Source organism: Oreochromis niloticus, linkage group LG8, assembly GCF_001858045.2.
Source record: "Oreochromis niloticus isolate F11D_XX linkage group LG8, O_niloticus_UMD_NMBU, whole genome shotgun sequence".
NCBI lineage: Eukaryota > Metazoa > Chordata > Actinopteri > Cichliformes > Cichlidae > Oreochromis > Oreochromis niloticus.
Genome location: NC_031973.2, coordinates 26,012,774 through 26,134,124, shown reverse-complemented (window position 1 = coordinate 26,134,124; position 121,351 = coordinate 26,012,774). Strand labels below are relative to the sequence as shown.

Here is a 121,351-nt window from a genome sequence, read left to right as displayed (position 1 = left end):
AATTTTTCAGTCAGCTATGCGTTCTAATGAGCAGTGCCAAATCCATTTCTAAATTTCACATAAGTAAAAAGTTAGCTTACAATATTTTACTCTTAATGTCTTGAATTGGATAAAAAAACAAAAAGTAAACTAAACAAAAATCTACACCCTCTTTTCTAAAGTTTTACTCATAAGGACATAATAAAAATCATTTGGTTCTTAACATGTCTTAATATTAGATCCTTATACAAATACATCATCAATCATTATTTGTTTAATAAAAAAGTAACCCTCACTGCTTCCATATGAATTAGGAAGAATTAAGAGTAGTAGTAAGTATCAGGTGATGCTTGTACTTGCAGATTGCTGCTTGAGCCTGGTTCTGCTGGAGGTTTCTTCCTGTTAAAAGGGAGTTTTTCTTTCCTACTGTCACCAAGTGCTTGCTTAAAAGGGCTCATTTGATTGTTGGGGTTTAGTCTGTATTTTGTAGTGTATTGCACACACACACACATTCCAGTTGTAAAATAAAATCAAAATTCTCATAATTTTCAGTAATGAGATTTGACTTGAGCAGTGACTGCTTTGCGTTTAATAACTTTGTGTACCATCAACTATTACTGGCTTCCAAATGCATTCTTTGAGCTTAAATTGTTCAAGAGCTGCTTTTAAGTCTAGACACATCCTTAATGTCAAATCCAGTTATAATCTTGGAGATCAATGCCCAAGATAACAAACACTTGGAAAGTTTATCATCTGTGTGAGCTGTATCTCTGGCAGAGGTCACCCTCCTTTGGCATTCATTCTTTTCTTGAGCTGCAGTTGCTCCACAGCGCGGATTTATAACAAAAGCTCAGCACCAACTGCATGACATCACATGCCAAGCTAATCACTTTTCTCCACCCATGTTCAATGGGGGATTTGACCTAAATATAGTTGTTTGCTGTCTATGCTAATGCATGTTATAAAAGCAGTAACTGCCAACTCTTTGGACGTTTTTCTGTTTCATTGTCTTCTGGCTGTGACGGCTACTGACTTAACCAGCAGGAGCTCTGATTCAGGTGTGTCTAGGAGGAGCCATACGCAGATTTTCTGGGGTAAGATTTGATCAGGATGATGATCAAATTCATTAATAGATCATCATTCTAACATTAACCCTGGATCTTTTAGTCCCCTGGGGTGTACACTGCAGAGATGAGTTCAGACGCTGACATGGCTGTTTTTGGGGAGGCCGCTCCATATCTGAGGAGACCTGAACGAGAGAGGATTGAAGCTCAGAACAAGCCCTTTGATGCCAAAACTGCAGTGTTTGTGGCAGATCCAAAGGAGCTCTTTGTTAAAGGCACATTGCAAAGCAAAGAGGGTGGCAAAGCGACTGTTAAAACTCTGTCAGGACAGGTACATCTGCTCTATGTATCTCTATACTGGAGATTTATAGGCCACGTTGGCACATTTTATTTAGTTTGTCCACTGATGAGCTTTTTAATGTACTTTACATTACAGAAGTAATATAGAGAGCAGGCACTAACTTCATATATTCTTAATGACAGTGTCTTTTCTTACCATCACAGGTTGTAACAGTGAAGGAAGATGAAATCTTCCCTATGAACCCACCCAAGTTTGATAAGATTGAGGACATGGCCATGATGACACACCTTAATGAGGCGGCTGTGCTGTATAACCTCAAAGAGCGTTACGCAGCTTGGATGATCTATGTGAGTACTGCACTATTTAGATATTGTGGTCATTCCCAGACAATGCCTGACAAGCTGCTGCTCAACTGAAGCATGCAGACCAACAGCAGAGGTGCAGTCAGCTGAGGGTTTATTTGGTCTGACAGTAGCTACTTTTTCTTTTCTTTTTGTCTTTTTTTTCCTCTTTGAGGTTATAGAAAAAGTCTAGGGAAGTGTATACCTAGATCTATCCTTGAGTATCTTCCTGGACAAGTGAGCCTATTCTATTTTTCAAGAAGTGTTATAAATGAAACTAAACATAAATTTTCATTATTTGCAGGCCAAATGCAAGTTCACTGGCAGACAGACTTAAGCAAAAAGCAAACTTCATTCGGGCTGATCTCAGAGTCCAGAATTGCACCATCCATTACAAGTTGAGGAAACCAAAATTCACAAAACTTCAGAAACAGACAACAGGCTTCAGAAACTTGGACAAAGAATGAGGGAAGGACAACCTTATCTATACATAGGACACAGCAAAGTAACAAGAAGCAAGTGAAGATAATCAAAGACAATGTGTCACGAGGGGAAGTAAAATCAAATGTTAAGCATAAATTTAAAAAATAAATAAATGGAAACATAAATATAAACAATTTATTTATAAATAAATTTGGAATATATAAATAAACTTTAAAATTGAATTGGCACAGGAGGATAAGATAGTCAACAATGAGGGAACAAATTAAACTCTAATTAAGAGTAACATGCAACAAGAACTACAAGTTCCCAAAAAGCTAAATAAAGAATAAATAAAGAACAATAAACAAAACTATAAACACCTAGCAAACACCTAGCCTAATTTTGTCCAATACTCATAGTTTTAAGTGATGGAATTTTAAAAAATGGCAGCCAGTCCAAAATCCAGGTAAAATGTATGTATAAATATAAAAATGACATTACTTAAGTCATCTAATGAATGATGACAGTGTGAATCAAAGTATCTTTTATTCTAAAAGGCCAACCTAAAAACTATCCAGTATTATTTACCAGAAGAAAGAAAACAATACATTTGAACCATAAACAGAACAACACAAAAAGAGAAAATCCAATTAAATTAAATGTTGTATATACTTCTGACTTTAGAATTAAGACTTCATAGTTACCACTTACACGCCTGTCCTTATAATCCATCACATCCTCTGTCATGAGAATCAGTGTCACCTGTGTCCTAAGCTGCCTGGTCAACAACATACATATATGGTTTGCTTTGAGACTAATTTCACCAGGCAGACTAATTAAAAAGCAATAATTATTATGTCAGATAAAGCTAATAAGCCCCATTGACTACAAATGTTGCTTTTGGTTGTAGACCTACTCTGGGTTGTTCTGTGTCACTGTGAACCCTTACAAGTGGCTCCCAGTGTACAACCAGGAGGTGGTGGTAGCCTACAGGGGTAAAAAGCGCCAGGAGGCTCCGCCACACATCTTCTCCATTTCCGACAATGCATATCAGTCAATGCTTACTGGTAAGCTTAAAAGTTATATTTACCATTTTCATGTCATCCAGTGCACCTCTCTAACATGACTGTTTGCTTTTTTTTTGTTTTTGTTTTTTTTAGATAGAGAAAACCAGTCCATCCTCATCACGTAAGCTGCACTCAAAAGATGGTACAACAGCCTGTCTTTGTTACTTGATAAAAGATTTCTGATTGCACTTTATGTACTGTAGTGGAGAATCCGGTGCAGGAAAGACTGTCAACACCAAGCGTGTCATCCAGTACTTTGCGACAATCGCAGGCTCTGGGGACAGGAAAAAAGATGCTGCTGTCACTGGAAAATTACAGGTAATTTTAAAATATATGTGGACTATTCATCAGCTTGTCTATATTTTTAATATTTTACATTGTTTGTTGTCTTACTTAAGGGGAATCTGGAGGATCAAATCATCTCTGCTAACCCTTTGCTAGAAGCCTTTGGAAATGCCAAGACTGTCAGAAATGATAACTCTTCACGCTTTGTAAGTAAAGACTTTTTTATTTATTTTCACTCTTAGTGTTCTTTTGCACTCCATAGATAATGTGATTTACCTTTTCAGGGCAAATTCATCAGGATCCACTTTGGAACCACAGGAAAGCTGGCTTCTGCTGATATTGAGACTTGTGGGTATTAATAAGTAATAAAATCTTGTCAGGATTTGTTCTATGCTTTATTAAGCTAATTTTGTGTGTTTTTGGTAGATTTACTGGAAAAATCCAGAGTAACATTTCAACTGGCCGCAGAGAGGAGTTACCATATTTTCTACCAGATAATGTCCAACAAGAGGCCTGAGCTCATAGGTGACACAAGAAATGACACCATTGCAACAAAGTCATATACACAATGTGCGTATGGTGCAAGGCACTAAATTGAGGGCTTGTTATTTTCTTTCCAGAAACTCTCCTCATTACCACTAACCCCTACGACTACCCATTTGTCAGCCAGGGGGAGATCAGCGTGGCGAGTATTGATGACAGTGAAGAATTGATGGCCACTGATGTAAGTCAGATTAACGTTTCCTGCTTTTCCGTCACTGCTAACTTTGCTCTTAGATCAGCTCGACTTTCATGTGCATTCAGAGTGCTATTGACATCCTGGGCTTCACTGGAGAGGAGAAGATTGGCATCTATAAGCTGACAGGTGCTGTGATGCATTATGGGAATATGAAGTTCAAGCAGAAGCAGAGAGAGGAGCAGGCAGAGCCAGACGGCACAGAGGGTAATTGTTATTCATAATGTTCCACCTTAATGTTTTTACTTATCTTTATAAATATATATCTTTTGTGCTCATTATCATTTGTTTTTTAGTATATGCAAATATAGATTTTAATCTTTTCAAACCTTAGAATCTCCTCCTCTTTTATCACACTCTGCCTTTATTTTTTCTTCTCTTCTCTTTTTTCTTTGACAAGTGGCTGACAAAGCAGCTTACCTGATGGGTCTGAACTCTGCAGACCTGCTGAAAGCTTTGTGTTATCCAAGAGTAAAGGTTGGCAATGAGTATGTGACCAAAGGGCAGACTGTTCAGCAGGTAACTTGCAAATGTTATGTTTGTCATGAAGAGCTGTGTGGCAGGCAGGAGTTGGACCCAAGATGCAGGCACTCAGACTCGAGGGATGAACTCAAAAAACTCAGCTTTATTTGCTGACAGGGGAAACGCATACAAAACTAAACTACACTGGGAGAATATAAACTTACACTTTGCAGAGAGGCACACAAGGAAACACACAGCTTGAGGGACGACGCGACATTGACTCAGAGAAACACAGGGTTTAAATACACTGGGAAGTAACGAGGGGAATGAGACACAGAAGGAGAGCACAGCTGGGGGAAATCAGGACTGACTAGACAAGGAAGCGTAAACTGAACACATTCACATAAGACACGGACCTTCAAAGTAAAGCAGGAAGTATGACACAGAGACGCGAACTAGACAGGGTGGAGACAGCAACTAAGAAACACAGAGACGTAAACCATAAGGCAGAGGGCTCTAAGAACCGAAAGCCACAGAGGGAAACTCAAACATGCAGACAAAGACTTACACAGAACAGAGGGGACACAGAGAAACATGAAGGGCAAGGGATCAAAACTAGAAACCATAGAATAACTCACACAAGTACAATAATACAAAAATCACAAAGAACTAAATACGCTGGGTCAGGAGACCCAGGACCCTGACAATGTTATTCCTCACAAGTGTTAATGGACACATAGAAAGGTTCATACCAGGTGCACAGGTGGAAATTCATCCTCTTATAATAATAGTAATAATAATAATAATAATAATAATAATAATAATAATACATTTTATTTATAGGCACCTTTAAAGACCTTCAAGGTCACCTTACATTAGTACAAAAAAATAAAAAATAAAAACATAAGGTAAATGAAAAATAAAAAACAAGTATGAAAACATAAAATCTCAACAAGGTAAAAATAGACTAACACAGAATCATGATGAAGGGTATGCAATAGTGAATAGATGGGTTTTAAGGTGCAATTTAAAAGTGGAGAGAGAGTTTGTAGTCTGGAGATCTGGTGGAAGTGCATCCACACGGAGGTGAACTTGAAGCTAATGGAGCTGTTTAAGAACAGGTGTTATATGTTCAGTCTCATCCTCTTATCTACTTTATTTTCAGTGTTTGCCTTGGTACAGGTTTTTGCAAAACTATTGGCACTAACTTAATCAGCTTTGTGAAGTTCATATTGTGTATTGATCATTTGTATTATTAGATGTCAGCAGAGGCTTGTCAAAGGCTTAATGTCTTTGAATCCATCAGTTGTGTTGATGCTAGAATATAGCCGGCTTAGCTCAGTGCATTGAGTGGGCAACCACATGCTATATGACTGAGAGTGACCAGCCTGGGTTCGAGTCCACCCCGTGGCCCTTAGCCGCGTGTCTTTCCCACTCTCTCTGCCCCCGCTTTCCTGTTGTTTCTTCACTGTGTCTATCAAATGAAGCTGAAAAAAGGCCAAAAAAATAGAATATAGCAAGGAACCCTAACCTTACAGTCCTGAGAACTCTGATATTTAATCCTGTACTTTGGGGAAAAAATAACATCTTGGAAAAATGTGGGTTAATTGTTTCTGATGTGTGCTAGAATTACTTTTTTCGTGTTCCCTGATTGTTAAGACCTTGTAGAACATTCTGAAATGACAATTGTATGTATTTTGAGAGCTCAGGGTTGGAGTTTGTGTTCATCAAAGAGGACGGCAGGCACATGTCTTCTGGACTAAACATGGCATGTGAAATAAGTTAAACATCTAGCAAATATAGAGTCCTATGGTTTTATCAAATTAACAGTAATCTTGCTCTGTTTATAGATATTGTCTTGAAGTGTGTTGCGCACAACAACCTTACAACATGATGATATAAAAGTTGCTGTTGAAATCTACAAAATGTCATTATGTACAGGTCTACAATTCTATTGGTGCTTTGGCCAAATCAGTCTATGAGAAGATGTTTCTCTGGATGGTCCTCCGCATTAATCAGATGCTTGACACTAAGCAACCTCGGCAGTTCTTTATTGGCGTCCTGGACATTGCTGGATTTGAAATCTTTGATGTAAGTTTTTCTTTCTATGGTCCATCTATGATTATTTGTAGAAAAAAATAAGCTCTATAATAAATTCCATGTTTTGCAGTATAACAGTCTGGAACAGTTGTGTATCAATTTCACCAACGAGAAACTGCAACAGTTTTTCAACCATCACATGTTTGTGCTGGAGCAAGAGGAGTATAAGAAGGAAGGCATCGAGTGGGAGTTCATTGACTTTGGGATGGACCTGGCTGCCTGTATCGAGCTCATTGAGAAGGTTTGTTTATTCAGATGCAATATGACCCTGGGCAAAGATCCAGAAAGAAATCCCTGTGATCCCAACAGGATTTTCTGACTCACTATCTTCAACAGCCAATGGGCATCTTTTCCATCCTTGAAGAGGAGTGTATGTTCCCTAAGGCTTCAGACACGACCTTTAAAAACAAGTTGTATGACCAACATCTTGGAAAATCCAGCAACTTTCAGAAGCCCAAGTCTGTCAAAGGCAAGGCTGAAGCTCATTTCTCTTTGGTGCACTATGCCGGGACTGTGGATTACAGCATCACAGGCTGGTTAGACAAAAACAAGGACCCACTGAATGAAACTGTCGTCCAACTCTACCAGAAAGCCAGCCTGAAACTACTGGCTTTCCTCTATTCTAACTATGCTTCTTCTGAGGGTAGGAGTATGAATACCTAATATTTTATTCTCTATTAAAATTGCCAGTTTTTAATATTCTAAATACATGAAAACAATGATTATTTTAAAGAAAACACAGGTGGAAGTGGTGCTGTTAAGAAAGCAGCAAAGAAGAAGGGCGCATCGTTCCAGACTGTGTCAGCCCTCTTTAGGGTAACTTTGTGCTGAAAATCTGATCAACAAAATTCAGAAAAAATATTCTGATTGAAAAAATAAATCATCACTGATCATCTCTAACAGGAGAATCTGGGAAAGCTAATGACAAACCTGAGGAGCACCCACCCTCACTTTGTTAGGTGCCTGATCCCAAATGAAACTAAAACTCCAGGTATTCCTCATGACATTTCAGACTATTTCACTTGTACTGTATGTATGGCAGCCTGAATACAGCCTAAGGAGTGTGTGGCTCTACCTGACTTGTAGGGATTATGGAGCACCATCTGGTCATCCATCAGCTGAGATGTAATGGTGTGTTAGAAGGAATCAGGATCTGCAGGAAGGGCTTTCCCAGTCGGATCCTGTATGGGGATTTCAAGCAAAGGTAATAAACAAAAGTTTGTTTTTCTGATAATATTTTAAAAATGTTGTGTAACAAGAGATTTCTTTGTTTAGGTACAAAGTACTGAATGCCAGTGTGATTCCTGAAGGACAATTCATTGACAACAAGAAAGCTTCCGAGAAGCTCTTGGGATCTATCGATGTAGATCACACACAGTATAAGTTCGGACATACCAAGGTAATTCACTTTGAGTGTAAGTGAAGGCTTCGCCATATGTGAAATGATATATGGTGAAACTGAAATTTACTGTAGGAATGGAGACAGTATTTATCACACATTGCATTTTCCTACAAGTGAACAGTCCCCCTACTCTTAGGTTCAAAGTTCACAGTTCAATTGTTGCTACCTGGCTAGCCCAGCTACTCCCATCTCATGTTCGTATACCACTAAGCAGATTTTTGGTAGCACCAAACCTTTGCCCCACAGTCAAACAGACTCCATCATCATCTTGTTCAACTATAGTCAGTAACAGTAATCCAAATACTAGTGAAGAACTGTTTCAGGTGGCTAGTTTACTGAGGTTGCAGAACAAGAACTACAAATTACTACTGCACTTCAAGATATTGGATACAAAGTAGCTCCACTGGGTGAGGACTGCCCTGAAGAGGCAAATGATTATTGTTCTGTTGTTTTTTGTAACCAAGAAGTTTTAGTATTATTGAGAACAGAGGGTCTGAACATAGTGTTGTAGTTTTTAAGAGACATGCCGATGTTTCTTTTCTTTCGTAGGTGTTCTTCAAAGCAGGACTTTTGGGTCTGCTGGAAGAGATGAGGGATGAAAAACTTGCCTCTCTCATCACAATTACTCAGGCTTTGTGCCGTGGCTTTCTCAGAAGGAAGGAATTTCAGAAAATGATGGCGAGAAGGTAATCAAAATTAGGCCAGAGTAAACTCAAGGTCATTGGTCAGCACACTAAATACAGTAGAACTTTTTGTTCCACCTCTTTCCAGAGAGTCTATTTATATCATTCAGTACAATATTCGCTCTTTCATGAATGTGAAACACTGGCCATGGATGAAGCTTTACTTTAAGATCAAGCCACTCTTGAGGAGTGCTGAGACTGAGAAGGAGATGGCCATGATGAAAGTTGAATTTGCCAAGTGTAAGGAGGATTTAGCCAAAGCTGAGGCTAAGAAGAAGGAGCTAGAAGCCAAAATGGTTTCTCTACTTCAAGAAAAGAACGACTTGTGTCTACAGATTCAAGCTGTGAGGAGAAAAACTATGAATTTTGTAATATACGAGTCGAGTGCAGTCTGCATAAATGCTAAATGTGATTTTTGTTAAACAGGAAAGTGAGAGTTTGGCAGATGCAGAGGAGCGATGCGAGGGACTGATAAAGAACAAGATCTTACTGGAGGCTAAAGCCAAAGAACTAAGCGAGAGACTGGAGGATGAGGAGGAGCTGAACGCTGAACTGACTGCCAAGAAGAGGAAGCTAGAAGATGAATGCTCTGAGCTGAAGAAGGACATTGATGATTTGGAGCTCACCTTGGCTAAAGTGGAGAAAGAAAAGCATGCCACTGAAAACAAGGTGTGTTTTTGGTGGTCACCTAACCCTGTGTACTTTAAAAGAAGGCAAAATTGACTCATTTTGAAAAAACATAAATACTTTATCATGTGTTTGTCAGTTTCCTTTGTTTCCTTTGTTTGTTTGTCAATTAGAAGAACAATAAAAAATATATATATATTACGCAATCTGATTGATTAGAGTTGCAGTTACGGTTAGGGTCATCACTGATGACAACTTCGACCTCAGAAGGTTAAGATACATGTTTTTACACATTCAGGTGAAGAATCTGACAGAAGAAATGTCGTGTCTTGATGACACTATTGCTAAGTTATCCAAGGAGAAGCTGGCCCTCCAAGAGGTCCACCAGCAGACACTAGATGATCTGCAAGCAGAAGAAGACAAAGTCAACTCTCTAACCAAAGCTAAGATCAAGCTGGAGCAACAAGTTGATGATGTAAGTCTATATAGCCAGTAGTTGGTTGTTTTTAAATCAAACCACTCATCATGTAAAATGTGTATATCCCCATGGATTAGCTTGAGGGCTCTCTAGAACAAGAAAAGAAAGTTCGAATGGATGTCGAGAGGGCTAAAAGAAAGCTTGAAGGAGATCTGAAACTGGCTCAGGAATCCATAATGGATTTGGAAAATGGCAATCAACAGCTGAAGGAGCACCTCAAAAAGTATGTATGGGCACATCGTTGTTTAGGTATAATTCTGAGCTCCTAATGCTTGCTTATATAAATAGATACGATTTTGCGCAACAGGAAAGATTTTGAATTAAGCCAACTTGTGTCAAAAATTGAGGATGAGCAAAGTGCAGCTGTACAATGTCAGAAGAGGATCAAGGAGCTTCAGGTACCTACAGCAGAAATCTGGTGAATTCTTTTTTTCAAATATCTTGAAATCTTAAAGTCAGTGAATGTTATTGGGGTTTTTTTGTTGCTTTAACAAGGCATGCAATGAAGAGCTGGTGGAAGAGCTTGAAGTTGAGCGTGTTGCTAGGGCCAAGGTGGAAAAGCAAAGGTGTGATCTTTCCAGAGAGCTAGAGGAGATCAGTGAGAGGCTGGAGGAGGCTGGAGGAGCCACGACTGCTCAAGTAGAGCTGAACAAGAAGCGAGAGGCTGAGTTTCAAAAATTAAGACGAGACCTCGAAGAATCGACCCTACACCACGAGGCCATCGCTGCAGCTTTAAGAAAGAAGCACGCTGACAGTGTGGCTGAGCTGGGAGAGCAGATTGACAGTCTGCAGAGAGTCAAGCAGAAGCTAGAAAAGGAGAAAAGTGAGTACAAGTTGGAGAATGATGACCTGTCTAGCAACATGGAGATCATGGTCAAAGCAAAGGTAAGCTAAGTTAAGACATTCATACTGATGAACACATATAATAATATAACATCACCATTGCCTACATGATGCAGGTTCCATGTGTTTTCTGCAGCTAATCTCAGCAGATCATTTAACCTTCTGAGATCTAAATGGTCATAACCTTAACTCAGTTAGGGTTATCATCTAATTAGTCTATAACTTAGACCTCAGAGGGCAGAGTTGTGTGCATTTAAACTGGAAGGATCCCACAAACTTTTACACTTACACTACAGAGACAATCTGGCTTGATCATCTGGACGTAACAGTCATTTGACATTTAATTGCTCTTTACCTCTGCCCATTTTTGCCCACATCTTGACTCCTAATCAACTGTTCCCTCACTGTTTAAAGTTCCCAAATTGATATCATGTTTTGCCGTATCATTATATATAAAGATACCAATTTTGGTAAGAAGTTTGGCCTCTGAAAGTAAAGTGGGAATAGTGCATTCAGAATAATGTCATCAGCAATTAGTTGATTCTATCTTGCATATAATCAGTATGTTAGAAATACAAATAAAACTGTTATCCATATTATCAGATTAATTATGAAAAGCTGTGCCACTCTCTGGAAGACCACCTGAGTGAATACAAAACGAAACATGATGAGAACACACATCTGATCACTGAAGTAAATGCTCAAAAGGCAAGACTTCAGAATGAAAATGGTAAGCAGCTGATTAAAAGGTTTATGGAGTGAAAGTGCTCTTCTTTTTTATGCCTCATTTTCTAAACCCTCTCAAACAGGTGAGCTCTCTCGTCTGCTTGAGGAGAAAGAAGCAATACTGTCTCAGATGTTGAGGTCCAAGCTTGCCTTTACCCAGCAAGTCGAGGAATTGAAGAGACAGGTTGAGGAAGAAATAAAGGTTTGTTTCCACGGTGCCTATCGGTACCTGTTAAGTTAGTGCTAAGGTATGCTATATCTTAGCATAGCTTAGATTAGTTTAGCTTAACTTAATTCAGAAGGAAAGAAATGCATTCATTATCTTGGTCCCCTAAGTTGGCTCAGTTAGATTTTTTTAACTGTTGTGGAGAACTGGTCTCCTACACTGGTTTTAAAGGAAAAGTCAGAAGTTTTGCAGAATAGGTTTGTTTACTAGTGGATAATTAGCATAAGACCAGAAACCAGTCTGTCTGTGTCCAAAGTTAAAAAGCAAAATGTAACTAGCCAAGGCTAAAGCTAAATATAGGACAAGGAGCAATACTATTCAAAGAGGTACAGATGTTTTCATCTTTCGGCTTCTAGTCTTCCTATTATTAAAACTAACTTTAACAGCTTTAGCTTTGTTGTACAAATATTTCTATCTAACACTCTAATAAATGTACTTATACTCATATTTAAAAAAACACCAAACTTGCCAATGTATACAGTGACAGTATTATTTGACCCTTTATGTGTAGTTTTGTAAATAAAAATCCAAATCTGCCTCCGTGTCAGGCAAAGAATGCCCTGTCCCATGCTCTTCAATCTGCCCGCCATGACTGTGATTTGCTAAGGGAGCAGTATGAGGAGGAACAAGAAGCCAAGGCTGAGCTCCAGAGAGGAATGTCCAAGGCCAACAGTGAGGTGGCTCAGTGGAGAACCAAGTATGAGACTGATGCAATCCAGCGCAACGATGAATTGGAAGAAGCAAAGTGAGACTTTTTCTCAAACACATAGATATGTAGATTTTTTTTTTAAAATTATAGAATAAGAAAATTGCCATTATTGTGGATTCCCAACTTTCTCAGGAAAAAGCTTGCACAGCGTTTGCAGGAGGCTGAGGAGGCAATTGAGGCTGTGAATGCCAAGTGTTCGTCTTTGGAGAAGACAAAGCAAAGGCTGCAGGGAGAAGTGGAGGACCTCATGGCTGACGTGGAAAGAGCAAATGCTCAAGCAGCTGGTCTGGATAAAAAGCAGAGGAGCTTTGATAAGGTCACTGAAGCATCTTGTAACCCACTGCTGCTAACAGTCAAAGCATTTCATAAAGGCCCAGATTCTGCCTTAGACAAACTACTTTTTCTGTTTTCTATAGATTCTTTCCGAGTGGAAGCAGAAATACGAGGAAACTCAGGCTGAACTGGACGGTGTACAGAAAGAGTCTCGCTCCCTTAGTACTGAACTCTTCAAAACAAAGAATTCTTATGAGGAAGCATTGGACCAGCTCGAAGTCCTCAAACGAGAGAACAAAAACCTGCAACGTATGTAGATGATTTCTTAAAGATGGTTCATCACATTCATTTACCCATGCAATCATCCATGCATTCATCTATGTATCTGTCCATTCAACCATCCATCGACTGCTCACAGCAGCTGTGATCGCCTGCTGTTTAAACATCATGTTTGCAAGAGGCAGCCAATCAGAAGATAGTTGGCTTGAAGAGAGAATATCCTTAAAATAGAGGTATTAAAATGTTGATGAACTAAGCGGTAAAGTGTAAATAAATAAAGATTATTTTGAACTGAATCATGCAAATCTACTCTAGTAGTGCAGGAATAAAATTACTGAGCTCAGATTTACAATAATAGCTCCCTTTTTAGAAAATAACTGATTATTTTTCATATGATCAGTAACTGAGCGTTACATGTTGTTTTACATATATAGAAGAAATTTCTGATCTGACTGAACAGCTCGGCGAGAACGGCAAAGCCATTCATGAGCTGGAGAAGACTAAGAGGCAAAATGAAACTGAGAAGACAGAGATTCAGACTGCTTTGGAGGAAGCTGAGGTGACCTAATCTGATTTTTTTTAGACATGATTCACGCAAACCTTATTATTCTTTTTTTTCCCTTCTGTGTAACTGTTCAGTCTTTTTACTCTAGGCTTCTCTGGAGCATGAGGAATCCAAAATTTTGCGTATTCAGTTGGAGCTCACTCAGGTCAAAGGGGACATCGATCGCCGGATGGCAGAGAAGGATGAGGAGATTGAGCAGATGAAACGCAACCACCAGCGTGTTTTGGAGACAATGCAGTCAGCTCTAGATGCTGAGATGCGCAGCAAGAATGATACCGTTCGAATTAGGAAAAAGATGGAGACTGACCTCAACGACATGGAGATACAGCTTAGCCATGCCAATCGACAGGCTGCTGAAGCCCAGAAGCAGCTGAGGAACATGCAAAGCCACCTCAAAGTAGAATATGAAACGCCACTTTAAGTACAAGATTCATCAGTTATGAATCTCTAATCGTGGGTAAATTAGACATCATCTTTCTCTCTGTAGGAACAAACCATTCACCTGGATGAGGCTCTGCAGAACCAGGAGGACCTGAAAGAGCAGGTGGCCATGGTGGAGCGCAAGAGCAGCCTGCTACAGGCAGAAGTGGAGGAGCTGCGGGCTGCTCTGGAACAGTCAGAAAGAAGCCGGAAATTAGCTGAAGGGGAAGTAGCTGATGCCTGTGAGCGAGTCGGGCTGTTACACTCTCAGGTAACTCGTAAGAGTGAAAAAAGCTCTTTTCTTTTTTAGCTTTGAATCCAGTATGTATGCTATGGATTTAGCTTTAAATCCAGTAGTGTCAAGGTGTGTGCTGTGTGGCAGGCAGGAGTGAGGACCCAGTCGCAGGACTCAGAAACAGATGGTTAAACTCAAAGCGCAGCCTTTATTGCTGGGAAACTCAGATGCCAAAGTACAGAGAACCGAACATAATAACTGGAAACAGAGAACTAAGAGGCTAGAGACTATGAGACTAACAAGTTACATTTAAACCAGAAGCACGGAGGAAACACACAGCACGGTGAGGGTATGTACGTTAACGATGCGACAGCAAGGAGTGAATGACAAAGGACTAAAATACACAGCGGGGTAATCAGGGAACAGGAGACAGGAGGGAAACACAGCTGGGACAAATCAAGCAGGACGACACAAGGGAGGCAAAACTAGAAACGCTAGCAAAGCACGCACGACTATCAAAGTAAAACAGGAAATATGAAACATACGCACGGACACAGACTCAGAGACCCAGACACAATAATACCAAAATACAAAAAACTCTTGAAATATAGTGAAATATCTGCAGGTGGGTAATGGGGCTGCTGATATAATATTAAATATGTTGTTGGACTTGTGAGAGTTCACGCATGAATTGTTAGCACAAGTTTCCTTTTATTGACGGCTGGTTTGTTGTCATTTGGCTGCAGAACACCAGTCTGCTCAACTCTAAGAGAAAGCTGGATGCAGATGTCAGCCAGCTGCAGGGGGAGGTGCAGGATGCCATCCAAGAGGCTCGTAATGCAGAGGAAAAAGCCAAAAAGGCCATCACTGATGTAAATGCCGTTATCCTTAATTTTATTCAGCAATCTTTCATTTTCCATTTTTCAATGACAAAGTAGACTTTGAACATCAACCTAACCTCCTGTGCAAATGTAGGCAGCAATGATGGCGGAGGAACTGAAGAAAGAACAGGATACAAGCAGTCACCTGGAGAGGATGAAGAAGAACCTGGAGGCGTCTGTGAAGGATCTGCAGCACCGCCTGGACGAAGCAGAGAACCTGGCTCTGAAGGGGGGCAAGAAGCAGCTTCAGAAACTGGAAGCACGGGTATGATAGCCTTTCATAAACAGTACCTGAGAAGCATCACTTAGAACGACAACCACAGTTGATGCTAAATTTGTTGAGTGCTGACTTTAGGTGCGTGAGCTGGAGGGGGAAGTGGAACTTGAACAGAAAAGAGCTGCTGATGCCATAAAAGGAGTCCGGAAATACGAGAGGAGAATCAAGGAGCTCACTTACCAGACTGAGGAGGACAAGAAGACTGTTTTGAGACTACAGGACCTCGTAGACAAGCTGCAGCTCAAAGTCAAGGCTTACAAACGACAAAATGAAGAAGCGGTAAGATCTTCTCGTGAAGTGAAAAATTTGATATTCTCATCATTATTATTCGGTAGCTAAATGTCAGACTTTTCCTACAGGAGGAACAAGCCAACGTTCATCTTGCTAAGCTGAGGAAGGTGCAACATGAGCTGGAGGAGGCGCAGGAGCGTGCAGACATCGCTGAATCCCAGGTTAACAAGATGAGAGCTAAGAGCAGAGAGTTTGGAAAGGTAACGTTATAAACCTGAATATTTTGTTTTCTCCTGCAGTCATTCACATTTACATTATCAAGCTGTGTTTAACCACTGGTTTTGCACAGAGTCCAAAAGCATACTTGTTGCCTATGTATGGCCTAACATGGATGGAAACGGTGGGAATGGGCATCAGTGGCTACAGAGAGACTGCAGCAGGAAAATAAAAAAGAATAATTAGAGTGGATTATTTTAGATTTTTACTTATATATATATATATATATATAGATATATATATATATATATAGATATACATTTTCTTTTATTTTCCTTTTCTTCTTGTCTCAGGCTGCAGAATCCGAGTAAAACTTCCAGCGATGGCAGAACATATTAGCATAAATGGAAATGAAGAAACGTTTGTTGTTTTGCTGTGAAACTGTAGCAGAATAAAGTGATTTAAAGCATAACTGTTGTTTGTTTGTTTTTCTCTGCGTTCAATATCAGCCATCACAATCAAGTGCAATGTTCCACCCACCCACGCAACAATCACAATCTTAATATTTCATATTATATCTTAATATTACCAGAAATAAGTGGAAACTTTTCCTTGATGTGTTCATGAACTAGTAACTTCTTTTTGTGGTGCTAATTAGCCAGCTAGCAACAGCACTCTAACAGATAATCAGTTTCACAGAAGGAGTGAGAGGTTTATATATAAACTCCTATGTATGTGGGCAGTTAGCATCTAATTAGAGCAACTGTTTGCAGAGATTAGGGCAAGGCCTGGTGACATTTACATTCTGTGTTAAAATGTTTAATCTTCAGTGTCACTCATCTACATCTACTTAATCCTTGGAAGGCTCTAAAGGATTACTTCAAGATGGACTATCAATTAGGGTGTGCCACTCAACTCTCCACAACACATGGATCGTGTTTTTATTCATTTTCACTGCCTTAAAGTCCTCATCATTACAGGAACTGAATTTGTCTGGGGGACAGACTGAAAGCCAAAGTCTGACATCAACATGTTATATATCAGAAAGACTGAATAGAGTCAGAATAAGACACTTTCCATTCATTTGGTTACATTTTTTATTGGTTTTCCAGCATTTGATGAATTCCAAGAAGTTTTTGTCCTGTCTCATTGGTAATGTCATTTGAGCTTTGGTTACCTCATGAACTATTTTTGCTTAATACTTCAACAAGTTCAACAGCTAATTGATAACACTGCCTGCTTTTTGTTTTCTGCTGAGTAGTAATAGTCTGCTTGTGGAGATTGCTGCTATCAGTTAGCAGCAACACAGAAGCAGAACACTAAGCAACATTTCTTCTTTATGCCAACAGGAATCCTGATCTTGTTGCAAACATCTGAAAGCACAGTGATGGAGTTGTCATCACTGTTGCTTAGGAGGTAGAAAGTTCCTGATTTAAACCTTTTGGATGTTAGGTTGACAAAGTAATGAAAATATTGTTAAAATATAAATAAAACCTCTGTAAGAGAGAGAATATTTCTCTCATGCTCTCTTCTCTTCGTTGTGTAATACACAATAAAATTTATAATCCTTCTTATCAAATACAAAGTCTTGAATAATAACGCCTCTTGGCCATCGCTCCCTGAGACTGGTTCTTCCTGTTCAAAGGGAGTTTTTGCTTCCCACACTCGCCAAAGTGCTTTCTCATAGGTTAGCTGATTGTTGGGGGTTTCTCTGTTTTCTCTGTATTACTGCAGGATCTTTACCTTCCAATATAAAGTGCCTTTTGGCAACTATTGTTCTGACTTGGCACTACAGAAATAAAACTGAACTGAACTGAATTACAATATGAGTTGTACATGTAGCACTGGGGAGTTTCATGTGAATATGGGTGTATAATGTTTCTTTCAAAATGTACCTGTCACTTCAGTTTAGTTCACTTTAAAACGTGTTGGTTTAATCACACAAACACATTGGATTTTAATAAATGTGAATAATCTGAGAGCAGCTGCTGTGATTCATTTCTTTTCAAACATCTTTTTCCAGAAGTGTCTGCATGGGCTGTTCTCCATTTTTGTTCCCTCTTTGTCCTTTTTTTCATCTGTAGATGAAATAGACACCCAAACATTATAAAAAGAACACAAGTTGAGTCTATGAGGTGAAGTTTTGATATATACATATATATATATATATATATATATATATATATACACACACACACATATATATAGTTGAAATTAACATTAGGAAAAGAAAAAAATGGTAATGCATGTTATTTTCAGGCAGCTGGAATTACCATAGCTTCACTCTGAGTAGGAAGCTAATAGAGAGTCCAGCTGGATTCAGCCTGCTCTGCTCTGTTTTCCATGTCATGGAGTGCTGAGATGATGCCATCTCTAGCTGTGGTGAGGTTTTCATCAAAGTCCATGAGGTGGAAGGATTTTGAGTGGTTAAGAAATTTTTTGTAAATGTCTTTCACCATGTTCCAGGCCACCAATGTGCAGCCCCGGTCGAAGCAAGCCCATGTGAAAGATGCAACCAGGGAGAAGCAAACAATTGCTGCGTCGCCCAGTAGTTTACGGGTGTGACCAGCAGCTTCTTGGGCCCTGCTTTTTAGAAACGCGGCCTAACTGGAGCACTTCTTTGTGGCCTGAGGATGTGAGGGTGTGACTTCCACGAATGAGTCATCCAGAAAGAGGAACTCAAGAGCAGTATTTACCACCAAGCTGTGGTGGTCAGCTGCAACTTGATGAAAAGCATCAGTTTAGAGCGCTTACTTGTGTGAGAGCTTGTAAAAGAGCTGAGCAGCTTGTTGGACAGGTGTGTGAGGAAGGTCCTTCAAACCTGCTCTGCTTTAGGTTGGAAGACTGAAAGACACATTTGAAGACTCTCCACAGTGACCTTTATTTAGCAGGAAGAGAATTAGAGAAGAAGTGTGACGGACTGTGTTAAGGATAATTACTGGTTCATTTCAACCTTGTGCATTTTCTATTAATGCAGCTGCTTTGTATCTACGAGTCATGCCAACTCCACACTCTCCAGCTCTCATGTAGAGATTCAAGGAAGCGAGCGCTTGCCTCTTTTAGGACAAAAAAGCAGAAACTGCCTGAGGCTTTTTTTCAAACAAAGCTTGTGCATTAAAAAACATGGACATGTTGACATCAGCCATTGTTTTCTGGTCTCTGACTCCGGTTAGAGATCAGCCTGCTTTAAAAGTTTACCTATACCACTACATGTATGTGCTAACCACATGATATATTTATTGAGATTAGTGGCTATAAACTATAAAAGTGTTTATCGAGGTCACAAATCAAAAGAGCATTTGGACATGGTCCCATAGACCAACTGGACTTCTTTTATAAACCATTAAAAACAATCCAGTTTTAAGTCCCACATGGGCTTCATTGTTCAGACTGAGCCTTTTATATTCAGTCTGTGCAGCCATATCAATAGGCAATAACCCAGATTGCAACCAAACCAATTCTACTTTAAATTCTTTACTCATGAAACATCACATTTGATCGTTACCTCTCTTCTGAACAGCTTTGTGAGACATTTCTCCTCTTGAAATTCCTCCTGGAGCTCTTCTGAGTCTCCATCTGAGTGAGACAGAGTTGCCGTGCAGAGGTCCAGGCCTGTGCAACAGGCAGTACACCGTCTCAGAAGGAATACTTTACATTTCTGCAATTCTCAAATATCTGTCAAGCACTATGCGAATGCACAATAAGCTTAGGTGAGATGGTGCCATTCTATCACCATTAAATCCTTTGTGTATGTCTTCTTATAAGTTACCTCTACTGCTTTAATGAATTGTTAATATACTGATGCATTACAGAACAGCTATAAATTGCTCACAAAGGCTAGTTGTAGGTTAAATACCCTCATTCACTTCAAGAGAGACTGACTGTGTTATTCCAAAAGCTTTTTTAAAAAAGAAAAATCAGGCTCAAAAGATCTTAGTTTATTGACTGTGGGTACACAGCACTCCATCAGCTCCATCTGTTGTCTAAATTCTCCCCAATAAGCACTCTCCAAATAATAACACGTGTGTTTTCTGATGAGTGAAAAAATGTTTAAAGAGAGGTTAAAGACAAAGACTTTACACACCTGATACAAAGACAAAGTTACAGCAGTTTGAATGAGGGACGTGTACTTTCAGGTTATATCAGAGCGGTCTGTTCAGACAAACAAAGCAAAAAAGGTAAGAAAGAGTATCTGATCTTGCGTATCTTGATGTGTGATTTCTGTATGTGTGTGGAATAGGTCACATGATTCTGAAACTTGACATGAAACCAAATAAAAGTCACAATGGGACCAAAGTTCCAAAAATAAACAAAAACAAAACAAGAAAACCCCCCAAAACCCAACAACAGTGACAAGTCTTGTTGTCACATGAAATGCCTGTGGGTATTAATTTAAACAGTTTTTGCAGCATTTTTGTGAAGCAATTTTAAAGTTTCATGTTGTGCTCCTCAAACTCGCACTTCTGCTTGATAACCAGTAGTCTGTAGCAGAGAGCCTTTTATTTGTTGCTGCATTATCGCTCATGATTCTTGATTGTTTACTTTAAAAGAACACGCCACTAATTTTAATCATCAAAATCTGCTAGCTTGTCATCTACAGTTTGAAAAGCATGAAAGAGAAGAAGCAACCGAAGAGCTTTATACAAAGTAACTCTTTATTGATTTTTTTTTTTTTTTTTTTTTTTTTTTTTTAGTTTTGTTTAGTTATTTCTTATTTAGCTTATTTTTGTATTTTGAAAAGCAGTGTAGTGAAAGTCTGGACATACGAGGATAGTAATAAACTGCTGCAATAATCCTCTAATTACATTATGTTACATAGCCTTAAGCTAACCTGTACTTGTGTTGTTTAATATCTCATTTTTTGTCTTATGATTTGTAAATGATCAGCTTTCTTTTTTGTGAAATACGGTCTCTGTTTTACTGTGCCTCATACTGATCTGATTGTGTTGACTGAATAATCAATGATATGCCATGACACACTGGAACAGGGTAAAGGAAGGAAGTCTAAGCTCATGTGATCATGTTCATATTAAGGGCAGCACTAGTTCCTAATACGGCTGCTTCACTTCAAGTGAAAATAAACTGTTTTGGTAACTAGCCTCCGCTGTTTTACTAGACATGCTTTTACCTCCAGTAGTATTCTAATGATCGCAGTAATTACTGTGGTGCCAACCAACTTCCCACATGCAACAACAGAATTGCAAAACTCCTTAGTGCAAACCTAATAAACTCACTAAAAGATAGATAAAACAGATTGATGAAAAGATAAACAGTCACATTGTTTATTTTATTTATTTATTTATTTTTTAAAATAAATAAATCCACAAAAACGAACCCAAAAAGTTAAAATAGAAAAACTATGACTCACTCATCTTCCTCATTTTAATGAAATGGAGTAAAAGTGGAGATACAGCCCTTTCTTGTGTCAAGTATGCTATGATAAAAGCTTTCCGGTTAAGCTTGTCAAAGTAAAACGTAAACGTGCCCACGTGCACATACACCAGGTTTCTGTGGAGAAAACAGGTATCCAAGAAAACATATGAAAACATGCACAGAATGACGTCAGCCATTCATATGAGTCAAAAGCTCAGGTTTCAGATTGCTTTGTTTCAGTCATTTTTTGTCTTTGTGATGTTACAGAATCTAGTCATCTCTAGGGACGGACTGTGGGTGTGAGCACAAAACCCCCCACCCAGCTGGCTTAAAGGTAGGTGGAGAGGCTTGTTTCACAATGAGTCCCCAAAAGTTTATTCTGTTCATCTGGACGTACCGTTTTCAGTGGGAGAAACGTTTCGTCACTCATCCAAGTGACTTCTTCAGTCTCAGCTGACTGCAGGTTTCCTTTAATCTTATAAACAGGATTTACTTACCTGGATGATTGAGCAAGCATCAAGACGTTTCACAATGACAATAAATCAGTCGAAACATAGAAAATAATAATTGTTTCAATTTCAATGATTTGAACTAAATTAATGATGAACAAATTCTTATTTTCATCTTTTCAAAAAAACAAAAACTGAATTTTGTTTTCTTGTGCAGTGTCCCTTATTTTCTGTTTGTCTCATTTGTGTGTTTATTTACCTCCATGGCATATAACTAATATATGTACACACACGTTGCTCAATTACAGAAAAAAACTCCGTGGTGAGGTTTGTGCTTTTATTTTAAAGGGAAACTTAGCCAACTTCCGCTTTCCCCGCCTCGCTCTTCCTACTTGACGGCCGTGTAACGAGTTTCTGAGACAGCGTGCTGGCTGGCAGGCACACTGGAGGAGCAGAGCGCTGAGGGGCGTCCTGACAGCAGCAGCGGTAGCGTCGGTACCAACAGTGGGAGGAAAACAACCTGTTCTCCAAGTTCTCCACAGTTTCACTCCGCTCCTCTACAGCCCTAAAAATCAAACTCTAGTTCCATTAAAAAGTTTGCTCTTACCTCTGAGGGTGGTGGAGATCATCATCATCATCATCATCGTCGTCGTCGTCGCTTCTTGAGTGAGCAGTGGTCATGTCGGGATCGCACTGCAAAAGTTTGTACCCGTTCAGCGGGGAGCAGCACCAGCAGGGACTGAGCTTCGAGGCAGGGGAGATTATTAAGGTGGTCCAGGCTCTGCCTGGAGGCTGGTGGGAGGGAGAGAAGGATGGAGCCAGGGGATGGTTCCCCTCCAGTTACGTCCAGGTCCTGGAGGTAAGGCTGCAGAATTGTTTTGACTTGTGTTTGAGTAAATTGAACCTATTAGGCTTTAATTTTGATGAAAACAAACAGAAAAGTGTATTTTTAATGCCTCTGTGACTCTTGACACACACACACAGTAACAGCTTGGTTTGAACCACAGATGCACACTTGAAGATAAAGACAGCATTGAATGATGCTCTAATAAATAGTTTTCCCGTGCTGTGCTTATCAGATTAACTCAAACCTTCCCAGCAGTCACCTCTCCGCCTGGCTGAGCGGCTGCGAACTTCCTCATTCCACACGCATTCCAATGAAGCGCTCAGGTCTCCTCTCTGTGCGCCTGACTGCTCTTCATGGTCAAAACCTTTCAGTCCTCGCCCAGTCTATCCTCTCTGTGAGTTTAGCCACACTGCTGCTCCAAGTCTCACTAGATCTCCTACCTTAACATCGGCATATATGGCTCTGAGAGGAGTAGTCAGATTTGGACACCACCCTGTGTTCTGAGAGTTGGTTACAATCAGGTTGGGCACGAAGCCTAGCATTCTCAGCGATGGCATTTTTATCTTATCTAGATAGCATATGCAGAAAGTTGATTAGTGACAGCTGAATGGTGCTGATGAAAAAAGGACCATTTGCAGGGGTAGGAAAACACAAGACTGTTCAAGCACAGCATCTCTTATCTGGTCCCAGACCAGTTTAGGGACAGAGCTGATGGGTGGGGCAGTCGGGTGGTGCAGGTTGGAGAGTTTCATCAAGCAAACCACAGTAAGCTCTAAAGGTGCAACATGTCGGAAATGAAGTGGCAGAAGGGTCTTTCTGCTTTATAATAGGGTGGTGTTGACATGTTAGTGTTTTAATAGTTTCAGCATCATATAGTTCACAATAACTTTAATGAATCATGACACTGAAAGGTGTGAAAAGTTGCCTTTAATAATGAGTAAATGCCAGGCAGAAGTCAGAACTACAGCACCATACACTCCCATGTTACACTGCTAACACAAACCCCCTTTGGGGTCGTGTCAGGGAGGGGATCTGATGTAAAACTGGTAAATCAAACATGCGTTGCTACCCGCTGTGTTGACCCCTCACAGCAAGGGAGCAGCAAAAATAGCTTTTTTAAAAGATCTCTATGGACCGTTTCCCTCATCATAGCCAGTGCGTGAGGGGTAGTTTGTTTTTAAATATAAAATATCCACATGTACACTGGTAAGACCTAAATGTAGGGACATTGCTGCTTTGACTGATGCATTGACAGAGGTAGCTAAAGCTCCCTCGCAGGCTGATCAACACCAGAGCCCAGATTGCTGTAAGTGGTTTGAATACTGAAATAACTCGAAATGATTCACCGCGACATGTGCATGTGTGTGTGCCATCTAGGAAAAATGTGGTCCTGGAAAGAAGTACCACAAAGTTTTGTGTGCTCTGGCAGGTGTCTGTTTGTCTGACTGTCTGCCGGTCCATGGACAGATTGTGTCAGCTTTGTTTGAGATGTAATTACAAAACTGTACAGGTGTGTAGTTGGAGGCTGCATTCCACAATGTGATTCCTTTTTTTGTGTCTTTGACATTGAAGATATTTTATCTCATTTTGATTTTATGTGTTTGTGTATCTTTAGGTGCTTTTTGTTGTCTTTGAAGTAATATTTTTCTGATTTTTGGTTTTCATTGTGTGTCTTTAGACTTCTTTTTATCCCTTTTTTTGTTTTTTGGTTGTTTTGTGTCTCTTTGTGCCTTTTTGGTGATTTTTTTTTTTTTTTTTGCCATCCTGTAGTTATTGTGTCTCGTTTTTTTAGGATTATTTTGCATGACTTTGTAGTCATTTTTGTCTAGCTTCAAACCTTTTGTTTCATCATGATAACACAGCAGTCCTTTTAAGCATAGTGCAAACTCTACATGTCAGTAGCACAATAAAGCAGACATTTGCTTGTTTTTTACTGGTATAATCTTCATTGTTGCTGTTATCCTGTGGATGAAGGATGAAATCTAGTTGCATCAGAGCTAGACTGAATGCACTACGATATGTTATAGGCCAGAAAGCACCTTTGAAATGCTCTTAAAAACTCTGATTAGGTGCAGTCCTCATGGTAAGAATACTGAAAAGATGAGAGAATATATAATTTTGTAGAACTGGCCAGTCTTCCTCAGCTGGGTGCACTGGCACTTTTTGTAAATCTCTGATGCAATGTGTGGAAAGAGCTCGCCCCTTAAACACGGGTGCATTTGGAAACAATAGCTTGCTTATCTGAAACGAGGTGTGACTCATCACACAAATAAAATTTCTCCCCAGTTTATTGTGAGCCCACAGAACTCTGCGGTCTGCAGATCATGTTTGATATATTCAGTGTTGTGGGTACAACCGCCAGAAGTAACCGCTTACCCACATTTCCTGTCTGCACCGGAGTGGAATCTTCTAAAAATAACCTACACATCAGAGAAATGACAGTGTAGTGAAGTGAGGAAAGTCACTCATCAGTTAGCATTTCTGGTTCCGTATTGAACTGCTCAGGTGTTTTTCCCCTTGCTCTCTAACAGCATGAGTCAGTCTGTTCTCTCTGGGAACTCCAGCTTTCCCCAGCAGGCCAATGACGTACACTGGGTTACGTTAATTAGTGATTCGAAAGCCGACCATAGGTATGAATATGAATGGTTGTCATATATGTCATATATCTTAGTTCTGCAGCAGATTGGCAGCCTGTCCAGAGTGTACTCTCCCTCTTGCCCTATAACAGCTAGCATGGGCTCTAGCCCCCTGTGATTAGCAGAAAATGGGTAGAAACAGTTAATGACATTAACTTTGAGTGAACAAACAATTAGTTGACAGTATGAACTAAAACTAGCATCAACAGCATTTTTTCCAGCATCAACAAACCTTGCAGGTTGTCCCCAAATTAATTTTCTTGTCCAACTAGGATTGCAGGGGGATAGTCATAGTGAGATTAACCCAAAAGTTAGCAAAAGTACTAGTTCCATGAGTGAGGTACAAACAGAAGCCGATGTGGCCACAAGCCTATAAAAATACATTTTACCTTTACAATTTAAAAGGGTGATATATATTTAAAACAAAAATACTGCCACTTACTCTTAAGATGATAGTAAACATATAGACCAAAATAAGTTTTGCACTAAACATTCTTTTCAGTGTTGTAAAGATGGTCATTTTAACATAGGAGTCTATGATCAATGGCTCTCTGTTAGATGTCTGCCTCAAGTGGCCATTAGGTTAACTGCATTTTTTTTTACTCTTACATTTGCTTTATTTTTCACCTCTGAGTTTACAGCTATGCCTCATTAACTCAGCCGGTGCTGTTTGCATCTTGTGAAACTGGTGTCATTAAAAGTTGCCCAATTAGTTATTGGAAGTAACAGTTTGTAATGCACCCATGCATGCACAGACATCATTGCTGAGTTTATCTTATATGAAAGAAATGTTAAAAAGGTGATTACTCTCAGATAAGCTTTGAATTGTTTCCTGTATTTCCTCAGAGTTTAAAATTCAGAGCAGAAAAGCAGTGAAGTTATCAGTGATGAAAGAAAAGATTAAATCCCCCACCACCTCTTTCCACCCCTGTAATGTTAATCCCGTCCTAATGAGCTTAATGCAATATTAGGTTAAAGAAAACAGAAACTAAGTATACCTCTGTCAACACAGACTCTACTGCCAGGATTATAGTATTATAATCTGGAATGAAGGTTGACCTCCCACTTCATGTAAGCTAAATTACACATATTGAAACTTGAGGTTTCACAGTCAGTGTGTCAGCTGTGCTGTAGTTTGATCAGACATGTTTTGAAGGCTGTACGACGGCACAATGAAATGACTAATGGTGAAAAAAAAGCCACTTCTGTATTTTCCTCATTTAGTTAACGTATTCAAACCTCTGTCAAAAAAAAAAATCTGTTCTCTGGTGCAGAGTAACTCAGCTGCCTAACTTTCAGAATCACAAGTAATCATAAATACAGGACGTGCATTAATCACTTTGTATAGCTGGCACATTTAACAATGGAGCTGTGATCTGGCTCTGTTGTCATCTTCAGCGTTGTCGCTTTGTTCTGCAAACAGCGTCATTCCTCTAAACATAATGAATCATTCACATTGTAGTTCTGCTGTTTTTAACAGACCAACACTTGTTGCTCCTTTAAAGTTGGGCTAATATTCAAAACAACTACCTCTTAAAGACCAAAAGCTGAACTCTTAGCAGTAGAGCACATTTATTATTTACTTGTGTTTATATTACACTGTATTTTCAGGTTTTATTTTCTTCTATTCTTTGTCACCATACAACTTGCAGTCTAATTTTAAATTTAATTACAATGGTTACTACAACATGGACCTTTTTAGACTTCTTGTGAACATATCATTAGTTATTGTAACATTGTACTCCCCAACGTTATTGCAAGGATGTTGCAACATAACTATAACGTAGTCCTACTGACTCAGAGACAAGCGGTCAGAAAATGATACATGTTATAAGTAAGCTTACAAGATTTGCTCTCCCAGAATGTTGATAACAATTAGAACCCAGCTGATACAGGATTTTTAAGAATGATACCAATACTTCAAAAAGCAAATATTCTGATATATGGCCCTATAGACGTATAAAACAAAATCAGATTTCCCTAACATTTGTTTTGTGAAGATGGGATACAACGCACATCATGTTGAGATATGCCAGGGTTTTGTAGGAAAGAAGAAATCACCTTGTTGGTGCAAAAATACTGGTTTATGGCCACCAGACTGTATTAGTTTTGGAGGCTTTTGTAGATTCAACCAAAGAAATGGGAACAAATCATGTCATTGCAACAGGCAGCGAGTAACAAAGTGTTTAAAGAGACAATTTTAAATTGGTTATGTTATGTGGTTCATTCATTGACTTAGGTGTTTCTATGCTTGATATATTCATAGGTCAGTGTAAGTGGCTTAACAAAAATCCAACAAACAACAGAAAAAATGGTCAGGCAATAGCCAGTGTCCAAAGAGGAGATCTTGAGAAAGCCTGGGGAACTATTGTTCGAGATCACTATAAAGAATTACAAGAAGGTCTGGCTGCTTGGAAGCAAAATATAAATTAATGGTGTGTGACTCAAGACTTTTGCACAATACTGTAGCTGCCAGGTGATGTCACAATAATAAAATCAGGACTTAACCGCTATAGAGGAGCCACTTGGCAAAGGGTTGGAGGTATCTGTTACCTTTCTAATGTAATGGCTGTAACTGCTCCTAAAAGTGTTTCCCATGTAGTTACTAGCAATTATTTGGCAGAATATGAGAAACAAAGTAATGCTGTCATGTTTTTTTTAAGAAACACTGATGACCTCCTCCCGTAGTTATCTTGCAAAATCTATGATAAGATGTTATTTGATAAGGATGTAAAAATGCTGCTCCCAAAGATGTTGTGGCTAAAAACAATGGTATGACACATTACATCACTGTTTGGCTCCTTAACGTCCAGCTACTAAAGAGGAAATGAAAAGAGCAGGGCGTTAAAGAAGTGATTGACTTTTTTCTATTAGGAGTTTGTGCATGGTTCCTCGATGACATCACCGCGTACAGTTTAGATGTGAGGACTTTTGTCAGCAAATGAATACCATCCTTCCGTCTTCTTGGAAGTTCCTTTCATTTGTTAGCACATTTCCATCTCTATTCTTAATCACCCCAACCCGCTGCACATCCTTTCCAGCTTGATCTCCCTGCCTAGCCAGTCAGTGCAAGTTCTTTTCCCCTTCCTTTCTGTCCGGCCTCTCACACACTTCAGTGTAAGCCTTTTCTGCCTTTGCCACCACTCTTTGCAGTACCCTAGCCTCCCAGTACTCCTGTCTACTTCTTCATCTCTCTGACTTTCCTACTTTGTTAACCTTTGTTAACCTCTTCTTTTGAATACTTTCCTGTATTTCCCCTTGTAGTCGCCTTATCCACATTCCTCTCTCCAGAGGATACACCAAAAACCACCTTGGTAGTTTTCCTCACCATTTCGTCTGTCCTTTCACAGTCAACTGGCAACTCTTAACTAGCATCCAGAGTCTGTCTCCTGAACAGTCTTCAACTTCCACATTTTAATCCTCACCTCTGCTTTCACTTGCTTCCTCTTTGTGATTCCCAAAGTCATCCTATAGGCTAGAATTTATTCTTACCTGCTACATTCTCTCCTGACACCATATTCACATATGAATTTACTTAATAATTGGGTTATGATGAACTGTGACAGGCTTTTTTTGCCAATTCACACACCGGTTGAATTTGTTTATGCAAATAACATGGCAGGTTAACTGATAATAGAATAATTTATAGTTGCTGCCCTGGCTTCAGCATAAACAGACAGAAATCAGGCCATGCTGAGGTGACCCTTCTAAAACGAGTTTAATTCATTGAATTGTTGACACAGTGAGTTACCAACTGGGCAGAGGGTACTTATATGCTCTCGTTACTCTGGGGCTATATATGACATTTCCATAACAAATCAGGACTCCCCAAGAAGTGTTACACTATCAACATGGGCACTTAACATGTAACTAAAGCCTTGCAGCGGGGGGTTGCCTGGGGCCATCTGGACGGAGACTCCCCACCCCCTCAATTCCTTCATATAGATAAAATATTTTTAGTGTAGGTTTCCCTGTAACTTATGGTTAAGCACGAGTTTTCTTCCATGGAAAATGATGTAATTCAAATTTTCCTAAATTTTAATATCAGTATATATTGTTTTTCCTCCAGCTGAAATGCTGGGTTATTAAGTCTTCATGTAGCCAGGGGAACTACTGTAAGCAATTTGGAACAAGCTGAAAATGGTGGAGAACCACTTTGTCTCCTTAATGCTTGTCCCAGTAGAGAGTCAGCTGTGTTTATTGTGAAACTGGAGCGCTGAGAGCAATTTAGGGGGCTTCTAGTAGAGGTTTTAGGACGGTGATTTAGCCTGGCATAATCCGTGGTGTGGAATGCCGGGGGTCAGACGACTGCTGGCGAGTCTTCAGCACACAGCCAGGTGTTTCCCCTGCGTGCTGGAAAAGTAACACCACCGCTCCTGTGCTGATGTCATTGTGAAATATAGTCACTTCTTGTCATGGAAAGCAGTTTGTGTGGAAATATCAGCTGGATAACTGTGAAGCACCCACCTTCACAATCACACCTTATCAATCACAATCTGTTGTTTGTTTTGACACTGAAGATGAGCTGTGTTGTTTTTATATATCTCCTTGAGAAATAATAACTCAGTGCATTGGAACAGACAAAGCAAAGTAGAATGCTAAATATACAGCTTTCATTTCTATCGTTTTGCTGTACTCACGTGCAGCTACTTTAAATTCTAGCATGAGACACATTAGCTCAGTTAAAGTGCAATTATAGTTACTTTCACTTAGGTCTAATTTTTCCAGCATACTAAAGGAATTCAGCCAAAATGTGTTGACACATTACTCCGTAAAAATGTGTAAATCTGTGTGCTGGGAAAACTCAAAATGAATGGACATATTAAACTGTTGTTTAAATCTGACTCTCACTCATGTGTGTACAGCTTCTTTGGGCTGAGCTGGGCTGAGGGTTGTGCTGTGAAGAGTATTTGCAAGCACACATTGTCTGAGCCACATGGAAGATGGATGGTGTTGGTAATAGTTTATATATCGAGTGTTTTTGATGCTGGGATTATAGACTTGTTTAGGCATGCAAATCATATGGTCATGTCAGGAAAGAAGGTGGACTCATGGGAACTCCTGGGATCTTTAAAATCTGTTACTGTGGACAAAGCAACCACCTGACCATTCTGAGTGTTGTACAACTCCATCTCCAGGCAGATGTTGCTAATAGGTATAACCATACCTCTAGAAACTTAATTAACTGTACTAAACCTTTAGCCATGTCCCTTTTTGTAAGCCACAACTGTCTATTTTCTGTGTTATGAGGTTATACTGCTAAATTAATAACATAAATCTAACTTCCTTCTTTACTATGAGATTGTAATCACTGGAAGATGTGGGGGTGACTGTCAGCTTGTTAGTTTCTAAAAGGTGTTGCAAGGGGATGTTTTGTTCTGTGTTCAACAGTGTAATAATAAACATGATGTCTACTATTCAGGTCAGTGCTGAGACTCAAAGGCAATGCTTCTGTTACCTAAAGCCATAATCCTATTATTTTAGAGTGCATCCAAAGTTTACGGTCACGGCTGAGAGTTGGAAAATGTGTTGATGCAATGATAGTCAGCTCCTTCTTCCACTCCTACTCTCTAGTGCAGGGTTGTCCAACTCCAGGCCTCGAAGGCCGGTGTGCTGCAGGTTTTAGATCTCACCCTGACTCAACACACCTGAATCAAATGATTAGCTCATTACCAGGCCTCTGGAGAACTTCAAGACATGTTGAGGAGGTAATTTAGCCATTTAAATCAGCTGTGTTGGATCAAGGACACATCTAAAACCTGCAGGACACCGGCCCTTGAGGCCTGGAGTTTGACACCTCCTGCTCTAGTGGATCAACTGTTTCGAAGAAATCCACCGATTTTGTAGGTATTATGGATTTTGAGGTGGAGATCTTCACAGGACCAAAACAGTCTCTGAAATAACACAAATCCACTGTAAATAGATTTATGGATCCCAAGCACCGCAAGACCCAACCCGAGTAGACCAGAGAATAAGAGAATTTATCCAAAATTATGCTGACCTAGAAACCCAACCCAAACTCTGCTGCCATTTAGGTATTGAAGATGTTGAGACAACCGAATTAAACTAACTAGAATTTGGTCAATTTGGAATTGGGTAAGATGGAAACAAGTCAGTTCAGGTGGGAAACACCAGATAAATTATAACGTCTATAACGAAGTCTATCAGTAGGTAATTCCCAACATGACACACACAGTCTTAACCAGGAGGATTAGATGGAAACCTGTACTAACTGGAACACTTATGACTCTTTTCCACTAGCACCTAGTGGGCTTGACTTTGCTCTGCTCTACTCTACTCAGTTTCAGTCGTTTTCCATTTCAGTTGAGCACCACCTCACTGTGGGTGGGGTCGTTATAGCAAGGCGCCCCAAAAGTCCCGTGACGTCTTTTGCATGTGGCACAAACACAGCACGATAATGGAGGCGATGTCTTGATACGTGCTCAATCATCCAGGTAAGGAAATCCTAAAAAGTTTATTCCCTTCATCTGAACATAGAGTTTCAAAACACAACGTCCAGATGATCAGAATCAACTTTTTGGGAATGGACACGAAGGTATAACTGCTATAGATGTAGGTCTATGTTGTGTCAGACTCTAGGTAAAAGACGAGAGCCAGAGACTACAGTGTTGGTTTGTGTTCAGCCATTTCCTTCATTGGTTTGATTCTTGTGAAGAACTCACTCTCATGATTCATCCAGTGTCATGACTCCCTGGCCAATCAGTGGCATGCAGTCTGTTGGCACTGCATTTGTGGCTCGACGTAGCTTGAGGTTGAGCATGTAGTAAAAAGAATCTAGTATCAGGTACTGCCACCTAATCGTAACCCTAAAAACCGAGTAGAGTAGACTCGAGTTGAGTGGACTACGTAGTTTTAGGATGGCACAGTAAAGACTAACGCCTCATTTCCACTAGTGCCAACTATCAGCTGGTCACGGCAAGAACTGTCGAGAGCTCAGTGAGTTTAGTACTCAAGTGGAAATTGGAATAGAGGCTTGAGATCCTACCACATCTGATCTTGAGATAAGCAGGCTCGTGCAGATAAGCTCTACACACTGGTGAGCACGCTCCTCCACATGCAGAGCATAGCATAGTAGGACATTATTTGTACGGGTGAAGTAGAAAAGTCACAGGGCATGTGAAATTCACATAAACTTGTAGAGGGCAAGATGCAACAGAACAGGCTTTGTTTGTTGTAGTGAAACACACTCTCACACACACATATATATATATATGCATGTGCTCAACGATGAGGCAGTGGACAGACAATGACAGTTTGTGGGAGCATATGCACAATATCTCTATGTGACTGAGTGCATGTTTAAACAGGCATGTGAATCCCTCCTCCTCCCCGAGTGTCTGATGTGTCTCTGCATCTGGGAATGTGGCTTTGCTTTAGGCTCCCACATCTGCCCAAACCAAAACAATGTCTCCCAAATAAAGATATGGTCCACAGACCCTGTCACTCTGTTTCCCTCTTCCCAGTCTCACTTGCCCCCCCCCCTTCAAGAACTGTTTAATTCTTTCACTGCACCACCCCTCCTACATTCACTTTCGCTGTGTCTTGACACTTTTTTCTCCTTAGGTCTAGTAGGCGGCGGCCCAACACGCATGTGAGAAATTTCTCCCCCACTGGCCGAGCCCAGAGGGTGAGGAGGTCAGTGGTACAGTCTCCTCTGAGGCCCATTCATAACACAGGCGATAAGATATGTTTTCAGTGGTTCGCATGTGAGTCTTTAAGATTTTGTTTCACATCAGTTTTTGCCAGTTCCCAGTATAACTTTCATCTTTACTGTTTCTTTCTCTTTTTCCCAAAAGTGTTTAGTTTGTATTAGTTTCAGTCTTGCTTTGTTTTATGGATGTTATTTGTCAGGGAAAGAATATCGTATTTGTGACAGTTTCACATTTTGTGACAACACCTGGCTGGATCATCATCAGATCATTTGGTCCCGGGTGAAGGTGTTGATTGGGCATCTGTTGTTCTTTTCACACAGACATTAGTGTCAGCATTTCGTGTGTGAACCCGGGATGTGCAGACATGACAGTGTCGCCCTAGAAAGGGAAGGTGGAGGTATTTATGAGTGAATAATAGGAAACAGACACTTCCACTTGCTGTTACACCTTTGTTCCCATGCCTCTCTGACATGTAGCGTTAGGAGATGGAGTGAGCAGGGAAACAAGATCGCGAAGCTGCTGCATGACTCGCTGCGATTCTGCAGAAACTCCAGACCAGAGATGGCTCCCACTCTCAGTCTACATCTTAGAGTTTGTGTCTGTGGCTTGTGCTCACTGGTGGCTGTTTACGACTCTGCTCCAGTATGTGTACAGATGGAATTTGTTTGGTTTCTCCTCAAGACGTGCTCGACTGCATACAGCAGGAAACGACTGAACTCTGATGCAAACTACAGGCTGCATTTTATTTTGTCTTTGAAGGTCTAATTAGAGTAAGGATCAGGATTCTTGTAACTTTGTTATTATCTTTGGTAATAACTGAAGCAGACATGTACCAACCTAACCAAGAGATTACAAGCAGGGATGAATTAATACTTAACCCTCTGTGGTATAAATCATCATAGGTGGTAACCTTAACCCTAATCCTAAAAAAATACAAACAAGACAGCACAAGCAAGAATAGCCCACAGACGTTGTTTGTGATACATAGGCAACAATAAATTGGCAACAGTCTGCTGAGCTGTCCATAGGCTGTGCTTAGAACCACCACAGAAGCCTATGGCATCAATCTAATCTAACTTACGGTTGGTTTTGTCTTAAAGGACTGATATTCTGCTAACTCCATATTTCTGATGTTTGCACCTTACTAGTCAACTAGCTTTTCTTGATTCACAGATCAAGATAAACCTTATTTGCCTCACACTGGGCCTCGGTGCAGCCTCTCCATTTACTGTCTATCTGAAACGGCTCTCTTTCCTCTCCCTTTAAGCCAGCTTTCTTCTGATTGGCTGCGCCTCACAAACAGGAGGGTTGAACAGAAAATGGGCAGTGCTTACATTCTCACATTGTGTGTCCATATAATGGATATCCACTCCCACTGACGACATAAAGAGCCAGGAGTAGAAGGGGAGATCTTATTTCTTCCTGCCATTGTAGTCTTGTCACAGACATGCAGAGCAGACTATACACTCTACGTGTTCCGTGACTTGATGTAGAAGTATGATTAACATGGAAAAAACCACAAATTTGCTTCACCGACCAACCTGGCAGCACCAGCAGCATTCCATTCCTGCTTTACCATTGACTTAGAGGGGTGTATAGAAGAGCTACAGCACGTGGAATAGAAATCATTTGTTAGAAATACCCATAATTCTTCGTATCGAGTCAATACAGCTGACCTGTTGTTGCCCGCACTTGTTGCTGCAAATCCACATGTTGCTGTGAGGGCCAGTACCTCCTGAAATTACAGCACCGACTCTGTGGTGCAATTTACAAAAACAAACAAACAAAAACAAATATTGAAATTTGTATTGGCTGTCCTGTCGTCGGCCGTAGCGCCTAATCTGCCTCCTCAGTCTGCGTCACGTGTCACTCTGCATTGAGTCATGCTTACCTTTGCAAAAGGGTTTCTTAAATCACAGGCAGAGAACTACAACAGCGAGCTTTGGAAAACAGGAACAACTTTAAACAGCATCCATCCATCCATCCATTCGCTTCCGCTTATCCTTTCCAGGGTCGCGGGGGCGCTGGAGCCTATCCCAGCTGTCATAGGGCGAGAGGCGGGGTACACCCTGGACAGGTCGCCAGTCTGTCGCAGGGCCAACACACAGGGACAGACTACCATTCACGCTCACATTCACTCACACATTCACACCTAGTGACAATTTGGATTATCCAATTAACCTATCCCCTCAAACCTATCCCCTTAAACAGCAACATTTGTGAAATCTTCTGCAAAGCTGATTTCAGATGATGTATTCAGGTCATATGTTATTAAAAAATATTAATTTTCAGTTTCAATTTCATCAACTTTCCTTAATCTTCAACTCATCTATTTTCTTCTTTTCCGTTCTTTCATTTTGTGGCTACGAATACAGAATTTACACAAAAGCCAATTCATTTTGTTTGTTGCTGAGACTAAATCACACTCACTTTTGTGAGTGCTGGTAGTGTCTCCACAGTGGGCACAAAACAGGTGCTGTACCTTCACAGAGTGTGGTTAGCAAGCTTGTTCTGTGTGGACCTTTTATAAGTTCTGTTTCACTAAACTGTAGTTGGTTTAAAACACTATCTTATGTAGGAGGTCTTCCAGATGAAGGGAATCTAAGTAAAAGTATGTGGGAAGAGGGTGTAAGGGATTGGAATTCAGCCTATATATAGCACCAGTTGTCCACTTGCCCACTTGCCAGATCATCTTTGAAATTACAGTAGTCAAGCTTTTCTCTCATGTTCCTCTAATCCAACCACATGTGATGCTTTTCACTGTTTCATAGCCTTTGCATTTTGCCTGCTCCTTGCCTGGTTTGCCTACCTGTGCATGACCACTGCTCGTTTAGGAATGAAAAATATGGATTTTGGATTTTTTCCTGGTTTCCTGTGTTTCAGTCCTCTCTTGCTGTAGTTTAGAGTTTCTGCCTTCAGGCTAAAAACAAATCTCTGGAAGGCTTGTAGCTAGCTTGTGACAGACAGCTTGGAAAAAAAGGTTTTTAAATATAGTGTTCTTGGAGCATAATTCCCCCTCTTTGCCCTTATTTTCTTTACTGGTGCATTTATGTTTTCTTCTGTGGATGTGGAGCTGGAATCTATACATTTAGCATAAGATTGATTGGATGATTCAGCACTAAAATTATGTTCAGTGACATTTTTTCCAGTGTTCAGTGTATCTATTAACTCCACTGTTCCATGTTTAATAAGATCCATTTGGTATTATTAGCTGAAATCCCTGGATTGTCTTTGATTGTGCAAGGCTGTTTTTGGTGCTAAAACATTTGCGGTTGGATTAAAGAAAGAAAAAAAAAAAAGGCAAATGTTCATGACAGATCTGTGATTTTGCATGAACTCTCATGGGTTCATTGAAAATCGGAGCTGTCTGCTACATTCTTATTTTCTGATTCACAAGATAAAGGGTACTTAAGGTTTAGATTAGAAGAGCAAGGATTTCTGTAACCGATGGTCTGATCCCCACTGAGTCACGACATCATGGAGTCAGTCTGGGGTTACTGGAAGAGTCAGAGCATACTCTCTTCTGATATTGAGTTGTTTATAGGCTTTCTACTATTTGTTATATAATTGTTGAAAACATTTTACTTTTATTAGGGTCAGTCTTTGCGTGGAGGTACTTGACATAAATCTGGGGACACTGAGTTGTGTAAAACTGTGTCAAGGGGCTTTTTTAAATACATGACCCCTGGTTCTGTAGTGTAGGCTCATGAATTACAGCTTACATATGAAATATGAATACTTGAAATTATCTCTGTTTCTGGATTCATCCTGCTGAAAGACAAACAGCTGCTCTGACAAAGCCTCCTCTCAGACGTCCATGTGCTTCCACAGGGATCACTGGAGGTCAGCGATGCAAGATCAAAAAAACAAACTCTTTTTTTTCACACATCCTGTCACGAATCGGGAGAGACTGAGTCACTCGGACATGTTTGATGACAGCTAAGCAGCAGTCCTGTCCAGTAATCTGTTGAAACTATGGATCAGCAAGGCTGCATGTCGGTCCTCCTCCACACAGCCAGTGTGTGGGTGACCAGCATTTCTCAAACCGTGTGATCCCAGCGAGTGACAGTTGCATCTGATGATTCACCTTTGACGGACAGTCTGATGTCTGTGTTGTCGGGATGCTAACCTGCCGAAAGCTTACAGATGGATTTGTCACTCAGACTGTTGCTCAATGATGGAAACTGCTCACAATCTGAAAAGATCATGTCTGATGTCAGTGGAAGGTTATTCTGCATTTTCAAGTTGCTCAAGTCAGCAAATAATTTTGACATCTTAGGGTTTTTTTAAAATAGCATAGAAGTTGAAGTATACCTCTTTTTTTCAAAAGTTAGATCATGAACAGAGTCTGAACTTCCTTTATAATGTTTCTAATATTCCCTTTAGTTCTCAGCTGAGACTGTTAAAGGGTGAAGGGCTAACTACCTAGTTTACTAGGCTGTTTTTCTCTCACTGACCTCAGTGTGAGACAGCTATTTATTTAAAGGCATTTTCCAAGGGAATTTAACAAATTATTCTTGGTTTTCCAGGCAGGAAGCCAGTGTCCCTGAAATAGAGAGACCATGAGGTATTTTGTTTTCCATAATAAGAGATGCTGCCTGTGTTTGGGGATTTGTGGGAAATGTCTGTAATCGGGGGGAGAAAATGCTGGGATCTGCTTATGATAGCAGCGTGATCAGGGAAGCATTCGTGGCTTCGCTTGGAAAAGATAAGATAAAAAAAATCAAAATTTCAAAAAATAAAATTTAACAGTTGTGGAAAATATGAGGGTTCCATAGTTCATTGTAAAACAGCCGCAATCACAATTTCATGTTTCACTCTTTGTACATTTAAGCGCATTAAACTTTAGATTTATGACGATAATTCAGAAATTTCTACTCATATTTTAATAACAAAACAATTTAGGCCACTCAAGAACAGCACAACAAGTGGTAGACTAAGCTAAACTGCCCTTTTCTGTTTTATTGGTTTTATAAATACAGTCACACATTCAACAGACAAAACCTTCTTTGGGAGACTATTATAGTGACTAACTTTACTAGTTGCTAACTTTATCTGACAGCCACTCGGTGCTCGACAGACAGAGTGGAGTGGGTGTATTGGTTGTTTGGTTTGTTTTTCTGAACAAACACTTTCTGGTCCAAAAAGACCAGCTAAAAGTTGCTACAGAACTGGGTAAAAAAATCTTATAGCTAGGAAAAAGAAATGCTCTAATAGCTGTATTAGCAAAAGACCTCAAACTCACTATAGGGCAACTTCAGTTGGAATTCAGCTGCAGTTTATCAACTAGAACTTCAACATCAATTTTAAAAATGCAGCATAACTCTATGGCTTTGAAGCCTTGATGGAAGAAATGTGGACAAAGTCTAGTTGATAGTCCCAGTCTGTTGTAGCTGAAAGCTGTCAGATCAAATCACTGTAGTGTATGATATGTAAACATTTTCAGTCATCAGATCCAGTCGCTGCCAGTTTTATCAGTTGTGTGTTAGTCAAGGTAAATAAACAAGTTTATCAGAAGTTGGTTTCATTTTACAAACTCTAGGATCTACAGACATCAACCGTATACTCGCAGGTATGTTTGCAACTGATGCCAGTTTAGTACAAGAACACACAAGGTTGTCATAATAGGATCTGCTAGGTTGTCTAGAACTGGGATCCTCAGAGATACTGGAGTTAGGTTTTTCAACTTTAGTTCGTAGCAGAGACTGATCAGATTCCTGCTTTTCTGTTGAGTATGTTCTCTTCTTTCATTAACCAATGCTCTTTCCCAGACGAATGCGGAGTTTATGCAGACTTCCCAAAAACTGCTAATAGTTATTTCTCAACTTTGAGATAAGTGATCATCTTGGAAGACCACGTGTGTTTGGTGTTTTGAACCTTTAGAAACTAATCTTGGTGTGTATTATATTGTGCGTCTGCAGAATGTGCTTGTGCATGTTTTCTACTATGGAGCTCAGACTTCCAGAGCTCAGATTATCAGATTTTCCTTTGTAAGTTGTATGCTCCGCCTGGACGGCCAAAGTCTTAAGACTTGTGTAAGTTGGTAAAAACTTGTTGTTCTGTTTAAGGTGTGTTCCAAGCTTAAGAAGAATACCATACCCCTCTCTTTATTTCCATGTTTTCTGTCCTCTATCGTGATTGTACACAGTTGAAACGATAGCCTGGAAAAGATGAGACAGAATTCAAAAAAGGCAAACATGGTATTCATAACTTCAACCTGATAGTGACATTTTAATGAAACTACAATTCACTCGTTTAGTTCATTGCTCGAACTAATATTTCTCTTATCTTGAAGATTCTCTAATGACATCTGAAATGAGTAATACGCGTTCAATTAGAGGTTTATCTTTTAAACTGGGGTCTGCGGAGCCTGCAGAGTGCTGAAACGATTATAGTGGTTGCTCATCAGTCATCACAGGCCCTGATGAGTCCTTGCATTCTCTACCAGGGGCAATTCTGGCAAGCCATGAGTGTGGAGCCAAAGGCAGTCTGGGGCTTAGAAGGTTAACCATCTGGAATGGTGCATTATTTAAAGTTGCATATGCCTAGGCAAGCTGGCTCTCAGACTCTTAATATTTCCCACTGCCAAGGTGTTCCCATTCTCTCATTCACATCTGATTTTTATTTTTTTCTGCAGCACGACAGGGCTGTCAGATCTGTCACAAACTTCTGTCAGAAAGGAGAGTTTTAACTTGCGCTCTTGTGGCTCGGTCAAAACTTTGCTCACTTGTGAAATTTGTTGATGTTTGAAGAGACTGAAATTTAACACAAGACTCAGAGACTCTTTTTTTAAATTGTCATGCTAAAAATGAACTAAAATGTCTCCGTGGCCAAGAGTTTTTGCATATTATATGTCCTTCTCAGCTCAAGCAGCCCACTCCCATCTGTCTTTGCCTGCTACTAAGAGCCATATCTGCTCAGCTCCGAGAACAACAATACTGGTCTAACATTTCACTGATAATGAACATGTGACCTAACAACAGAAAGACGCCAACAGGAAAGCAGCCAGGAAATGCAGAGAAAACTCCAAGGGTATTTTATTAGTGTAGTACATGAGATCTGTTAACCTGGAAGATCTTGAAGCTTTGGAGATGTATCGATGGTATGTAAATGAAGTCCTCTGATAAAAAACAACCAGAATCTTGTTCCGATTGATGCTGTAAGGTCAAACTTGGAGGGCAAACATTCCTGGATCCCCAACCCCCGGGCCACGGATCGTTACCGGTCCGTGAGTCGTCTGGTACCGGGCCGGGAGAGTTGAGGCTGTGAAATTTATGGTTTTCAGGGTTTTTATCGCTTTTTATCGTTATTTTTTTAAATCATTTTTATAGGTAACTCAGTTTCCCTGGGTCTTTTCCCGTGTGAGACGTCTGATGTGGTATTAAGGTTTTATGGAGCATTTCTAAAATAATAATCTGGCAAATGGCTTTCGTGATGTTAAACATGGTCACTTCTTGCTCTAAAAACCAACACGGTAAATGCAGAAAGATCCTAAATGGCACTCAAAAGAATCCCGAATCGAAAGCTATGTTCTATCTGCTAATTTCCTCCTTTTCTTGGATAAGTTACTAGGTCTCACTAGACAGGAACTTTCACTAAAACATGATTAACATCTAGACAGCCGGGCCCAAAGGCAGATTTACTGTGTCACAAAGACCAAATAACAATGCAAGATGATAGGAGCCCTAAGCTGGCTCCTGTATTGCTGCTACGTCAGCTTCTATACAAGACATCGGGTCTTGCTTACACCCTTGGCTTGGTCTCGTCTTGTTTTCACAATTCTACTCTGAAACTGTGAAAACGAATTTGCAAAAGCGCATGTTTGACTGAGAGACGTGCGAAGTAAATGAAGGCCGTCTTCCCTCTGCAGGCACAATCACACACTGTAGCACTAAGCTCTGCTGTAGCTGTATCTGTGGTTTGACTGTCATGTTGTTTCTTACACTCTTTCCATTTCTTTTTCAGTGCACAAACCACGCTATTCTCTGTCACTGCTGCAACTGGAAATAGCTCTGATTTTCTTTTGTAGCATGCCGTTTATCCATCGTTACTTCTCCGCGACCACTTTTCATTTCTGTAAGAAATTACCAGACGATTTTTCAAAGACACATGAAGGACAAATATAAAAGTGACCACCGAGACCATCAAAGAGAAAACTTAGCTGAGATGCTGTCGGAGAGTGTGTAATTACACACAGTCGTAAGTCTCCAGAGGTTGACATGTGTTCATGCTCTCGAGCCCTGTGGGACCACAGAGGTCTGGGTTTTATCCTTTGCTTCTTTCACTGAGGGCAGCAGTTACATGTAATGGATTCATTCTCCAAGGACAGTTTGGGCTTAAATAGTTACTGACTAGCAATTGATTACCCCTAAATGGGTAATGAGATGGTTTCCATTAAGAAATGTGTTGTCTGTCCTCATCCCAGGTGCCTCTAATGGTAATGAAGTGCATTCCTGTTTCCTGGATTCCAAACTCGTACCCAGAGTGGCCTTTCAGGACAGTTAGTTTCACTCATTACTGGTTTCCCCAGTGCTTCCTGTTATCATTCTCTCGCATAACAACACTTGAACTGACCCAGAACCTACTAGTTTGTTTAGATACAAACAGCATCTGAGTTTCACAGTGATTTAATGCTTAAAAATGCATCATTTGAAGACCAAGATCAGGACTTGTAAATCTCTAGCAAATACAATTGGTCTTATAGTTTAAAAGGCTAAGTAATACCACCCTCCATGCCTAAATGCATAATGTTTCTCCTTCTCGTTAAGCCTGATTATAAATTGAAGGGTTTAGAGTCAGTATTCAGAGATGGAGTTCACTGTGCGGTTTGTAAGTGCTCCAAATCCTTATCCTTCAAAGACATATCCATTTACCTCCAGTGATTGGCTCAAATATCTTCGCAGTTTGTAAAACGAACCTCTTTATGCCAGACTTTCTGTTGAGGAATAGAGCTGGAATTTCATTTGGCTCTCCCGGGTCTCCAGACAGCATCCCCACAATGTGTTACAATAGTCTCAGCCCTTTGTTTTTCTGCTAATCAGTAGCAGATGTGCGCAGTTTGGCTACATGTTCTCTCTCTCTCGGTCGTGTTCTTCAGCTGTCGGCTGTGTGTGCTCATGTGCTGACTCTGGAGCTCTGGAGCTTTCCGTCCAACCTCAGGGCCATGCCAGTTTCTTGTTCTCTGTGTGGCAGCGGCAGCAATTCCGCCTGCTCCGCTATGATGTCATTGATGGTTGCGAAATGCTTGAGGAAATGAGAACCTCATTGAACCCAGGCTGTACATTTCTTCTGCACCAGCAGTATAGCCTAATCTTGTTTTTAACTCCAAACTTTAGGTCAACAAATAGGAAAAATAGTGAGTAAACATCATTTTTATCTTGGATCTAAAACTTTTCATCATTACTGACATTTATTATTTTTCTGTTTTGATAGAGGACAGCATCTCTGAGTCAGATTCCTGTCGAGGATCTCAAAGATCCCTTGCCTCCTCACTGGAAATGCTATATGTCTCCACAAGGGCGGCGATACTATGTCAACACCACAAACAACGGTAAGCGAAAATGTAATGTGGATTTTTTAGACCTGCTGTGACTGCTGTGAGAAGAAGCTGGAGCCAGAATATCACTAGCCCAGCTTTTTGTGGCTCGCTTTCCTATTCAAGCCTAAGGGCCCTCTTCAGTTTTTGTTTTTGGGCCCAGAGGTCACTACTTAAATGGTAAATGGAGTGGTACTGATGTAATGCTTTTCTAGTTTATGTGTACACTCAAAACTCTTTCTTACTACAAGCCTCATTCACCCATTCACACAGGCCTCAGCGCTTTTTAACCTAACACTTACACTGCGATGGATGTATTGGGGAAAGTCAGAGTTCACTGTCTTGCCCAAGGATAATTTGGCATGCAGATGTGAGGTGCTATAATCGAATCACTGACCTTACGATTGGTAGACAACTAGCTCTGTCACCTAGTTTGTTGTTTTTTGTTAACCTAAGGCCAGATTTACTAAACAGGGCAAAATAGAATATGAAATAGTACTCACAGGTGTGGTTAGTTTTACAGGCAACTTATAAAAATAGAGCTGATTTGTCAGTTAAATTTAATAACAAACACAGAATAAGTCACAGTTTTTTCAGCGATAACTATTGACACTATTAACAGTAAATCTCATATCACAAATGTCAGTAAATCAGTTTGTGTGCTTGATCTTGTCATGAGGTTTCATTATTAGCTTTAGCACGCTATGGAGTCAAGCTCAGCAGTTTCGCTGAGCTGTGTTTCATTCCACATTAGCTAAAAAAATCATCAGATACAGCTATGTAAGGGTAGTGACCTTCCAAAACAGAGAAATGGAGACCTGAGTGAAGTAGTTTTCAGCTGTTATTAGTTATTGTTATTAGCTTCACAATCTAGCTAGCTGGTGCCCACTGCCTACATGCTAAGCTAGGCTAATCAGCTCCTGACTTGAGAACCATACTTGGCACAGAGTGTTGCTAGGACCAAACACGCTACCTTTTGATCAAAGCTCTTTACTTCTGAGTTATATTCTTAAACCACATTCAAAGGGCATCACACTAGAACATTTATGACACTGTCTCCTTCCTTCTCTAGAAAAAAAAAGTGCCAACCACACACTTCCTTCCAGTTACACAGTGAACGTCAAACCAGAGCTTCAGTTTTCACTTTGTATACTACACATGATAGTCAATATTAAAAGTATGCTGAATTAACTATTAGCAGTTCCCTTTTGGAATTTACCCCAGAATGTAATAACAGCTGTAACCATGCGTTCTGATACTAGTTACCCTTAAGGGCAAATTCTGTAGTTCCAATAATCATTATGTTTTGGTCATCAGTGTGTAAATGTAATGGAGCAATACTTCAGAGAAGTATTGGTATTTTTTGCAAAACCCACTAAATCAGTTTATTGAGAAATTAGAACTCAGGCTTTTGTAGGTTCGCCTGGGTTTATGAGTTGGTTTATTTCTGCACATTTTTTTCTTTAGCTGTCATTATTAATTTTTGCACTCTGACGCTTGTGCTGTCTGTTGAGGTTTCTTTGTTAATACTTATTTCTAAAAGACATGCTTATAAACATTCATTTCCCATTTGTCACATTGAAGTAAAAGATTTCCTGCTTTGCTCTCAGACCGCTCTTTGAATTCTCGATAATATGTTTTCTTTCATGAAACAGAAAGCTAGCAGAGCTCTATTTTGATCTTTAAAATGATACCTGCGTGATTTAATGTGACTGTAATCCGGCCGAATGTTCACTCAGTGTCTGTTGTAGTCATGGTACCAGAGAGAGACGCCGTCCATCAGGGCCTGTAAGGACAGACCCTGCTGATAGTGCCTTGTTTCTGTCAACACAATCACCTCTCAGTGTCTCCCTGATTAGACACACACACTCACACACTGGCACAGAGACAGCTTAATACTATCCCAGAGTGAAGTCGCTATAAAACTTGACTGATGACACTAATATCTTACAACTATCATGTGCCTTTGAGTTAAATAATAAAGGTAAGAGTGGTTTATACATGCAGCTGTCACACAAGCACAACAGTGCACATGGACAAACCTGTGTGCAAACCATGCATACAAAAGTCTATGCACAAATCAAAGGGTCATCAATTTTTTCATCCCTGCATTGATTCATTTATTTGTAATAATGCTAATGTTATTATTATTATTATTATTATCATTATTATTATTATTATTGTTATAATTGTTGTGGTTGTTGTTATTCTTATTAGTATTACTAGCATCCTTTACCTTCAGGTGAAAATCAACAAAATCAAGAAGTCAGTAAATGTAAACAATCCTCATTTCCTCCTACTAAGGCAAAATAAAAACAATTTATATTCAGTAAATTTTTCTGTCACTCAACCTGAAGACAGTTTGGCAGGGGCTCTCGTTTCCTGCGCTGCGTTCAGACAGAGAGCTGGCTCTCAGGCTTGGAGATTGGACCAAACGCTCACTTTTCAGTGTGAATTCCTACCAAAACACATAACCACTTGTCAGTAATAAGACCTGACAGAACAGTTAGAAACATTATTCATACTTGGCCTTCTGTTGTGAATCAGCTTGTTGTACTGGTTTCACATGTGCACCTATCTTATTCATATAACTGGGATTGTGGCCTAGCAGTGACTGATGACCCTCACAGCGTGCTCGCCTCTGATCACGGCTGCGGCGGTCATTAGCACGGATCTAAACTTAGCTGAGGTCTCCACCCGGGCACGAGACCAGGGGTTTCTCCTTCTGCTCCTTTAGGATTTAATGAGGTGCTTAAGTGCTGCTGTCTTAAAAGTTGGACCCAACCCGCACTCTCACCGGATAAGACTGTTGTTGAATAGTAAAAACATCTATTTCTCCCTTTCACATTATTCCACTGAGAAGTCAGCAGATCTTACTTGTTTTTATGCGTTTGGTGCTACAAAAGGAGTCCCACAATGTTTCCTACGAGGAAAAAAAATGATTAATTTTTCATAACTTTTTTTGTTGTTGTTTTTTTCACACATCAGCAGCATCTGTATCCTGGCTCATAAAAAAAGCAATATTGTTGCTATGGTGTTGTGAAACTGGCCTCACAGGGCATGGAAAAACCTGCAGGACTTATTTTCTGAGTCTTAGCTGCACGATGACTAAAAGCTTAGAGAACGCTCGGTCCTGACGCACGCACACAAACACTGTACTACAGGTCTTGTGGTTCTTTTCTCTTCACTACCACAGCAGCTGTTTCCAAACAAACCCATTTGATACAATTTTTAGGTATTTATAGCATCTCTGCTATTTTCTTTGGACTTCCCTTTGGTTACACTAAAGTTCAGCGAGATTAGATTGTATGTGTGTGTACGCGTGTGTGTGTGTGTGTATGTGTGCGCGCGTGCGTGCGTGTGCATTTGTGTTTCTGTGTCACCATGGTAACAGCAGAGTGCGTGGGTGAGGGCTGCATGTCCTTGTGTTGGGGATTGTTTTTTTTCTAGGTTTTCCTTCCTGTGTTGCTGGGTGCAGCAGAGCCGCGGTGCTGGGTGTTGCAGCTTGTACCCACCGTCTCCTCAGAATCTCCACTCATCCCAGTGAACCAGTGGGCTGCTGGATAAACATACAAAGTCAAAGACGTTCCAGCCACAGCACACATGCTGTAGAGTCAGAATCAGTTCCAGTATTTTGAAGGCTGAATTATAAAAGCAATTAAATCTGCCCTGTGATGACATACCTTTTTTGCGAAAATATGCAACATTAAATGTGTATAAGTTACTTTTCAAATACAGTAAACTACCAAAATTCAGCTCAACATTCAGTTAACATATTTGATTCACTTTTTCCATGAGATTAAGTTAACATAACTAATAAGTACACAAATACACTCACTGATATTAACTAGAACTGTTACTAGATTTAGCCATTCTTATATTTTTGCTTGTTTTACGTTATTGTATTTTTGCACAACTCTGTTGCTTGAGAAGCTCGCACACAAGAATTTCACTCGCATGTACTGTACCAGTGTACCTGCACATGTGAAGTGACAATAAAAGTGATTTGATTTGATTTGATTTGATTACTGCTGTGGGCAGGCATGCGTCATTACTCATAATTAACTAGAACTGTTGCTCATTAGTGTTGTCCAGCACATACAAAATTTTAATTACCATTTAACATAACAATGATGTATTTGGACTGTGGGAGGAAAACCCAGTGAGAACACAGCTTTTAAGCTTTTTTTCAGGTTTCACTATTGTTTCTGTACCTGCGTTTTTATATGTCATGGAAGTGAAGTTAAATAAAGTTAAGATAGATGACCCCATAAATTATCCACTCATAAGAGCCTTATCAAGGTGGCTACTGGCAAGACTGCTTCTAAAGGACTTTACTTGAATCTGACAAAAATTAGTTTACAATATTATAAGTTCACATAAGGTACACAGACAGTTTACACCATTTATGTTTAGTGTTTTTGATTGTTTTCCCCATTTTTCTGCATATTAGGAAAAGCACACGTCACTGAGTCTACTATTTGGAGATAACACAGTGAGTGAACGGGCTGCTTCGACTGATAAAAACCAGATACAGGAGGTAGCTAATCCATCAGGGACCTGTGTCATATGGTTATGAATAAAATATAGCATCAGTGTCAAAGCTAACTAGGCCATTCTCCTTCTCCCTGTTTCGAATCAGGGATCTCTCTCAGTGTGGCATCGCGGACAATAAGCTGTCGCCGTGTTGCTACTGGACCTGCTGTCGACTAGTTTCATTCATTCATTTTTACTTTTAAGCATCGCTGTCTTCCGTTGTCAGTCACACTGTACAAAAAGAGAATCCGAGATGTTTGCTCAATCTGAAAAGAAATGAATGCTTTTATGATCCATAAATGAGCCCGTGCTGATGCAGCTTGGATCATTAGATGACTTCATTCTGTCACTGATTTCATGAATCTGCTCATTAAGACCCATGTGAAACCTGAAAAGGGCGGATAGAAAAGCGAGTAAACTGTGCAGTCTTGGGTCTCTATTCTGTAATCCAGGCTGTCAAAGTAATTTAGGATGATTGACAACTTTTTAGACTTCATCTCCTCTGTGACAAGGCAGGCTGATGAAAATCACTCCTGCTGCTACATATGTATCACTCTATCTGTATGAACAAATGCAGCAAATGCTAAGACTGATGTGTGAAAAAACCCCAAAACCAAAACCAAAAAAAACCAGTTTGATGGAAATGATCAGAGCCAGTTGCCTGGAAACTCAATCTGTTCCTCTCTGGGATTGAACATATAGTAAATATGTGGGCTTTCGCACCTTTTTAATACATATAAAAGTGCTATTTGGTTGGAAAAAATATTTACGGGCAATTCATATTGAAAATGATTGTGATAGCCTTCGTTAATTTGTAAATCTAGTTTAAATCTGAGTAACAGGGATTTATGAAATTGTATTTTTAATGATGTTTTGAATGCTATTCCTCTGGCAATACATGGAATGACAATAACAAGCAATTTCCCTCTGCTAAGAAGGTTATACAATAATTTTCTGCTTTAATATCCCATTTTTCTTACTGTATCGATTTGTTTGTGACAGCCTAACAGAGAGGAATTGATACATTTATGGCCAGCGAGTGCCGGCTCTGCCCCGATGTTGTACATCAAACATGAAGGCACAGCCTCTCTCCATAAGCCCGCTGCCAGTTATCCCCTCCATGCGTGTCATTTGAGCTGATGGGCTTGGCTCCGTTGTCTCCTCTGCTAAGCAGCGCCAAATAGAGCAGGGCCGGCCTAAAAGACCCGAATGAAATGAGAGCTCTTTACCTGTTTGTGCCTATTCTCTCTGTGATCATAGAAAATAGCTAATTGAGCCCAGCACTGTGGTCAGAATGGACATCAGTGAGTTCAAATGAAAGGGGTATCCTCTAGGATCTGCATTGGACTTGCTTTTTCAATCTTCATTCGCCAGCAGCTTTTCCAGCAGGAGTGAAACAGGGATAGATGTTGGGAAAGTATCATCAGTACCTCTGAGAAGCTTCATTAATACTTGTTTTTGCTTGGTTCAAAGCTTGTACCTTTTGTACAGCTACAGTTCAACCAGGGAAAGAGAACAGGTGGTTGATAAAAGACGTTTATATACATTTTTTGTAGCAGCCAGAACAGATAAATGTCATTAAAAAAACAAAGGCTGGGTAGAGCTTCAACTTCCACATGACTTCAAAGCGGGAGTTCTTGCATTTCAGTTGGCCTGTGATACTTCTGTAGTCCAAGTAAAGTTTACTCTGTGGTGTTTCCATTATTAAGTGTATAGTACTTTTTGTAACTCTGCAATGCAAAAAAATAACGAAACTTTCACCACTGGAAAGAGGACAGCGTTTCCTCAGTGGGTGTGTTGAAACACATTCTGGTGTTTGCTGGTGTTTGATATTTCTAATGTTCCAGAAAAACATGCTAGAACTGGCAAAAGGCAAATATTTTATATTAATATAAGATACTATATTTCTATATATTTGCGTCTGGATGAACAGAGACAGTAGCTTGAATCTCTATAGTAAAATCTTGATATTTGGCAAACGTCCTTCCACTTTAGCTGTATTTGAGCTGGAAGCATCGCCGATATAAACACTGTCCCTGTCCTTCCAGTGTGGAAAATGTTCATCTTGTCCAGTGCAACAGGTTGATCCAGGAGGTTTTGATGGAACGAGGTTTCTGTAGAGCTGTAGCCACGACGCAGCAGTCTCTGATTTTCTGTTGCTAAGTGATCCTGACTCTTATTTCATTCTTAAGAACTAACGTAGGGAGAGGAATATGAATTAAGCAGACTTCACTCTTATCCCGTCTTTCTGGGTGTGATGAGAGGCAGAGCAGGTCAGAAGTTGTTAGTTTGATGTTGGTTCTTCCAGTCGGCATGTCTTAAGTTTCTTTGGGCAAGATGCTGAACCCCATGTTGCCCTGATGTATGCATCCAGAGAATCAAAGACATATCCCTTCAAGGCACAGAATAAAAGAGGCGCATGAAGGTGAAGTCCATTTGAATGCTGACAAAATAATGTCAGAAGTCAAAAGGTTATTAGGTTTAGGTCTGTAGGTCAGCCTATCTAGCTACATCTTGCTACTAAAACAGTGACAGTTACATTTTACACATTTACAAATGTTGTCGTCAAATTGAAATTGACACACATTATCTCTTTGATTATAACAGGTTCTAGAAACCACTTGCACTTTAATCTCGATTACGATCTGGGTTTTCAAGGATCATTAAAAATGACTGAGCCGATTATTAGCACCTCCCTCGTGCTTTACTCTCGCGCTGCTCCGTGTGGCAAATCGAGCGTACCTCTCTGCGTTTCGAACACGCGTCACAACAATTAAGAGGACCCGAGGGAAGCTCGGAAAGCTCGGAAAGCTAAGCAGAAGTTATTTGGAGAGGATAATGGCTGCTGAAGAAAGAATGCCGTTGGCTGAAAAGAGAGATAAAACGACTTCAGTGGTGTGGAAACCAATGTTCCTTCTAAGCTGCGCACGTGCGCAATTGCGCACTGCTGGCACGGTCTCTGCGCACAAAAAAAATCTAACCTGAATTGAAATTAAAATTAAAACTTTAACAATTCTGTTTTGCAGTGTTAGTCAGTAAGTGACTGGCTGCTCCTGTATGGGATTAGAACGATGCCACCTTATCCTATAGTCCAGCCAATAATGCGATTCACATTCGTATATACGCAGCCAGTCAACATCGTTGACAGGCTATGACAGCGTCCTTATGTGCCGACACCGGTGTTTTAGCGAGCAAAGCGGCGTGGCTGATGTGCAGTGAAGCCACATTAATGACAACGTCAACAACCATTGGAGATGTGAGCAGGACAGACGGAACAATTGACGGAAAAAGTGTGGACTTTATACGAGTTTTTTAATTGTGTTGATAGGCCACTAACACCAGAGTTGTGATTTAAAAAAAAATATGCAATGTTTGGTTTTCTTCCTGAATACTATCGTTGTTTATATTTACTGCGGGAAGAAACGGTAAAAACTGCGTTTTATAAGGAAAACGCTCGAAAGCACTCTCCGCCTGTGAGCAAAAACAACACCAAAAAAACCCCCACCCTTTCCTATTGGTCGAAAAAAGTACCGTGTCGACCAATCAAAGAATGATATGGCAACGTGGCATCTAGTTGTTAAGAAACGGGGGGAAGTTTTAGGAGTGACGGCGGTGTTCTGAGATGTGAGAGATTTGAGACGTTTAGCGCAAGTCTTGTGTAGTTAGTGTGTAGTTAGTGTGTAGTGTAGTCAATAGTTTTGTTGTGTGTGTCAGAACAATGAGGCGGCTGCTGAATGTTACAGTTGTTACAGCAGTGATACATCTCCTGTTGTCAGGCCTGCAGGTATCAGGCTGTTGTTCTCCTTTATCTCATAGTGGACAGAAATTATTTTTTGGAGTGTCACAAATAATTTGTGTGGCATCAGATTTGATGCAGAACAGCTGATTGTTCTGTAAATAGTTTGAAATGTTTATTTAAAAAAACGCCTTGGCTGCATTAAAAAAAAAATAGCTGCAAAAAACTTTGTTGTTTGCCAAACTGAGTTACTTTTTTGAAGTAGTAACTATATAATTAATTGCCCAACATTGGTCATTATATACTGTATTTGGCAGACAGAGAGTTACAGACTCTCCCAGACCACAGACTCATACTCATAATACAAGTCAGAGCTTTATGAAAAAAAAAAAAGAAAGAAAGTTGTGTTTTCAAAATTGGAGTTCAAGTTATTTTTACTTCCAATAGTGTTAACATACTACACAGGTCATGAACAGGATTTTTTAAATTTTCATTGTAAGTGGGCTAAAGCAGTTAATTAAAAGTAGTCTAACATAAATGTAAATGCTGTAATTTGATTATTTTTAATAAACCATGTAACTTGGATGGATTAGATGCTGGCGTGACCACAGTGCACACGTCTGATGTCGCTCACAGTGGTCCAAGGGGACCGCTCAGGGAGTTTGTGTGTTCGCTCAGACACATGAAATATTTGAGGGAACATTGGTGGAAACATTATGGGTTCGCGGAGTCAGACGTGGATCAAATATTGTGCAGCATTTTGAAGTTCACTAAACATAGATGTTTCCATTTTTCATTTATTTTTTATATTGCAAACATTTGCACTGTAATCAGTATTTGCACACTATTTTAGATTATTTTTTGACAATCTTTAAAGCCATTATTCAATACATTGTTATTGTTAAATAAATATCGTCAAATAATCGAGATCTCAATTTCAGTGAAAATAATCGTGATTATCATTTTTGCCATAATTGAGCAGCCCTAGCCCCACGTTAAAAATACAAACACTATAAATCAAAATTAGAGCTGATACATGATGTAGAAGTGAAACAGAATGGATGCCCTCTGACTGCGGTCGATATGTGGCTTTTTTTGAGTTTAACTGCTGACTACAACAAGACCTAAGTTCCATCTGTGAATCACTTCTTCTTATGGTTTCCAAAGTTGTTTCCAAAGTTGTCAAAATAATGTAAGAACTGGTGTTACTTTGTTAATGTCATTGTGTTCTTTTCTTCCCCTTCTCCCAAACACCAACAGAGACAACATGGGAGAGACCGTCGAGTGCACCGGGGACGCCAAAGAACTCCTTCCGACACAAGAACTCTCTGCCAGCAGGTACTGAATATTTATTTCTCCAACTCAGCCTCTTTTACTTCAACTTCCTCAAGTTATAATGCCACAGGGCTGTGAATTCTCTGAAGATTCCACAATGGCACAAAGCACCCACTCACATACACACCACACACAGTCACTTCCTGTAACTAACTTAATCTGTAGCCTCAACTAAAGAATTAAGGCCTGCAGTGTCCTTCTTTTGGCTCTGCTCCTAAAAGAAGACAGAAAGAAAGAAAGAAGCAGTAAGGTTTGTAAGTGGTGAAATACAGGAAGTGGGCTATGTTCATTCACTTTGGTTAGAAATTACTTTTCTTTTCTTGCCTTGTAAATAAAAGAATAGAGAAAAAGTTGGCCATGTTGACTGTGTGAGTTACATTGTGAGTGTTTAGTAAGTGGAGGTTAGTTTATTCTTAATAAAAGCCATTTAACGTCTCTTTTCAGTGGTAGGAATAGTTTGGATTGCGGTTGTTGTTATTTTCACAGGTAATCCTGTATTTTCAGTGTACTATGACCAAGATTTTCAAAATAGGCGTAATTTTTTTATTCAACATGATCCAAAATGAGCGACTGACCACATAAAATATTTACCGAGGTCAAAACAGAAAACAGTTTTCTCATATCTGCAGGCCTTCTGATAAAATCCAGGTTTAAGACACTTTCGATATTGGCTTCATTCTTCTGACCCAGAAACCACGTCTATGTTTTCCTTTAGGTTCTTAAACCAAATGATCAATTAAAGTTTGTTAAGCTGTAAATATTCATACTAATAGAAAATGTGTTAGGTTAGCATAAATAAGCGTTTCCTGTAAATTACATTTTAAACTAAACGAAAACTTTTAGATTTTATCTTATGTCTGGAAAAAAATAAGTCAAACACAGTCACATGGGTCATTAACAATAAAGCACAACTATTTTTTTCTTTTTATCTAACAACACGAACAACGTTTAGTTGTAGGCTAAGATTGTTAGCTAATTATCTTATTAGCTGCTCTTTCAGGCTAGCTACTGATCCTTTAGCTTTGTTCTTCTAAATCTCTGTCTGAAAATATTTCAATTCAGCGATTTACTGTAAAATTTAGGTTTTTACATATATAAACCTTTAAGAAATTCCCAGTGTAACCTGGTGGTGGATTTATCTATACCACAAGCTGGTGTAATGTAGCTAGCTGATTATGTGTGTTTGATCCATTAAAGGCGTTTTCAAGCCACAAAGAAGAAGTAAGTTCAGTTCAGTTGTGGCTTGGTTCAGCTCTTAAAGATGAGGAGCAAACTCCCATATGATGAGGACAAATTTACATCTTATCCATAGAATCCTGAATGTCTTTCCTTCTGCCTGTCTTTATCTGTCCTGGTGTCTCTCATTTGTTTTTCCAGTGAATGGATTTCACTCAGGTGGTAGTCCCTTGCATCATGTGGAGCATTCACACAACAGTCTGGTTAGGAAGAGCAGTACAGAGCCCCAGGTAAAGCTGTCTGATTTTATTCTTTTTAGTCCTTGACTATATCACAGAAAGCATGGATGCAAAAGATCCGGATATTCAGCTGCCAAGGCTCGCTTGTTTGCTTGTTTTGAAGAAATTGTGTTGCTGTTTTTTAAAGTGTTACTATCCCAAAGACTCATAAATGATTACTTTTCACCCATTTTCTTTCTGATGTGAGTTGCCCAAATTTAGCACAAAAGTTGTGAAATGTCACATGGAGTGAAATTAAGTGTGCGTCTAAAATTGGTGGTGTTGGTGTCTTTCCAAGGTTTGAGACATACTTACCTCACCGCTGTCTCTTCGTGCTCTAAATCATCTTCCACCCTGCCAGGTTTTTCACAGGCATGACATTTAAACAGTCTGTTTGTCCTGCTGTATGTTCCCCGCCACATGTAGATAACTGCTTATTTTAAGAACAAGCGTACTATGAGTCAGTTTTGTCGCATAGTGTATCAGTTTAGGACACATGAGGACAAGAAGTTGGGGTTAGAGCTCCACAGGTGCAGTACAACTAACCAAAGTACTTGGTAATGGCATTGCAGTGGAGAAGAGATAAATAACACCTGTGAGGTTGGGGCAAAGCTGTTTAGACGCTTTGATTAAGAATTAAAACAATTTCCCAGTAAACTGGTCCGGCTCTATCAGGACGTTATTGTGGATATAATAATAAATGACCCTGCTTCTGCTTCTCTGTTGCAAAATCATTGCTTTAGGTTAGTTTGTCTGCCAACACAACTCAATCCATATCCAGTGTTTAGACACAATTAAAGATGTAATGATGTACAGCTATACTGATGATGCATGATGTCATGATCAGACCACCTCTCTCTTTCTCCGCTCGGTATTAATGGAGCAGCTGATGGCAGTTTGAGCACATTAATCCCTCCTACAGTATCTGCTCCCCTGATCATAATTAATCAGGCACTCAGGGTGCAGTTATACAGGATCCACCCACCAGTTTTTCACTCGCTGTCACCTCACTTCTCTCCTTTTCTGCATCGCGTACCCGTGTACACAAACCCACTCATTCAAAAACTGCAAACACGCACATGATGCTAATGACTCAGGGTCCTCTTCCCTTTTCTATCTATAATTATTTTGTGGAAAAAGAGGCGATAAACTCCCTGTACTTTCCATCTAGCTTTACTGTTTAACACTTATTTATTTATTTCACCCACTGCTGCTTCATCTCAGAGCACTGGAAATCACTCTATTCTGAGCTTAAGTGTTGGAAATCACACACGCATACATCAACAGTCACACAAAGAGAGAACGCAAGCCGTGCTTTGCTTTGCTCTGCAGAACTATCCTCCCTACTCTGCACAGCAACACACACACAAACACACATCCATACACACTAGCAGCAGCAGCAGCAGCACCAGGAGCACAGAGAGCGCCAGACAGACGCTAACAGCGCTCGCCTGGAAAACAACTGTGTTTGCGTGCATGTGCGGGCGGCAGTGTGTGTACGCCGAGCAGTCATGTCTGACACAGAGGATGGAGGTTTTGACGGAGCGTCCTTCTTCTCTCTGCAGTGCCCAGGATCGACGTCGCCCACGAGGAAACACAACAAAGAGACCACGGTCACGGTGAGTGGGGCAACTACTGGGAACTCTTAACTAACCATGAACTCACCCCAGAGCGCTACAATAGTCCCAAAGGACCAGCGGGGAAGAACTTGAGTCTTTATTTCTCAATTTATTAGCTAAAAAAAAAAACATTTCTAATGCAGATGTTCCTCCTGGTGGACTTTTTTATCCAACCTCATGATTTCTGCATCGTTTAAAATACATCAGCGCATATACTAACTAACTAAACTTTAACTGTATTGTAGCTGTAAATGCTTTTCATTTTCTCTTCAGTCTTGCTTTGTTTGTTTGTTTGTTTGGTTGTTGTTTTTTTTTATCTGTCCACTCCTGTGAGGAGTGTTCGATGCTTATTTTCAGTTGCTAGTGTACAGATACACAGTGACATCATCCTGTTCAGCATCCAGATGATTTCTCCTCTGCTGTCAGGTCATTACTTCCTGTTTGGCCTCACACTAGGAAAATAGCAGACATCCTGCTCCCAGGAGGTCATGGATTAAGCCCAGGCTTTTATTTTCTCAGGACATATATATATATGTATATGTAAGGGAAAGGGGGCATTTCTTGGCTTCCATAGCAACCAGAGCGATGCTATTGATAAGCAGATAGTTATAAGAGGAAACAGGAGTAATAATAATAATAATACATTTTATTTGAAAGCGCCTTTCAAAACACTCAAGGTCGCTGTACACAGTAGAGTAAAAAGCAACATAAAAGCAAAGAGTTTACACAATCATAAAACATAAACAAATTTAAAATAGCAGAGTGGAGAGGTTATGTGGGATAAGCTATTTTGAACAAGTGGGTTTTGAGTTGGGACTTAAAGAGAGAGAAGGTACAGATATTTCTTAAATCAGGAGGTAGGGAATTCCAGAGTCGAGGAGCAGAGCAGCTGAAAGCCCTGCACCCCATGGTGACAAGACGGGGGGAGGGGACGGAGAGTGAAAGGGAAGAAGAAGATCTGAGACAACGAGATGGGGCGGTGATGTTAACCAGATCAGAGAGATATGAAGGAGAGAGATGATGAATAGCTTTAAATGCGTACAAGAGTATTTTGAAATTGATACGATCCTTGACCAGGAGCCAATGAAGCTGCTGCAGAACAGGAGTGATGTGGTGGACAGAAGGGGTCCTGGTGATGATACGGGCAGCAGAATTCTGGATGCGTTGAAGCTTATGGATGGATTTTTGAGTAAGACCAAAAAGAAGTGAATTACAATAATCAATCCGGGAAGTAACAAGGCTATGGACAAGAATGGCAGTGGCATGTGAGGTGAGAAAAGGACGGACACGATTAATGTTGCGCAATTGAAAATATGCAGACCGAGTGACATTATTAATGTGTGAATTGAAAGATAGAGTACTGTCGAGGATGACACCCAAACTTTTCACAGAGGAAGAAATGGAGACCGGCGAGTTATTGATAGTAATAGAGAAACTGTTGGTTCTGGATAATGTTGATTTAGTGCCTACCAAGAGGAGCTCGGATTTATTACTATTGAGTTTAAGAAGATTAGAAGAGAACCATGAATTTAGTTCAGCTAAGCAGAGGGTGAGGGAGGATGGGGGAAGAGCAGAATCAGGTTTAGTGGACAGATAAAGCTGGGTGTCATCGGCATAACAGTGAAAATGGAGTGAGAAAAGGGAGGTGAGAACAGCAACACTTGATATCAAATGGCTACTACTGATGCCATCTGCTGACAGCGAAGTCTTGAAGAGGTCAGGTGACCTTCAGAAAAGTCACGCTTCTCTTCTTGCACAGGAGATACACACTTTGCAGTGGTAAAGGCCTGTTGTTTATCATTTTGAACACCACAGTGAGAATAAAAGGATGAGTAAATTAAAAAAAGATGAACCTACATTAATAAGTAGTATCACCAGACCAGTTTAGACTATTATACTGTAAAACATGTTTCAGTAACAATATCAAATTTAGATTGAAGTTTTTAAGTGTATACTTTGAAACACTGTTTCATTTTCACCCCTCAGGCTGATGGGGCATTGTTATCACTCTGCCAGGCGGGCAGGTGGACGACGTAGATTACTTGTAGGATTCTCAACATGATACCATAGGTGTATCTACTAAAAATCTCAGACAAGTTCAAATCCCAGTCACCTCGGCCTCGAGGCCACAGTTAGAGATCAAGTTTTCTAAAAGTCTTGTGAATGCAATCAATCGAAAAGGAAGTCACATCAGATTTTGAGATTGATGCCAGGTGAATCTACTAAGAGGCTGAAGCTGAGATTTTATTTTTATAAGACAAAAAGTCTTTTTTTTTTTTTTTAGCTTAACAAGAACAACTTGTCTACGATTGCTGGATTGTAAAAAATCAAAACAAAGCAGTGCACACCAATTGTAAGCCTTATCGCTGATGGGGTTGTATTCAGTGACACAATAACACCAATCCAACCAATCCAGCTAATGACATGTTGTAACTCTTGGCCTCCAAAAGAACGTACGTTAGAAAAATAACAGATTGTTGTGCTAATTACTGAACATGCTGTAACTTGTTCACTTATATTAGAGCAGATAAACACATGGTCATCCATGTGTGACGCAGCACAGGAAAAGTCAGGCAACAATGCTGACAGAGAATCCAAGCTGCACACTAAACAGCCAGGCAGTGATGCAATCAACAGCTGAACTTTCCACTGTTTTTTTGTTTTTATCTTAACTTTACCATCGGCAGCAACTTGAAAAACTGTGTTCTTGAACGGTTTCTGATGTATAAACCTCAGTATTTTGCCCCAAATCCTTTTAAGCTGTGAGCACTGTGAGTGTGACCTGACCATTTAACCAGTGAAATTTTGCCCCATTAATGATGCTGGCAACTTTTCCGTCTTTGGCTTGTGGCGATTACTGGATTGGGATCCATTGATGGTTTCTCGTAAACTTAGTGGAGTTTTAATCAGAACTTTAATCCTATGAACATGCTACAAGTGAGTACTTATCTGTACACATTGTTACTACACCACAATATTCAAAGGAAAGACACAGTTTGACTTCTTCAATCGTTTCTAGAAAAGAAAGATTTATTAAATCTAAGATCATACTTGTTATTAATCTCTGGCTCTCATCTACAACATGTCTGTTTTCCTGTCTTCCTTCTCTCACCCCAACTGGTCGCAGCAGATGGCCCCGCCCCTCCCTGAGCCTGGTTCTGCCAGAGGTTTCTTCCTGTTAAAAGGGAGTTTTTCCTTCCCACTGTCGCGAAAGTGCTTGGTCATAGGGGGTCATATGATTGTTGGGTTTTTCTCTGTATGTATTATTGTAGCGTCTGGGTGCTGGTTTAGCTCAGTGCGTTGAGTGGCTGAGAGTGGCCGGCCCGGGTTCAAGTCTGGTCCGTGTCCCTTTGCCGCATGTCTTTCCCTGCTTTCCTGTCCTTTCTTCACTGAGTCCATCAAAAAAAGCTGAAAAAGGCCTTGAGGCGACTGTTGTTCTGATTTGGCGCTGTATAAATTGAACTGAATTAAAAGTCAATCTGAAAGTTTATGAGAACTAAGTAAAACTTTAACATTTTGGAATTGAGGTTTTCACATGTTGCATCATATTTTTGGTGACTTTACATGTAGCTTTAAGACACCACCTTCAGAATTCTGTAATTCCTAAGGTGGAGCTATGTGTCTGCTATCTCACACACTGCTTCAGAATGTGAAGAAATCCCAGTCTGTGCCAACTGTGAGTGTTAAGCTCAGACTGGATATTGTTGGGAGGAGGGGTAAATTGTTAGGGTCACCAAAGGTCAGGAAAGAAAGTGCTGGAAGCTGTGTGTGTGTGTGTGTGTGTGTGTGTGTGTGTGTGTGTGTGTGTGTGTGTTCAAACAAACTAAGCCTTTCATTGGATACTTAGTTGGAAGTCACTTTTCCCTCATCTTCACCAAAGGAAAAGTGAGGGTCAGTTTAAAGCCCTGGTAGCTTTCAACCTCTGGACCTCCACAGTGATTAAATAGGAAGCCATTACTTCAAACAAATTATAAGCTTCATAAGCCAAGAAAAGGTTGAATTAGAGGCCCCTTTCTTCTAATTCATGCCATGTCAGAATATTGGCTCTGGAAAAGACATCAGCACAACCGTGTTTGTTGAATTCCCCTGAAAGGCGTGGCTTTGGTATTAGACCAGGGTGCCACTGAAGTTTCTTAAATGGCAACTGTGCATCATCACTGCAGGCTGATTACCTTGAGGTTAATGGGAATGTGAGAGAAAGCTCCTGTTGTTTGCTCTAAAGTGAAAACTTGTGTCTATATGTATGTCGTTATTGTGGAGATGTGTCTACTTTTTTTTCTGGGCTCTGTCTTTTCTGCTTCTTTTCCTTGTGACGAGAAGTTGAGTTGGCATCAAATGAATCTGCAGAGCGAGGTGTAGATTTTCATGGCAAAGCAACGTTTTTGTTCTGCTAAACCTAGAAGTGATGGATTGTCAAAGCAGCTCTTAAATCTGAGAATCTATTATGCGGTGTGAGTTCGCTCCTGAAAGCGGTGAGGTTACCTGTGGTTGTCTGCTACCTTTCCACACTATTGTAAAAGTTTGGGAAAAAAAACAATAAGAGCAGAGAGTAGTAGAGCATCATCAGTTGTGCTTCACAGCAGGGAGACTTGAAGCCAAAACACTCAAGAACACTGCTGCTGACAATTTACGACACCGCGATAATTAAAGGCAATCTTCCGGAATCCATTCCACTGATTGCTCTGAAACCAGAGTAGAGCGGAGAGTGTCGGGCTATAGAGCAGAACAATGTATCCTCAAAAAAGCTAAGAACCACAATGGCGCTGTGTTGACAATGCTGTCCCTGAGGACAGCGAGCACTGAACAAAGTAAACGAACAATGTCAGCTTGATTGTAAATGTTTGGGCTTTTTTCACATCGGCATCTTCTCATAGCTGCACGGATGAGAGAGGGTTGCCAGAGCAACAGAGCACACGCTACCTTGAATAGCAGTGCAGGTGTCTGTGTATGTGTGAGAGTGTGCGCGTGCACGTGTGAACTGCCTATCAACACAAGGAGCAATAACAGGTGTGTGAAATCAAAGTTATTCGTCATGATCCCATAAACTGCCCCATTAAACTGCGCTCCCTCCCCCCTGTCTCCTGCAGATCAACTGTGTGACGTTCCCATCACCCGCCTGCATGCCCGAGCAACAGCTACTGAAACCCAGTGAATGGAGCTACTGTGACTACTTCTGGGTAAGTTTACCTGAGAAGTAACTATTTTCTATAGATCAAGTCCAGAACCTACAAAAACATAATCTTTACAGGTAATAATAATTTCCCATTTCCCAAATATTTGCAGTTGAACATCCTTATGTGTTCATGTTATGAGAAACAACACTGGATCCTTTTCATCTTTCATCATGATTTCATATTTATGTCATCCTGGCCCAACTGCATGCTGAGAATCAGTATTGGCTTTAATAACATCCAAGACACAGCGCAGTAGGAAAACGCATTACATGTAACTGGCTGGAGCACAGTGAGGCCAGCTGGCCTCAGCTGCTCTGTTTGGACATCTCCTTCCCCTGCAGTGTAATTTCTACCAGGTGCAGTTTGTGTGGTAACACACTGTAATCACAAACACAGGTGACAATGCAGCAGAAAGAAAGAGATATTGGAGAAAGTGGATGGGAGAGCCCAGGAATGTCTGGTTTTCTGTAAAATGTGCAGTTCTCAAAATTCAGGATTATCTGGTCTCTGAGCTCCGATGTCAGTTTGTCATGTATAGTGTAGCTGGCCAAGCTACTGACTGCTTTCTGGAATTAAAGCTGTCCAGTGTTTAAGTGATTTCTAACAGGCTATACTTTAAGAGACTTTAGACATAGTTTTAACTATATGTATATGAAAAAGGTACAACTCAGCACCACTTCATTGAAATAGCTACTGCAATATTGTGCGTAGTCATGACCAACACTGAAGATGTCCTGCAGTCCTGTTGGCTGTCTAGCCATTGCAGTCTTAGCTAGCATCGTCTGCTTGCTGTCTAGCTCGCTATCAAATGTCATTTTATTATGTCCTCCATTAAAACTCTGAAAAATTAAGAAACACAGTCCTAATCAAGTGTTTTCAATCCAATATCAATTTCATTTTTAAAGCGCTCAATCTCTTAGTTCAGAGCGCTTCATACTGTAGGGTAAAGACCCTACAATAATACAGAGAATACCCCAACAGTCAGACAAATCCTGATGAGAAAGCAGTTGGTGACAGTATTCTAGGGTTTTACTGTTGGGGTAGTCACCGAAGACAACTTCAAACCTTAAAAGGTTCATGTCAATCGAAAAAACAGGATGAATGCATGGATAGCTCATCCCATGGATGCTGGGCAGCAGGAATATTTTGTACTGTATCTGCTAAGGTAAGCTTTAAGGTTCTTAGTGCCAGCGCACTTTTAGCAGTATGTTATATGTCATCCCTCTCTATATTTTTACTTATGTGATCGTAACCAATGATTAAGAAAAACATGACTTGCATTTTAAGGTGCTATTTGCTGCAATAAGTGAGTTGCTCACCCCAAGACGAGATAGCATATAGTGGACATATGTGACATTAGAGCAACATAGTACAGCTGCAGGAAGTGAAACCAAGATAGGAAGCTGAAAGCTTTTAAAATACTCTCTGCTAAAAAACTTGGTGCTTGGCAGGTAATAGCCAACTGGTTCAGGAAACACATGTCCAGCAGCTGTTTGCAGAAAACAGCTGGAGAGAGCTCTGATAAAGCATTGTAGCAACAGCAATGCCATCGATATGGTAACGAAATTGGTGGTTGGAGACAGAAGTACAATCAGAATTATTGTGACTGTGCAATGAATTAGAAGACGGTTAGCAGATCTGACTGCTCACAGTGATAAACCAGTAATAAAACAAAGTCAGCTTGTTATCTGTTTGCTACCAATTAGTGACTGAATAGCAATCTGTTTGTGATAATATTGCAAGAAATTGTGAAAAATCACTAATTCACATTATATGCATGATATTCATCATGCATATAATGATCATATTCATCATGCATATAATGATCATATTCATCATGATATTACATTGTTGTTTTGATGGTCACTGCAACTATTTGCAACTGGTTGCCAATCACCAACCAGTTTTTTACTAAGTCGCAAGGAGGCTTTTTGCTCTGATGTGACTGAGCCATGAATAAGTGAGCAGAAAGAAGCTAAAATGTCTTTTGAAGGTGAGATTTTTCACAGAAAGATTGAAGAGTTACAATAGTGGCAGAATAGCGCTACTCAAAAAGGGTGCTACAGTTTTCAGTGAAGCCACCTGATTCAGTTTCAGCTGGTGTCATCTCTTTGAGGGAGCATGCAGCATGTTGTTTATTTTACTTAGCGACTTTGTTGAGGTCTAATGTTCACGTGTGTGTTGCTAAGCATTTGTTTATTCACTGCGTTTCTCGTGTGTTCGCCTTGTTTATCTCGTTAGGCTGATAAGAAGGATCCCCAGGGCAACGGCTGCATTACAGGATTTGAGGTTTTGCTGCAGAAACAGCTGAAGGGGAAACAGATGCAGAAAGAGATGGCCGAGTTCATACGAGAACGGTATCTGCTACGTTCTCTTTTTTAATGTTTCGTTTTGTTCACACTTCATCCTCGGGTTACCGTGACAACCATACAATTGTCGTTAAAAACAAACCATTTCTCCTTTTTTCGTGCTCGGTCTTTCATGTACATCAGTGCATTGCACAATAAAGGAAATGAACATGGAAACATTGTTGCGTACATGCCGTGTGGTAATCACCCTCTACTTCCTTCTCAGGATAAAGATAGAAGAGGAGTACGCTAAGAATCTCTCCAAGCTCTCACAGATCCCTCTAGCAAGCCAGGAAGAAGGGTGAGTGGCTGTGAAGAAGAAAGACACACAACCTGCCCCCATCACAGAGCACCCTGTCACACATGGGTGCATGGATCAATATATTAAAAAAAAAAAAAAAGCCACATGTCAACATTTGAAAAGCACTGTGCCAGGCTTCTCACTTTGAAGCTGCTTTAGAGTTGTGCAGGCTGTAAGTACCGCGTTTTAGGCTCCTTCCTTTACAGTATATTCTGTAATTTTATTGCTCTTTAAGATCTTTCAGCTTTAAAACATTAGAGCTGGTTTAAATTAATTTACAATCACAGTGAACTTTATTGATAATTTATCCCCTACATATATTAAGTGTAGGATACAATAAACATAAAGTTATTCCAGGTTTGGGTAACAAACTTACAAACCTACTTACACTTAGCTCATGTGCTACATGTCATACCCGATCAGGTCAGGCTATCACATCAAAATTGTGTTTAAAACTATACAAATGTGAATTTTATTCCTTAGGAATCAACTTTTATCTTATAATTATTTTCACCTATTTTATACTTTTGCACTCAGTTTCCACAATCGCGCTTTAAAGTCCGCCATGAGTGATTTTGCTAGGTGTAAATTAACGCTAATGCCGAATTAGTCGGCCAATTAGACAATCCAGTAGACAGCTCCTCAGTGAGCAAGCCAATCAAGTTGCCAGTGGCACAAGACATCCCGGAGTGAGCCGGAGTCTGGAGGCCCTGTCAGTGAACCTGTGAAGCAATAAGGCCATCCTGTAAAACCACTGCATGCTTTGATCTCCATCCTGCAACACATTCCAGCTATTAAAAGAAAGCACAGGAGAGGAGACACAGACGCATGCGAAGAGAGGGGGTGTGTTAGGAGATTGAAGGGGAGTGGGGAGGGGAAGGTGTGAAGCCCTGCTGGGGGAAAGAGAGTTTGCAGCCACTCCTCTTTTATCCTGTTTGACAGCACACAGGATATCATGCTGAGGTGAGATCAGCTCTTTGTCTGATTCACCGAGGGCACACAGGAACATGTATGTGAATCTCTTAACCTCAGCCTTTAATAGAAGCTCAGGGGTTAACCAAAGTTAAACTGATGATTATTTGATGTTCACACTATCTAAATACGGATGAAGCACCATTTTTATTTAAATTATGATACATGTGGCGATGATGAAAGATTAAAGTGGCAATATAGAGCAGCAGAATCCTCAGCTAATAAGAAACTAATCACACAAACAAGGAATTTGTTGTGTTGCAAAAAGACAGTGGTGCAGAGATAGACTATAAATGATACTTCTACTTTATACAAATACTTAGCAATAATTAACATTGCAGCTAATTTGTAAAATTATCTTAAAATATAATGTTAAATAATTACATGATACCTAAGTTAACTTTACTACTTTACAGTTCATGTATTGTTTTTTAATGTTTGATTTTGTTTTTAGGCACTAAAACTTAGGTATAATGTACCAAGCAGAACTGCTCTTTTAAGATGGTGTTACAATAACTTGCAGTTCACTACTTTGCCAGTGATGTAACTTTGATTTTTTGTAACTTTTCTTGCCTAATCTCAGTGTAAGTCGTTCATGTGGTGCAACTACAGTATAAAACAAGGCTTTGGCTTGAAAACGACGTGGAAGTGCCTCTAACTTGATTCCTATTAATGGCCACCAGATGGCGAGACCTCTGGTTCCTAAAAGATTTCCAGTCCTGAAGTATTCTGGGAGAAAATGGCTCGCAGACTTGAAAAGTTTATGATCTCAGTCACTCATTTTGAGTCATACTGAATAAAGCATTGTTCATGTTGCTAATTTTGGTGATTCCAGGTTTTACAAAAGAAGATTACACAAGAAACACTCAGTGGCTTATGACTTGTGATTGACAGTGAGTGTGATAAGTAATAAGTGTGCGCCATCTTTTTTGTTTGTTAGATCTGGTTTGAAAACACCGAGATGATGATGGCAAAAAATGCTTGAGGCTTCAAATCAGGAATTCAGAAGCTAGTGGGTGACATCACAATTCAGTTCCTTTAATAATTCATAAAAAGTTTTATTTAGAAAAAAAGTGACTTTAAAACTTGCTGGCAGAATACCTGTACAAGAGTTGCATCTTTCTTTAAATATTACAGGCAAAACCAAATCACTCAGTTTAAAACATGAATGTGTGTTGTTGCTGATTTGGTTGCTTTGGTGGCTAATGTTAGCTACCGTTAGCTAGCTAACTTTCAGATTCTTCTAGACTTGAGCTAGCATATTTTGAATTCAGCAAAAATAACATAGGCTGAAAAATATTGCACGATTTATTTGACATTATTATCATTTTTATCAGACAAAGAAAGAAGGCAAACTGTAAATGGGTGTAAGGAGGGTTTAGCTACACTTACCCTACCTTTCAGTATTTACATGCATATAAGATAACCCCTCTTCATGCTAGGATGGTAACAGAGTGGGATGGAATTGTCCCATATAGAATCCAGATTATGCCAGCCAGCTCAGTCTGCCCACACCCACAAAAGTGCAACACAATGCTTTCATTATGCCGTCCCTAAGGCTGGCTCTGTTGTCAGACAGGACAATCACTGTTTTGTTGGTTGGTTCCTACCATCCGACCAGCCGCAGCCCAGAACCAGCCATCTATTTATTCCTGAATTTGCCATTTGTTTGGTAGGGATGTGAGGCATGTGACCATTTTTTTTTTTTTTTTTTTTTTTTTTTTTTTTTTTTTAATAGGTACCAATACTGTACTGTGCTGAATGGAGGAAGTACATGGCAAGAGATTCATTTTCCCTGAGATGCAGCATTTTGTTGCCAAGTGACTGTCACTTGGGAATGTAAGATTGCAGGCACATGACAGATATAATTTATTGAGTGTGAAGAATGTTTGAAGTGGTGCAGCTTTTCCAGTTTGGAATCATAATATCCAGATTCCTCTTGGTTCAAGGTTGGTCTTTCATCTGATGTCTTTTTAAGGTGGAAAGATACTGGAACTGTATGAGCTTTCAGTCTGGTCTGTATTGAGCAAAGAATAATAAAACAGCCTTCTTGCATGTAGAAAAGGAGTGTTCTCAAGCTTATTTTTCTATTCACAAAAAAAAAAAATGATTTATTAGGTGAAAAAATTATATTTCGATTCAATCATTCAAGTCAGTTTTAAGCACGCATGCCAAATATTTGATCGTTCCAGATTTTTGAATGTGAGATTTGCTGCTTTACTTAAACTCGTGTTACAGTCAGCTGAACATCAGAATAGAATAGAATAGCCCTTTATTGGTATTGTATATGTACAATGAAATTATGATTTTATGACTTGAGCAAAATATAAATAAATAAATATCCTAAAATAAAACAGAAGATTGCTAGAAAGGGAATAGAGATATAAACAATAAAAGGTTTCAAACTTAAAGAAAGGGATGTGGAAGGAAATGTCTTCGGTACATTGGTCAGACCTCAGGGATATACAGATTACATTTCAGTGAGTACCACTGAATGTAAACAGAAGCATTGCTTATTTATAGGAAGATTCTCTCAGTGTTGCTGTTTTCTTTGTTCAGCCACGGTGGCTGACTCTTTTAATGCTGACAGCTGTCTTCATTTCAGCCATACCTTTGTTACTCAGGCGTCAAACATAAACACATCTGCTTTCAGTCTTTAAAGACAACGATGTCACTGTTATGACAAAAGGGTCAATTTCTGTAGTTCCCAGTGTAAAATGTGTGTGAACTCCAATAGTTAAGCTTAGACTTTTCAGAAGACACTGACACATTCACACAGTTTCTACTGTGTACTAGCTGTGCAAATCGACTTGTTAAAACCAATAAGTGTAGAAAACAGTCAGTGGTTAACACATGCTGTTTTTATGTGACCGCTGAATTTAGATGTACGTCTCCCTATTCATTTAGATAGAACCTTTTAATATAGCGGTCCAAATAAGGCCGTAGATATATTACCAAGATGGTTGAGTTGAGTTGCATGACTTGTGTCTAGCAGGACTTTTCGAGAACTTTAAAAGCAGGAAACTGAAATGTTTGTCTTGAGTCAAGGGGTTGCCGGTGTGTATCCTGGCCTAGGTGTCACAGGGTGAGAGGCTGGGTATAACCTGAACACACTAGAATCAACAATTAACCCATCACCCTGTGGAGCAACAGTTTTTTATGTCATTAATTTTTTATGATGAGCCGATATTAGCTATCTGTTGGGCAAATCATTTCATAATAAAAAAAGCAAAGAAGAGGTGGGAGAAACAACAATTAACTTATTAAGCATTTAATAGGCACAAACCTTCACCTGAAGAAAGGTGCACGGCTTATTTCACAACCTGGTTGGATGACACTGATGATTTGGTGTAACTGTTACAGAAATCATGCTTGCTGATTGCCATTAGGTAGCTTTCGTGGTATCTAAGCTTTAAAATGATCGCTATGATTTGAAAAGCTCGCAATGGTTTAGATGGTGTAGATCTAGAGGTACCCGAATTTGCTCCGGCAGTGTTTGGAACGTTCTAGATGTCAGTGTGAGGGAATTCCACAGGTCTTCCACTCAGAGCGACGCTTTGAAGTGACCCTCTGACCCACGAAGACCTCCAGTCCTGGACTTAAAGCCGTGTGTCTGCGACTGTCTGCGTAGCGAGTGATTGTTTTACAGTCTTCATGATCTTTTTGCCGTAAACCATTCTGTCTAAGAATCCAAACATATATCTGTACTATTAAAAAGACAAGTTGCGTGTGAAGATAATGTAATGTGCATCATCTCATCTTTAAAACAAGCCTTCTGAGTTTTCAACACAGCTGGGGGCAGTAAAAAGCTGCACTCGAAGCTGAGAGAATAAGTGGAGCCATATCTCATGTCCCATACATCCTAATCATCTGTTGAACTGGCGGTGGACCTCAGCTCAGCTCTGTAGATTTACCGGTTACTTGTGCTTCTGTGAACTTTTGCACTGACTGCTCATGAGCCTCAACTCTGTGTTTGTGTGGGATTCATCCTGCTCCCCCGGCTCCGTCTTACCCCCCATTTTCTCTGACAGCTTCCATGCCCTCCCTATATGTCTTTCTAAAAGTGTGTGTGGTCTTTTATTGTGTAAGATATTAACCACTCACACTCTCCCTCCTTCTTATCTGCTCTCAGCACTCTGGGGGAGGCTTGGGCCCAGCTGAAGAAGAGCCTGGCAGACGAGGCTGAAGTTCACCTAAAGTTCTCCTCGAAGGTAATTTGTCAACTCTGTCGGATCCGGTTAATAAGATATGAAACCAAATATTAACTAAACATATTTTTTATAGTTTTCTGACTGCATGATTATTCGCCACAGCCATGCCTGTCTATCTCTTAAAGCACAAAAGGGCATACAGTAGATGCCCACAGGAAGAGCTTAGCAACAATGTGGCAACCAGAGACCATGGAATGTCTCAATAACAGGCAAAACTACCAGTGGCAACATGTGAAGTGGGTGGATACCAATAAACACAAAGCAGCATCGCTATATTATGCAAGATATGTCCAGTGTTTGTTCTGTATACAAAATACTGAATGGCTGAATGGATTCCTCCCCCGCACACCACAGACATAGTTTAGACCAAACTAGAATCAGCTTTAAGAGGCAACATTGTTTTCTTTGGCCAGATTACATTCACAATAACAGCTTAAAGTTAGTCATGGTAAAAAAGAAAGAAAGGACACCCTCTGTCATTTTAGGAAATACAAAAAAATAACCTGGTTTTAACAGGTCTTAAAATTTGATTATATACAAACTGAGATGAACATTACATGTTTCACCGTGCCATTATTTATTTATGGAAGAACATGGTGACAAGACATTCTGACTTTTATACTGATATAATAGAAATACATGCACAAAATGAGGGTGCTGTTTTTTGTTTTATTTGTGAATTATTAAAACAAACAGTTAGCACCTTCCACTCTGGACATGATTCAGTTTGTCTCTGCTATTCAATTCAATTCAACTTTATTTTTACAGCACCAAATCACAACAACAGTCGCCTCTGTTGCTTTATATTGTAAGGTAGACCTTAGAATAATAATTTACAGAGAAAAACCCAACAATCACCCCCCCCCCCCAATGAGCAAGCACTTTGGCGACAGTGGGAAGGAAAAACTCCCTTTTAACAGGAAGAAACCTCCGGCAGAACCAGGCTCAGGGAGCGGCGGGGCCATCTACCACCACTGGTTAGGGAGAGAGAAGGAAGACAGGATATTCTGATTGAATGTGACCTAGCTTTATTGTACATCATTTGCATTGCATCAGATTAGTAAAAAACACAACATTTTTACAGTTTTCATTCATTTGAGATCACGTTTATAAGAATGCATAAAAAGAGGTCAAAATGAAGCTTTTTTTTTTCACTTTTTATGTTTTTTTTAACCGACTTTGTTTAGCCAAAATTCCAGTCACTTAGTCAGTCTGATGCATTAACAACCAGCCGCTCAGTTTATCCACAGCTGTTTGGAAACTACAGAGTACTGGTGTGAACACTTCCGCTGAGCTTTCTGTTAAAGCCCATCAATTCCTCTTTTCCCCAGGCTCCTGCGTTTTTAAAAGTGGGTCATTTAAACCTACACTGAAAATAGGTTTAGCTTAGATAAAAGCCATTAGATGTGATCTAACCCAGTTAACTTTTTAATGTTAACTTCAGGAACCCTGATCGACATTAGTTGTTAGCATGAACACAAACAGTGATAAATGTCACTGTGGCCCTGTGATTTGAACACTTACTGCATCTCACCATGAGTGTCTCTTATTCATAGAGCCAAGGCTCTTATTTCACCTTACTGAATGAACTGGGGGATGTTTTATCAGGTGGACTAATGTTTCCAGTTGTTTAACCCCTTTAAGCCTTATGATGAAGAGGTCACACTGTATTTTATTGGCTGATCATTCCGGACGGTTGCTGCTGCTTGGTTTTACAGTACGTGAGTCCATATTGGCTGTGGTACTGCAACCTACAGCACATGTGACTCACTAGGCAGATAGACTGCCTTCTAATGCAGTGACATAGAGTAAAGGGCTTCCTGATGGCTCTGTGGGCTGAAGCACATGTGTGTGACATAGAGGGTTTGACTCAACATTTTATTTTTTTTTATTTATTTTAAAAATAATTTTAATCGCGATTTCTCCTCAAGCAGAAAGGCTGCGGGAACCGGTCGCAGATGATTTATGAGCAAGGCATCTTCTGTCTTAAGAGCTCAGCAATGCTTTCAAAGTCTTCAAGGGGCCAGCTAGCGCTCTTCATTTTCAGGTAGTTTTCGATGTTTGATGTCGAAGGAAAGAGGGGGAGACAAAAGACAGAGGCCAGGATTCCAGCTGGAGTGATGGAGGAAATGGAGTCGGTGATGTTATCCTCCAGAGATGCACAGATGTGCGGCACTTTTCCAGGTTCTTGGAGGAGAAGGGAGGATTTAAGTGGAAATGAATTTTGAATGACGGTGTGATTGCAGGAAGGAGCTGCACATCTCATTCATCACTGACAGCTGGGACAGGACACCACATTGCATATTACCAGTGACGGGCCTGCTGCTGGCATTCAAAAATAATATGGCCTTGTCAGATTCTTGGATCTGGAAAATGTGCTGTTAACTTTAAAAGCCACTTTACCAATAAAGGATCAAGCAAAAAGGGAAGCAAAGCAATGCTAACAACTGAGATTCTGGTTTTTGCTTGGCTCCTTCATATCAAAGCATTTGTGATCTAAAATAGCTCAGTGTCAGAAGATGATGACATGATATATGGAATGCAACCAGAGTGAATGGAGCTAATTAAGGTTCTGGATAATTAAATCTGATATACAGAGAGGTGATTAAAGGGTATCCCTTTGTGATTAATCACTAGCATTACTGTAATCTAAACTCTATAAACCTGAGTTGTTCTTGAAGAAGTCATTTTATTGAAACTTCTCTTAATGTGCATTAACAGTCGCTGTATTTGTTATTCAGTGCCTGACACATTTGTTTTCCCTTTCAGCTACCAGAATTCTGAAACCAATCAAAGTACCACATGGTTTTGAGTAGTGAACACTATAAGTCATGAAGTGCTAAATGAGACCAAACTTAGCTCTATTTTTTTTTTATCAGTGTCAGGACATACAATGGACCTGAGTGGCTTAATGACTTTTCTATGCGTTATGTTGTAAATACAGTCATGTTAAAAAAAAAAAAAATTTTTAAAAAAGGGACATGTAAAAACAACCTCAAATGACCGACAACAAATGACATATTACACTGTCCTTATTCATTTAATAGCAACTAGGTAAAAATGCAGGAGCAGATGGTGTGAAATATTAAGTGCATCATGTGATTCGGTAGCTTGTAGAAGCATTTTTAACTGCAATAAAGTGAAGTAAGCCTTTTCTGTTTGACTTTATGAGTCTCTCACATCATTGTGGAGGAACTTTAGCCCACTCTTCTTTGCAATGTTGCTTCAGCTTATTGAGGACTGTGGGAATTTGCTGGGATGTCCACTCCTGGGAGACTTTCCCCTTCTTGTGAATAATCTTCCGCCCTGCAGAATGGTGGATTTCAAATCATTTAGAAAGATTGATTAGCAAACAGTTGCTTCTTTAAAATCTTTGCTGATGCAAAGTATCAACAGAAACTGTAGACTTTACTGTTAGGGACACGGAGACCTGTGAGCCAATGAGAGGGGATTATTGATTTTTATGTTTTTGGATTATTGTTGGAAAAAAAATCTCTGAGTTGATGGTCCTTACATTTTCTTGCTCAAGAAAAGAATCTCCTAAAATTGATGCCTCTTTTATCCATTTGAACCATAACTTCTCACACTAGAAAATAAACGTCACCACAGCTATTGACGTTAACAGCAGCGTCTCAAGTCTCATTTAGCTACATATAGCTCTTTTCATATTTTTGGGATTATATAACAAAATAGAAAACAAGTTTTTTCATCTGCTACAGACCTAATTATGAACAAAACCCCACTTTGGTTTGTTGTTGATTCAACAAACCAAAGTCTAGGAATGCTAAACTGTTTTTGGCTAATATGCTAACTAGCTAACGGTGCAAATATTTGGCTAATTAGCCACTAGCAAAACTTTTGGCCTCTCACCTTTTTATCTCAAAGAAAAAATATTCTGAAATTTTTGAACTGTAAGTTAAAGGAAGCCTAATCAATAATGAATCAATGTTTGTCATAGCAGGAAAGCTGCAGTCAGTATTTTTCCTGTTTGCTATTTATTCCTGCTGTCTGCTGTCTATATGTTATTCCGGCACAGTTGCTGTGGAGCATTGTACATGTACAATGACAAAAAAGGGCTATTTTTTTATTATAGCGATAGCCAGTCATGTTTTACTGACAAATGCTTGCCTGAAACTAGCTTTTCATCATTTTTTTCTGCTCAGTGTCAAATTCAGTATGTGTTGTTTTCTTTGAGCAGCTCCAGAGTGAAGTGGAGAAGCCCTTCCTGACCTTCAGGGAAAACTTTAAGAAGGACATGAAGAGGCTCGACCACCACATCGCCGACCTACGGAAGCAGATGGTTGGCCGCTATGCGGCTGTGGAGAAGGTATCCAAACTCATACAAATATGAAAACTCATGTACGTTATATTATTTCATATGGCAGTATAAACTATTTAGGGAATCATCTGACTGCTGATTATAATTCCAAATTTCTTCTATAAGCAGATGGCTGTTTCTCATCTGTTGGATATTTTCTCTTTGTTTATATATACAATTGAAAGCAGTTGGGTAAAGCTCGTCTCACATCATCTGTCATTGTCTCTATGATCAGCGATCATGCTGAGAAAGGACTCAACAGTTTCTCTCAAATAAATTCATCTGATGAGCGACTGAGCAGTTAAAGCAGGACTGCAAATAAGTCACTAACATTGTTGGCTGTCAAAAGAAAGCTTTAACACTGAATGATGCATGAATGATGCAGATAGCATTATCACTGTGGTGAACTGAAGAAGACTGTAACATTATTTTTTATTATTTTATCGTGTTAGTGTGATGTTGCACATTGTTTAAAAGGAAAAAGTTTGCTGCCTGAAGCTCAGCCAGAAATTCAGGAGCAGATTGTTTTGTGAAAGCGAGTCTCTGACTTCTTATCTCTGGCAGGCTCGTAAAGCTTTGGCTGACAGGCAGAAAGAGTTGGAGCTAAAGACGCAGCAGCTGGAGATCAAACTCAGCAACAAGATTGAAGAAGACATCAAAAAAGCCCGCAGGAAATCCACACAAGCAGGTCAGAGCATGGGGCAAAGGTCAAACCATGGGTCTTTATAGGGTCACACTTTCACTGAGGTATTTGTTGTTTTAGGCAGGAGAGAGTGCTGCCCATTGTGTTTACTCTGTACCCTCTCATGTGGCTGTGAAACATTCACCGTTGGTCACTGTTTACTGACTTTAATGGTACTGCATGTAAATTCTAAATTTCTGGGTTTAAAATTATGTGGTTTAAACAAATCTGTCAAAATGTACTAAGAACCACTATGACTGTATATGCACAACATCTGTTTTCAAACTAAACTTACTTCAGCAGAAATTTACTGGATAAGGAAATGGATCCAAACCAGTGCTTTGTTCTAAAAGACTTGGTCATTGCTCATGTTAAAGTCAAAGTTTTAAAACTTCTGGCTTCACAGTTTTATCCCTAATATGGGACGGATCTCCTGCTGAGCACACAAAAGCTCCACCCGCCTGGTGTTTAAATCGTCTGCTCTAGAGGGGCAGCCAATCAGAAGAAAGTTGGCTAAAAGGGTGGGGTAAGGGGGGATGAGAAGCTAAAACGGCGTCTGTTAGACAGTATTGAGAGCTAAGGCGGTTCAACCAAGCAGTAACATAAGTAAGGATTGAGTTTTGGATAAAACCCCAAAAGATATTTCATCATCACATCAGTGGTAGTTTGTAGTGGTGCTATCCTCAGTTAATCTAAAAGAATAAATTACACCGACAGCAGAACTCACACAGTTTGACAAATGCAGGTCTACTTATCATTGTGTGCAAATGTGAACATACATTTAAATTCTGTTCATATCAGTAAATTAATCAGGTCAGCCATGAGTTCCGCAGTATCTGAATGTAAATAAACATTCTGTCAACATTTCATATCTTCTGCCGCTGTGAATATATTTATCTTTGGCACAGAAGTTTCTTTCATGATTAATTTCAGTCCTCTCCCATTCCTTAGTTTGCAGCCACAGGTTGGAGCATTAATAGGTTCAGAAATAGTGTTAATAGAATTTAGATTAAATAAGTGAATCTAATAATGGATTCCGGTCAGGTAACATGCTAATTCCTAAATAAGAGAAATAATGAGTCGACTTTATGCAGTTTGAAAAGGGTTGCATTAATTAAGCACAAGGCAATGCATCGTTTGCATAATTTTATTTCCTAAAAATGTAACTGTGAGACCCTCCAGTCCATGCATGTGAAAGTGTAGACCCTGTAAATAGCTAACTTACTGAACATGAAATCTGAATCCTCCTTCAGTGTTTCTTTGGCCCTTCACTTGAGCTGGCCTGTGAACCGGGATTCTGTTTGTCTTTTTACATGAGTCATGAGCTCTATCAGTGCTGCAACCCAGACTGGGAGACACCCCACCCCCACATATATTTTCCTAATAAAGTGGGAAAGAGAAGAGAGGTCCCAAAAACTTCTCTGCTTCTATGCTTGAGGTTGGGTATCGCAAAGGCAGTCCGCATCCCTGCAGAGTGTTTACTGTCAATGAGGCAGTGTGTGCAAAATACGTCAGTGAAAATCCCTCTATGTCGCTGAGATGGACATCATAAATTATGCTCAACTCCGTGGTCCTTGGGCTTGGGGATGTACTATCCTTCCGCTGTTTGCCCTGCTGTAGCCTGACAACCTGTGCAGTTTTTCAAATCTTGCTAAAGAAACAATTTTGTTGCTTTGTTTGATTGTATGAGGTGTCTGTTTCTTCTCACTGCTTTGAAGTGGGCAAGAATAAAGGATATATTATATTCTTTGGGGCACTAAGCAGGATTTAGGAAGACAGACAATACTGCCAATGCTGATGATTGATTAATTCATTATTTCAGCACAATCTGCAATTTCAGAAAAAAGCTGAGTATTCTAAATTTGAACGAATGTTACACGCATTTCCTGTGAACTATTTTCAGCAATAGATTAATCATAGATTGTATAAAAGATGTACTTAGCTTCAGCTTTTGAAAAGCGAAGCCAGCGTGGAAGGGCCTTAAACCTGCATTCTTTTTTTGACAACAGTGAGGGGATGGGTGGAGGTGGGGTTGGGGGCTCTGGTTGCGGTTGCAAAAGACTTCCGGTCCTTTAGAAGTCTATGGGAAAATGGCCTTTGGACTTGACCTCAGTAAACACGTTAGTGGTGAGTTCATAGTCTTAGTCACTCGTTTCAGGTTATATAAAATAATTTTTTAGCCCCATTTTGTAAATGTTGGCCATTCTAGGTTCCAGTCGGGAAGATTATCCAAGGTGTCGTCACTGGTTTCAGTATTTGGTTTATCATTTCAGTATAACTTCAATATTTATAAACGGTATGAATACCTCTAATTATTATTTATTTTTAAGTTTTTTACCAGTTATAAAGAATAAAAGTAGAGCAACTGGGCACCTTTGCATGTAGCTCTGTAACAATATGTATATGGTGCACTGCTGTAGTCTCTATGCCCTGTGTTGTTGTTTTTTTTTTTTTTACTAGGGTAAAAGGGTTCATCCACTGCTCCTCACAAACAAAACATTATGTCACATTGAGTGAACAATGGATAGTAAGCCACTGAAAATAGTGAAAGCACATGTGCATGTTAGAAGGGCGGGAGGTGGAAAAGAGCCAGAGTGGAAAAGTAGCAGCAGCAGATTGATGATTATAAAAGTTTTTACTAGCTGTGCCACCTGAGGAAAGTGACAGGCTAAGAGCCAACAATGTAAACCACCAAAGTGTGATGTCATGGGCCAACCAGGCATGACCACGTGTTACTCATGACACACACACACACACACACACACACAGAGCGATCCCTCTTCTGTTGCTTATGCAACCAGGTGAAAAAAAAGGAGCAGTTGTTGACAGTGCTCGTGGTATCTGGCTGCCAATGATGATGACTGCGGTGTGAGGGAAGCAGAAAGGAGTCTGATGCCAAAACAAATAAAGCATGGCATCTGTCTGCTCATAACAAAGTCTCATTATCACTCTCACTGCATTGGATTACACACAACAGTGATAGCAGGGATTTCCTTACAGTTTAAATCAACCATCTGAAGCTGTGATCACCCTTTTATAGAGTTGGTTACTTTATTTTTATATATACGTTTGTTCTTAGAGTCTCTTTTTTTCTTGGAGGGCTTATGCGCATGTGCTTCTCATTTTTTTTTCTCTGTTTATTTATAGAAGCCATTCTGAGCTGAAGTGAGAGAAAACCCTGTTTACTGTAAATTCTGCTGCAGTAGCAAGAACTTTAAGAAGTGCTAGAACATTTCAAGATCCATATACATAGATGCATTGTACACAAAAGGAGCAGCTTATTACAGCTTTCTTATGGCCTGTATTTCTTTTCGTCCTTTTAGAATATTTTGAAAGAGTTGTTCAGTTTTGGAAATATCAGCTGTAGAGATATCCACATGAATGTCGGTTAATATGAAATAGAACTCAAAGCAACAAAAACATCCATGTTTAATGTAGGAACTGTTTTATTTCTTCTAAGCCTTAACTCAAAACTGGGTTCATACCAAAACAATCTAGGTGGGTAAATAGGAGTACAGGCAAGAGGGAAGACATATAAACCAGATTTCGATATAAATGTTCTCTATACCGGTATATTGCATAAAGTACCTGTAATTTACAGAACTTCTGAGCTTCTTGATACCACTTCACCTTTAGAGGGGTTTTTTCAGGCTTACAGAGTCATAGTGTTGGTGTCCCTTTGAGGGTCATCAGCACATTAAGCCAATTTGTCATTGTAACTGCACCATAGCTGAATGACTGAAAACATGAAACTTTGTCTGAACCCTACCTGTCTCTGTCCCCAGACTATACTTTAAGAAATATTACTCCACACTAGCTTGAATGTGAGATATTTAGCAGCCACATTGAAGAGAGGAATAAGACACTAATGTGAACATAATGTAGCACATATATGAGCACATGTTGACTGAAGAAGAATGAAGAACAAAATACTCAGCATCATTTCCTCTCTGATCTAATCTTCTACATGATTAGTGTTTGTTTTGTTGTCAGCTGGATGCAGGCAGACACATTAATGAAATAACAGATTAGACCTTTCCTTTTGTCATTGCTCATGGTATCATAATGAAATCTTCTATCAGTCTAGATCATCTGTACAGTTCTGGAATAATTGTATCAGCTGAGTAATGAGAAAACATCTCTGTACATGCATGTTTTGTTTGAACGAGGAAATATCTTGGTTGCAACACCATCTGCTGGATGTAACACGCTGCAACCAAATGAAGTGCTTGGGCTTGCTTTGTTTTTGGGTTTGTTTTTAGTGCATAGATTTTCAAAATAAAAGTTGCTAATTGGCTTGTTTTTCTTCTTCGTGGCAGGCGATGATCTGATGCGCTGTGTTGACCTTTATAATCAGTCGCAGTCCAAATGGTTTGAAGAGATGGTCACCACAAGCCTGGTAAGAATGCATGAGTTTTACATGTGTTTGCATAATTTAGTCAAAGTAATATTTTGCAATTACTTTAAATGTCTGTACACCTTTAGGTGCTTTTTGAATTTACCTTCTGAAGAATTAACTGAAACTTTCACCACCAAGGGTAAAATGTTACCATTGGTTTTTTCTAATATGCATTTTTAAATGCACTGGTGCTTCCATAGTGCCTTTCAACTCAATGTGAGCAAAGTGCTCTGTAATATAAGTCTTATTCACACAAACATTTATACAGTGCTTTTAGTTATATATAAAAACTTTTTATTCAACATCTAATTCCACTGGATGCTTTGGGGGCAACAAAGGGTTCAGTATCTTGACCAAGGATACTTTGACACAGACTGAAAGAGCCAGGGATCGATACCCTGACCTTCTAATTCATAGACCACCTGCTCTTCCACCTGAGCCACAGTTTCAAGAGGTTTTGCCCACTTCCAGGCCTCCAATGTGATTAAAAACAGGCTCCTTAATGACTTGCCTGGTTAAATAAAGATTATGGTCGCTCATTACACCATCCTGTGGTACAAGTTAGTATTAATGTTGGGTATTAACTTTAATTACCCTTTAATACCCAACAAATAAGGGTTTCTTCTGCATTTTTATGTGTATTTCAGGGTTATGTGGTTTATTGTGTGCTAGTTTGATCTGACATTACTCTTTTCTTTTCATCCACTCCATTCAGTTTCCTTAATAGTGAATTTCCAAATGAGTTTTGCGAATTCACTGCACTGCACTTGATGCAGAGCTTCTCTGTGACCCAGCTGTTAAAACTGATCTTTTTCTCAGGAGCTGGAACGACTGGAGGTCGAGCGGGTGGAGATGATCAGACAGCATCTTTGCCAGTACACCACCCTTCGACATGAGACAGACATGTTCAACCAAAGTGTAAGTGCAATGTCTGCTGTCTTTTGCAAGCAACAGGTAGTACACACCAAGGCGTCATTCATCTATTCATCTGTTCTCTTCCGCTTATCCAATTCAGGGTCTCAGGGTCTATCCCAGCTAGCATAGGGCAAGAGGTGGGGTGGCCCCATTCATATGGGAGTTACAACACATATGAGAGGTGGACTTAATAGTACCAGCCATGATCTGTGATTTTTAACCAATGGGCTTCCCAAATAAATTATACCTGGGTTCAGGGCTAGGGCCTCTGCTGGGCTTGTTCTAGCATATCTTACAGAAATGCGATAATAATGTTATTTAACTAACATGGTTTTAATGATGTGGCTCATCGGTGTTGCTGTGCAGTATTTAAATGAAAAAATATTCTGACAAACAGTGTTTTTATTTAAACATGAATTAGATTGAGTGTTGTTATATAGTCACAGGCTAATTATTTATGGTTTGATAGCCTTGATTGTGTAGTTACCTCTCTAGCACCAGCAGAGGCAGGCAAAGAGCTACTTTCTCTGAGTGACCGAAGCATGAAGAAGAGGCAAAAAGTTTCTTGTTTGACGTTAAAGCTGTTGTTTGTTCTTTCAGACCATGGAGCCAGTGGATCAGCTCCTGCAGTGTGTGGACCCAACCAAAGACAGAGAAACGTGGGTACGGGAGAATAAAACTGGAGAAATTCGCCCAGTGGACATAGAGATCTGATATCATCGCTGTCTGATGAACTTGCACCCAGATACAGCAAGCTCGACGTTCCGTGCCGGAGGAGAGGAAGTCTGTGCTGGGATCATCCCCCTCCCATGCATGCACACACTGATCTGTATGTGATTCCTAACAGACTGAGGGACAGTCAGTTTGAGCTGAGCTATTCTTTATGTCCTGACAACCCACCTGCTGACAATGACATCAGTGTCTGAGGGGTTTTTTTTGAGGTATGACGAGACCTGTCATAAGTTTGTGTTATACAAGCTGTTGCTCGGCACAGTGAATGGGAAATTTGTGTATATTCTTTAGTAAAGGATGCTTAGGTGAGGCAAATGTTTAAGAAGCACCAACATGTTATAAATGTTGAATAGCTTTATGTTAGGCAGAAGTGTAATGCTAATACTCCAGAAATGCAATGATTTAACAGATGCTGCATTCAGAAAAAGGAGTTGCTCTGTTACTTTGTAGCAGAATGAAGTACTTTAATGTCTCCAGTGTGCACATGGTGACTCTGCTAGACTCCACCCTTTAGTTACTGATGCTAGATCCAATTTTAATAAAAAACAAAATGCAGCTTATTATGACAGTGGTGGCAGATCTACTGTTTGAAGGGTTTTTTCTAATAGTGGGTCTTCGGTTCAATCTATGATTAAAAAAAAAAAGAAAGAAGCAGTCTTCTCTTTTATAACACAACTGTCGCAAGTGTTGACTTGATCCACATCTGCAGACTCTCACATTCTGTGGAAAATCAATGCGTGCCTCCCACCTAAACCCACCAGAAACTGATGGCTTCTTCATACAATAACTTTACTTAATGAAGCCAAGCTAAATTTTACTACACACCAAGTGCTGTTCCTCTAAGTTTGGCTCTTCTGTTATTGTACACACACCCCGAGCTAAACAATTTAAGCAGGGAATATGAATCCCATTAAAGATTCAGACACAGTTAATAAATGGTGAGAAATCAGATGCTTTATGGGACTGCCACCAACAAGCTGCAATTCCTAAACTATGACTGACAGTAACTGATCATCACACTTAGGAGTTGGGCAATAGCCAACGGTCAATTGCTGAGGACTAAAATCCCAAATCTGCCAACACTTCACAAATCTAATTTTCTCCTTTTTTAAATTTCTAATAAGAATTTTAAATCAGCCAGTTGCACTTTACATTCAGATGACTTTTAATCAAATTTTACTGTAAATTGCTGTTCATATAAAAAGATATCTAAACACAAGTTGCTACGGACTTGTTTTTGGTTATGTTCTTGAAGCATAACTGTGACATATATGTGTAAACATGTTTTAAGGTGATCTGCTCTGAAAGGGGATCGTAGTGGAGAGAATGTAAAATAGATTAAATAGTAGATTTTTACAGAAAAAATACAGTAGATATTTGGTACTGATAATATATTAAACATACAAGTGCTTTATACACAAGAAAACATCTCTCTAACAGTATGATAGAGTTTTGGAATATGAATCATTTGCTTCAGTTGGATTTGGTGACCGTACTGCAGAAGCTAATTGCCATACCAAATGTTCTTGTCCGGTATTACTGCTTAGTACTGCTTGACTGCTAAAAGGAGGCAAATGAGATGTTTTTGTACATTAACAGCTAAAAGTTGGCATTTTTCATTAATAAAATGGAAATGCGTATCTCATGTCTCAAAACGTTGCTTTGTGGTTTGTTTGTTTCCAAAAAATGAAGAAAAAAAAAGCAAGAAAACAGAGTTAATGGGGAAAAAAGGTCTTTTATTTGCTTAAAAAACATATTTTCACATTCAACAGCATATTTGGTCAGGTCTTGTTACAGGATTAGGCAGTGAAAAGTTCAGACAGATACATTTGAAATACGAAAATACACTGACATTGATGGCCTAAACTACTCCATGTGCTGATAGCACCCCAGGAACACTTTATGATAGTGACTGAAGTCATTTATCAGGAAAAAAAGTATTTTGTATTTAAGTCACTTATGTACGGACTCAAAAATTCCCTATAGCCTCTTGAATGTATGATTTAATAAATACTGCAGCCAGTTTGAACCTTATTTATCTTAAAGGCTCTCACAGATTTGCTTAAATGAAGGAAATCTTGACTACAAACAGTAGTTTCCTGATTCCTGATGATCACACTTACATGTTTCAGATCATCAAACAAATTGTAGTATTGGAAAAAGAGAGACTGAATAAATACAAAATGCAATTTTAAATGATCAGCTTATTTATCTAGAGGAACAAAGCTATCCCGACCTTCCTGGAAATGTATGAAACACTCTATATTTTGTAGTCATATTTTATTAAAACTACATTAGGATTTATGCATAAACCCATCCTCAACATACATTGGCCTGTATAGTGCACTCTGTGCAGGACTTTGTATCCTATTAATTGTAGACTGGGGTTTCTAGTCATTTTAGAGGTTTTTCAATGTACCTGAGACCAGACCTTTTTGGTTAAAGCTGTTAAATCCGCCTCCCATTTCACAATAGGAAGGGATTGTATTAATTCGTCGATTCATTTCATTCATTTGGGGGTTTTGAGAACTCCAGTCTAGGAAGTTTTATATTACTGTTTTGAAGGATGTCAGGGTTGTTCCAGATGTGTATGTTTGCATGGGATTAGTGAAGACTCCCACCATGCTGTTAGAGATGAGCTAATATTAATGCTTTAAAGCATACATGTCATTTATGTTTGAGCTAGTGAAGGAAATGTGTATATTTTTACATAGTTTTTTTCTAGAATTATTATTTTTCTTATCTTTTTTATTGAAAATATTTTATGAATATATAACATTTCCAGTCTGAATAAAAGTCCCTGGAGGTTTTTTATTCTTTCAGGCTCAAATATTGTGCTGCCATCACATATAGTTGTGGTCTTTTTAATTATTTATTTTCAGCTGGTTAGCTAAAATCAATCTGACTTGTTCCTGTGTTCACAATTTACCAAAATTTTTGAGGTGACACATTGGGTTTCTGCTCCTCAGAGGCCATGGCTGCTTCTTCAGGCTCCGGTTCTACCTCTGGGGCTTCTAGTTTTGGGATTTGTGGTTCCACAGACAGCATGGACTTTTCCTGCTGTAAAATAAGCCATGAGCTAAGACATGGCAGAGCTGCACCATCTGAGCAGCCATGTGGGACATTAGCTGGACAATGCAGTCATCTAGGCAACCAGCCAGCATGGATCGCACCTGTGATATGATAATGTTATCAAAAAAGCCATCTATGAGGGGACCCACAGTGGCTGCGTTAACTTGAGGTGACACAGAAGGTTTCAATTCAATTCAATTTTATTTATATAGCGCCAAATCACAACAAAAGTCGCCTCAAGGCGCTTTATATTGTACAGTAGATAGCACAATAATAAATACAGAGAAAAACCCAACAATCATATGACCCCCTATAAGCAAGCACTTTGGCGACAGTGGGAAGGAAAAACTCCCTTTTAACAGGAAGAAACCTCCGGCAGAACCAGGCTCAGGGAGGGGCGGGGCCATCTGCTGCGACCGGTTGGGGTGAAAGAAGGAAAACAGGATGAAAGAGATGCTGTGGAAGAGAGACAGAGATTAATAACAGATATGATTCGATGCAGAGAGGTCTATTAACACATAGTGAGTGAGAAAGGTGACTGGAAAGGAAAAACTCAATGCATCATGGGAATCCCTGGCAGCCGACGTCTATTGCAGCATAACTAAGGGAGGATTTTTATTTTTATTTCCATTAACGAAAATGTTTTTTTTACTTCTAGTTTTTGTCATTTCATTGTTTTTTGTTGACGATAATAACCTTGGTCGCAAGACATTTATGCAATAGGCAAACAACCTTTGTTAAAAGGCTGTCCGGAGGGAGAAGAGAGGGGAAAAAAAAAAAAAAACAGTTTCAGAACTGATGCTGAAGGCTGATCTGAGGAAAAATCTATTCAAGAAGTGGATGAAGTCTGCAAATTCAAGTACATATGCAGGTTTTGTGGCCGCTCAGGAAATAGTCACGTATGGGAAGCCGTTCACGGACGGAGAATATATAAAAGAATTATTCATTAAGATTTCAGACTTTAAAAGAGTGAAATTGTGCAGAAAATCAGAGAGCTGCCTCTCTCTGCAAAGACTGTCAAAGACAGAACCATAAAAATGGCAGAAAATATCACCAGACAGCAAATTAAAGACATAAGCTCAGCTGCATTGTACTCAATCGCCAGTGATGAGTCCAAACACAAAAGTGAAATTGAAAAATAGAGCCGTTTTGCCCGTATCTGAACTCTGCTGGACCACAGAAAGAAAAGACTGAGCTGATACCACTAAAATGCCAGGCACAAGGGCAGGACATCTGTGAGGCTGTGCTTGATTTTTTGAGAGCCAAAGAAATAAAAACAACCCACCTAGTGTCAGTGGCTACTGATGGGGCACCAAGTATGACTGGAGCGCACAGGGGCTTTGTGGCCATGCTGCAGAAGTCACTGGATAGAAAGCTGCTGACATTTCACTGCATCCTCCACCAAGAGGCATTGTGCGCTCAAACTTTTCCTCCAGAATGCACAGAGGTTCATGAATGTTGTCATTCAGATTATCAATAAAATAATGGCAAAAGGTTTAAATCACCATCACTTTTGTTTGTTACTGGATCAGGTGGAGAGCAGGTATTCTGATCTCCTGCTGTCCAGAGAAGAGGTGCTGAAAGGTTTTGCTGCATGTCTGGAAAAGGTGAAAACTTTCATTAGCAGCAAAGGGCTCACCTTTTCTGAGCTGGAACAGCAAAAGTGGCTTGAAAAGCGGCACTTCATGGTGGACAGCAAACCTGAACAAGCTCAATGCCACTTTTCAGGGGAGAGGAGGCAGGATGCTGGAGGAGGTGTTACATTTTGAGCGCAAACTGACAATTTTAGCCAGGGATTTACAGAGAGACACACTGTCTCAGGTCTTTAACCACACCACTGTACATGACTTGAGATTCCCCTGAGGTGGAATTTGTTTCTTTTGGTAGATTGCCACTAAATGGTCACGCCGATTTGATTTAACTAATTCAATCAATAAAAAGTGGAATCAAACATTATTGTACCTCTGCAAAAGGCCAGATATACTGAAAGAACAGAGCAAAAGTCTTTACTTTTGTTCTTTGGCAACAACAAGCTAATGTATATTCACATGTAGAATACTCACATACACACACAAACACAAAGATTTCAAGCTTTCAAACATCACCTTTGTTTAAAAAGTCATTATCTTTGAAGTGGGCTCAGGAATGTTGCAGTCCCATGTGACTGATTTTGTTCATGGAACTCATACAAAAGAAGAACAATGTCGCCCTCTCCTGGTTCAACTAAAGCTGGACACTAACATTGTGTATGAGTGAGACAGACGGTGCTGTTCTGCTCTCATTTCAATTTTTTATTACAATTATCTGTCTAATATGTTGTTACGATTTAATGTTGTCAGTGTATTTTTATAAAAACGTGCCGTTTTCCTCTAATGGCCAAAAAACTGACAACTGCCCACCTTTAGAGAGAGTGAATTACAGTCTCACACTTGTCAGAGATCATACGAACCGTAACACACATAAATATGGCAAATCTGTAAAAACTGCTGATGTGAAAACCTGTGCATATTTAATAAACCATGCAAAATTTAGATGTCATAATGTGAATATATACCGTAGCTATGCTACAGTCATAGGCCACTTTATTAGATACACCGATTTCACTGCTCATGAAAAGAAAGTAAGGCTAGAATTCACACAGGCTCATCAAAAGTGGACAATTGATACCGATTTTCTGATGGCTGCTTCCAGCAGGATAACACACCTTGTTACAGAGCTCAAATCATGTCAAACTGGTTTCTTGCTGAATCTGTGCCAAAAAAATTAAGACAGCTCTGGAGAAAACATCAGGTCCAACCTAATGCAAGTGGATGATGAGTGTGTGTGAAGAAACATACTGGGTAACAATCATATCAAAGGACAAATTTATCCAGCAAATACATGGTTGCACTTGGGGAGACGCCTATGGCCCACTGTTAACTGCCCACTGTGGGCCCCAGTATTGGTGTAAAATGTAGGGCAGACTGTTTCAATTCAATTCAATTCAATTTTATTTATATAGCGCCAAATCACAACAAAAGTCGCCTCAAGGCGCTTTATATTGTACAGTAGATACAGAGAAAAACCCAACAATCATATGACCCCCTATGAGCAAGCACTTTGGCGACAGTGGGAAGGAAAAACTCCCTTTTAACAGGAAGAAACCTCCGGGAGAACCAGGCTCAGGGAGGGGCGGGGCCATCTGCTACGACAGGTTGGGGTGAGAGAAGGAAGACAGGATAAAGAGATGCTGTGGAAGAGAGACAGAGAATAATAACAGATATGATTCAATGCAGAGGTCTGTTAACACATAGTGAGTGAGAAAGATGACTGGAAAGGAAAAACTCAATGCATCATGGGAATCCCTGGCAGCCGACGTCTATTGCAGCATAACTAAGGGAGGATTCAGGGTCACCTGGTCCAGCCCCAGGTTTCTGTTCCTCGGCGGTCACAGCTTCTTCAGGCTGTGATGTTTTCTTTATTCGAGGATTTCTTGTTCCACAGACTGGCCCCTGAGCTTAAAACTTATCTCCTTTTGTTTTTTGTAAAGACCTCATTCCAATCTATTTTATTAAATGAAGTTATTTCTATTAATGTTGTGCTTAATGTTTTGGCTGCTGAAACAGGAAGGTGTATCTCATGTATTCTGTTGACTGTTTGTTCCACTTATGTGCACCTCTGTATGTATGTATGTATGTTTTCTTGTAAATGTACGACTTTGCATGGATGAAATCTCACTAAGAAATATCACAACAGGATGTTCTCTGCATTTTCTACCTAAAACAGTTTGGATTGAATGACAACTACTCAACACGTTGAGTCTAAGCTGAATATACACACACACACACACACACACATACACACACACAGTGAAAACAAGCAGATATCAGAGTGCGATTTTTCTTTTAGAATTTTATTAGATTTTCTCATATTTGTTCATTAATTTAAAGTGTTCTAGTCAGTAATTTACTGACTAGAAACAAGACCCCAATAATCGGACAATTCCCTCTGAGCAAGCACTTGGCGACAGTGGGGAAGAAAAACTCCCTTTTAACAGGGAGAAACTTCCGGCAGAACCAGGCTCAGGGAGGGACGGTCATCTGCCGCAACCGGTCCAGGGGTGTTTAAAATGACTTGATTGGATATTAAATAAATTGGCTAGTTTGAATTGTTTGTTGTTAGTCAATTTAAAGAGTCACTTTGATGTCAGCTAGTCAATGTGAAATGTTCTGTTGTTTTTACAGGGGAGACAGCCGCGACTGTCTGCGGTTGATGCCTAAACGCCGCCCCAGAAATGAGAAGAACCTTCTGATGCGACCTGCTGGCGCCGCTGCCAACATCAGATGTTCTTTAAAAGTTTTGGTGATTTTTTTCTGACCTACTTCCTGGTCAAGATTAAAGAGAATCATGACACACTCGGGGTCCTTATACTCTTTAAGTAGAGATTTGTAAATGACCTTGTGTAAGGTTTTGAAGGACTTCGAGGAGGGTTGAAAATCGATATCTTGGACATCAGCCCAGATTTTCTCGAACAAACGTTTCTTAATTTCATAAACTCTGTCATCTGTGTAGGGAACGCGTGCCTTTTTGAAAGCACGCATGACAAGTTCTTCCACACAGACATCAACTGAAAGCTGCTTCTGAGCTTTGATTTCAGAAGACTCTAGCTCAAGTTTCTGTGTGGATGCTACAAAGTGTTTCTTAAACACAGAGATGAAAAGTTTCTCCACTGTTGGCTCTCCTAATTTCAATAGAGTTAAGATGTTGTTTGGTTTGGAGACCGTTTCCTTACAAATGTCTTTGAAAATGACCTTTGCAAGATCTTGTAGGGCCTTTGGTGATAAAGTCAAATCTGCTGTTTTTATTCCAGAGCAGATTTGATCTAAAAGGCGCTGGTGGAGGGAGTCTGATGGGCAGGCTTCGGATTCTTTTGCAGCCTGGGAAAGCACAGCCTGAAGGAGCGTGCTTACAAGCCCTTTTCCCTCTGCTTCACCTTGAGGTGACGCAGAGGGTTTCTGCTCCTCAGAAGCCACGGCTGCTTTTTCAGGCTCTGGTTCTACCACTGAGGCTTCTGCGTTTGCCATTTGTGTAGGTTCCACAGACAGCGAGGACTCCAGATCTTTCTCTGGTTGTTCTGTCTGTGAGACCTGCTGATTTTCCTGCTGGCTGCCAGACTGGGTGCATGTGCAGTGTGCAAATCTCCCTAACAACACCTGGATAAGTTCTTTTATGAAGCCTTCTCTGGCTCCGTGATCTGACTCCGAGGTGAGAGAGAAAGCAATCGAGCCGATGCGCCCCTCCAGTTCTCTGAAGAGGCTGTGGATGCATCGCACTTGTGGGATACTGTTTTGCAGCATTACTGCTCTGGCAGAGTCCCCGCAGAGCTGCACCATCTGAGCAGCCATGTAAGACATTAGCTGGACAGTGTAGTCATCTGGGCGACCAGCCAGCATGGATCGCACCTGCGACATGTTCATTTTATCAAAAAAGCCATCTATGATGGGACCCACAGTGGCTGTGTTAATGTCATCCAAATACATTTTAGTGTTAGTGTTTTCTTTTACCTTGTGTGTCTGGATCCGGTGCATGGACTCAACTGAATGATAGTGCCTGGTAGCAGCACCCCTATTTACGGGTTTGAGAGTGCTTTGTAATGATGCGTCCTTTGAGGTCACAGTATTTAGTCGCTTTGAAGTCTCTCCTTTGAAGTATGCCTATAAGCCCCGCCCACCTCTAAAACGAATGCCTAGCAACAGCTTCACACAAACACACCGGAGCTGGCCGCATGGATTTGAAATACGGGGAGAGTTCACGTGCGGCCTGCACGTCCACTGCTGTCACCGACACGGAATACTTTCAAAACCCTTCCGTTAAAGTTTGTGCTGTCACCAGGCTGTCCGTGATGGCGGGTAAGCGACGGGAACGTAAATGTGCGTGTAGCTTCACTCGGCTAGCAGAGTGGTCACGTTAAAGCGAGGTATACGTGAAAGTTTTCAGCCGTGTGGATTTTTTAAAATACCTTGTTATTTCATTCATTCACCGCAGCTGTCCAGCTCTTTGAAATGCAGATGAAAATAACGTGTTTTTCCCACGGTGGAGCTCACTTTTTTTAACCACAGCACCGGAAATGACTTCAGGTCCACACGTGTGCCACTATATATATATAATAATTTTTTTTTAAAAAGGGACTGTAATGATATCTGGATCTGGATCTTGTCAAGTGCCTAAATGCACTGAGCTGCTGCCAGGTGATTGGCTGATTAGACAGTTGAGTTAACATGCAGTCGAACAAATATACCTAATAAAGTGGCCGGTTACTCCTATTCCTGTATCCTGGTTTTGGACTCAGTTTTGCAGCAGCAGCCTTGGCGCTGGAAGTTATCCATGTTTCATTGTTTCTTCAAATTTAAGTATAAAAGAAAAGCCAACCTGATGGGGTTTTGTTGTTGTGTAGAATAACCTTTGCATATTTAACAAAATCATGCAGAATTTAAATGTAATAATCTAAATATTTCCAAGTCCAGTTATTTGGACACAAGAGGAATCATAGCTGCACAGCTGCTCAAATTTCACCTTGTATGTACTTGAAGAAGTTTATAAAGCCGTGAAAACAAATGCAGAGTGCAGGCTTTTGTTATCTGCCCTGTTGGAGCCCATTTTAATATACTTGACCATAATTCTGAGTTCTTGTTTGTTTTATTTATGGGGATATAGTACATGTGTATTATTCATTTCATTGTTCAGTAAAAGTTTTTTTTAAATGTTTAGTCAGAGGTTTATGATTTGTTTCTGGTTTGTAAAAGAATAAACATTTGTTTATAGCTCTATATAGTTTGAAATAGCTTTATATAGCATTATTAGTGAATTGAACTTAAGATCAATCGGTTGATCTTGCAGCAGAGGTCAGATGTGATGGAGCTGTATTGGAGACACTTGTCGAGACCGGAAATGTTGAGACTCTCAAAGCCCTGTACGTAATTTCTCTTATCTGCAGGTATCTAAAAAAAAAAAGTCTCTCCCTGGTAGCTTGAGCTTCCCAGTTTCTGTGCGGCTGCAACATGTTTTGCATTTAGATGGTACTGTAAGGTTGAAGTGCTTCGGTGGTGATAGAGTTTTGGAATATGAATCATTTGCTTCAGTTGGATTTGGTGACCGTACTGCAGAAGCTAATTGCCATACCAAATGTTCTTGTCCAGTATTACTGCTTAGTACTGCTTGACTGCTAAAAGGAGACAAATGAGATGTTTTTGCAGCCAAAAGTTGTCATTTTTCATTAATAAAATGGAAATACGTATCTCATGTCTCAAAGTGTTGCTTTGTGGTTTGTTTGTTTCCAAAAAATGAAGAAAAATAAAAGCAAGAAAACAGAGTTAATGGGAAAAAAGGTCTTTTTATTTGCTTAGAAAACATATTTTCACATTCAAAAGCATATTTGGTCAGGTCTTGTTACAGGTTTAGGCAGTGAAAAGTTCAGACAGAGATACATTTGAAATATGAAAATAGACTGACATTAATGGCCTAAACTACTCCATGTGCTGACAGCACCCCAGCAACACTTTATGATAGTGACTGAAGTCATTTATAAGGCAAAAGTTAATCATGAAAAAAAAAGTATTTCATATTTAAGTCACCACTTATGTACAGACTCAAAAACTTCCCTATAGCCTCTTGAATGTATGATTTAATAAATACTGCAGCCAGTTTGAACCTTATTTATCTTAAAGGCTCTCACAGATTTGCTTAAATGAAGGAAATCTTGACTACAAACAGTAGTTTCCTGATTCCTGATGATCACACTTATGTTTCAAATCATCAAACAAATTGTAGTATTGGAAAAAGAGAGACTGAATAAATACAAAATGCAGTTTTAAATGATGAGCTTATTTATCTAGAGCAGAGGTAGGCAACCTTTCTGATGGCGAGTGCCATTTAAAATTTCCTCAGAAGTCAGTGTGCCATATGATTGCATTAGCAATAAATTTAATAATGCTCTATATCAGGGGTCGGCAGCCCTAGGCACGCGTGCCAACGGTGGCATGCGTGTCTGGCTGTTATTAAATAATTATCTGAAGCTTACAACCAAAGTTTTTATCTGACGTAAAATGAATAGAAATACATTTACCAACAAGACAGTGTACATCACTGTCACAACAGTGTTTGTTTTCATTTAAAGGCTTTATGGCTTTAATATCTGGGGGGCCGGTCTTTAGTCAAAATGCATCCATAGACTCGAGACACAATGCATTTTTGGGACTTTCAGGTGTATGGACCAATGTTTTATTTTCTGATCAAACCAGAAATCTTTAATGAGCAGCTAGATTTGTCTCGCATTAACTGGCTAAGTTAATGCCAATTAATGCGACATCGAAGCAGCTGGAATCCACAGCTGTGCGTGTTCATGGAGCTTGCATTTTCACCTGCTGGACATCACTACCTGACAAGTTTAACTGTCTTCAGAACATTGCAGAGGCCTTATTGACAGTATTTGGCTCTACATATCTGTGTGAGCAGATTTTCTCTCACATGAGTGTCCTCAGGTAGCTGTCTGAATGCTGGACACTCGGAGACCTGTCTCTGAGTGGGAGACCAGAGATCACATTAACATGTGTGTCTCTGTATTAACAAACATACCATATTGGCCCAGTTTATTTTTCTTATCATTGTTGTGAGGAGACCATAAATAGCATTTGTATTTTCTGTTGTACAGTTCATTTGCTGTTATGGAGTTCTTGTTATGAATAAAAAGTGTCTTTTTTTTGTTTCAAAATTGCTGATAACTATTCGCTGATAGCTGCCAACATTTGCAAACAAATATAATTCTATAAAGTGGTTCCATATAATGTGTAACTGTTCATATAGAGTGTTATTAAATTTATTGCTAATGCAATCATATGGCACACTGACTTCTGAGGAAATTTTAAATGGCACTCGCCATCAGAAAGGTTGCCTACCCCTGATTTAGAGTGTTCTAGTCAGTAATTATTGACTAGAAACAAGACCCCAATAATCGGACAATTCCCTCTGAGCAAGCACTTGGCGACAGTGGGGAAGAAAAACTCCCTTTTAACAGGGAGAAACTTCCGGCAGAACCAGGCTCAGGGAGGGACGGTCATCTGCCGCAACCGGTCCAGGGGTGTTTAAAATGACTTGATTGGATATTAAATAAATTGGCTAGTTTGAATTGTTTGTTGTTAGTCAATTTAAAGAGTCACTTTGATGTCAGCTAGTCAATGTGAAATGTTCTGTTTTTTTGACAGGGGAGACAGCCACGACTGTCAGCGGGTGATGCCTAAACACCGCCCCAGAAATGAGAAGAACCTTCTGATGCGACCTGCTGGCGCCGCTGCCGACATCAGATGTTCTTTAAAGGTTTCGATGATGTATTTCTCAACTGCTTGGCTTTTGCATTTTAAGAGTTTCCTGACATACATGGGGTTGTTCGACCACCTAAGTAGAGATTTGTAAATGACCTTGTGTAAGGTTTTGAAGGATTTCGAGGAGGGTTGAAAATCGATATCTTGGACATCAGCCCAGATTTTCTCGAACAAATGTTTCTGAATTTCATAAATTGTCATATCTGTATAGGGAATGCGTGCCTTTTTGAAAGCATGCATGACAAGTTCTTCCACACAGACGTCAACTGAAAGCTGCTTCCTAGCCTTGATTTCGGAAGACTCTAACAGATACTCTAGTTTCTGTGTGGATGCCAGAAAGTGTTTCTTAAACACATAGATGAAAAGTTTGTCCACTGTCGGCTCTAACTGAAATATAGTTAAAATGTGTTCTGGTTTGAGGACTGCTTCCTTGCAAAAGTCTTTGAAAATGACCTTTGCAAGATTTTGTAGGGCCTTTGGTGATAAAGGCAAATCTGCTGTTTTTATTTCAGAGCAGATTTGATCTAAAAGGCGCTGGTGGAGGGAGTCTGATGGGCAGGCTTCGGATTCTTTTGTAACGCGGGAAAGGACAGCCTGAAGGAGCGTGCTTACAAGCCCTTTTCCCTCTGCTTCACCTTGAGGTGACGCAGAGGGTTTCTGCTCCTCAGAAGCCACGGCTGCTTTTTCAGGCTCTGGTTCTACCACTGAGGCTTCTGCGTTTGCCATTTGTGTAGGTTCCACAGACAGCGAGGACTCCAGATCTTTCTCTGGTTGTTCTGTCTGTGAGACCTGCTGATTTTCCTGCTGGCTGCCAGACTGGGTGCATGTGCAGTGTGCAAATCTCCCTAACAACACCTGGATAAGTTCTTTTATGAAGCCTTCTCTGGCTCCGTGATCTGACTCCGAGGTGAGAGAGAAAGCAATCGAGCCGATGCGCCCCTCCAGTTCTCTGAAGAGGCTGTGGATGCATCGCTCTTGTGGGATACTGTTTTGCAGCAGTACTGCTCTGGCAGAGTCTGCGCAGAGCTGCACCATCTCAGCAACCATGTGAGACATTACCTGGACAGTGCAGTCATCTGGGCAACCAGCCAGCATGGATCGTACCTGCGACATGTTCATTTTATCAAAAAAGCCATCTATGATGGGACCCACAGTGGCTGTGTTAATGTCATCCGAATACATTTTAGTGTTAGTGTTTTCTTTTACCTCGTGTGTCTGGTTCCAGTGCATGGACTCAATTGAATGATAGTGCCTGGTAGCAAAACCCCTATTTACGGGTTTGAGAGTGCTTTGTAATGATGCGTGTTATATGACGTAAAGGTCGCTTTTAAATCTCTCCTTTGAAGTATGCCTATAAGCCCCGCCCACCGCATGGATTTGAAACACGGGGAGAGATCACGTGCAGCCTGCACGTCCACTGCTGTCACCGACACGGAATACTCTTAAAACCCTTCCGTTAAAGTTTGTGCTGTCACCAGGCTGTCCGTGATGGCGGGTAAGCGACGGGAACGTAAATGTGCGTGTAGCTTCGGCAAGTGGTCACGTTAAAGCGAGCTGTACGTGAAAGTTTTAAGCCGTGTAGATTTTTTTTAAAATACTTTGTTATTTCATTCATTCACCGCAGCTGTCCAGCTCTTTGAAATGCAGATGAAAATAACGTGTTTTTCCCACGGTGGAGCTCACTTTTTTTTAACCACAGCACCGGAAATGACTTCAGGTTCCCACGTGTGCATATATGTATACATATATAAATATATACATATATGAACAACAAACGGACTGTAATGATATTTTATATCTGGATCTGGATCATGTCATGTGCTGCCACGTGATTGGCTGATTAGACAGTTGACTTAACATGCAGTCGAACAAATATACCTAATAAAGTGGCCGGTTACTCCTATTCCTGTATCCTGGTTTTGGACTCAGTTTTGCAGCAGCAGCCTTGGAGCTGGAAGTTATCCATGTTTCATTGTTTCTTCAAATTTAAGTATAAAAGAAAAGCCAACCTGATGGGGTTTTGTTGTTGTGTAGAATAACCTTTGCATATTTAACAAAATCATGCAGAATTTAAATGTAATAATATAAATATTTTCCAAGTCCAGTTATTTGGACACAAGAGGAATCATAGATGCACTGCTGCTCAAATTTCACCTTGTATGTACTTGAAGAAGTTTGTAATGCCGTGAAAACAAATGCAGAGTGCAGGCTTTTGTTATCTGCCCTGTTGGAGCCCATTTTAATATACTTGACCATAATTCTGAGTTCTTGTTTGTTTTATTTATGGGGATATAGTACATGTGTATTATTCATTTCATTGTTCAGTAAAAGTTTTTTTTAAATGTTTAGTCAGAGGTTTATGATTTGTTTCTGGTTTGTAAAAGAATAAACATTTGTTTATAGCTCTATATAGTTTGAAATAGCTTTATATAGCATTATTAGTGAATTGAACTTAAGATCAATCGGTTGATCTTGCAGCAGAGGTCAGATGGGATGTGGTATTTAAAATCTCTATAGGGTACTTTTTATATGCTATCAATACACACTATAATTGTAAGAATCATAGTCACCTCCACCAAGGAGCTGATGTTTCTGTTAGTATGTGCTTCTGTCTGTCTGTAAACACAACAGCTGGAAAAGATTTGACAAACCTTGATCAAACTTTGTGGAGCTGCAGAGTGGGTATTGTGGATTCTGTTCCTCTACGTCACAGATGTTTGATTGGTCAGTTTTGCTATTGAAAGTGTGGGAGTGGCTAAAAGAAGCTTCATTCATAAACAATATTCTGGCCTACACTCTGTATCATTCAGTGGCAGTACTGGATGTGTGGGATCAAACTGCTCAAAGAAGTCCTGCCATTAATTAATGCTTCAATCTTAAACATGATCAACCTATCTCTAATAATCGGCTATGTACCACAGGCCTTCAAGGTGGCTGTAGTTAAACCTTTACTCAAAAAGCCATCTCTAGACCCAGCTGTCTTAGCTAATTATAGGCCAATCTCCAACCTTCCTTTCATATCAAACATCCTTGAAAGAGTAGTTGGCAAACAGCTAACAGATCATCTGCAGAGGAATGGCTTATTTGAAGAGTTTCAGTCAGGTTTCAGAGCTCATCACAGCACAGAAACAGCTTTAGTGAAGGTTACAAATGATCTTCTTATGGTCTCTGACAGTGGACTCATCTCTATGCTTGTCCTGCTAGACCTTAGTGCAGCGTTCGATACTGTTGACCATAATATCCTATTAGAGCGATTAGAACATGCTGTAAGTATTACAGGTACTGCACTGCAGTGATTTGTATCATATCTATCTAATAGACTCCAATTTGTACATGTAAATAGAGAGTCCTCTTCACACACTGAGGTCAATTATGGTGTTCCACAGGGTTCGGTGCTAGGACCAATTCTGTTTACATTATACATGCTTCCCCTAGGCAGCATCATTAGAAGACATAGCATAAATTTTCACTGCTATGCAGATGACACCCAGCTCTATCTATCCACGAAGCCAGATAACACACATCAATTAGTTAAACTGCAGGAATGTCTTAAAGACATAAAGACCTGGATGGCCGCTAACTTTCTGCTTCTTAATTCAGATAAAACTGAGGTTATTGTACTCGGCCCTGAAAATCTTAGAATTATGGTATCTAACCAGATTCTTACTCTGGATGGCATTACCTTGGCCTCCAGTAACACTGTGAGGAACCTTGGAGTCATTTTTGACCAGGATATGTCCTTCAGCGCACATATTAAACAAATATGTAAGACTGCTTTCTTCCATTTGCGCAACATCTCTAAAGTTAGAAATATCCTGTCTCAGAGTGACGCTGAAAAACTAGTTCATGCATTTATTACTTCCAGGCTGGACTACTGGAATTCATTATTATCAGGATGTCCAAAAAACTCACTGAAAAGCCTTCAGTTAATCCAAAAATGCTGCAGCAAGAGTACTGACAGGGACTAGAAAGAGAGAGCATATTTCTCCTGTTTTGGCTTCCCTTCATTGACTTCCTGTTAAATCCAGAATTGAATTCAAAATCCTGCTCCTCACATACAAGGTCTTAAATAATCAGGCCCCCATCTTATCTTAATGACCTTGTAGTACCATATCACCCTATTAGAGCACTTCGCTCTTGCACTGCAGGCCTACTTGTTGTTCCAGGAGTATTTAAAAGTAGAATGGGAGGCAGAGCCTTCAGTTTTCAGGCCCCTCTTCTGTGGAACCAGCTTCCAGTTTGGATTCAGGAGACAGACACTATCTCTACTTTCAAGATTAGGCTTAAAACTTTCCTTTTTGCTAAAGCATATAGTTAGGGCTGGACCAGGTGACCCTGAATCCTCCCTTAGTTATGCTGCAATAGACGTAGGCTGCCGGGGATTCCCATGATGCATTGAGTTTTTCCTTTCCAGTCATCTTTCTCACTCACTATGTGTTAACAGACCTCTGCATTGAATCATATCTGTTATTATTCTCTGTCTCTCTTCCACAGCATCTCTTTATCCTGTCTTCCTTCTCTCACCCCAACCTGTCGTAGCAGATGGCCCCGCCCCTCCCTGAGCCTGGTTCTCCCGGAGGTTTCTTCCTGTTAAAAGGGAGTTTTTCCTTCCCACTGTCGCCAAAGTGCTTGCTCATAGGGGGTCATATGATTGTTGGGTTTTTCTCTGTATCTACTGTACAATATAAAGCGCCTTGAGGCGACTTTTGTTGTGATTTGGCGCTATATAAATAAAATTGAATTGAATTGAAACAGTCTGCCCTACATTTTACACCAATACTGGGGCCCACAGTGGGCAGTTAACAGTGGGCCATAGGCGTCTCCCCAAGTGCAACCATGTATTTGCTGGATAAATTTGTCCTTTGATATGATTGTTACCCAGTATGTTTCTTCACACACACTCATCATCCACTTGCATTAGGTTGGACCTGATGTTTTCTCCAGAGCTGTCTTAATTTTTTTGGCACAGATTCAGCAAGAAACCAGTTTGACATGATTTGAGCTCTGTAACAAGGTGTGTTATCCTGCTGGAAGCAGCCATCAGAAAATCGGTATCAATTGTCCACTTTTGATGAGCCTGTGTGAATTCTAGCCTTACTTTCTTTTCATGAGCAGTGAAATCGGTGTATCTAATAAAGTGGCCTATGACTGTAGCATAGCTACGGTATATATTCACATTATGACATCTAAATTTTGCATGGTTTATTAAATATGCACAGGTTTTCACATCAGCAGTTTTTACAGATTTGCCATATTTATGTGTGTTACGGTTCGTATGATCTCTGACAAGTGTGAGACTGTAATTCACTCTCTCTAAAGGTGGGCAGTTGTCAGTTTTTTGGCCATTAGAGGAAAACGGCACGTTTTTATAAAAATACACTGACAACATTAAATCGTAACAACATATTAGACAGATAATTGTAATAAAAAATTGAAATGAGAGCAGAACAGCACCGTCTGTCTCACTCATACACAATGTTAGTGTCCAGCTTTAGTTGAACCAGGAGAGGGCGACATTGTTCTTCTTTTGTATGAGTTCCATGAACAAAATCAGTCACATGGGACTGCAACATTCCTGAGCCCACTTCAAAGATAATGACTTTTTAAACAAAGGTGATGTTTGAAAGCTTGAAATCTTTGTGTTTGTGTGTGTATGTGAGTATTCTACATGTGAATATACATTAGCTTGTTGTTGCCAAAGAACAAAAGTAAAGACTTTTGCTCTGTTCTTTCAGTATATCTGGCCTTTTGCAGAGGTACAATAATGTTTGATTCCACTTTTTATTGATTGAATTAGTTAAATCAAATCGGCGTGACCATTTAGTGGCAATCTACCAAAAGAAACAAATTCCACCTCAGGGGAATCTCAAGTCATGTACAGTGGTGTGGTTAAAGACCTGAGACAGTGTGTCTCTCTGTAAATCCCTGGCTAAAATTGTCAGTTTGCGCTCAAAATGTAACACCTCCTCCAGCATCCTGCCTCCTCTCCCCTGAAAAGTGGCATTGAGCTTGTTCAGGTTTGCTGTCCACCATGAAGTGCCGCTTTTCAAGCCACTTTTGCTGTTCCAGCTCAGAAAAGGTGAGCCCTTTGCTGCTAATGAAAGTTTTCACCTTTTCCAGACATGCAGCAAAACCTTTCAGCACCTCTTCTCTGGACAGCAGGAGATCAGAATACCTGCTCTCCACCTGATCCAGTAACAAACAAAAGTGATGGTGATTTAAACCTTTTGCCATTATTTTATTGATAATCTGAATGACAACATTCATGAACCTCTGTGCATTCTGGAGGAAAAGTTTGAGCGCACAATGCCTCTTGGTGGAGGATGCAGTGAAATGTCAGCAGCTTTCTATCCAGTGACTTCTGCAGCATGGCCACAAAGCCCCTGTGCGCTCCAGTCATACTTGGTGCCCCATCAGTAGCCACTGACACTAGGTGGGTTGTTTTTATTTCTTTGGCTCTCAAAAAATCAAGCACAGCCTCACAGATGTCCTGCCCTTGTGCCTGGCATTTTAGTGGTATCAGCTCAGTCTTTTCTTTCTGTGGTCCAGCAGAGTTCAGATACGGGCAAAACGGCTCTATTTTTCAATTTCACTTTTGTGTTTGGACTCATCACTGGCGATTGAGTACAATGCAGCTGAGCTTATGTCTTTAATTTGCTGTCTGGTGATATTTTCTGCCATTTTTATGGTTCTGTCTTTGACAGTCTTTGCAGAGAGAGGCAGCTCTCTGATTTTCTGCACAATTTCACTCTTTTAAAGTCTGAAATCTTAATGAATAATTCTTTTATATATTCTCCGTCCGTGAACGGCTTCCCATACGTGACTATTTCCTGAGCGGCCACAAAACCTGCATATGTACTTGAATTTGCAGACTTCATCCACTTCTTGAATAGATTTTTCCTCAGATCAGCCTTCAGCATCAGTTCTGAAACTGTTTTTTTTTTTTTTTCCCCTCTCTTCTCCCTCCGGACAGCCTTTTAACAAAGGTTGTTTGCCTATTGCATAAATGTCTTGCGACCAAGGTTATTATCGTCAACAAAAAACAATGAAATGACAAAAACTAGAAGTAAAAAAAAACATTTTCGTTAATGGAAATAAAAATAAAAACAAGACTTTAACCTGAGTAGTGAGAAGACCGCGAGCGGGGGGGGCGAAAACGATGTGCCGGGAGTCCGCTGTTGAGTTTTGGACGAAATGCATTCTGGGATATTTAGCTGTTCCAAGTCCACACCGATGCATGCTCGATAAAACGGGCGGAGCGAGAACACATCCGGGACTTTTTCGCGTTCTCGGCTTGATGCGTACTTCGAATTGGAACAGTACTTGGTCTCCGACTGATGACGTATCACGAGTACACGAGAACGCAAGTACGCACAAGTACGCATATTGAGAAACGCCCCTTCAGGACATGTTGAGGAGCTAATTTAAATCAGCTGTGTTGGTTCGAGGACACATCTAAAACCTGCAGGGACACCGGCCCTCGTGGACTGAGATTGCCCACCCCTGGTCTAGGGTGAAAATGAAGTGTAGTTTCCAGGTTTCTTTCTTGCTGTGTCTCATTATGCCAGCAGGTGGCAAGTACATCAGTCGAGTCATCCGTGTTGCCGCTCTGTCCACGCAGAGAATCATGTTGGCAAAAGTTGGGAGAAAGCACCAGAGTCCAATTTAGGATTACTTTGAATATGACTGTGTTTTGGATTAAAGCAAGTGTCTTGTAGTGGAAAGAAATAAAATATGTGGGACATTTTTAAAGGGAAAAAAAATCCCACAAACCTTAAAGCTTGCACAACCTAGCTTACTTAAGGTAAGGGAGTACACACAACCCTCATCCCCAGAAACAGAAGCTAACCCCAGGCAAGGCAGCGTGATGCATCCTGAGACAACCCCACAAAAAACATTAATGCAGTGCTTCCAGCGGTGACCCGATAGCTACTGGTTGGTCAATTTGCAGGTACATCACAAGTGAGAGGAAGCGTTGGTGAATATGTTTATTGACATTGGGATATCTACACAACTGTGTGAGTTAATTGCCTTCAAAAAGTTTAGCAATTCACTTGAACCAAAATTCCAAACACCCGGTGCTGCAAGAGTTAATAGTCTCATTGTGGCCAAAATGGATATAGCAAAGCAGAAACTGAAAGAAATAATAAAAGAAGCAAGGAACCTAACTCTTTGTGTACATGGCTGGAGCAAAAGGGGATTAACAGCATCTTTCATGGGTGTGTCGGCTTGTTTTTACCACCCACCTGGAATTGAGAAATGCAAAAGAAGGGCAAGAGAGACAGTCTTTTGGCCTGGAATGAACAGAGACATAGAGAATATGATATGAAGGTGTGAGACATGTCAGAAGTATCGCAACAAACAGACCAAAGAATCTATGGTTGTTGATGAAACACAAACAGCGCCACGGTACAAAGTAGGGATGGATTTGTTTCATGTTAAAGGAAAAGACTATCTAATTGTCATTGACTACCACTCTAACTTCCCTGAAATGGCACTGCTTTCACCACACTGCCAAGCTGCGTCAAGCCTAAAACACACCCAAGTTACCAGAGTCTTCGACACTTAAAGGTGAAGTTTTGCAGCAATATATACATATGGACAGTATTAACAGAGGAAAAATATATAAAATGTACCGTTAAGGCTACCGTTCTCGAAGAAGTGGCTCCAAGATCATTCAATGTAAGGACTGAAGATGGAAAAATCATTCGTTGAAATCAGAGAAGCCTTTTGAAAATACCATAAGTGTCAAAGGAAAATCGTGTATATGTGATCAGCTACATGAAATGTATTGTTTTATTGATCACTAAGCAAACCACATGTCTACGTGACTTTTCACCTAATAACTTTTGACATGAACTCTTCTGTGATAAACAACTTACAGCTTCCTCTTTCTCTTCTGGAACATACAGACTTAGAAAAGGGGAACCTCAGCTCTGAGTTCTGAGAATAACTTTGTTATCTCTGTACACACACACACACACACACACACATACAGACACACAGAAAAGTATAAATAAAGCACGCAGACAGTGATGAGACGCAGATCCTGCGTTCCATGGCTGCCCTCGCGAGTTAAAGAAAATCTGCAGTGTTTGTGTTTTCTAACTCAGATGTCTCAGCTGAAGAACGGCAAGGTGATTTAAAGAAATCCCCTGTCAATTAAATTGGTCCTTCGAGCCTAGCGATGGAAACAACAGACACGTTTCTGTGACTCCAATAAGGTCTGATTGCTGCATCCTGACGTCGTGGGAAAGCCAGCACCAAAGTCTGTCGACAGCCCTCTCCAGGTAGAGGCGAAAGCCCTGGGCGTAAATTCGCATCCAGGCCGGTCCTGGTCCACGACGCTGGGATCCAGAAGACCTGAACGACCAGCAAAAGACGACTGAGGGTGAGAAAACACTTTGGTTTTAAACCGCCGGAAGGGTTTAGAAGAATGCGCAAAATAGGTTAGAAGTAGCCGGAATTACTTCGTGAAATACGCAAAATAGGTTTGTTGTAGCCAGAATTACTTTGTGATACGCGTAAAATAGGTTGGAAGTAGCCGCAATTACCTCGTGAAACATGTGAAATAGGTTTGAGTTTGCCGGAAGGAACTAAATTTAGGCTGGTTTCAGAAGTAACCGAAAGTACTTCGTGACAAATTAGCGCGCAAATGTCTATCTGTGTGTATGTATATGTGTTTTGTGTATGTCTTTGGAAGTCAGTTGATTTTACAGCACAATACGCTGCTGAACTACTTCCATTGTTTTTATTGTTTTCTTTGCTGAGGCTCACGTACTAGTGACAAAGGAGACTGGTTGAGTTTCATCTCGTAAAACTGATACCGCTTCATTTTTTAGAAATGAAGTACAAGGCCGTATCAGTAAACCACTCTGAAGTCAAGCGTGCTAGTGACGGCCCAGCAAAAAATCTTTGAGAATGGAGAATAAACAAGCAAAATTAACACCTGATGAGAAATGTTTAGAAAAACAACAAACCAGAGTAGGACTAATCCAAAAGAAATACAAGAGGAATGAAGTAGAATAAACAAAAGGTTAAACTAAATTAGAGCTTATCTCTACTATATTCAAACTAATAATAGGAAGGATAACAACCTGTAAATTGGTATTAACAAATGAAACAAAATTGGGTAGACAACCATGCCCAGAATGAATGAAAGCAGATAATTCACACGAAACCGTATTAAATAAAATAGAGAGATGCATAAGGTATATTAAGGCTGTGTCATTGTTCAGCCAAGGAAAGTGTGTGAAGAGGTAAATGTCTCCAGCTTGGGAGGGGGTGAAGCTGCAGATCACCCCTAGCCCCTGATGGATACATAATAAAATATTGTAATATGCTAATAAAATATTGTAATATGCTACTGGTGTTATAAAAAACAAAACAAAACAATAATAACATTAATAATGACATAATATTAATAAGAAGAGGCACCTTAGTCAGTTATGATGTGAGGTGGATGATTGTTAAAAGTAGTCTGATTCAAGCTTAAGGTTTGCTCAAACTCAGTACAATGATATATGAGATGAAGGAAATAAGGAAAATACCTAAACTACTCAGGTGCATAGAGACACTTGACCTGATTGAAAACCTGTCATCCTAGATGAGACATTGTTGGGATATAGAGCACTCCTATACTAACAACTAATAAGCCAAACCCTGTATACAACAGCTAAAGCTACAGGTTTGAGAAGCTGAATTAAATATGTGGACACTACCAAGCTGATGAGCAAGTTACACATTTTTTATTTTTATTTGTCTTTTAGAGCAGAAGCTGCATATTAAAGCTCACACATGCAGCTGTCTGTGAGCTCAGTTTTTTCCTCACACTTCTGCTTTGTTCCTGGCAGCAGCTTTTTCTTTTTTCTTTTTGTGTCCTGACTCATGTGTGTAAAGCGTTCATGCCATCGGCAATCTGTTTTTTTTGTTTTTGTTTTTGTTTGTTTGTTTTGTTGGTTTGAAAAACAAATTTGTGATCATACTTGTGGATCACAATGACACATAATGATTAGGCATATGATTTACTAATGCCTAGTTTTAGAGCTGTGAGCTATGAGCTGTAAGCAATGCAAAGTTTTTAATCCTAACTTAAAAGTTTGAAATATGTCAGATGTGTGACACGTATGAATTCTTTGAAAAAATAGGAATTGCCTAAAATGCCTTAAGTAAAAGTGTAGTGTTGCATCTACAAAGAAAAAGCAGAAGAAGCATTCAGTAAGTTGAAAATAGCCTTTCTACTTATATGTGGATGGAGGAGCAGGTTACATTAAAGCAGTTTTAATATGGGCATTTGGAGACAAAATAAACGCCCGTTTCCATCTTACTCTGTTACAAATTAGACTCTGTTGTGTCAGGCCTGGCTACATGTGTGCAAGCCTGTGCAGCCGCAGCAGAGGCAGTAAAAAGTCAGCCGACATTGAGGCACACTCTGATTATCAGATTACCCCACACAGTGACTTCAATTTTAAATCTAAGCCAATTTGTCTTACCTCACACATGTGAGACAACTCAAATGTTGGAAACTTATTGTCGCAATCACACATTAGAATCGAGAAGTGTGGTCAGTTGAACCCGAGCACACTCTTGGCCTCACCCGAAGAAGGTCATCCACACTGCTGTATGGAAAGTTCGACAAAGAGTTCGATTAGTCTGCAGAAACAGGAAATATGTGTGCCTGTGGTGTGTCTGTGACAGGAAATCATGTGTGTAACAGGAACTACATGCCCATAAAAGGAGCTGACTGTGTCAAGGAAGCAGACAGAGAGACACACAGAGAGTCAGTATGTTTTTTCAGCACTACATCACTTTGCAAAAATTTGGCAGAACAGAGGAATGATTAAATCTACTGGAAACCCAGTACAACATGGAGATCTTCTAAAGACACTATTAGAAGTAATTACATTGCCAAAACAGTTAGCATTATGTAAATGTGCTGCACATCAGAAAGATAAATCAGAAATAACTAAAGGCAATAACTTTGCAGATCAAGCAGCTAAGTTAGCCGCACAGCAAACTGTAGACACATTAATGTCTGCATCCTCTATGCAAATACCACTTGATGTACTTAAAGATGAACAAAAGCTGCACCAACCACAGAACAAAAGAAATGGTTAAAGTGTGGAGCACGACTAGAAAATGATCTGATGACTTGTGAAGTAAAACCAATACTTCCTAAGTCCCAGTGCAGAACAGCAGCATTAGTGACACATGGGGTGACCCATGTGTCCTCAGGGGGATAGTCCAGGTCCTTAATACACACTTTTATACTCTGAATTTTGAAACTTCAGCAAAGGAATTTGTGAGGACATGCATGATCTGTCAAAAACACAATTCACAAGGCAATCTGAGGACAAAGAGAGGACATTTCCCCACACCACCTCATCCATTTCACACCATTCACATGGATTTTATTGAACTAAGTGAAAGTCAAGGCTCAAGATACGCTCTAGTGATTATAGATGTATTCTCAAAATGGCCAGAGATTTATCCAGTGAAAAAAACAGATGCAATCTCAGTTGCAAAAAGTGAACCTTTAGACAAATCCGTCAGAGAAACAACTCTGGCAGAATGGATGGCAAAACTACTAGAAAATACGGATATTGTTTTGAACAATAAACTGCCGTAAGACTCTTCTCCAGTCTCTTGTAGGTTGAAACCAGGCGAAAGGGGTGTTCAAGAGGAAAAATTGGAGTTTACCCCACTTGGAGGGCCAATACCAAGTGTTATTGACAACACCCACAGCCTGTAAAATTGCAGAGAGACCATCTTGGATTCATCAGAGCCACTGCAAGAAAGTAGAGCTTGAAGCCCAGACCACTAGAGATGCACAAGTGTAAGGGGAGTTTCCCCCGGGTGTCAGTAAAGTCCGGTGGTGAGGGAGGAGTGCTGATTGAGCTCAGCTCGCACTCTCATTCTCTCCAGCCACTGACCAACTTTAGGCTCATTGATACATTTGGGTGTGACCAACCTCAAGCATGAAGTGTTCTCAGGTGGTAACTGGCGTCTCACTACTGGCAACGGCTCTGTTCATCACGCTATCAACCCTGGAAGACGGAAGAAAACAATACACGAGCCAAGAAAAGAGATGGACAATGCCTGATACAGATCCGTGTTTAACAGAACCACCGAGAAAGACTGTTACGTCTGCTCGCACATGCCGAGCATATTGACACAACCATATATGGGAGACACCCTGGAACAAGTGCACTAATTCTGATCTCCGATCACACCTTCAGAATGACTTTTGTAAAGTGCACAACAACAACAACAACAACATCATCCTCAACCAGGGGCCCGTTCTTCGTACCTCGCTAAGTAAGTTAGCCGGATTTGAATGTTGACGATTTCGCGTGATCTTGGATCGTTCGGTTCTCCGAAGCTCATCTGGGACTTGCTGTCATAGCAACAGATCCGTAAGCATAAACCTGCTCGGGAGCAGGTTTACTTTATGTAAACAGGATTAGATCGCGGCCACTCAGGTATGTCCGCTGCAGTTATATGAAAGCAAGAGCGATATGTCGCCACTGTTTTACCATAAATAAATATTATCAATGTAACTAAAGATAATGCAGCATTTGATTCTTTTATTGATTTCATACAGATACATACAGGTCATTTCTGAAAAAAAGGGAAATGTACTATTAATCATTCTATTACATGTAGTAGATCATGTCAGATGTAATTCATATTTTAGAGTAGTAATAGTAAATTACTACGTGCAATCAAGATGAGAGACCACGACTATAAAAGCGAAGGTGGATTTGGGAAGTCTGTCGCAGCCATGTCCTGTCCGTTTGTACGCGAGCAAGGAAGGTGCAAGATTGATAAGGAGAGTTTACAGAATTTAGCGTATATTGCGGGATAGACAGGATCCTTTAGCTCAGCGCGACAGTGTGCTCATAGAGAGATATCGATTCTCCCGTGAGGGTATTATTTACTCTCTCTCTCTCTCTCTCTCTCTCTCTCTCTCTCCCTATATATATATATATATCTATCTATGTATATATATATATATATATATATATATATATATATATATAGATATAGATATATAGATATATAGATATATATATATAGATATATATACTTACTGTACTGTATATACTTACTCCCGACTTACTGTGCATGCTTCAGTCACCCCTTGCATGGGAACAGGTAAAAGTGATGGAGTGTTATGTCAAACTACACACAAAAAAACCCACAATGTCAATAAATGTCACAGTACAAAAAGGGGTGTGACGAGGGGGTGCAGGACCACCACCTGTCTTTATTTGCTCTGCCCTTTTCTTGGTTGCTGTTATAAACAAACAAACAGATTATTCCAGGGTCTCTTGTCATAGACTAAAAGCAATATAAGTGATAAATATTACCATTCTGTAGAATATTCTTATATTTCACTTTTACTTTTTCCCATGTTCTAGTGGGTCCTGTTGTGGCTCTAATGTGAAAGAGGATATGATGTAATATAATATAATGTGGTATAATATAATATCACATGATATAATGTAATATCATGGATCACTTACAAGTTTAATTTGTCAGCAACTTTCTGCCAGCCCTCTCTCCTTGCTTTTGCAGCCTTTGCAGTGTTCCCATGCGTTTTAATTAAACTCTGAAACTCCTGATATCCCTCAATCAAGAGTTCTTGGTCTGCTGCCGTGAAATACTGTGCGCGCTCCTTCGACATCTTCGCCGACCAATCACAGGGTTGCCGATCAATGTTTCTACTATCGATGCGTAGCCCCTTTTAAGCCACCCAGTGATCTCAGATTACTTCATCCAGCTATACTAATCATCAACAACAGGTGTGTTCGGAGAACCGGATTAGCGAGCTCAAAGTTAGCGCGATGATTTGATCTTGGATGTGTCATTTGATCTTGGATGTAGTAAGCGAGGTACGAAGAACGGGCCCCAGGAAGAAACGCTCAACTTCAACACTCAGACCACATGACTCAATCTGGGGAACCGAAGTACCTGAAGAATTCAAACTCTAGACAACTGGACAAAAGGTACTCAACTCACCCTTCCTGTGGGCAGGAGTTGGAAAAACGTGCTCTCAGAAGTGAGATACTGGACTATAGATTCGGCTTGTTTCTCAAAGCATCTTGGAAGGTCAACGAGGGACAAAACCAAGAAATAGACGCTCTCAGAATTGCTGTAATGCAACATCGTGTAACACTGCACATGATCCTGGCTGAGAGAGGAGGATTGTGTGTCTTATTCAATACCACATGCTGCACTTACATACCAGATAATGTACATTCTTCAGACATGACTTCAGATTTTAAAGAGACTGTTGATTGTCGTTGGAGTTTTCCTCGTTTTATTTTTTCTTTATTTGAGTTATTCCTTGCTTAAAAGCTGTAATTTCACAGATGATAAGTTTATCATTCACAGCATACGCAGATGTACTGAAATCAATGAAGATCATGAAGACTTCTTTTCCTATTTGTCAGATAAAGATGAAGTGTAACTAATGATGTAGTAACAGAATGTGAAAGACAAGTAGTTACTTATTGTACATTTCATTTCTCTGATAAACAGGGCGGAATGTCAAAGGAAAATCGTGTATATGTGATCAGCTACATGAAATGTATTGTTTTATTGATCACTAAGCAAACCACATGTCTACGTGACTTTTCACCTAATAACTTTTGACATGAACTCTTCTGTGATAAACAACTTACAGCTTCCTCTTTCTCTTCTGGAACATACAGACTTAGAAAAGGGGAACCTCAGCTCTGAGTTCTGAGAATAACTTTGTTATCGCTGTACACACACACACACACACACACACACACACAGAAAAGTATAAATAAAGCACGCAGACAGTGATGAGACGCAGATCCTGCGTTCCATGGCTGCCCTCGCGAGTTAAAGAAAATCTGCAGTGTTTGTGTTTTCTAACTCAGATGTCTCAGCTGAAGAACGGCAAGGTGATTTAAAGAAATCCCCTGTCAATAAGCTTCTTCAGAAGTCACTGAGACCCGAAGTGAGGATGAAACCGTCTCTCCATGTGACCAGGACAGCACTAACATGGACAATTCAAGCAAGCCTATGCTCAGGAGATCTGCACGAGAGATCAAGAAACCCGAGAGACTGGACTTGTCAAAAAAATTTAAAAAAGTAAAATAAAATAAAATAATATAGAATGCCTTTATTGTCACTATACAGTTGTACAATGAAGGCATTCTATCTCCTACTCAGTGCAAACATGCTGGGGGGGTGGGGGATGGGGGCAGTTTTGCAGCAATATATACATATGGACAGTATTAACAGAGAAAAAATATATGAAATGTACAAGTTTTAAAAAGTAATATGTAATAAATAGTGTTATGCATATACAATTGAGATTATTGCACATAGAACTTTGTATTGCAGAGTGGTGGTTCATAGAGGAAATGAGAAAAATTGGGGGGAGAGGCTGCATATGTGAGTTCAGGGTGGTTATGGCCTTTGGGAAGAATGTGCTGATGCACCTGTAGCACTTCCCTGAGGGAAGCAGGCTGAACATGTTGAAGCCAGGGTGGGAGCTGTCCTTGATAATGTTTGCTGCTCTGCTGAGGCAGCGGGAGGAATAAATGTCCATCAGGGAGGGGAGAGGGCAGCCGATGATCTTTTGTGCAGTCATGACCACACTCTGAAGCCTCGCTCTATCCGTCTTAGTGAAGCTACCGTACCATACCGTGATGCAGTATGTTTTTAGGCTGGACGAGCAGCAGAAGGTCAGCAGCAGGTTGGAGTTCAGCTTGTACTTCCTGAGTACCGTCAGGAAGTGCAGCCGCTGTTGGGCCTTCTTGACGACCGCTGAGATGTTGTCTGTCCAGGTGATGTCAGCAGAGATGAGGACACCAAGGAACCGGAAGGTGTGGACCCTCTCCACACACTCCCTGTTGGTGTAAAGGGGGGCTAAGTCAGTGCTGTGTCTCCTGCAGTCGACAATGACCTCTTTGGTTTTCTTAGTGTTCAGTGCCAGGTTGTTTTCTGAACACCGTGCTGCCAACTTCAGGACTTCCTCTCTGTACTCTGCCTCATCTCCCTTCGAGATGAGTCCGACTACTGTGGTGTCATCAGCAAACTTGATGATGAGAGTGTTGTTGTGGGTCGAACTGCAGTCATAGGTGTAGAGAGAATACAGGAGGGGAGCCGGTGCTCAGCCTGCGAATGGAGGAGAGATAAGGGCCGAGTTTTATAGTCTAGGGCCGGTTTGTTAGAAGAAAATAATAATGATAATGATTAAAAAAAAAAAAAAAGGTTATTCCGATGCCATCTGCCATATGTTTAATGTTTGTTGTTTGAGGCACATATGTTTGGTGATATGTTTATTTTTTTTTAAAAGGGGTCGAAGATGTAATGATCAGAAGCTGTTGCTGTAAAGGTAATATAGTTCCATGCGAGACTACAAGGTGGCACTATCTGTGTGGACACTAAGATGTGAGCTACAGGGTAGGAGAAGAAACCCACACAGATATGAGCGTTGGAAAGTAGTGGTGTACATGTTCTTCCTGCCAGCTAAGTGTGAATAATAGAAGACTCATTCTTCATAAATAAGGAGACAAACAAAACAGGAAGGATAAGATCTTGCAAAGATCTTTGTAAGAAGACATTCTGCAGACTGAAATATATTTCAATTCTGTTGAATTTAAGAGGGCCAAAACTAGAAAAACTTTTCACCTCCGTGTTTATGTCTGTGAAGGTTCTCAGTCATCCAGGTCATCGTAGTCAAAGGAGTTTGCAAAGAAAAGCGTCTGGACTTCTTTGAGTTGCTTGAAGACGTTTCACCTCTCATCCGAGAAGCTTCTTCAGTTCTAAGGTCAAATGGCCGAGAGTCCCAGATTTAAACCCCCCCAAAGAGGGACAAAGGACCCCCTGGTGATCCTCTAATCACATGTGCCAAGGTGTGAAAGCGGGTGTGGTACCTAATCACCTCCGTGTTTAGGAAACACCTTCTGGCATCCACAGAGAAACTTGTGCCAGAGTATTCTGAAATCAAGGCTCAGAAGCAGCTTTCAGTTGACATCTGTGTGGAAGAACTCGTCATGTGTGCTTTCAAAAAAAAAGCACGTGTTTTCTACACAGATGACAAAATTTATGCAATTAAAAACCGCTTGCTCAAGAAAATCTGGGCTGATGTCCAAGAAATGATTTTCAACCCTCCTCGAAGTCCTTCAGAACCTTACACAAAGTCATTTACAAATCTCTCCTTAAAGAGAGGAAGGACCCCGAGTGTGTCACGATTTTTGTTGACCCCGACCAGCAAGTAGTTAAGGAAAAAAATCATCAAGACATTTAAAAACATCTGATGCGGAAAATGCGGCAGCAGGTTGTATCAGTAGGTTCTTCTCATTTCTGGGTTGGAGTTTAGGCATCACCCGCAGGTAATAGCGGGTGTCTCCCCTGTAAAAACAACAGAACATTTGACATCGACTAGCTGACATCAAAGTAACTCCTTAAATTGGCTAACAAACAATTCGAACAAGCCAAATCTGATCTGAAATAAAAACAGCAGATTTGACTTTATCACCCAGAGGCCCTACAAGATTTTGTAAAGCACATTTCAAAGACCTTTGCCAGAAGACCTTCTGCAGACCGCTTTTGCATTTTCTACCCAAAGCCGTTTATAAATGATAAATATTCGGCACACGTTCAGTCCAAGCTGAATATTTAAACAATTGGGGTTTGGGGTATTTTTTTTTCTTATTGCCTTAAAGAAAAGTTTAAAAGAAAAAAAAATTTAGTGGTAAAACTATTGAGTTTCTGTAATATAATGTGCTGTGTCATTAAAACTGGCATTCCAGTACTGCCTTCCTTTATAGTGGCTATGTATGTGCTTTTGCTGTTGTTGTTGTTGTTGTTGTTTTTGTTTTTTTATTTGGGTATTTGGCTTTTTACCAGACCAAAAATAAACACACAAAACCATATTATTTATATATATAGCATATTAGTTTGTTTTTTTAGAGGTTCATATAATAAAACGAATAAAGGTATAAAGAAGGGCTTCAGAATTAAACAAAGGTCACATCATCTAAAAAGTCACATCATCACCTTCATCATTTTGGTTACGGTTAGTTTTTGACATTTTAGCTGAAAAGCACTGCAATTTTACAATGTTGTTCACCGTTAGTCAGCATTTGTCTTTTAACATCTCCACAAACACACAAAATATGCCTGTGTTTGTGGAGGTTACACAAACATGAATATTTCTGCCATGTTTAACGTATCCATTAAATATCTGGCATGTGCACATATGAGGATACCAAAGTTTCATTACGTCCACAAAGGCAAATCTGCCACCCATCTTGTTTGGTTTAAATACAGCATTTTAAAATGATTGACATCAAACATAAAGTCAATATTTGACCAGGATCTGAGAAAAGAATAAACATTAGAAAGTTTAACGTATCTTCATGGTTCATACGCCTTTTTCAGGGTCAAATTCAAGCACTTTTTATGCACTTTCAAGGTCCCTTTTCAAGCTTTTCCAGCACACCCCCCCGCCCAAAAAAAAAGAAAGAAAAAAAAGAATGCATGTTTCAATTCGCATCACCTCAGTAAGACCATGTGAAAATTAAAACAAATCATCCTAGGTGAACTTAAACACCTTTGTTCCCCTTTTGTTAAGACATAGAAAAACACACCACACAAGAATACTGCAAAAGGAAACGGTCGCCTTATATACATAGTGTATAAACTCAAAATGCACATTTCACTTAAAAATTAAGATGTGAAAATGTGAACAAATCAACTTGTTAGAGATATTCTTGTCCTATTGAAAAACAACAAAAAAGAAATAAGTCTTCTCATCACATATTGATGCTTCTTTCCTGTGTGACAAGATGTATTTTGTTCATCTCCCTTAAACAGGCAGCCTTAAAGTATGAAATATACAAATACACATATAAATGTGTCTTCTGTCTCAGTGGCTGATAGTGCCCCACAGGCCTCAGTGTGAGCTTGACGACTTTTATAATGTTTAAATATTTTAATGTGTAGGTGCTGATGATAAACACATTTTGAATGAAAGCTGGGGAACTTTGGTAGCACAGAAACAAGTGGCTATTCTTTGTGACCATATGGATCGGTCCCTCATATTACCATTATTTCACCCAAAGGCACCAAGTTAATACTCAAAAAACCAGCAGCAATATACACAAATATAAACAGTACTTGATGACAACTTTGCTTTTAGCCTTTAACCCTCTGGTGTCCAGGGTATAATTGGCCGTTTTTGACTGTTTGATTTGGCCTCTATATTTCACCTTTAAAAACTGTTTATCTTGCCAATGTGTTATTTTCTCATTTTGATATAATGTGTCAGCACAATTTATCTAAATTCAGACAAAATTTAAAATACGAGTAGAAAATGATATTTTTGACTGTGAAAACCACAAGCATGTTTAACGAATCATTTTCATAACTTGAAATGCAAATAGAAAATGTACTACATTTTTAAAATATATGCACAAGTTTTGCAAACAACAAAGTTATATGGTACTATTTACCTAAAAATGCAGCCAAGGCTCAGATGTTTTTTATATAACCATTTAAAACTATTTACAGAACAATCAGGTGCTCTGCATCAAATAAGAAGGCACACAAATTATTTATGCAACTCCAAAAAATAGTTTGTGTCCACTATAAGACAGAGGAGAACAGCACAGGGATAAACCCTGCAGGTCTGACAGCAGCTGTGTCACTCCTGTTTTCCATGTGGGGACAGCGTTTACACTGCAATCTGCCTTTGGTGGCTTTTTTGCAGCAACTGTGACATTCACTAGTAGAACTGACACACAAAACAAAACAAAACAAAAACTACACTACACACTAACTACACAAGATAACACACTAACTTGAGACTCCAAACACGGTAAATGTCACAAATCTCTCACGTATCAAAACTCTCTCTCTTTCGCTCGCTCTCTCTCCCCGGTCACTCCTAAAACTTCCCCCTCTTCCCAAACAACCAAATACCACATGTTGCCATATCATTTTTTGATTGGTCGACATGTTACATTTTTTCCACCAATAGGGAAGGAGTGTTTTTTGTTTTCTTTTTTTACTCACATGCAAAGCGTGTTTGCTAGAGCTCTCCTTAGAAAAGGCCGTTTTAACCGTTTCTTCCCGGAGTAAACGCCACTGTTTTATTCAGAAAAAAACAAAACAAAAAAACATTGGTTTTACATGGCCTATCAACACAATTTAAAAACTGCTATATAGTTTGAAGTCCGCACGTTCGACCCAAGTTATCCGTTGACCCCAGAGAGTTAATCAGAAAGCCTTGTTGGCTAGTTATGTATCGGGCTAATGTTTAAAGCTTTCACTTGAGTAAATTAACTCATATTACTGCTAAGTAATGTTAGCTAAGTTCACAGCATATTCCATAGCGCTGCCATACTGCATCACACTCAGTGCATTTCAACCATTTCTCCAGCGAGTTTGATAGCTAGCAAAATAATAATCATAATTTTAAAAAATAGCATGTGTAACGTACACGTACTGGAAAATTATTTACTAGGACTCACCTATCATGCAACTAGAGAGCGCAAACTCCGCCATTGTCGTTTTCCATCAAACGATCATTAAAACAGCAACCTACAGGTATGTTAGCGATTCAGCCATAATAAAGGCTCCTCGTCTGTGTTCTCAGCTGGGTCCTCCACACACTCTCCACACGGTCTAGCACGGCAGCCCGAAACACTAACGAGAGAACACGTTTTTTTCATCATAAAGACTGATGTGAAGCATCATTAGAATAGAATAGAATTCAACTTTATTGTCATTGCACCTGTCACAAGTACAAGGCAACGAAATGCAGTTTGCATCCATCCAGAAAGTGCTTTAGCCATAATACAGATGTATTACAAAATATACATTAGCAATAATATAGATATATAGATACAGTTAAAGTGTCACTTCAGTAGTCTAAGGAGCTTGGAAAGGAAAGCGTCTAGACTTCTTTAAGTTGCTTGAAGACGTTTCACCTCTCATCCGAGAAGCTTCTTCAGTTCTATGGTCAAATGGTGGAGAGTCCCAGATTTAAACCCCATGGGAGTATCCCCCCAAAGAGGGACAAAAGGACCCCCTGATGATTCTCTACCTAATCACATGAGCCAAGGTGTGAAAACGGGTGTAGGTCACAATCAGCCAGGGTTTCGGGTGAGCTCATTGTGAAACCTAGCCCCACCCTATCATGTGATTTCCTGAGGTCAGATGGCCCAGGATGTGAGTGGGCGTTAGGGCGTCTGGGAAAGGATCTCAAAACTGGATTATAGATGGCAGACAGTTGGTGTCGTAAGCCACCGCCTCTGTTCAAAGACGGTCGCTCACAGTCGACATAAATGGCTTCTTTCACTCCTCTTTCAAACTATCCGCCTGTGAAGTGGCTGTTTGGTCTCTCTGATGTAGAGGTCTGGGCATTCCTAGCTACACTGTACAGCGTACACCACATTGTTAAGTTTGTGTTTTGGAGTTTTGTCTTTCAGGTGAACCAGTTTTTGTCTGAGGGTGTTGCTGGGTCTGAAATGCACTGGGATGTCGTGCTTGGAGAATACTCTGAGTTTCTCTGATACACCGGCTACATAGCGGATGACAATGTTGTTGTGTCTGTCTTTCTTATCCTCCCTCGCTGGTGTCTGATCTTCTTTTCTGTGCATCTTTGCTGACTTTATAAACGCCCAATTAGGATAACCGCATGTTTTAAGTGCTTCCTTTACTTGTGTGTTCCTTCTTTTTCCCTTCAGGCTTAGAGGGAACATGTTCTGCCCGGTGGTGTAGGGTCCTAATTACTCCAAGTTTGTGTTCCAGAGGGTGATGGGAGTCAAAGAGGAGGTACTCGTCCGTGTGTGTGGGCTTCCGGTAAACTTAAATGTTGAGGTTGCCATTCTCTTCAATGTGCACAGCGCAGTCCAGGAAAGGCAAACAGTTATCTTTTGTGTCTTCCCTGGTGAACTTGATGTTTTTATCCACAGCGTTAATGTGAGCAGTGAAGGATTCCACTTCTTGTGTTTTGATTTTGACCCAGGTGTCGTCTACATATCTGTACCAGTGGCTGGGTACTCTCCCTTGAAAAGAGCCAAGAGCCTTTCTTTCCACTTCTTCCATGTAAAGGTTGGCTACAATAGGTGGCACGGGGGAGCCCATGGCACAGCCATGTTTTTGTCTGTAGAAACCCTCGTTGTATTTCAAATATGTAGTGGTAAGGCAGAGGTCAGAGAGGAGGCGGAAGACAGGACCAACTTCACACCCGATCAGATTTGCACACTGAGATGAGAGGTGAAATGTGAGATGAGACTAACCCAATGCTTGCAGAAACTGACACCATTTGAAATTGTACACGGTAGACCTTTTCCTCTGCCTATCACCAGTGAACCAATAGACAAATCAGTTAGAGAAACAACCCTAGCAGAATGGATGACAAAACTGCCAGAGAACAAAGAAATAGTTCTGAGCAACCAACTGCCGAATGATTCTTCTCCAGTCTCTTCCAGGTTGAAACCAGGCGACTGGATCCTGATCAAGGTACTCCAGAGGAAAAACTGGAGCTCTCCGAGGTGGGAGGGCCCTTATCAGGTCCTGCTCACAACACCGACAGCGTGCAAAATCGCTGAAAGACCTTCGTGGATCCACCAGAGCCACGCCAAAAAAGTACAAGGGGACACAAGCCCAGACGCCAGTCCACCTATCATCTAGTGATCTGTAAGTGGAGGAGAGGGCAGATTGGGTATACCCCGCCCTCTTGACATCTCGCTTTCAGTCGACACACTAGGTGATCTGGTGAACTTGGTCGACCTGAAGAAACCCCATTGTAGCCCGAGCCCCGACCTAGCCCCACCTGCCCGGTAGAGTAAAGGAAGATCAGTCCAACCTGCAAAACCAGAAGAGCAACCCATCACTCAAGTAACTACTCAGACACTCATAAACAATGCCTGACATAGACGTGCAAAATGAACATTCAGACATTTCAGATGGAGAGGACCCAGTCCCCAACAGGACTCGACGACGATGCTGGTTATTCGCCCACAACAAATGACTCAGACCCATGTAATGAACAGACACAATCAAAGTCTTAGCAACTATCTTATGCAGTATTTTAGTGATGTTGGCCATTATTGTTTGTTGTATTGTACCATGTTTCAAAGCTTTGATTAAGAAAGTTGCTAAAGACACTGCAACCGGAATCTTCCTGGCACAAGCTTATAGCCCGATAGCAACTGAGGAAGAAGAAGACTGTGTTTAAAAATTTCCTGTACTTCACATGATGTAGCAATTGAAAATGCGCGAGCAAGTGATTGTTACTGAAGTCTATAGAGTATGGGTGAAATATATTAACAACAGGAGGGAATGTTGTAAGATTTTATGTTTTATGTGTTTTTATTCATTGTTTTATTATCTTTCATTAACAAGCATATCATGAAGTGTTCATATATTTCACAAGGTTTGCTGAACTTTTCCACCGTTTTGCAAGCTGACATTTAACCATGCAAACAGGAAACAGATGCAGCACCCAAACCACAAGAGTTCAAAAGTGCACCACGTTTCCTAGAAGAAGCAGCCAGACACACATATGACTCACACACACCCACACACAACCGTTGGTTTAGAGGAACTTGTAAAAGAGGAAATGTGATGTGCTTGCATACGCGATGTAACCTATAAATAAAGAACTGTCGCCTGCACTCAGGGTGTGGGTCTCGCCAGAGTCCTCACCCGTGCACGGGGTCTCGCCAGAGTCCTCACCCGTGCACGTCGCTGTTATTATATTCTAACTGTCTGAGTGTCTTTATTCAACCTGAAGAATGTCTTATTAAAAATAAACTCTTGACACACGTCCAGGCATCAACCGGTCTTTCCACCGGCTGGCTGGACCCTCAGTTTTCATGCTGGGATCTGCAGCACAAGCTCACACTGGCCACTGGGGCACGGCAAAACTTGCAAGTCCTAGTTTGGGTCTTTAGTGCTCGAGAATTAAAGAAACAATTAAAGAAAGTGATCCAACACGAAACTCAAATCAAACAGTGCAGTCGGAACTGTCCACAACCAAGCTCAGTTTCACAAATAAACAAAAAACTTGCACCACTGTCCATAGACACAGGAGGGAAAACTGAAAACTTCCCAGAAACTGAAATTGTAATAAATTAATCACGCTAAAGCCGCCTCTACATCATTTTGGAAAGGTCCAGAGCCTTCATATGCCAAGCAGACTCAGTGCAAGATTAATAAGATGTAGCCAATTAGAATGAAACATCTACAGTTTAAAGAGACACACAGGTCAGTACCTCGCTATTGTCTCTAAACATTAAGATCCATAAAAAAAAAAAATCTGTTTTATAAAAAGAGAACGCATGAAACGAGCAAAGCTGTTCGGGAAAGCCGCAATTCGACTTAACTATCCCCCCAAAGCGCAGTTGTTAAAACACATGCAATTTGCCGTTTCAGGTCGACTGTCTAAAAAACAAAGTCTTTCTATAGTGTTAGGATAAAAAGATAAAGGAATTCCAGGCTATTCACACTGAAATATCACTTCATAAAACAGATAAACCTGATTAAAACACGCGCCCGGCACTAAGGAGGAGACAGAGAGTGCGCTGTGGGGCGGAGGTGCCACTTCTTCGGGTGAGTGAACGCGCGTGCATGAGAGTGCATGTGCGCATGCACGTACGTGCAAAAGGTGCCAGTTCTGGAGGTCGGTGATGGAGGTGTAAAACTTTGCATGGATGAAATCTCACTAATAAATATCACAACAGGATGTTCTCTACATTTTCTACCTAAAACTGTTTGGATTGAATGACAACTACTCGACACACGCTCAGTCTAAGCTTAATATACACACATTTGTCCAACAGAGAGTGAAAACAAGCAGATATCAGAGTGTGATTTTTCTTTTAGAATTTTATTAGATTTTCTCATATTTGTTCATTAATTTAGAGTGTTCTAGTCAGTAATTTACTGACTAGAAACAAGACCCCAATAATCGGACAATTCCCTCTGAGCAAGCACTTGGCGACAGTGGGGAAGAAAAACTCCCTTTTAACAGGGAGAAACTTCCGGCAGAACCAGGCTCAGGGAGGGACGGTCATCTGCCGCAACCGGTCCAGGGGTGTTTAAAATGACTTGATTGGATATTAAATAAATTGGCTAGTTTGAATTGTTTGTTGTTAGCCAATTTAAAGAGTCACTTTGATGTCGGCTAGTCAATGTGAAATGTTCTGTTGTTTTTACAGGGGAGACAGCCACGACTGTCAGCGGGTGATGCCTAAACGCCGGCCCAGAAATGAGAAGAACCTTTTGATGCGACCTGCTGGCGCCGCTGCCAACATCAGATGTTCTCTAAAAGTTTTGATGATTTTTTTCTCAAATACTTCCTGGTCAAGATTAAAGAGAATCATGACACACTCGGGGTCCTTATACTCTTTAAGTAGAGATTTGTAAATGACCTTGTGTAAGGTGTTGAAGGACTTTGAGGAGGGTTGAAAATCAATATCTTGGACATCAGCCCAGATTTTCTTGAACAAATTGTACTTAATTTCATAAACTCTGTCAAATAAGTAGGAAACGCGTGCCTTTTCGAAAGCACGGATGACAAGTTTTTCCACATAGACTTCAACTGAAAGCTGCCTCAGAAGCTTGACTTTAGAAGACTGTGGTTTCTGTGTGGATGCTACCAAGTGTATCTTAAACACGGAGATGAAAAGTTTCTCTGCTGATGGCTCTCCTAATTTCAATAGAATTAAGATGTTTTTTGGTTTGCAGAGCGCTTGCTTGCAAAAGTCTTTGAAAATGACCTTTGCGAGATCTTGTAGGGCCTTTGGTGATAAAGTCAAATCTGCTGTTTTTATTCCAGAGCAGATTTGATCTAAAAGGCGCTGGTGGAGGGAGTCTGATGGGCAGGCTTCGGATTTTTTTGCAGCCTGGGAAAGCACAGCCTGAAGGAGCGTGCTTACGAGCCCTTTTCCCTCTGCTTCACCTTGAGGTGACGCAGAGGGTTTCTGCTCCTCAGAAGCCACGGCTGCTTTTTCAGGCTCTGGTTCTACCACTGAGGCTTCTGCGTTTGCCATTTGTGTAGGTTCCACAGACAGCGAGGACTCCAGATCTTTCTCTGTTTGTTCTGTCTGTGGGACCTGCTGATTTTCCTGCTGGCTGCCAGACTGGGTGCATGTGCAGTGTGCAAATCTCCCTAACAACACCTGGATAAGTTCTTTTATGAAGCCTTCTCTGGCTCCGTGATCTGACTCCGAGGTGAGAGAGAAAGCAATCGAGCCGATGCGCCCCTCCAGTTCTCTGAAGAGGCTGTGGATGCATCGCTCTTCTGGGATACTGTTTTGCAGCATTACTGCTCTGGCAGAGTCCCCGCAGAGCTGCACCATCTGAGCAGCCATGTGAGACATTAGCTGGACAGTGCAGTCATCTGGGCGACCAACCAGCATGGATTGCACCTGCGACATGTTCATTTTATCAAAAAAGCCATCTATGATGGGACCCACAGTGGCTGTGTTAATGTCATCCGAATACATTTTAGTGTTAGTGTTTTCTCTTAACTCGTGTGTCTGGTTCCGGTGCATGGACTCAACTGAATTATCATTCAGTTCAGACTGCCTGGTAGCAGCACCCCTATGGGTATTAGAGGTCTATCTAATGATGTGCGTCCTTTGAGGTCACAGTATTTAGTCGCTTTGAAGTCTCTCCTTTGAAGTATGCCTATAAGCCCCGCCCACCTCTAAAACGAATGCAACAGCTTCACACAAACACTCCTGAGCTGGCCGCATGGATTTGAAACACTGGGAGAGATCACGTGCAGCCTGCACGTCCACTGCTGTCACCGACACGGAATACTTTTAAAACCCTTCCGTTAAAGTTTGTGCTGTCACCAGGCTGTCCGTGATGGCGGGTAAGCGACGGGAACGTAAATGTGCGTGTAGCTTCAATGGGCTAGCAAAGTGGTCACGTTAAAGCGAGCTACACGTGAAAAGTTTCAGCAGTGTGGGTTTTTTTTTCTTAAATACTTCGTCATTTCATTCATTCAGCGCAGCTGTCCAGCTCTTTGAAATGCAGATGAAAGTAACGTGTTTTTCCCACGGTGGAGCTCACTTTTTTTAACCACAGCACCGGAAATGACTTCAGGTTCCCACGTGTGTCACTACATATATATTATTTATATGATTTGTTTCTGGTTTGTAAAAGAATAAACAGTTTTAAATTGCTCTGTACAGCGTTTTGTACAGCGAATTGAACTTAAGATCAATCTTAAGATCTTGCAGCAGAGGTCAACTGCGGTCAAGTGAGCCCTCACTTGCGAAGTCACAGTCAAGCTAGCCGCCCCGCCAGCCGCACCTAAAATGTGGTTGCACTACTCTTACGCATATTACGGTATGGATGCCGACTGGCTTAGAAACGCAGTCTTTTGTGTCCTGACACTATTTAACTTCACAATCCACTCCGTTTTGGTTCATCTCCACTTTTCCCCTTGTGATCCACAGCCAAGATTACTGTACGAATCAGAGAAAATTAACAATAAAATTTGCCCAATATACAGTACTGTACTTTTAATATCTCCATCTTTGACCTCAGATTACAGGAAAACTGTACGAGGTGACACAGATATCTCACTGGATTCTGACTCTAGGCAACCCCCACTCTTCACCCTGTGATCCACAGACAAATTTACTGTACAGTTTCTGAGAAAATTGATATTAAACTTTGCTCAATTTACTCTACTGTACTCTACATATTCTCATTTTGACCTCAGATTACAGGAAAACTGTACGAGGTGACACAGATATCTCACTGGATTCTGACTCTAGGCTATCTCCACTCTTCACCCTGTCATCCACAGACAAATTTACTGTACGGTTTCTGAGAAAATTGATATTAAACTTTGCACAATTTACTCTACTGTACTCTACATATTCCCAACTTTGACCTCAGATTACAGGAAAACTGTACGAGGTGCCGCAGACATCTCACTGGATTCTGACTCTAGGCCATCTCCACTCTTCACCCTGTGATCCACAGCTAAATTTACTGTACGGTTTTTGAGAGAATTGATATTAAACTTTGCACAATTTACTCTACTGTACTCTATAGATTCTCATCTTTGACCTCAGATTACAGGAAAACTGTACGAGGTGCCGCAGATATCTCACTGGATTCTGACTCTAGGCCATCTCCACTCATTCATCCTGTTTGGAGCTTAATGTTCAACATCCTTTATCTATTAAAATTACAGAAGGGTAAGAAAATAATCATCAGAGCAGGAATCATGATAAATGATAAATAGATTACCAGTACATAAAAACATATCATTTGCATAATTTCTCTGATAACGCTGCATTGGATGGGTTTATTAACGGTAGGCTGAAATTGTACTACAGTCTGCTGATGAGGAACTATTTTTAGTGTTGAATAAAAAGTCCTCCACAATCTGTATATGTATTGTCATTAAAACCATAGAGATTATTACTTGTAAAGGAAAAAAAGTGGGACAATGCCCATCAACATATAGTGTATATTTTTGGAAACATTACAAATATACAGGTAATTCTGGGTTCACCGGAATTGCAGATTAGACTGGTGGACAACTGGTGACAGCATCAGTGACAGGGATGGCAAAAGGAAGAACAAATTAATCATCAAGGCTGGAAGCAGAATTAGGAGGTGTCAGAGTCAGCGAGGGTCAGAGATCAATGAACAAATTGCCCACCTTCATGGATAATGCATCACCCTCAAAAGGATTCAAAATCTTGGCCATGAAGAACAGTTCAGGAAACTTATTTTATTGTTTCGTCTGTGAAACTGTACAAATGAAATGTAAATTATGTTAAAGTCAAACACATTTGTAAGCCATAAGAAACAAA

The 121,351-nt window shown here is 40.2% G+C and overlaps 2 protein-coding genes across 2 annotated transcripts; both read left to right on the top strand.

Moving 5' to 3' along the window:
* The first annotated feature begins 993 nt into the window (after positions 1-993).
* Positions 994-16,301, top strand: LOC100710639 (myosin heavy chain, fast skeletal muscle). Its single transcript, XM_013273306.3, has 39 exons — positions 994-1,073; positions 1,147-1,374; positions 1,548-1,691; positions 3,019-3,175; positions 3,269-3,296; positions 3,379-3,493; positions 3,574-3,666; positions 3,745-3,808; positions 3,887-3,985; positions 4,081-4,184; positions 4,265-4,403; positions 4,597-4,715; positions 6,600-6,749; positions 6,829-6,999; positions 7,095-7,401; positions 7,492-7,574; positions 7,662-7,749; positions 7,845-7,962; positions 8,034-8,157; positions 8,710-8,846; positions 8,932-9,187; positions 9,270-9,512; positions 9,769-9,945; positions 10,026-10,171; positions 10,256-10,346; positions 10,444-10,833; positions 11,395-11,521; positions 11,601-11,719; positions 12,292-12,488; positions 12,585-12,768; positions 12,869-13,034; positions 13,439-13,563; positions 13,658-13,966; positions 14,057-14,260; positions 14,971-15,096; positions 15,200-15,370; positions 15,461-15,661; positions 15,742-15,873; positions 16,183-16,301. Exons 2-39 carry the CDS (start codon positions 1,171-1,173, stop codon positions 16,198-16,200), a joined length of 5,826 nt encoding a protein of 1,941 aa, XP_013128760.1. The 5' UTR covers positions 994-1,073; positions 1,147-1,170; the 3' UTR covers positions 16,201-16,301.
* Positions 16,302-22,035: 5,734 nt separating this feature from the next.
* gas7b (growth arrest-specific 7b) lies at positions 22,036-80,729 on the top strand. Its single transcript, XM_003438655.5, has 14 exons — positions 22,036-22,510; positions 42,240-42,357; positions 51,875-51,952; positions 53,327-53,415; positions 54,969-55,022; positions 60,110-60,199; positions 62,438-62,553; positions 62,771-62,845; positions 67,950-68,028; positions 72,227-72,355; positions 72,911-73,034; positions 77,348-77,427; positions 78,247-78,345; positions 78,943-80,729. Exons 1-14 carry the CDS (start codon positions 22,331-22,333, stop codon positions 79,054-79,056), a joined length of 1,425 nt encoding a protein of 474 aa, XP_003438703.1. The 5' UTR covers positions 22,036-22,330; the 3' UTR covers positions 79,057-80,729.
* The last annotated feature ends 40,622 nt before the right edge of the window (positions 80,730-121,351 follow it).

Coding starts and splice junctions, on each gene's coding strand:
- LOC100710639 (XM_013273306.3), top strand. CDS start 1,171: ATGAGTTCAGACGCTGACATGGCTGTTTTTGGGGAGGCCGCTCCATAT. Junction 9,946..10,025: donor TGGAGCAACAAGTTGATGAT/GTAAGTCTATAT, acceptor CCCATGGATTAG/CTTGAGGGCTCTCTAGAACA. Junction 14,261..14,970: donor TCGGGCTGTTACACTCTCAG/GTAACTCGTAAG, acceptor ATTTGGCTGCAG/AACACCAGTCTGCTCAACTC.
- gas7b (XM_003438655.5), top strand. CDS start 22,331: ATGTCGGGATCGCACTGCAAAAGTTTGTACCCGTTCAGCGGGGAGCAG. Junction 42,358..51,874: donor TGTCAACACCACAAACAACG/GTAAGCGAAAAT, acceptor AAACACCAACAG/AGACAACATGGGAGAGACCG. Junction 73,035..77,347: donor CAGGAAATCCACACAAGCAG/GTCAGAGCATGG, acceptor TCTTCGTGGCAG/GCGATGATCTGATGCGCTGT.